At 39.1% G+C, this 144,179-nt stretch overlaps 1 protein-coding gene across 13 annotated transcripts; it reads left to right on the forward strand.

Annotated features, from left to right (window-relative positions):
- The first annotated feature begins 4,087 nt into the window (after positions 1-4,087).
- On the forward strand, positions 4,088-115,324 carry Ppp1r12a (protein phosphatase 1, regulatory subunit 12A). Of its 13 annotated transcripts, none has more exons than XM_006241308.3 (26): positions 4,431-4,936; positions 40,535-40,665; positions 55,266-55,384; positions 67,025-67,184; positions 70,232-70,376; positions 76,009-76,083; positions 76,680-76,768; positions 76,905-77,062; positions 78,708-78,832; positions 84,198-84,311; positions 84,681-84,896; positions 86,498-86,592; positions 87,543-87,647; positions 88,450-88,617; positions 88,985-89,164; positions 95,011-95,101; positions 96,136-96,336; positions 96,524-96,695; positions 97,717-97,838; positions 99,657-99,722; positions 102,879-102,895; positions 104,159-104,294; positions 104,804-104,908; positions 107,592-107,639; positions 109,978-110,028; positions 112,903-115,324. In XM_006241308.3, exons 1-26 carry the CDS (start codon positions 4,700-4,702, stop codon positions 112,987-112,989), a joined length of 3,213 nt encoding a protein of 1,070 aa, XP_006241370.1. In that variant the 5' UTR covers positions 4,431-4,699; the 3' UTR covers positions 112,990-115,324. The 13 variants fall into 13 exon arrangements, with proteins under 13 accessions (XP_006241373.1, XP_063118941.1, XP_006241377.1 ...); XM_039078253.2 differs by having other exon boundaries at positions 88,561-88,617; XM_006241311.3 differs by lacking the exon at positions 84,198-84,311 and having other exon boundaries at positions 4,088-4,936.
- Positions 115,325-144,179: the final 28,855 nt, after the last annotated feature.

The raw sequence follows: 144,179 nt of genomic DNA on the forward strand, positions 1-144,179 counted from the left end.
TTGATGGGCTGATCCAAACCCACCGAACTGCTGCACTCTCTATGTTTACAGCACTCGTATGTCTGGAGTCTCCGGCATGTGTGGAGTCTCCGGCGTTTACACCCCAGGCTTTCTGAAGGCAGCAGTCTGCTTTGAACCTGTGACAATAAGGGGTGTCTCCAGGTACGGATCAAATCTTACAGTTTAAGAGACCCATAGGCTTCTCTCTCATTTTAACAGGTCTAGGCAAGATATTTTATTTTCCATGAAAACTTGCCCCCACCATGACAACAACCAAGGATGGCTTAGGCAAACCTCCTCTGCTTGGTGTTTTTCTTCTGCATCCTAACTAAAAATAACAACCCATAATGCTATGGATTGACATATTTGTATGGCAAGGAAAACAAATTTAGAAAATGTTATTTTGATTGAAATTTAATAGAGTACAAATGTATTTCCAATAGGTTTCTAACCATCTCGTATGCTAACTGCAACCAAATTGTTATTAAATGGAAATTTGGAGGTGGCCACATCAAGCTAGGAAGGAAATAGTTTTGAAAGCCACTTCTGCATTCTCCCCAGCCACAAAAGCGCCCAGCGGCAAGGACGCAGAGTTGCTATCTGTTTGAGTAAGGGAAGGGAACAAACACAAGAAAACAAAACCCTGAACCTTTCCCTTCTTGATCTTTAATGACAGAAGTAGTGTTGTTCACACCTACCAAAGTGAGACTTATGAGTATCCTTAAAGTAGATACCATGTTTGCTATCAATGCACAGTTTGTCTTACCCTTGGGAATTTAGAAGCTTTTCTTGGGATTTAATTAGAAGAACAGATCAAGCCAGGCATAGGGGTTCACAATTTTAATCTTATCACTTGGAAGGCACAGGCAGGTAGGTCTCTGTGAATTAGAGAACAGACTGGTCTACACAGTAAGTCCCAAGACAGAGCTGCATAGTGAAACCCTGTCTCAAAACCAACAAAAGTAAAACAGAAAAACAAAATTAATGGGTCCCTCAAGTAAATACTGGCATCTCCAGACAGAGCTTGTGCACTTCAAATTCTCTTTGTAGATGCTAGTTCTGAAAACTGTTAGCTTTTCTCCCAGAGTATGCACGTACTTTCAGATAACTGTTTCTTCCAGTGGCTGCCTCAGTGCTCTGAGATAGGCAGGCATGCATGTTATGAAGTCCTTCCTGTAACCTTCTCTAAGCATCACTGTTGCAAATGGTAGTTGAAACCAGTTTTCAGAGGGGGCAGGCAGATGTGTGGCATAGTGATTTTAGCTAGATGCACCATTAAGTAACTGAGTTCACAAGAATAATGTTACTCTTTTCAAGATCCTTTAATCTAACTATTCTAATTAGCTTTAAATTAGAATTAACTTTTTAACTATTAATATTAGCTTTATGCCAGCATATCCAACCCTTAATAATTTATTTATAAATTAAGTATTGACTGTCGGAGCTCAAATTCTTGATAGGCAACCTCATTAGAATACAGTTTTGCTTTCATGGTCTTCTTTCATTTACGACTGCAGGAAATGTTTTCTACTTACCAGAGAAGCAAATTTCCTTTAAAATAATTCTATATAAGTTCCAAAAAGGTTAAATAAACAATAGCACTTGTGGCTCTTGAATCTGGTAAAAAAAAAAAAGTGATAAAGTATTGTGAAACAATTAATTGATACTAAGGCTTTCTTTCCAATCCTGGACATGAAAACAGGTTGGAGGTTGCTTGTTACTGTCTTGTCAGGACTACACAAACATTCTGTATAACTGCTAGATCTTCCTTTGGCTTTCAGGTTTGGGGGAATCAATGTAGTTGGTTCATGGAGATGGTAGTGATTACGTGTGGTGTGCTAAGGTTAGAGATTAGGCCTTTGGGATAGAGCCTGATGCTGCAGAAACCCTGACCTGAAGAGTCAGAAGAAAACCAATCATCACAGAGGAGGAAGCCCTGGGCTGAGGAGGGAGGCTGACCTTGTTCAGAGGCCAAAGATTTGAGATGCTGTGACCCAGAGCTACAGATGAGTTTAGGTGCAGTCCAAAGCAAGGCCGATGGTTCATTGTTGACTCTGGCCAACTCTTTGGTTGGGTCTAAATATTTTTCACTAGCCCACTACAAACGCTTATTCAGGTTCTGAAACACATGTGCTTTCCACTTTAACAGGCCATTTGCCTTAAAGGAATTGAAATCCCTACATTCGAACTTGCATACAAGTCGTTAGGAGATGAAAGCATTTGCATTTCTTTAACTGCTGCTCAGACCAATCACTTGGTAATTAATATGAAAGGGTTGACTTCTATGTTCTAATAAAAAGTTGTGCTTATTTTTCAATTAACTACAGGTCTTTAGTATAGACTATATATGATATATAGAGACTATATATGATATATAGAGACTATATATGATATATATCATATACACACATATATGTATCCTAAAAAGACAGAGCCTGTTGCAGGTGGAGCCCTTTAACCTTAAAAGTTATGAAGAATGGAACGCTATATTCAAATGAAGTTTGGACAAGCTGACAGCCCAAGGTTTGAGGTTTCCAGTTTTTTTTTTTAATTGATAGTTTTTGGGAATGGGGCTTAATTATGTTTTATTAATTAACTACTGTCTTGTTTTGTATTATTTTTATGTCCTGAAATAAGTGCTTGGGTCAGAAATGGCATGCCTCCCATTGAAGTCCTCTTGCCCAAATGAAAACCTGAAGATACCAATGAACTTCAAGAGCACTTTTAAGAGCAAATAAATAGACCAGAATATTCTCAGGAAACCAGGGAAAGTCGTTTTTTTCCAAGGTAGGTAGATAAGAGAGCTGACGAGAGTATCCTCAATTCTTTTCTTTTATTCTGTATTCTGTGCACAGGGATTTTATAGTTTAGTGTTAAGAAGATTCATTACCCTGCCAGGTGGTGGTGGTGGCACACGGATCTAATCCCAGTGCTCAGAAGGCAGAGGCAGGCAAATCTCTTGAGTTCGAAGTCTACAGAGTGGGTTCCAGGACAGACAGACAGGAATACACAGAGAAACTGTATCTGGAAAAAGAAAAAAAGGAAAAGAAAGAAAATAAAATTTAGTACGAACGCCACTGTTCTCCTTGCTGTGCAGAGGTCTAACGGTATAATCCTTGGCTCATTTTATGAAGACATGCTATATTTCATGTATGGCACACTCGCTTTTGTATTTCAAAGGAAGTTTTTATCCTAGTTTGGATCTTACTACTATTCCTAAAATTGAAATTCAGAATATTCAGTTCTATAAGGAAGGTGGTTTCGTAAGCATATTTTACTCAATTATTCTAATATAGTCTACGAGAAAGGCAACATGCTAAGAGTAAGAAAATAACTTTCCACTGGTGTATCCCCACCACTGGGAGGCGGTTAGGGCAAGGTTAAAGGAGAATTGCAACTGTTTTCTTTTGGGAGTCTCACAGTCTAGAGGATCCCCAAACTTCCATTCAGTGGTAGGGTTTTATGACATTATAGATCTAGAGTGTACGGAAAGGGAGAGTGTTTAGAAAACACAAATTTAAAGTCTCTTTATGATAATGTCTTTTACAGCACGAGACCTTAAGAAATTTAAGAATTTAAGAAATCAAATCAATCATATTTACTGTATTTTCGGAGCCTAGGAAGTCACGACTTATTAGACAAGTATTGGATAAGTATCAGTCGATGTAACTGCCTTCATCCACATTCCTTTTGAATTCTAGACGCAGCCGGGTCTTCACTCCATAGAAAGCAATGGAGCTGGAACCATAAATCCCTTAAAAGGTCAGAACCAGTTAACAAGGCTGAACTAACCCCATGGGCAGTGCCACACAGGCTGGAAGCGATGAAAGAAGAAGAAATCAAAACAGGCTTAAGAGACAGAGAAAACAAAACAACAATACCGAGCAAGCCTAAGAGGAAAGACATTTCTGCAGTGGGTGTTAGCAGGAAGCCAACGCAATTACCGCAGGTCATCCCCTGCCAGTAGGCGATCACCTCGGTCACTGCCAACAGGGCCGTGGAGACGACTCCGACCCCACTTTTAAAACGGCCTCGTCAGGATCGCCCGGGTTCACCCGAGTTCCTCGGGAAGAGCACCCCCAAGCACCTAATGCGCGACCTGTGCCCACTCCATTCAAATCACGCAGCCAATAGGAAAACCCTCCGCCCTGGGCAGACGCCTCGCGCGGCCGGACCAGCCCCGGAGGCAGGTCAGCCTGGTACCGCCTCGCCGCCCGACGGGCAGCCTCCAGAGCCCTCGGTCCCGCTGGACAACCTTCCTTCCCGGCCTCCTCCCTTCCAGGAGCGGCCCAGCCCCCGCAGCCAGAGCCACACCCGCTTCCCTCCGGTAGCGCCCCCGCCGCACTCGGCCGCCGAGCTCTTCCTGGGCCGGGCCGAGGCGGGAGCGCGCATGCGCACTGACCGCAGGGCGCCTCCCCGGCCGCGATCTCGCGAAGTTACGCTCAGCCGGGCCGCGGCTGACGGGCGGCCGTGCCGGGGGCGGGAGGGCGTCTGTGGTAGGAAGAGAGGCCCGCTCTGCCGGGCTCGCCCCAGTGCTCTGTGGGATACTGGAAGTCTCGAGCGTCTCCTCCCCGGCTCGCGACTCCGCTCCGGCCCGCTCTCGCAGACACGGTCGCACACCCCCCGGCGTCCCCTCGCCTCCCTCGCCGCCGCCCCCTTCCCCCGCTCGCGATAAGAAGAGCCGGCGGCAGGAGAGGGGATGAAGATGGCGGACGCGAAGCAGAAGCGGAACGAGCAGCTGAAGCGCTGGATCGGCTCCGAGACGGACCTCGAGCCTCCCGTGGTGAAGCGCCAGAAGACCAAGGTGAAGTTCGACGATGGCGCCGTCTTCCTCGCCGCCTGCTCCAGCGGCGACACGGACGAGGTTCTCAAGCTGCTGCACCGCGGCGCCGACATCAATTACGCCAATGTGGACGGACTCACCGCCCTGCACCAGGTCTGTGTGCCCGCCGACCTCACCCGGAGCCCGGGCCCGCTGTCGTGCTCGCGCCCGGGCCTCTCAGGGCTCCGGTGCTGAGGCCGGGGGGTGGCGGGAGACTCCCTGCTGCGGGTGAGGGGGCGGCTCCGTCGGCGGAGGCTGGGCGCGGGGCTCCAGGCCCCCTTCATAGCCGCTCGCTCGCTGCCTGTGCAGTTTGGGAGCCGGCTGATTTTCCTGGGCGCGGGACAAAATGGACTGTGGTCCTCTTGGGGCCCCAGGGCCATTTGTGGACATGTGTCTGGTACTCTGGGTCAAGCCGAGCTGGAGTGTAATGTAATGGGTTGTGCCGAGGCCGGGTGTCAGTGATAGACTCGGGGGGTGGGGGAGTTTGAAAATCCACTAACCGGGAGCGGTAGGGATTCTTGTAGCAGATGGACCCCCTTTGACCTGTAGGTGGGCATTGGTCTTGGTGTACTTTTCAGGACTTGATTACAAATGACGATGATAATAATAGTGATCAAGAGCCCTAAAGCCGGGTGCCCTGAGCGAACGATTTCCTGTTTTCTCCTTTATTACTCTTGGTCACTGGGGAGGGGAAAACGGGGTGTAATTAGCTATTCTGTGGTGGCTGAAAGAGAGGGGTTTGCTAGTGTATCAGATAAGGAAGTCTTCCCAAGTGGGCTTGCCCACCTCTTAACTAGAGTCTATGGATTCCTGTACTCGAAGTTTGTCGCAGAGACGCAGATCCATTAGCTCTGGCTCCTGGAGTGTACACCGGGGCTAGGAAAGACAAGAATAAACAATGTGTACTCCTCAAAGACGGTTGCCAAACTTTGATTTTTTTTATTTTATTTTATTTTTTTTTTGTTGGGTGGAGGGGAGAAATGAAGCTAATCACAATCTTTTCTCAAAATGGATGCTTTGTGCATGTTAAAGTTTTATAGTAGTCTGATTGGGATCTCTCAATGTTAGCCAAATAAGGAGAAACTATTGGCAATCCAGAGATAATGTTGCTTTGCCTTTAACAAGCCAAAAGCAACAAAACCCTTAGAGTTCTGCTTGAAAAGCAAGTTTTAAGTGCTGGTAATAGGTGCCATAACATAGATTCTTTCTATTTTCATGTTAAGCAACTTGGAATTACTAGGAAATTCGAGTGAAAAAGGCTTTTCCCGCTCTCTCCCCTTGGTTCTGTGGGAGAGCATAGCTCTATTTTGAATAATAGTGTGGTTAAAAACAGAGGTTGAAACCTAAGGCTTCGCACTTTGTACCTAAACTTTATTATTTTGCCCCTGTTAACTTTATACCTTTTAAAAAGACATGGTATGGAGGTATTTTCCTTTTATTGCTTCCTGCTTTAATAAGTGATGACCATTTAAAGTTTTATTTAATCAAATTCACATATCAAGTTTGGCGTAGCCTATGTTTACAAAGCTGACTGGAAGGACTGAAATGCCTGACAATCTGGAGGACAGATCTGGAATTTAGAATGGCACTGAGTGAAAATATAGGGTGGTTCTTTACTATAATACAAAGTTCATTTGCTTAAAGCTTATGGCACATTATAACTCTTAGATCTGAAAACATGATTTTGAGAAGGAAATCAACTTCAGCATTAAAAAATGGCATTATGTAAAATTAAAAAAAATAATCCCCAAGTATTCTTTCTTGTGTCCTTGGCAAGTTTAAGTGAAAAATTGGTTCCAAGGCACACTACATGTCAGAATAATTGGGTAGTGGTTTATATCAGTATGTTTTCTAAAACTGCTAAATAGAAATGTAGTTTCTTCCCTGTGGAGAATTGTATTGGCTTGGAGGAAGAGGACAATGTCTAATATTGTTTTATGTTGCAATACTAGTTTAGATAGTAGAAAAGACATGAAATTGGCTTTTAAAGGCTTGTGTTTATGTGTTTTTACTTATTTAAAGAAGCCCGACTTAATGAGACCTTCTTGACTGACTGAATGGGTGGTTTGGTAACTATAGGTACAGGCTCTATGACTGCATATTCTGTTTGCGTTGACAAGCACGTAAGTAGATGTGTCTAAGTTTATGCCTTTTTATTTGCTGTTGGCATAGAGCACCTTCCTTAAATCAATGAAGCCAAAGTCCTTAAAAGATGAAGCATTGAGGGGCTGGAGAGATGGCTCAGTTGTTAAGAGCAGTGACTGCCCTTCCAGAGGTCCTGAGTTCAATTCCCAGCACCCACATGGCAGCTCACAACTGTCTGGAACTCCAGTTGCAGAGGACAGACATATACCATGTAAAGGATTTTTAAAAAGCAGCCTTGAGATGTTTATTGTGTTTTCTTTACTGCTCTTATTTATCTTGTTTCCCATTATAACTGTGAAGACAAGGGCTTCTTCACTTTGGGCAAATTCGGGACACCAGTTAGTGAGAGGTGAGAAATGGAACCCATCTCCTCCTCTTGGGATCTTAAGCTTTTCAGAAGTCTCCCAAATGACAAACGATGTTTGTCTTCATTGGCTAACAGTAAAATAAATGACTGATTTGGTGACTGGTCCTTAAATATTTTAATACTCTCAAAAGATCATAAAATAGCTAAAATATTTTACCAGTTTAATTTTTCTTTAGTCTATTCGCATGTTAACTCACCTTTTGGCTGGGTAGAAGAACCTCAGTTTTGATCACAGGACAAAAGCTTTGGTACTTCACATCCCACGGATACACTTAGCACCCTGCTATTTTCTTTACATTTGTAATACAAGCGGTCTGTACTTAAAGGGTTATTTGTTGGTTGAAAGAGCGCTCACTGAAAGCTGTGAAAACCCAGCTACTGCTCTTTATCCTTTGGCATAGAAATGCCATCCATATGGAGAGAAAGCCTTGGTTTCTGGACTCCTCTTCTTCCAAGTGTAGGATACCACTCCGATTTTTCTAAACCTTAGGTCTGAAGTACAATTTCATTTTTGCTGGTTGGCAGTTGTTCACCTACAGAGCTTTACTTATAGCATGTGATTATGCCTGTATTTTAGCATGCTTTGTAAACATTGTCAAGGTTTATAGGGTTATGGATAGAATGCCTTGGGCTGGTCCTTACTGGCATGCCTAAAATGCAAGTGTCAATTTGGAATTTAGCTTTTTATTTTTCACTGAAAAATCTTAACTTTTTCCTCTGTGTCAATTTCTTCAAGTCAATTTTCAGTTCCCATTCTTTTACATCAACCAACTTATTGATATAAAATGTAATATGATATAATGTAATCTTTAGCTAAAAGTATATTATCTTTAAGTAGTCGTATATATTCAGATCTAGTTCTTTTTGCCATAGGCTAGCAACTACTTTGTTTTCACAAAACATTTCTTTAAGAAATCATTACTTTTCAGAAAATTTTTTGTAATTGTAACTGAGTTTTATCATTGTTAACTTTTCTGTGTCTTGAGATTGAGTACAATCTTTTTATATAATCTGAATATTCAGCTCTAGTTTTAAATTATCATGAATTTCACCCTCAAGTTCAGACTAAAACATTGTTGTCATCAATGTCAAGATGAAGTTAAACATTTCAGTTCCTTCATTCATTATCCCTGTGGATATATGTCCACTCAGTCACCTGGCTGTTCCTCGGGGTTACCTCTGTATTACTTCTCTTCTTTGCTACTTTGATTATCAACCTAGTCCAAGCAGTTATACTTTTATACTGGTATTATACTGACAATTTGTTTTTCCAACTTTATATGTGTATGTATATATGTATGCATGCATGCATGTTTCACTCCAGGATGCATATGCATTTAAGAAAAATCTTAGCAGCCCTGTGCTGTGCCTCTCCTCAGTATAGGTTTAAAACTCACTATCATTAGCTTATGCTTCATAACTGTGGAATTGGTGACCTTACTTTCATTAGAACTAGATTTTTAATTTTCTATTTATATGCTTTTAGTCGTTTCCTTTCCTCTTCTAAAATGCCCTTCCTTTCTTTACCAGCTCAGTTTCCTGTAAGGTTCCATCCAACTGCCAATCGCTTTGAACCTGTCTGAGGTAGCTGAGGTAGCAAAGACACATGTACTTCTCTGGGTGCTCAGTACTCAGTGTACTCACGCTCTGGCCGTCTTTATTTAATAACACTTCTTATTACTAGTATCTAGAAGCTCACTGTCTCAAACTTAGAAGAATCAGGACCCATTCTTCCATATATTTATGTTTCCAGGGCCTGACTCACTAACATTTTTATTGAATTGTTTTGATTCCTTTTATAAATCATTTTCATCGTTATTGGTATACATACTTGAAGCCTGCATGTCCAGATATTTAGAATATTGGCCCAATATTATAGAATCAGTGTTTTTATGAAATAAATGAAAAATTTGGAAGTAGATGTTTAGTATATTTCTTTTCATTGGTATGTAAAGTATTTGTAAGTAGCATCCCTTTGTATTAAAAAGTCATAAACCAGCTTCAGGTTTTGGCTGAGTGGCAGAAAATGTATTCAGTTAACACCTTCATAAGAACCTGAGGTAGATTCTCTAGTGAAATCCAAGGCTAAATGGTCAGTGTTCTTTTGTAGTTTTACAATAATACCCCCCCTCTGTTTCCAACTAGACAGACTTGTAGTTAAGCTTAATATGAAATCATTGTGCTCTTAAATACAAGTTCTGTAAACATGTAAGGGATCCATTGAACGCTTCTTTGTAAACATAGGAATCTTGGAGTGTAGTTTTTCCTTAAAGCATGCAAGCCATCAGAAGCAGTTGATGTTGAGTTCCTTGTTGCAGAATAATTCAGGTGCTCTATATGAGCAATCTGTTTTAAACTGAATACATTTTCAGTTTTTAACTTTGACCTGTTTTATTTTTTCATGTTACAGTTTTAGAAACACTTATTGGATTAGTTGTAAAAGTATTAAAATTCATATTAAAATGTATATGAAATTGTTTTTCTGTGTACTTTCTTTAGAAAAGCTATAATACCTTATGCTAATGGCTCATAAAACTTTTATTCAAATCATCTAGAATCCATTTTTAAATTTATTAAACAGATTTCCAAGCCCAAACTGGTCCCTTACTTCACACAGTAAATGGGCAACGTAGCCATATATGGGGTGTGCTGGTACCGCACAGCGCCTACACTGCTGCTGTTCGAATGCCTTCTCTGCAGTTGCTGCCTTGGTGCTTCCTGGCAGCAGTTTTGTGGTCTGACTTTGAAGTGTCATAACCAAGACTGTCTTTCATGAGCTTTAGCTTCAGTGTGATTGCAAACTGTGACTGAGCGTTTTCTCGCAAAGCCAGGTGGAAGCAGCACTGGGTAGCCATAGGAAATTTGCACCATCCCTCTTACCATGTTTCCCATGCTCTATTCAGTAAGAGCAAAAATGCTTCAAAATCTACAGGAATTCGAAGGATCAGCTTTTAGAAACCTTTATTAGGTGTAGAACAAAACATTGTATTCCTACTACAGAGTGCTATTTCCTGACACTCCAAAAGATGCTGCTTTCATTCCTCTGGAGTCTGTTTAAAAATAATAGCCATCTTTTCTTAGACCTTTCTTTTGAAAGTGTATCTCTTTGCATAATCACAGTGAAGGGATGGGATGTTAGCATGCTGATACATTCTTCACAGGATGGAAGACCTCTAACATTTCCTTTCCATTTATTTTAGGTTAGGGCTGACTGTGCAGTAGCCATGACTTACCAGTGTTTTATTGAGAAGCAGTGCTTTAGAAACAGTATCACTTTTAATTCTCACAGTTCCTTCCTGTGCTCAAGGTTGCCAACACAGTGAATTACAGTGAACTGGAATTCTAACCCAGGCCTTCGTCTAGGCCTCCCATCAACCCCACCAGATGGCTTTTTTGGGGGAGGGTAGCAGTCTTTTTATGTAGTCCAGCCGACCTGGAGCTCACCATGTAGATAAAGATGGCCTCAAACTCACAGATTCTCCTGCTTCTGTCTGGTACCCTAACTTAATTAAGTCTGAAGAAAAAAAATTTTTTTAAATATTTCAGTGATTGTGTTAATTACTAGTTGAGAGTTTTCCCTGTAAAAATTAGATAAATGAAAAAACATGAACAGGTATTTTTTTTTCTTAATCTAGTTTTGTTTTAACTAACACTTGGTTTTCCTTTTTATTTTTCTATTAGTGACAGTTTATATCACTACTTTTGCTATGCATATACAGTGATTTTTATACCTAAGTGTACATTCAGTTCTTGGATATGAACTATAGGAAGCTCATATCTGAGATGTTAAAGAAGACCATCCCAGCTGGACATGCACGCAGGCCTAGCTTTAATCTAGCACTCTGGGAGGCAGAGGCAGGTAGATCTCTGAGTTTCAGGGCCACATAATGGGGTCCTGTGTCAAAAGAAAAAATAATCTCAACTTGTCAGCACTCTGCAGCACAATTACTTCAATTACTTTGTGTATAATGATCATTGCTATTTGTAATCAGGGCATGCGATATTATACAAATGCTAACAATGTTATCTAAAATGGTTTCTGAGCTGGTAAAATGAGCTCGTACGTTGTTAGTCATTCTTGACTCTAGTTGGGAGCCTCTTATTCGTAAGAACATCAAGCTATATATTCATCTACGAATTACAGAATGTAGCTGGGTTACGATCCTGGTCTTACTTAATTTGAAAATTATGAAAGGATTGAAAATGTGATTTACTTATTGCTCATAATTGGTCCTCTTATTTATACGAACTTATTTATTTCGGTCACTAAAAGAACAAATCTGTAATTTTGTTTTGCTCCATCAGTAAATTTAAACCAAGTAATTTGATCATCTGGTATGATTTCATAAAGTAATGGGATATTTTAACAACAGAAGGATGTAGCATCAAAATAAAGGGCAGTTGAGATGCCCATGTCAGTCTATAAAATTATCAAGAGGGACAACAGATGCTCTTTGTGCTTTGGTGAGAGTACAGTTGTAGCGAAGGATAAACGGATCCCGTAACACTGCCCTGTGCCCTGCTTTTACCAGGGCCTGTAGAGTACAGAGGGTGGCATTCTATATCAGAGTTTAAGCCCTGTGTTTCTTAGATACATAGTTGGAAACCAGACGTTTATCTGCAGGGATTCAGGGGGTAGCTGGAAGCCTTTGAGAACCATTGGCTCCATATTCATGCACTTCCATAGGTCTTGTGCTTGTTGTTATCCTCTGGAAAGTGTTTCCCAGTTTGTTTTTATTAAGGCACTGCTCAAAACACAAAGTGCGAGCATTTTTGGCCACGGAAGAACACAGATTCTGTGCATGTTCTAAACCATATGTTTGGCATTTAAAGACTACCCGCTATTAGAAGTATATCTTATCTTCAAATAAAATAGAAAATTTCTTAACATAGTTTCCTAAATTGATTCTTTCCTCTTAATTTTTCGTTGTCTGGATTTTATTTCAGTAGGTGCACAGTGTCTTAATTTAAAAAAAAACCCTGAATATTGTAATTTTTAACAGTAGAATTAATAGAAAATGAACTGATAAGTTGTGTTAGCAGCTATATTGGGAATTACAGCATTAAAAATTAAAGCAGGAAAAAAAATTAAAGCAGGGTGTAGTGACATACACCTTTAATCCCAGCATTTGGGAGACAGAGGCAGCCCAGCTCTGTGACTTTGAGGCTAGCTTGGTCTACATAGTGAATTCCAGGACAGTTAGAGCTACAATATGAGCCCGTCTCAAAAAAGAAGTATCAGAAAAGCATATGCCAACAACTTATGTTTAAATATTCATTATTACAGCACAATATCTGTATTTTAGATTTACTTTAAAAGTGGAATCCGTTAGTGATTACCAATACAAGTGTAATTTTGCCAAGTTTTTGTAATTTAGTTTAAAAATGAATATCTTAACAAATCCTTTGCATTCAATTAGGACATGATTTCTGATAACATAGCAATAAAAGTAATTCATGTATTATAGTGATTTAATTACAGTCTTTTCTGAATGTTTCACTGTGGGTCCTCATACCCAGAATTTTCTGACCTCACTAGTGTTTTGGGTGCTTATCTTTTCATTGTTGAGCTGGCTAGCCATAAAAAGCCAGGCTTCCCTTTGGTATTCCTGTCCTCAGTGGCTGCCTGACTCAAATGTTCTTTCATGGGTGGAGACATTCCACGTTGTCATGTGTCATATAGGCATTTCTGAAATGACATCCGCTAGAAACCAGGGAAAGTAGGGAAAGCATTTCTCAGCTTGAGACCTTTTTAGTAATCTATTTAAGTGTGTTGTGTTTGTGGTGTGTGTGTGTGTGTGTGTGTGTGTGTGTGTGTGTGTGTGTGTGTGTGAGTCCGTGGAGAGATCCTTACCTAATAGAAAGCTTTAGCTTGAATATTACTTCATATTCATCTGATTGCTTTTGGTTTAACATGGTCTCCTAAAAGAATTTCAGATTGTACAAACCGTTAACTTTCAGTAGTATTTGATAATAAAAGGAGATTGGATTTGATGAGATGTGGATTGATGCCTTCTTCAAGTTTCGTAGCCATGTAGGAAAGTACTTCTTCACAAACTAATATACAAATATACATGCACATCAATGTATCACTTTTGTGTTGAGATAACATACATATGCACACACATACATCCTTCAGAATTGTTTTAGAAGCAAATACCTGTTCTTTGGAACATTTGTTGAACTCATGGAGCATCAGCTCTAGACCATATTTATGGATATCCTCTGTATTGAAGCGTATTCAGGAAAGTTACATTTTGAAAATACTGATCATTGGAGTTGTATCTGGTGAATTAGATAGATTGTGATAATAATGGTATCAATAACTACATGTTTTCTACAAAGCTTATTTAAAAATTGTTATTACTTATGAATGCTATACATGCACATAAGGTGTTTTGATCACATGCATCCCCTTTCTCTGCTTCTTTCCAGCTTCTCTCATCCTACTGTCACTGTCCCCTCCTAATTACATGTTTTGTTTTTTAAACCCACCAAGCCCACTTAGTGCTTCCAGTATGCGTGTAGGCATGAAGTCTCGTCTCTAAAGAACAAACAAACAACCTGATTCACAGCTATTGACAACTGATAGCTCCTAGCCAGAAATGGGACCTCGTGATCCCTCTCCAGCTTCTGTGAGTTCATGTGTGCAACTGTTCTCTCACATCATGAAAATACTGTTTTCTCTCTTTTTCTTAGCCTTGGGAGGAGGACATCTGATACAGATGTCCTACCACAGACTCTTATCCCTGTTCATTGACTAGTTGTGAGTTTCTACATTGATTGCCATCATTGTAAAACCACGAGTTGAAAGATGTACTAATCCATTGGTATAAAGATAAGAACCGAGGGAGCCGTTTAAATCTGTGTCTGTTTAGCAGGATAATAATCCTGGGTCTTCCCTCAGCCTATGCCCTGTTATCTGGCTCCGTGTGAGTGGAGCCAGGCATGAGTTCCATCTTATGGAGCAGACTCTGGAGCTTATTTTTAATTAGAACGGGATCAGAAAGAGGCCCTGTGAGAGTGAGTCTTTAGTTAAGTCTTTGCACACTTTTCCCACGGTATGTAAATTGTTTTAGAATTTATTATGAATCTAGTATACTCTTTTGTCTGTGTTCTAGGTTTTCCATATAACAAGTCAGTATTACATCTGACAGTTTGAATATTTGTTTATATATGTTTTTGTTCCTAAATAAAGTTTTGATGCTGGTGTACCCAGATTTGGATGCTGTATTTTGTTAAATAATCTGTATAGTTTTTCTTAATATTTTTGAACAGATCACATGTTTCTGTATTCTTCCAAAGTACATTGGGAAGCCAAAACAAAAATGTAGTTTCTATTTTTTTCTTTAAAAATGCCTATTGCAACTTAATCTTTTCAACCACCATTTTTCACATTAAAGTGTCTAAGCTAACTGTATTTATCGTAGACATGAAAAGCTATGAGACATCATTAAGATTTCGGTGCCTTATGTTCTTGGTTTTTTGTTTTTGTTTTGTTTGTTTGTTTTTTAATTTGCTTTTGAGACAAGGTTTCGTGTAGTCCAGGCTGTCCTTGAAATAATCCTGATCCTCCTGCCTCGGTGTCTATCGCCTTTTCATTAACGACATGACGTACATTTGTACTTGTCGTTATATATGCATATTATTACAAATAGAAACGTTTAGGTAATTAAAGCAGCATAGAAAAGAATAGAAGATGTTTAGTGCTAGCCAAACATTCACCTCTTTGAAGTCTAGTAAACACACGCTAATACAAGTGTGTGATCATCTATAAATGGGGTCATACTTAGTTTTCTGATATATAACCTATTTTAAAAAATTACACATCTTTGTTAATCAGCAAATACCTTTAATGGCTGTATAGAATTTTGCTTTGTGCATCTGAATTTATTTTTCTACCAATGAGTGTTTAGTATCATTTCCTCTTTTTCATGGAATAGCATGCAAATATTATACTTTATTCATCTTAACTTTTATATTTATTGGATTACTTCCAGAAAAATGTTATCAAAGTTTTATGTTTTGCACAAAATGCTATATTGCTTTTGTACTTGTGTATAGAAGACATTTTTTCAGTAAAGCTCCTAGCATATGGAATATGGAGAGCTGGCCTTGACCAGATTGCTGATGACACACACATCTGTTAAACTCGGGATGTCATCCTCTATGTCCTAGGAAGACTATTGTTTTATTACTCTGTGTGAAGGTGTAAAATACATTGTATTCATGTAGAGAAGTAGTTGGAAGAGACAGGATAAAAGAATGCTTTCTTGCCCACTTTCTTTTTGGGTGTGTGTGTGTGTATGTGTGTGTGTGTGTGTGTGTGTGTTCGTGTGTGTGTTCATGCACACACACGTGCCCAAATGTAGGTGTAGAAGTTATAGGACCGCTCTGAATGTCAGTGCTTCCCTTCACTTTGTCTGAGGTGGCAACTCTTGCTTCTCCACTAACATGCCAAGTTCTCTAAGCTGGCCTGAGAGTTTCCAGGATTCTCTTGTCTCTCTGCCTGCCAGATCCTCTGAGGAGCGTTGGTATTTCAGAGGTTCATGTTACATATCTGCCTTTTATATGAGTTGTGGGGATTCTGACTGAAAACCTCACATTTGCATGGCAAGTGCTTTTACCCACATCCACATGCCCGGGTCACTTTACATAGATTTAATTCTAGGGGACTGAGGAGATAGCTGCTCTCCTAGAGCATCAGGATTCAGTTCTCAGAACCTGCATGGCAAAGCACAGTTGTCTCTAACTCCAGTCCCAGAGTTCAGTGCTCCCTTCTGGCTTCTGCAGGCCCCAGGCCCACAAAGAGGAACATCGCTTTAAAAAAGATTTAATTGTAATGTTTTAGAAGTTTGAAATACATGTTATTAAAAATGTTAACCTAATCTGCATCAGTGTAATGCCATTATTCATTTAAATTAGAAGTTATCTCCATGCAACAAATATTTAGATCATTTGTGTTGTGTTTGATACTTTTCTTAGCTCTTATCCAATGTCCAGTGCTTTTGATTGGCATTCGTTAACAATAAGAGTTCAGTAACTGAAAACAAACAGAGTTAGATTTTAAAAAAAGGGGGGACAGTCCAGAATATCAAAAAAATTATTTGAGTGATAAATAATTTGTTAATTTATATCTTAACCACTTTTGAACCTGTTTCCCCTGGTTTGTTCTCAGAGTTCTTGTTCATTTTCTTTCTGACCACTTTTCTAAGGATGAATGTTTCTAAGACTAGTTTGCCTAGTTTTCTTGTTTCATTCATTGCTGTAGTCCCAACTATTTTCATAAAATCTGTTCTGCTTTTTACATTATCCAGCTTTTTTTATTTTTTATCATCAGTGACAGCCAAGGCAGGAACCAGGAAGTAGTAACTAAAGCAGAAGCCACGGAGAAATACATGCTGCTTTTGACTTGCTGGGTCGGCTTTCTTACAACACCCAGAGCCACCTGCCCAGAGGTGACACTACCCACAATGGCTTGGGCCCTCTCACATTTATCATTGATTAAGAAAATATACTACAGACTTGCCTATTGGCCAATCTTATGGAGGCATTTTCCCAGTTAAGAGTTCTTCCCAAATGACACTAGCTTTTGTTAAATTGACATAAAACTAGCTAGCACAGTTCCACACTCTATTAAGTTCCCCAACAGTTAATTTCTTTTTCAGTAAAACAGATTCCAGCAGTATTCTATCTTCTACCAAATGGAAGTTGCTTAGGCTTCAGGACAATGCAAGTGAAGACCACAGTGAGAGAGAAACCCATTTCACAGCTCTTAGGATGGCTGAAAGAAAGAAGGAGCATGTTGTCTAGACATGTCAGTTGGAACACGGTATATACACTGTTAGCAATACGGTAAGCCATGTAGACATCTAGACATGTCAGTTGGAACACGGTATATACATTGTTAGCAATACTGTAAGCCATGTAGCCACCTTTAATTAATACATTTTTATTTGTATGTGTGTGAGAGAGAGAAAGAATGTGTGCAAAGACTGGAGCCGGTGTGAAGGACAGTTGTGGGGCATCAGTCAGCTCTTGCCTACTGTGGGTTGAGGCAATCGGACTCAAGCCATAGGCTTGCATGATTTCCCATTGAGCCATCTCAGCAGCCCACGGTTGAAGCAATCTCACTTCTGTATATGGCCTATCACTTCTATACTACATAGATATCTCTTGATTGAAAGCATGTCCACATAAAAACCTACCTGTTAATATTTAGAGCAGTGTTACTCATAATAGCCAAAACAGAATACAAATGTTCCTCAGCTAGTAAGTGGATAAAGGGGTTTATTTTGTTACTAGAATCAGAAGCCTATTCTTCAGCAATAAAATGAATAGGATACTGATAAATTATAAATAAATTTCTAAAACTGTTGAGTGAAAGAAACCAGTCATGCTGTAAATTTTCATTATGTGAAGTGTCTCCAGTAGACCCATCTATGGGGACAGACAGGTCAGCAACTGCTGGAAGCTAGACATGGTGAGGAAAGTATGGTGTTACTGCTAGTGGATAGGGTGAGAAAGATGCTTTAAGAGTGTGTTGATGACTACTCTGAGTACATCAGCAAGGCGGTAGTGGCTCACACCTTTAATCCCAGCACTTGGGAGGCAGAAACAGACATACGCATAGCCTGGTCTATAGAGTAGTTCCAAGACAGCCAAGGCTACACAGAGAAGCACTGTTTACTTTACAAACAAACAAAACAAAAGTGAATCCATCAAATCCCATTTCATTGTATACCTTAATTGGATGGATATATATATATATATATATATATATATATATATATATACACACACACACACACACACACACACACACATATAATTGTATGTTATATGAATTATATCCGACTAAACTTAGATTTTTAGAACAGGAATTGTTTATTAACTACTAGAAATTGGACATTGGCAATCCCAAACCTTACAGAAACCTTGGCATTCGGTGTAGCTTTCATAGCAAACAAGATGGTCAGTGTTGCCTTAGTATAGCTTGTTGTCCACTAGAGTGTATAGGCAGCCATACAGGCAGTTATAAGTCTCTGTCCATTATGTCTGATGACTTGTAGTGGTAGTTCTACAGTCTTACACACTGGTAAGTCCACACTGGAGCCAGGAACCTGAAGTTACCCCAAGATGGGTAGATGAGAGAAGTGTTTGAGAGACGACTTCAGAGAGAGAATAGCATATGCAGAGACTTGGTACTGAGCGAAAGTGTTGAAAGACTTTTATCTGTATAAATTAGATAATCAAATTTTTTCACTTAAAAAAAAAATGCCTTTGCTGCAGTGTGGACAGTGCACTGAGAAAAGAGTAAGGCCAGAGGCAGGGGGATACAATTCAAAGCTGAGTACAAGCTTTCTACAAGAACTGACTTGCAGGCAAGCTTAGTAGCAGTTGGGTTAGAAAACAGATTAGCTACAGGTATAGTTAAGACAAGGATTGGTGAACATATAAAAAAAGATTAAATAATAATAGTATTATAAGACAGTATTATACCATGTGGAGGCAAAGCATTTGTGTAGGACAAAATGGAAATTTTTTTAAATGTTAACACTGACTGAAATAGACATTTTTAAAATTATGTCATCTTTGAAAATTTTATAAGCAAAGTATTAAAAAAAATCTGTTCAGACAAGAGGGAAAATGCCTACTTCTGGTGATATTTTAAGAGTTAAATGTAGATACTTGGACATAATTGATAAGCATCAGTTTGCTAGTTTGTTAAGGGTTGGGTTTATTTCTCCATTATGTTTTCTTTTCACCCTTCTGTTTCCTGAGGAAAGTATTGGCAGTTGGATGGACATGACAGGAGACCTTTAAAGGGAATTGTTTAAGAAGAGAGCATTATGTTTATTTTGTAGCAATTGGCAGGTGGACTCAGTTCAAAACCTAGTTGATTACTAAAAAGGCAGATAGTTTTTTAAAGGATGCTGGATTTTAAAAGATATCATATGATGTTAGAATTGTGGACAATCCCAGGGGAAGAGATGTAGACAAAAGAAAAAAGTCCATAAGGCAGTTTTTATACAGTGAATGCTTTACTTTGTAAACTATATAAAAAGCATTTTAAGAATTGATTAGGAAAATGGCCACAAGTCTCTTAAATAATGTGAATTGTTGGAAAACATTTTTGAACCTGCTGGAAGAAAATGCTTGTTGAGTTCAGGCCCCGAGTTCGGATCCTTAGAGGCTACAGAGAGGGCTGTAAAGGGCTGGGTGTGGCAGTATGTGTCTGTGGCCCTAGCAAGGGAGGCAGGGACAGGAAGATCCCTGGAGCCTACTAGTCAGCCAGTCTCCCAGAAAAGACTGGGTCTCAAAATAAGGCGGAGAGCTGTTAACTACTGAAGAGGACATTCTATATCAGCACCACACACCCAAACTGAAAGAATAATATTGAGACTTACAAATTGGAAGAGGTTTGTGAGACCCCACCCCCTTACTGACTGAATAGTTAGTGGTTGATGGGAGAAGGGTTGCCATTCTCTTTCATGGTGTAGTTCCTGACAGATTGCCTATACTTTAGTAGATAAACTCCATCTATGCTCATGGGTCACACTCAGAGAAGATAGAAATGGGCTGAAGATCTTGGGGGAAGAAGGGTTTTAGCAAGAGGAGTGAGTCATAGAGGGTAAAAATGGTGACTGTCATTACGTGTATGTATAAAATTGCCAAGTAATTTTAAAAGTTATGTTAGAGCAAGAACAGGAAGAAGGCAGTAGTATGACATTTGCAAGTACATTTCTGTATGTGTATTTGTCTTAGATGACTGGTAAAATTCTAGTATCCATTGTGTCCCAGATCATTTTGGAGGAAATTGTATTGATTACTAGGTACCTGTTTGAGGCTTTTTAAAACAAGTTTTGTTGACCTTTTCATAAAGACTTTTATATTACGTGTGTGTGTGTGTGTGTGTGTGTGTGTGTGTGTGTGTGTGTGTGTGTGTGTGTGTGTGTTTGGAGTTTAGAGGACAGCCTATGGGAGTTGGTTCTCTTCTTCCATTTTGTGAGTTCCCAGAGTGTGAGTACCGGCTTAGGTGTAAATGACTTTACCCACTCAGTCAAGTCATTGGTCTGCCCTCTTCCTTTTTTGACAAGGTTTGTAAATTCAAATAAGAGAAATATTGCCAACTAAGTATGATTTCATATCTAGTATAGAACTTGGGTAAGTTCATATTGCCTTTGTTGTTAACAGGACACAGGTCTGTCACAGATGCCAGCCAGGACCAGACAGACTAGCATCTGGATGGCTCACTGCCAGTGTGTTAGGGTTTTGATAGATGATTCTGTGTCAATCCAGACTCCCTGGTTTTTACTCTTGACCCTGTCTTAGCTAGCATTTTAGTCAGCATAGCTCAAGAACATTTAAAAGCCTATAGAAGTGAGTTTTAAATGATAAGATGAAAGAAGGTGATATGTTGTAAAACTACATTGGTTGCCTTTATTTAATTGATTTCCATCTTCTTTTTTGAGATAGTCTTTCCTTAAACCCAGAACTCACTGCTTAACTAAACTCAATCACTAATCAGCTTTGAGTAGTCTTCTTAACATCACTCATGATAAACACATTTAATAGTTTAGAAAGGTACTCTTCCCCTCTTGTATTAATGAATATGACATTGAAGATGGTCTTCGATTAGGTTGTCAAGTTTTCAATTGTAGCAGGTTCTTACCTTCTTAGGTGTGAAAATGAGTATCTGCATCTTGAGGTGTTTAAATGTATAACAGCTTGTTTTAGGCTTGTAAGGATTATTTTATTATTGCGATAAACAAAAGTGGGGTACACTTGTGACTACTATGTTGCAGAGCTCAGAGATGAACTCGGACATAGTGATTAAATGCTTTTGGACTTTAAACACGTTTTTGTAGTGAATTTCAACTATTTGAACCAGATTCTATCACTGTAGCAGCCTCAGGAATCTCTGGGGCTTAATTATAAGGCAGTTGATAGGCCAGAGAGGATCTGGTTGACACATTATCTCCTGAAACTGATCAAAGAGCCAACTGGTTCAAGAAACTGCTGAAGGGAGGAGCCAGAACTCAGAAGGCACAGCTTTGCCTCAGCTGGCCTAGAACGTCTTAATTATGACTTTAAGTGGTACTGGATAAGAAATAGGCATCTTCTTGGTCTATGGTTAATTTTTATAACATTAGCTCTTGCTTCTCAATACCTTTAACCTGAAGAGTGTCAACATACAATGATTAAAGTACAACATAAAACTAACAAATCACAGGTTGTAATGCTAGCACTCTACGGTGCTGTGATGTTCTATCAGAAAATATGTGAGCTTTAGTGAAAGCTCCTGTTCCACTTTGTTTAAAATGTATGGGCTTATATACCTGCTTTTCTGTTTGCTCTTCTGTTCTGTCAGTTTTTCCATTACTAAAAGCATGTTTGTTTTTTTGGATAATCTGATTCCAAGTTTAGAACTTCTATGTTTTACATGACTGGGGATGACAGAGAGATAAAAACAAAATCTAACAAGAAAAAAAATCATAAGGTTATTAACTGTTCTTTTCCTATTTTGGAATAAAGTGGAACTAAAGGCTGGTTTAGGTAAGGTAGTTATCATAGATGCTTATAGTAGCACACACAATGTGCTCTGTAAAGATAGGAAGTACTTAAATATGTAGCGGTAGCTACTACTTGCTGGGAGAAGAAATGAATTTTCAGGGAAGACAATTTTTTTTTTTTTTTTTGAGCTGGGGACCGAACCCAGGGCTTTGCGCTTCCTATGTAAGCGCTCTACCACTGAGCTAAATCCCCAGCCCCAACAATTTTTTAATTATTCTGAAGATATATTGTTTAGAAAAAGCCTTTTATTGGTAAAACCAGTCATGGGTTAGTATTGTAAAAATTACCATTGTAAAAGCTCGTAATTTCACACTGAGATCTATTCAGATTATTTTATTTTTATCTTACATTTATGAGTGTTTTGCTTCTATGTATGTTTGTGCAGCACGTGAGGGCCTGGTGCCAGTAGATACCAGAACTGGAATTACAATGGTTGTGAGCTGCCTGCCATGTGGGTCCTGGGACTCAAACCCAGTCCTCTGGAAGAGTGACCAATGCTCTTAACCACTGAGCATTTCTCTAGCCCTTTGGGCATATTTTTATGAAGAAATATTCTGTTCTTTGAGAAATTTACTGTAGCCAATAGTCTGGTTTCTTTTTAGGTTAATAATGGAGTTCATTCCATTAAAAATGCTATGAAAGTTGTATCGTCATACAACTCTAAGTTATATTAGTCTTTTAGTATTCTCAAGAATAAATATTTTCATATACAGTAATAATTAGGTAAAATGTACCACTAGTCAGAGTATACAGTAGGAGGAGAATGCTTATCTTCTGCACATGTGCTTAATTTACCAATGTCTTATTTTATCTTCTCAAAAGAATAACAGTATGTGATTTAATTTTTGTTTTAATTCTGTGTCCAGCCGCAGGGCATCCAACATCCTCTGTGGCATCCATAGGCACTCCTGATACGCTGTGTGTGTGGCTGGAGTCCCAGCCAGGTATGAGCCCACCTGACATGAGTACTGTGGACTGAACTCAGGCTCTATGAAAGAGCAACAAGCATTCTTTTCCACTGAGCCATCTCTCCAGCCCCTAACTTGATGTTAGGGTTGGCTAAATGTCTTTGGACATCTAAATTTATCCCTCTACTTTGAGGGTACTTCAAAAATTTCAGTATTATTTTTGTTATGTTACTGTTGAAAAATTTCTACTAAAATTAAGGAAAGGATATGGCCTGATGTTATGATCAAGGTCATTTTTTAAACTTTTAAAATTAAATCTTAAATCTTTTACAAATATGTAAAATATTTTATATAACATATATAACATATACAGATACATATATACATACATACATGTGAGTGTTTTGCCTATATGTATGTATATGTACCATGTGCATACCTGGTACTTGTAAAAGCCAGAAGCCTCAGATCCTCTGCAACTGGAGTCTCAGATAGTTGTGAGACTCCATGTTGATGCTGGGAACTGAACACATTTCCTCTATAAGGACAAGTGCTCCTAACTTCTGAGTCATCTCTTCAGCCCCCCATATGGTATGGGGTACTTTTACCAAAAGACATTTTAATTTTCTTTTGTATATATTTTTGTCAGGGACTTTATTGTAGGTACTAGTTATATTCCTCTATCCCTTCTTAGTCTGACTACTCATCTGTACAGATGTACAGATAGTCAGATGAGTAGAGAAACTATGAAGTTTTAATAGGCAGACAGCCCTGGACTGGGGTTTATGACATCTCTGATAATCGAGCCTATTTGCTACAGCCTTACTCTTTATTTAGAAATACTTGCCTTCTGTTAAAATTCAGAGTGTGCTCATCCAGAAGCCATGTAACTAAGGTGAATCATTACTAACTATGCAGATTCCTCCTGAAAAACATTTCTGAATCATGGGCAAAATCCGATTCTCTATCTAGTATAGATAGAGAGAACATTATGCTTGGGCCTTTTAAAAACTGTACTTGTAAGACTATTATTCAGGATCTGGGTACACCTCCATCTGTTAACAATGCAATTTGAAATTGTGTGTGTTTACTCTAATTATGGTAAGTGCTTAAAGTCATCAGTAACCAAAACAGACAAAAATCCTGGACATTCTTGTGTACAACACTTCAATATATATTCTGTTTCCTTGTGTTTTAGATAGATAGATAGATAGATAGATAGATAGATAGATAGATAGATAGATGGATGGATGGATGGATGGATGGATGGATGGATGGAAGGATACAGTTTTGAAACTCATAATGTTTTTTAGGGAAAGGGATCAGAAAAGAATAAGATAAAATTGCTAGATAGTTGCTAAACCTTTACCATCTGGAGCCTTAGTTCATAGATATTTCTTATGGGAAACCCTACCCCCCAGCTTACTCAGAAAGAATAAAAACATTTTACTAAATATTTCAGTTCATCTGACAATTTGCTTGATTTATAAAACTTTTTGCTGTAGGAGGAAATGGCTAATGTGATCTATACATAAGTAACAGGACATAGAATGACAGGTGTAGCATAGTGCCAGTTAGATCCCAAGGGAAGAATGTAACCTAGTCAAAAAGTCTAATTGTGACAAACCAAAAGCCTAATGTGACATTGATGAGTATGGAGAGCTGGAAGAACGCTGGGTGAAGTTGTAAATTGGTACAGTGACTTTAGGATAATGTCAGGAAGTTTCTTATGAGAGTCAATGTACACTGTGCAGAATTCAATTTTTTATATTTACCTAGGACAAGACAGTAGGCTTATTTTAAGGATTTATTATTCTTATTTTCTGTATGAGTGTTTGTTTTGTCTACATCTATCTGAATACCATTTGTGTGCCTGGTTCAGTGGAACGCAGAAGGGAACATCATCTACTACCTACTCATAAACATTGAACATTAAGTCATTCTTTAGGCTTCTTTTTCTCTTAATTAATTTTCTCTTAATTCAACAAACATGTTTTACTAATTGAGGTTTTGGGGAGGACAGTATATGAACATAGTTGGTCAGGTGGGCAAATAAATGATCACTTCTTAGTTTAAGATCTATGCATTTGCTTGTTGGGAATATTTAAAAATAGATTTACTGTGATAGACAAAGAAGGCCGAGGGTGGCTTTAGTTAAAACATTGTGTTTGTAGTGAGGAGGGTTTATAGGTAAAGTGATAACAAGGTTTATTTTCACTTGTGTTTTGCTTAAAGCAGATATACAAAGACCTAGTTTATGTTGACATTTATTTAAATAATATAAAAAGATAATTTCAGCCAATTTTAAGAGATTTTTTTCATCTTTTTTCCCCAGAGATCCCTGTATTTTATTCATATTTGAAAATCTGTTGTGTAAACTAAATTTGGGGTTCTTTAGCACGGTTTATAAAGTCAATTACAACTTCCCTCTTGCCTTCTCTTATATATATCTACATAATTCTTTCTAATAATCTGCTATTTTTTGCAGTTCATGGTCACTTGACAATACTGTGTTCAGTATCTGAAATACTGCTATTTTCTTCCCCCTTCAGTGGTTCTTTTAACTTTTTCTGTTTTATTTTTAAAGCTTTAAATTGCATTTCCTAGATGCCCCCTTAGAAAACTGTTGCCAGTGTTCTGAGCTCTTCTGTAAGAAATGTGGCAGTTGCCACATTGAAGAAGGATTGTTTAGCTACAGCTGATATTTTCATTTGTATTGGACCTAACTTTGTTGAGCTGTATACATAACTAAGTTTTGTAAAATGGCCTTTTATATCCCTTCCTCTCTTTTTATCCTAGTGTACATGAAAAATACGTTACATGTAAATTTGTAAATAAGTTACAAATAATGCAGTTACCAGGAAGGGTGTACATGCCTGTAATCCTAGTGCTCATGTGACCAAGGCAGAAGGAAGTTTAGTCTAGGCAAAGAGTAAGACGGGGAGAGGGAGTAGTGGGAAGGCACTCGCTGAGGGTCCTTGTATGATTACTTCTCCCATAGAACTGAAATCAACTGGAAAGATAGCTTCATATGGGTTTCTAAGTCACTTTCTTGTGAATTTATTTAATTTTTTTTCAGGAGAAATCAGTTTTTATATACCTTGGTTATCCCCTTTAGATTTTATAGGCTGTAATTCCTCTAGTAACTTTCTTCCAGGGCTGGAAACTTTATGATCTAAAAAATAAAGAAGGGGAGAAGGTTACTATAGAACTGAAAAAGAATTTTCACATTGCTTAAGCACAAGGGCTATTATATTATGGAGACGACCTCACCTATTTCTATGTACTGTTACTTTAGGCTCCATTTTCTTTAATGTCTGGTAGAGTAAGAGCTATAAGCTCGAATGGAAAGTAAGATACCGCTGGTCACTGAAAGGTAAGAGCTGAGAGGTGGCGAGAACACAAACTTGTTAAAAGTCAGCGTGCTTTCCAACAACATGGTCAACATCGTTTAAACGATAGACTCCGCTTTATACATTCATTATGAATTTGTTTTGCTTGCTTGGTTGCTTGTTTTTAGTAACATTGCTAGAATTGTGAGAAAATCCAGAATAAAAAAATCCAGGCTCATGGTAATTTGGTACCTATGTTCGTATATTTTAAGGCTTTCAAGTTTGACTTTAACCCCCTGCTTTTTCTTCCTTGGGAATCCCAGAGCCTTATATGGTCAAGACTCAGCTTTCAGACTTTCAGTAAAATGTAAGGCACCACTCCAAAAAGAAAAAAAAAATGCAGGCTGGCTTTTACTTTGTCTTCAGTGTTCTCTTCTTGGCTGCCTTTATTACCACAGTAGCCGAATTACTAAGAACCTTATGTGCTGCTGCATTAGTAGTCTAGGGGAAGGAATTCCTTTTGTGGAAGTATTTTTATGCTAGAACACTAACATTAACAAGTGGTACATAGCATTGTTATAATTTGATTTAAAAAAATAAAATTTCAAAGCACTTTAGGTTCTTTTGTCTTGTTGTAAACAAGGAGGATATATTATTGTATCTGTGTGTCTCAGCTCTAGGAAATACAGAATTTTTTATGGTACAGTATTGACTATACTGAAAAATGAAGTTGATGCCTGGGAGTCTTTCCGTAGTGATGTTGCTGCTTTCTGAATAGAGGACACATGAAAAGAAGCACAGCCAGCATGCTATTGAATAAGTTCTCTGAGTGGTTCTTAGTATCAACTCAGTTATACCTTTAAGACAAGTTAATTCTTTGAAAATTCTTGGTATCATTCACAGTTCCATTTAGGAAAAGGGAAGCTGCTCTCTCGGTTAAACTAAAGGCTTTATAATGAGCCCATCTCTCACAGCAAGTCTATGACACACAAAGACAATGACTGTGGTCACGGTGAGTTACAGGGAGCAAAGATGGCCAGCTCACACAGCTACTGGTGAAGTTGCATCATTCTGCAGGCTCCTCCTAGTCAGTATTTGGTTAAGACCTAATCTGTCCTAGTGACAACTAGTTGTCATTATCAGTGTAGTGACAACTAAGGTAAGGGCCCTGGAGTTTGAGTATTCATAGTACAGCAGAGACTGAGAAGGGGGACAAAGAATAGAGAAAGCAGATACAACAAGTAAGTAAAGCATGTTGTCAGTGTTTAGGACAGATGTGTTCATAATGTTACAGAAAACAGTCATTCAGTCCAGAGACGTTTGTTCAAGCTGTAGAAGGTGTTAAAGATAAATGCTGAGGTGTAATTAAGACAGTCTCTTAACCATTACCTAGTGACATCCAAGAGTGTGCATACTTTGTCTTCTTCCAGAGAGGTTGCCAAGTTCTGCCTACCTTGTTGATTCTGAGCACCAAAAGATCCGATTCTTGGTAGCAGTTCTTTTTTCCCCTCTTTCTCTGCAGTTGAACTAAAGTAGTTTCTCTCTTGAACCTCTAATTAGGGGAATTGGTAGGAGAGAGAATTACCTTAATCATCTCTGAGGATCTCCTCCAGCCGTCACACCTTGTTAAAGGTGCTACAGCACCGAGGACCAGTCTCTGATACGAACTGGAAGAAGTACTCCAGCCATAGCCAACCCTTGACAGAACCTAAGAATGTTGCTTCCGTTGTGTTTTCAGTGCTGTGCTTTGTTTTACCAAAGAACTTTATTTTAGCAAACTTAACAGAGAAACCTATACTTGTGTTAACATTTTTAGTGGGAGAATTCTCCCCAAGTAGGCAAACTGTATTTGAATTTATGTAATCATTATATGTAGTTAGATAAAATAACTTCTGTATAGTCCATGGTATACAAAATTTGTATGCAAAGTTTTTCTCCTCCTTGCATTAAATTTTTATGACATGAAATTTTAATTCATAATTGATTATGATCTTTATCAGAGACTCAGAGTTCACAGTGCTCATTTACTATATAGTAATACAGATAAGTTTCCAGAGATGGTTTGGAATTCATTCGTAAGTATTCTTATGTGTCATAACCATTTTCAGGGGGTTGGGGATTTAGCTCAGTGGTAGAGTGCTTGCCTAGCAAGCGCAAGGCCCTGGGTTTGGTCCCCAGCTCCGGAAAAAAAAAAAAAAAAAAAAACTTAACAAGATAACCATTTTCAGCATTGATCTAGATTCTATAATTGATACTAAAATGAAACTGTAGTTTCCATTAAATACAATTATCTATAATTGCTATCAGTCAGAAAACATTTCAGAATCCTCTGCAGAAACCTTTTTTGTATGTTTTAATTAAAAGATGTATACCACAATTCTGTTTTAAACGAAAAAGCATTTATTTTGCAAAAGAAAATAAAGAATAAAGGAATAATTACATTTCAAGTGCTATTTCCTTATAATTTTTTTTCTCATTGTAACAAGCCCAGGCTGATTTCAGACTTGTTATGTAGCTGAGGATGACTTTGAGCTCCTCATTTTTCTGCCTCCATCTCCCAAGTGATAGGACTACAGGCATATGTTCCCAGCCATGCCAACTTACTAATCACCAAACTAATTTTTATAATAGTAAGCAGGTCTACTAAGGAGACATTGTAATAGGATAACTTTTTACCATAAAGAATTATAAAGGGGTTATTTGTCCTCCCAAAATATGATAATATAGCTAGAAAAATGTCATGTATTAGAAAGACACCAGGTCTTCTCCAGTTACTGAATCTGGCCAGGCCTTGGTCTTGGACTTTAGACTCAAGAACTCTCAGAAATAAAGTAAGGCTTAGGATAGAATTGTACGGGCTGGAGAGATGGCTCAGCGGTTAAGAGCACCGATTGCTCTTCCAGAGGTCTTGAGTTCAAATCCCAGCAACCACATGGTGGCTCACAACCATCTGTAATAAGATCTGATACCCTCTTCTGGTGTGTCTGAAGACAGCTACAGTGTACTTATATATAATAAATAAATAAATCTTAAAAAAAAAAAAAGAAGGATAGAATTGTACTAAATGACAAGCAAATAATTTAAGGAAAATAAACCAGCAAAAACACAGGATATATAGTTTTCCAGTTCATCTTTTGAATTTTTGAGACAGTCTCATACAGCCCAGGTTGACCTCAGACTCATTGTATAGACAGAGCTGTCTATTACGTTCCTAATTTTCTCCCCTGCATCTCCCAAGCAGTGGGATCTAGAATATGCACCGCCACATAGGCTTGCTTCTCCTTATAGATTTCTGCATGACGGATCATTGTAGCTCACTTGAGTGAGGAACCTTTAAGTTGCTGAGGAAAATAGAAAGAGGGTGGTAGTCATTAGCCCTCTTCTATATATTACCATAAAGCCTCTCCTTCCTTTGACAGTTCCCACCACCTTTTAACACTGGTTAGAAACTTTACTCATGTTTATACTTAATGCTTTTCACTAGGTAAAATATCTATGAATTTATTTCAAATTACTCCATAAATTAGTTCTTCATTGATGACAATTAGTGTATGTTCTAGTTTGATTCTCTGTTAGTTATGCTAAACACCATGACTAAACGCAATTTAAGGGAGGAAGAGGTTTATTTGCCTTACAGAGCTCAGTCCATGGTTGAAGGGGAAACCAAGGCAGGAACCTAGAGGTGTGAACTGAAGTCCTTGGAGGAATGTTGCTTACTGTCTTGCTCGACTACATTTTTTTTTTTTTTTTGTACGTCCAACACTTAGGAATGGTCCTTAATGAACTAGGCCTTCCCATATCAATTAGCAACCAAGACAGAACCTACAGAGCATTTATGGCAGTAATTGCTCAACTGAGATTCTCTTCCCAGGTGTGTTTAGGTTTGTATCAAATTGAAAAGGCTATGACATTCTGTAAATTAACCATTTAAGAGTATTGACTTACCTGGTTTTCAAGGACAATTTTGTGCATGCCTTTTTTGCACATTTGTGAGCATGTACAGAATGTTTCTAGAATGAAGAGCCTTGTCAAGGTAGGACATAGGCATTAGAGGTTTCCCCAGTAGCTAGTACCACACTGTTCAGGGGTATTATTGTGCTTGTGCTGCAGCTCCTGCTTAGTCAGTTGTATATCCTATTGGTTGCAGACACAGGTAGGAGAACCAGACTTGTGACTCACAATCTCAGTCTTGCTAGTTACCAGCTATTAAATGATCATAATGATAATAGTTCTTAAATATTGGGTTGCTATGGAAATAAATTACTTAATGCCTGTGAAGTGCTCAGAACAGTTTCTAGCATATTCAGAACTGCTGTAGAAAGGATAGTGTTTATTTGGAAGGAAGGTTCAGTGAAGAGTGGCTTCAACTTTGCCACTAGGAAGCACTTAGCCTCCTTAAAGGTTTGGTTTAGTTTTGTTTCCATTAGAACACTACACTTGGTCTATTTATTTCCTTTTCTTTAAGATAATGCTTCTGATTCCTTTTGTTGTGGATTTTATATATATGATTACTGTCAGATACACGTATGTTTGTACATCATGTATGTGTCCAGGGCCCATGGGGGCCCTGGAACTGGAATGGCATCCAGTTGTGAGCTGCCATGTGGGTTCCAGTGATCGAACTTGGGTCCTCTAGAATAGCAGTCAGCACTTTTAGCCACTGAGCCATCCCTCTAGTCCTGTAATTAGTTGTTGTCTCCGTTTTGAAGATGTTCGATCTTTTCTGGACTGTGATACAAGCTTTTCTGAGTACTTTTTAAATATGCTATTTATGCCTTATCATCTGTTCCTCTGGATCAGTTACCATGGGTGTCGGAGTTTATAAATTCAGTGAGATTTTATTTTATAGATTTAAGAACTCCTTAAGATGGAAATGCAGGGACCATTGTGAAAGATTTTGTTTTTCCCCTACCCTGTGCCCCCAAACCTAGGTTAATATTTTAGTCCATATAATTTACAATAGCTTTTTATTTTGTATTTAGTTCTTTCGTCCTGAGTTCAGAAATCTAGTCTGTGTTCTTCACTATTGTATTCTTAGCAGGCAACACTGTGTAGCCATAGTGGACACTCGACAACTGTTGAATTGATGGAGAAACCATGTTTTCTATGGCTACTTGGTTTGTTAAACATTGAAAAATTACATTTAGAAGCTATTAGATGAATAAAGTCTATCATCTATTTGTTTTGAAAGCTATAAGAACTTTTATGTTGTCACTAGATAGAAACATTTTGGAAAAACAACTCAAGTGATTTAAAGATGTCTGCTAATTAATAATTTGGTATGTGTTCAGACTTACTTTCATTTGTCAAATCAGTGCCAAGAATTGAATCTTGATGCATATTTTTGGCTGTGTTAAGAATTGAAACCAGGATGTGGCCCATACATATACAGCCACCCAATTAGACAAGATGGATGAAGCAAAGAAGTGCAGACCGACAGGAGCCGGATGTAGATCGCTCCTGAGAGACACAGCCAGAATACAGCAAATACAGAGGCGAATGCCAGCAGCAAACCACTGAACTGAGAATAGGTCCCCCGTTGAAGGAATCAGAGAAAGAACTGGAAGAGCTTGAAGGGGCTCGAGACCCCAAAAGTACAACAATGTCAAGCAACCAGAGCTTCCAGGGACTAAGCCACTACCTAAAGACTATACATGGACTGACCCTGGACTCTGACCCCATAGGTAGCAATGAATATCCTAGTAAGAGCACCAGTGGAAGGGGAAGCCCTGGGTCCTGCTAAGACTGAACCCCCAGCGAACTAGACTATGGGGGGAGGGCGGCAATGGGGGGAGGGTTGGGAGGGGAACACTCATAAGGAAGGGGAGGGGGGAGGGGGATTTTGCCCGGAAACCGGGAAAGGGAATAACACTTGAAATGTATATAAGAAATACTCAAGTTAATAAAAAAAAAAAAAAAAGAATTGAAACCAGGGCTTAATGAATACTAGGCAAACATTCTACACTGAGCTATATTCTCAGTTCTCTTTCTGAGACAGGCTTTCATTGCTTACCCAACCTGGTCTAGAACACACTCTATAGCCCCACATTGGCCTTGAACTCTGAGTCCTCTTGCCTCAGCCGCTCAAGTAGATGGGACTTTTGTCAGTGGACTGCATATTCTTCTGTTGCCTGTTTTAATTTTCTTTTGATTGCTTGAATAAAATAGACACTTTTATTTCCTTCCCCGAAACTAATGTTGTCTTCTCATTGCTAAGTTGACTTAGTAAACTCTTGTAGCTGAATTTGTAATCATGAATGCTAAAATCAGTTTTATCAAAGAAAGAGCTGCTTGTAGTTGCTTCCTACCTTTCTGCAGAGCTTCAGGAGTACTGAGACCTGCTGTAAGATTTGTTTTACACTGTCAGCTTGCTTAGCTCAGCTCTAATCACATAATGACCTGTCTGTTAGTTTTCATAAATTACATAGTAGGTTTTGTTTTGTTCTTTCACTTTTTTAACTTTGTTTTTTTTTTCCTTAATTAAAAATGTTTATCTTGAAGCCAGAACAAAAGTGGTTTTTTTGTCCCTTGGCAAGCAAATCATTAAAATATTTGGTATTATTTAATGTATAGGCATTTTTTTGTTTTGTTTTGTTTTTAGGAACCATAGTGTAAAGACTGAGTATATGAAGCTGTAGTAAGAGAATATGTCTCAAGTAGTACTGAACATAATTTTATGTACATACTTACACAGTAGGTCTTTATTAAGGAGGTTAGTGTTCTAATGTGATTTCTTGTGTTTATCATGTACTTGTGGCCTATCCACTAGGCATAAAGGAAAACAAGGAGAATGTGCCCTCTAGTGCTGCTCTTTGGCTCTACAGGATGCATGCATTGAATTGTATAGAGTGCACAATTAGAAAATTTATTAGTAAGAGAATAATTCTGAAATTTGATTCATTTCATAGTTCTAAGAATTTTTAGTTTCTGAAGAAATGGTGTTTCCTTACTAATTCTCCAAACAAAAGTATGCCCTCTGAAAATGTATCAGTAAAGGGAAGAAAACTAAGTGGGTTTGAGTATGTTTTAATCTTTGGATATTTGTTGCTTCCAGTGTTGAGGTATTCTTATTCAAATAGTGCAGAGTGACTGAGCAGTGCTTAAATTTCTTATTCATAGAAACTTAGTTTTTGCTTTGTAAAATGTCCTTGTCAGGTTTTTTCCTTTTCTTTTTTTCTTTTTATCTTTTTTTAATAGTCTGAATTTGCTTTCTCTAGTTCCTCCCACTAACACATATATAGTGCCTTTTCTTTGACAGGCACTGTTGTCTCCTATGGTTTCTAGGGGATGTAAGCTGGATTTTTCCTTTTCTGAACAGGGGTTTCTTTTGGCTTAATCATTCTGGTGACTGTTTTGGACTTACTGTCCCGATCATTGTACATTTGGCTGTCTGCCTTTTAAAGGGCAGGCTTTTTATTCTATACACCTGCCTAAAGGATTAGACAGAAGGAAGCTGAGGAACCTGAGGAACCTGAAGCTTTCGGCAGTGCAGAGCTTCCCTTGCTTCCATAGTTAGGTATAGCAGATGGCCTCTCTAGATTCCCACACTGGCTCATTTGTCAATCCTTAGTGGACAACCAGGATGCTTGGTCCTTAGCGTAAGAACATTGCTTGGAGACCTTGTTGGCTAACTCACATTTCCTCTTGAATTGTCTCACTGCACTTTAAAATAGAATGAAACCATGACTCGGACACTAACATTTCAGTTCCTCTTAAACAGACTGCGTGTCAGTCGCACGGGTATATGGACTGTTTCCTAGCGTACCCTCAGATCGCTGTTTCTGTCAGTAGAGCTTTGTTCTTTAAAGAGTCATACAGAGTTTATGTTTCACATTGTCATTTTACATGTCAGTAACTGGTACTGATGATTAGGCATAAACATTTTAATTATTACAGGTAATTAAATTTTAATGCTAAGTTGCTATAATTACATTCATATACAATTACTGTTTTCCATTTGCTTTGCTTTTTCCTCATAATTTGCATGGCTTAAGCTCATAGGAGTCTGTTAGGAGGAAGTTTGGAATCTCTAAGGTGCTCTTAGTACACCATTTAAAACTGCCTCATCCACTTAGAAGCCATTCTTTTGTTGGTACTAAAAGAAATCTGACAGTTTTCTAACCCTTAACATTGTTTTATAATTTAAAAAGGGATGTTTTATAATTTTAAAAGGGAAAATGTTTTTATTGGATTAAAAAATATAAAAAATGAAAAATTTAACAGAATTTAATATCTTAGTATATAGTGAAAAGGAATATAATAGTATTAGAGTTTATTTCAAATACTATTGTTTTTGTAATTGTGATTTTTACCTCATTAAACTATGTAGTTGCTAAACACATTCGTTTTGACCTTTAATGATGCAATTTAGTGATTATCAAAGTTACAGGTTCCATACAAAATTTGTCTTTAAAGCTTTGAGCTTTTTCTGTAGCCCCTTAGTGCAACATTTTGCTTTCAAACTTGACAACTTTTTCCATGCACATGTGTAAGACAATGAGAACAGATATCATAGGGTCTTGAGTTTGGTGAGTAAATTTGCAGTTCAAGTTAACACAGTGCCTGGAGCTGGAATTAAAGGGTGACTATGTCCCCATAGCCATTTCCTGTTGGTAATTGCACTGGATGTGCAGTCAGTTAATAATACTTAAGCCGTCTCTGTTAAGATTTTGGAAATGTATTTGATTCATTCTGTTTCTTACCTTGTATGGCTCAATACCTGACCAAATTTAGTCAAAAATTTAAGTCTGCAAGTCATGTGTCTCTTAATGTGCTGCATGTGTTAGGTCTTGATTCTTGTAGCAACAGTGTGTTTACGAGAATGCCCTGGCAGTTTCTTGCGTGTGGATTCTAAGTGCTCAGGAGAGCACTTGGAACAGTGTACAGCCTGCGTTGAGGTGCAGGGGAACACAAGTTTGTGACAATGCTTTCAGCATGAATTGGTGTGAAAGCATTTCAGCTTATGAATAGAATAAAGGATAAACAGATTTAGCCCTAATTACTTTATATATTTCTGTCGCTACTTTCAGTGTGATGGGTGTTCATTTGCAAGTTTTTATGTTTATTTTTAAAATATTTTGATTTACTAACTGAATAAAACTCTACTGAAGCCTTTATTCTAAGTGAAATATGCTGATCATAATTCAGTCTCTCCTCCGTCTATGGTTTTTTGATCACTTATTCCTCAATAATTTCAAGTCCTATTTTAATTTATTTTAATTAAGATATGATTACATCATTTATTTCATTATTTTAAATTTTAAATTATTTCATTATTTTAAATAATTACCTCAGTTTAGGTAATTTCCTATCTGTTATTTCTAGCTCATATTTATTGCCAAACCTGAAAGTTTGCAAGCTAGATAGGTATTTAGATACCTAAACTCATAGATTCAGAGCTAATAAAATCATCATATTCCCCTTAAGTGTGCACGTTCTAATTCTAGTTTTCATCACCATAAGTGGCTTTTCTTGCCCTGTAGTCTTAATTTTCTTTAACCTTTATAGTTTTTTGCTTGTTTGTTTGTTCAAGATTTCAACATAAGCCTTTAACTCCAGCACTTAAGGGGGCAGAGATAGGTGGGCCCCTGAGTTTAGTCAGGCCTGCTTGGTCCACATAGGGAGTTTCAGGCCAGCCAGGCTACAAAGTGAGACGTGTTGTTTGTTCTTTCCTTTTTCTTTTCTTTGTTTTTTCTTAAGTAACTTAAGTTTTCTTAGTTTAGTTCCACACTTGCAGCTGCAGCTGCTGCTGCTGCTGCTGCTGCCTGTACCTAGAGTTAAAGGATGAAGACAGCCTTCCAGCTCCATATTGCTTCTGTGATCTCTTGGGTTGTTGATGGGATTGTGACACTCCCGCTTTAGAACTCTGTATGTTCCCTCTGCTTCTCAGACTGCTCACTTGAGCCACTGTCACTGAAGGAGCACAGTGTACCCTTTCTTACTTGATAGATTTATTTGTAAAACCATAATTGTGTTTGTATTATAAACATTTGTTAAATGGTTCCAAATTTAGTATTGGTGATGATCAGAATGGAAATTAACAAAGGTTGAAAAAGTGGAGTCAGTTTTTTAACAGGGAAATGAATATTATGTTTAGAAATATCTCTAATAATTCAACATTAGTTCTTCTCAAATGGCATTACTTTCTAACACAATGAAGTTCTGCATCACTTCTCTATTTGATAGCTGTGTCCTGTTTTACATATCTGTGATCCTCAGATCTCTAATTTTTCTACCTTTAACCAGTACCCACAAAAAAAAAGTTTAAATGAATAATAAGTACTACATATTAATTTATGGTTTCTTATGTTCAGAATATATTATGAGTACTTCGGCCCCCTACATGAAGTGTTATAAATTGTTAGAGAGGGGGGAGTTGTGGAGATATATGATTTTAACATGATAGGGGATTTTAGTGCTATATAAATGTCAGCATCGTGGATGGATGGGTGTGGGTGTGTGTTGAAGTCAGAGGTTGTTGTCCAGTGTCTTCTCTGTTGCTCTCCTTCCTTATAAGACAAGATCTCAGTGACTTGCTCATTGGTTTAAACCCCTGAGATCTTCCCGCCTCCTCTCTTCCAGTACTGTGATCCAGGTGATACCTTTGTGGTGGCCTCTCACTGGTTCTGAGGATCCAAAATCAGGCTCAGATGCATGTGCAGCCAGCACCTCACCAGCTGAGCACCTTCCGTGCCCCCATAATTTCCTTATTCAGAGAAATGCTGTCATTCTATATCAAGTAAAGCAAAAGTGTTTGTTCTTGTAAAGCAAATACACAGTAGGTGACTTAGGAATGTGTTAGGCTCTATAGGACCACAGATAGGTGAGAAATACATTGAACTGGGCACATCTTTGAGAATGTAGTGTGGTATGTGTGGAATTAGTGTCCAGTTTCATCTTCCACTCAGGCCACTTCAAGCTGCTTTTTTTTTTTTTTTTTTTTGGTTCTTTTTTTTCGGAGCTGGGGACCGAACCCAGGGCCTTGCGCTTCCTAGGTAAGCGCTCTACCACTGAGCTAAATCCCCAGCCCCTCAAGCTGCTTTTAAGGTCTGTACTCAGCATGTCCTTTCACATGCCAAATACTGTATGAAGTACTGGGCTACAAAAACTTTTTTTAACCAAGCCTTTGTGTTAGTAGTAGGAGAAATAGGTAGTAGGCAATTAAGCAAACATTTGAATTATGTTTTGGAATAAATGGTGTGGAGTAAAATGGTAGGGCAATAATTTGTTATTTTTATATGGAGACCAGAAAAGGTCTTATCAAAAAGCTGACACTTGCAGGTACTTGGAGCTCAGTGCTACTGCTTGCTAGATTGTGTGAAGCCTTGCAGGAGATTCTTGATACCACCATCCATCCCCCACTAGGAAACCCTTGAAACTGATTTGTCGTAATTGCTAGGAGCTGGAGAGATTGCTGAACAGTTAGGGATGCCTGCTGCTCTTACGTGAAGCTAGAGTTTTTCATCACCCTTATTAGACAGCTCACAGCAGCTTATAACCCGGGTTCCAGGGCATCTGACACTTCTCTGACCTCTGCAGGTGTATACACACAGACACACAGACGCACGCACGCACACCACACACACACACACACACACACATGCATACGCATGCATGCATGTATAATTACTTAATCAAAAATGGACATTTAAGCAAAGACTCACTTGTGAAGTGCCACACATTTGTACAGTTCTCCCGTATAGGACTAGCTCATTATATCTGACATCAGTCACCCCAAAACTGGTTGCAAACTTGGACTTGGTAAGTATGCTAGTTACATAGACCCATTCCTGGTCGTCACGTGTCAAACTTGGTTTGATGAAGAACTGAAAAGTTCTCCAAATTTCTGCTAAGTGCATCATATTTAACTGCTCTGACATTTTAAGTAGCACAACAACAAAATGACACTTAATTTAGAGGTTGCACCATTACAGTTACTACCTATTAGAAGTGGTGAGTACCTAACCCAAGAGTCTAGTAATACCCCCATGGGTTTGACTTTTGTGTAATGATGATCTCTTCTTTCTGTGGATAAAATCTCAAGGGATAAAATGTTAGATACCAGCATTAGGAACACTGAAACCCTATTGTTCTGCTCAGAACACTGTGGGGGGAAATTATGGTGAAATATAGGATATATATGCTTTTGCTGGTCATTTTGAGCACAAAGCAATTATGAAATTATGTTAAATGGCATTTCAACAATAATAAAGTTTACTATAATCAGCGACAAAAAGAAGTACTTTGTTTTGTCAATTTCAGATTATTTTTTGCCCATTTCACATTTCAGTCATTGTGTTATTATGTTTTCATTCCCAGAAAATATTTTCTTTTCCTAAGTATAAGCAGATACTTCGATAGTTAAGAACTTGCTAGGATCTCCCTTTGCAGCACTGGCTGGCTTTATTTGTGATCCTCTTATCTCTCGGTTCTCCAGTGTCAAGATTATAGGTACAGGCCACCACACGCTGCTAAAAATCCTTACTGTTTAAGGGATTTATTTTTACATCTTTATTTGTATAAGTGTCTGCCTATACTCATATATGTGTACTATGTGTGTACCTGGTGCCTCCAGAGACTGGACGTGAGCTTTGGATTCCCTGGTACTGGAGTTTCTGATGATTGTGAGCCAGAGTATGTGGGTACTGATAACTGAACCCGGCTTCTCAGTGAGAACAGCAGCAGAACTCTTAACCTCTGAGCCATCTCCAGCCCCTCTTCAGACTTCCTTATTTACTCTTAAGAAGTTTTACAGAGTCATATGTTAGAATGAGGATTTAAAGTGTCAAACAAAACTATAATAATTGTATCCATTCTTCTGTTGAGGGATATCTATCTGGGTTGTTTTCGGCTTCTGGCTATTATGGATAAAGCTGCTATGATAAGCAAGTGTCTCTGTGGCATGGTGGAACATCTTATGCCCAGAAGTGATATAGCTGGGTCCTCAGGTAGAACTATTGGTAGTTCTCTAAGAACCAGCCAAATTGATTTCCAAAGTAGTTGTACAAGTTTGCATTCCAGCCAGCTTAAGTGCTTTCAGCTATTAGAGATTCTTCTGTTGAGAATTCTCTGTTTAGCTCTGTGCGCTATTTTTTAACTTCTTGAGTTCTTTATATTTTTTGGATATTAGCCCTCTGTCAGGTGTAGGGTTGGTGAGAAATTTGTCCCAATCTGTAGGCTGTCATTTTGTCTTAGGAACAGAGGTATAGAGGGAGTAGCCAACCAATGACTGGCCCAGGTTGAGCCCCATCCTATGAGCAGGAACCAATCCCTGACCCTATTAATGATACTCCGTTATCCTTATAGGTTGGAGCGAAGGGTGTGCCTGGGTGGAGTGGTACTTGCATGTCTAATTGATGTTAATTAGTATTTGTGGAATGAAAGACTGATTTTGTTCATTTTCAAGAAAATGGATTACCACAAATCAAACTCGCCATGTACTCATGCAGCTCACCATTTAGGTAAAAGTTAATACTCATTGGAAAAGTTGCTAATTGTCATTTGTATAAATGCTCTTCCTGATACCTATCATGTCCAGAAAAGTGCTTTAATCTATACTTCCTATTTTATTCCATAGAATATTAGATAAACATATTTAGGAGTTGAGAGTCTATACAATTTACACTTTTTTACTGCCTTATCAAGGACAGTTATAATCAAGAGCAGCTTCAAAAATATACTGTGAGTCCTTACTGGTCAGTGCAGTGCCTGTTACTAGAGCTAATATGTTTTATTTACCACTTCACTGATTTGTGCCTAAGGCACATCTATTTTATCACCACTGCTTTTGCATTTCCAAGTGTACTTGTCAATAAAGTACAAGGAAGAATAATATATTGATATTATTTTGAAAATATTTTTGTTAATTTCCTAAAAGGAGCCACACCCTTGCCCTAATTTTCTAACAGACCACCTTTTTGGAAATGACTGCTACAGTAATGATATTAGTACTTGGTTATATTATATTGGTTGTTAAGTATATTTGCCCTTTTGTGCTATTGTTGGGTCAGGTCTTGCTGTGAAACCTGGCTGTCATGGAATTCACTGTGTAGATAAGGCTGGCCACAACCTTGTTGGTACCCACTTTCCTTCATCTTTCCAGTGCTAGGTCTACAGGTGTGTCCCAGCATGCATGGCTTGATTGTGTCGTGTCGTTCCATTTTACTTAGTTCTATTAATTTTCCTAGTTGTTCTCATAAAGATGAGTCACGTGCAGTACTCTTAGAATACAGTATCATTGTCTTGTTCAATAGCTGTACAATCATGATGCCTACAGATTAATTTATATAGGATATATTTAAAGTTACATAAAACAAGAATTTTATTCTATTGACGATCAGACTATTCAAATTTTTTCTAGTCATGCTTTCTAATTTCTTTTCAGGCTTGCATTGATGACAATGTTGATATGGTGAAGTTTCTGGTAGAAAATGGAGCAAATATCAATCAACCTGACAATGAAGGCTGGATTCCACTCCATGCAGCCGCTTCCTGTGGATATCTGGATATTGCAGAGTAAGCCAGTTCTCCGTTTTAGTTTTATGCTAATATTAAAAGTAGATTCTATAAAACTTATGTTTGATTGCCAGGGGATGGTGGCTCATGCCTTTAATCCCAGCACTCAGGAGGCAGAGGCAGGCAGATCTCTGAGTTCAAAGCAAGTCTGGTCTACAGAGTGAGTTCCAGAACAGCCAAGACTACACAGAGAAACCCTGTCACAAAACAAAATCCTTGTTAATGATTAATCATATTACCTTAATACTAGAAAATTCTTCCCCAGAAATCAAGCAAGTAATTCTTACACAGATACTGAATTTCTCACTGCTATGGCCTTTTGAATTTTGTGCTAAAATCAATAATAATGTATACATTCTCCATATTTCCTTTTGAATATGGCTATAGTCTTGTTGAATGATGTGGGATTAGTATTTAACAGTCTTGTGCACACCTATATAACCATGAAATATCAGAGGAAAGAAACAGTTCTTAACTGAGTTTCATTGCTCTAGGGACTATAGAGAAAGTTATACATAATTCTCCACTAGCTTTTCTTAAAAATCATTCTCTGCAAGTATATATTGTAGAATATTTATTGCAAGTGACTGTATTCCCAATTGTCTTTTATGTATGAGTACTTTGTTCAAGCATTTAATATGGGAGTGTAGACACATTGAATGTATTTTCATTAAATTAGTTTTTATACTATGTATACTATTACATAATCTTATATCAAGCTTATCAAATACTAGTTAGTATAACAAAAGTACAATAAAATGAATAAGATTATGACAGTAGAACATTTTATAATATGCTTTCATAAAAGTTATATGGAAGAGTAAAAAAGGAAAAAACCAAGTACTGTTTATAGAGCACAATTGACAGCAGCTTGAAACTCTAGAACAGGAAGCTTCAGTTAAGAGGGGCTATTGTAAATAACTTAGTAAGCTTTCATTGTGTTATCTCCCTGTACTTTCTGTTTTCTCCATGGATATGATCCAGTGTAATAAAGAGTAGCCAGGCTGGAAGATCTATATTACTTTAGCTTTCTGCTGTGTTTGCCCCTAACTGCACTGCATCTATTAGAAGCTTTTTTCTCTTTCTGCCACTTGAGTTTGTTTATTTTGTTTTTTAATCTGTGAACTGAGGAAGCTGTGCTTGGGGGGGGGGGGTGTTTGCGCACATATACACAATGTTTGCATATGTGTGTGGAGGACAGATGCTTTCTACCATGTTTTCGAGGCAGAGGTATGCCACTGGTCTGGCACTTGGTGAGTAGACAAGTGGTAAGCCATCGAGGTAATGAGGTTCACCATCTCTGTATCCCAGGGCTGGGACTAGAGTCAGGTCCCCAGACTTTCTGTTTTTTACTTGTGTTTTGGGACCAGAATTAGGAGTCAGCCACTGTACTGAACTATCTCCTCAGTAACACCTGAGAAGTTGTCTGCTATCGCAAAGTACTGGCTACCCAAAATTACAGTAATGGTTCTTAAGGTTTTTTATGTCCTTAATTACTTTTTGTGCTTAGTATCTCTACTAAGTACCTCTACTACTTAGATCAACTCAGAAAAATTAGGTAACGTTTTGTTTTGTTTTGTTTTGTTTGTTCTTTTGAGACAGGTTTTCTCTATAGTAACAACATTCTGGCTGTCCTGGACTCGCTTTTATAGACCAGGCTGGCCTTGAACTCATAGAGATCCACCTGCCTCTGCTGCCTAAGTTCTAGAATTAAAGGTACACACCACCGTACCTGGCATGCTATTAACTTTTTTCAGAAGTAATCTAAAGATTAGGTACTTAGGCTTTGAGCCAGCTAATATGGATTACAAATGCTTCCTCACCAATTACTGAGGCTTGTGATTTTGGCAGGTTTATTCCTCTAGTTTCAATTTTCTCCTCTAGAAGATGGAATTAATAGGACTGTTCTGAGACTTAACTAGGATAGCCTGTTAAACACAGTATATATTTTGTTTCCTCTGGTAAAATGAAACTCAACCTCTTTCTTCAAATGCTAAGTCTTGTACTTCCTTTCAGCTTTTGAGACTGAAAAGGCAACAATAACAGTTCTATATAATTTCCTTGCATAGATTTGATTGAGTCATAAACCTACTGAGTTGTTTGGGATGCTATTAGTTACATGTAACAGAATTCCAAATTAAAATGACTTAAACAGCAAGGACATTGACCAGAGTATATAGTTTGGAGGAATGGCTTCATTCACTCATTCATTCATCCAGACCTACTAAACTATTTAATATAATCAGCAGGGACTTGTGGCCTCTCAATTTTTTCTGAATTTCTCAATTATAGATTTTATTCTTAGCAATGTTTCCTCTTTTTCCCAAGGTTACCATAGTTCCAGATTGTGACTTGCACATCTCCATCTTAAGAGCTTAATTTAAAAAGTGTTAAGTTTAAAAATTGCCTTCTTATGTTTCACAGGAGCCACTTCTTTATGGCTGAAAAAGTCCATTGTATGTATTAATTACATTCTTTGTCTGTTCCTCTGTTGATTGACACCTAGGTGGGGTCCATAACTTGGACTATTTAAATTGACTGTTGGCTATTGTAAAAAGTACAGTAAACATTGAGGTGCCAGTATCCATGCATTGATGTGTTAGTTAGGGTTTCTGTTGTGATAAAACACTTAAGTTGACCAAAAGCAACTTGGTGAGGAAAGGGCTTACTTAGCCTCCAAGTCTCAGGTCACACTTCATCATTGAGGAAACTCAATGGGACCTGGCGATAGGAACTGAAACATAGGCCATAGAGGAGTGCTGTTTAGTGGTTTGCTTCCTCATAGCTTATTCATGCTGCTTTTTTATACAACCGAGGACCACCTGCCTAAGGGTGGTACTACCCACAATAGGCTGGGTCATCCCCACCATTCACTAATTAAGACAATGCTCCACAGGGCTGCCTCTACAGGCCACTCTAATGGGAGCATTTCTCAATTGAAGTCTCCTCTTTATACAGGACCCTAACTTGTGTCAAGTTGACATAAAACCAGCCAGCACAGTGGACTTGGAGTCCTTTAGGCAAATGCTCAGTTTTTGGTATAGCATGGGTATGTAGTGGATCCACTTTGAGAAAGCTCTCTTCTGACTTAGTGGCTATGCTGGTTCACATTCTGAGCAGCAGCATATCAGGATTCTCTTCTGTTACATCCTCACCATGATTTGCTGTTACTTCCTGGTCTGTTAATGACTGCCATTATCACTGGGATGGGATAGAATCGCAGTGTGATTTTGATTTGCATGTCTCTGGTGGCCAGTGAAAATGGACATGGTTCATGTCTCCTGGCCGTTTGTACTTCAAATTCTGTTTTCATTAGCCCATGTATTGATCGTTTAATTTTTTTTATATAGTTTCTTTATCCTTGTGTGTTCTAGAGAATAATTATGTCAAAAATACAAGCTAACAACTTGTTCCTCCTGTTACATAGGCTGTCACTTGATTATTTCCTTTGCTAAACACAAGCTTTCTTAAGTGTTTTCTCTACTTTCTTTTACTTAATCAAATCTTTGATCTGTGAGCTTTTGATCTTTTTACAGGGTAAGAACTAGGGATCCAGTTTCATTCTATTATGTGTGGATATACAATTTTACCGTGATCACTGTTGAAGACGTTTTCAGTGTTTATGTTTTTGGCATATTTTTTAAAGTGAGGTGGTTACATGTGCTTTCACTTGGCTTAACTCCTCTCTCCTGCTGACCTCTGTGTTTGTGCTAGTACAGCTCTGTGGTGTAACTGCAGCAGGGTGTGCTGATGCCTCCAGCATGCTGCTTTGCTCAGCATTGCTTTGACTACCAAGCATTTTGGGCTTCTATCTGTATATTAAGGGTATTATTATTATAATTATTTTTAATTTATTTTATGAGAGCACACTGTTGCTATCTTCAGACACACCAGAAGAGGGCATACAGATGGTTATGAGCCACCATGTGGTTGCTGAGAATTGAACTCAGGCCCTCTGGAAGAACAGTTGGTGCTCTTAACTGCTGAGCCATCTTTCCAGACCATAATTATTAATAATAACCCTGGAATTTTGATGAGTTGTATATAATCTGTAGATCGTTTTGGTAGTATGTCCTTTTCTACAATATACTTGTCTTAGTTACGGTTTCTATGACTACAACAAAACACCATGACCAAAAATCAAGTTGTGGAGGAAAGGGTTTACTCAATTTAGACTTCTACATTACTGTCACCAAAGGAAGTCAGGACAAGAAGTCAAGCAGGGTAGGAACCTGTTGGTAGGAGCTGGTGCAGAGGCCATGAAGAGATGCCACTTACTGGCTTGCTCGGCCTGATTTCTTACAGAACCTCGGACCATCAGCCTAATCACCCACAATAAACTGAGCCCACCTTCATAAGTCACTAATTAAGAAAATGCCTTATGGGTCAGTACATGGACTGACCCATGGCTCCAACTGCATATGTAGAAGAGGATGGCCTTGTTGGGCACTAATGGAAAGAGAAGCCCTTGGTCCTGCCGAGGTTGGACCCCTAGTATAGGGAAATGACGTGGCGGGGGGTGGGGGTTGGAGGGGGTGGATAGGGAGAGGAACACCCTTATAGAAGAAGGGGAGGGAGAGGGGATAGCATTTGAAATGTAAGTAAAATAATCCAATAAAAAGAGAGAAAAGAAAATGCCTTATTGATTAAAAAAAAATACTCAGGTAACAACAGATGCTGTCGAGGATGTGGAGAAAGAGGAACACTCCTCCATTGTTAGTGGGATTGTAAGCTAGTGCAACCACTTTGGAAATCAGTCTGGAGGTTCCTCAGAAAACTGGACATTCCATTACCTGAAATATACCCAAAAGATGCTCCAACATCTAACAAGGACACGTGCTCCACTATGTTCATAGCAGCCTTATTTATAATAACCAGAAGCTGGAAAGAACCCAGGTGCCCTTCAACAGAAGAATGGATACAGAAAATGTGGAACATCTACACAATGGAATGCTACTCAGCTATCAAAAACAATGACTTCATGAAATTCATAGGCAAATGGATTGAACTAGAAAATATCCTGAGTGAGGTAACCCAATCACAGAGAAACATTCATGGTATATACTCACTGATAAGTGAATATTAGCCCAAAATCTTGAGTTACCCGAGATACAATCCACAGATCATGTGAAGCTCAAGAAGAAGGATGACCAAAGTGCAGATGCTTTCATAGGAGGATATATGGAGACAAAGTTTGGAGCAGAAACTGAATGAATGGCCATTCAGAGCCTGCCCCACCTAGGGATCCAGCCCGTATACATACAGCCACCGAACCCAGTCACTATTGAGAATGCCAAGAGGTGCATGCTGACAGGAGTCTGATAATAGCTATCTCCTGAGAGGCTCTGCCAAAGCATGACAAACAGAGGTGGATGGATGCCAGCAGCCAACCATTGAACCAAGACCTATTGGAGGAGTTAGAGAAAGGATTGAAAGAGCTGAAGGGGTTTGCAACCCCATAAGAACAACAATACCAACCAACCAGTTCCCAGGGACTAACCCATCATCCAAAGAGTACACATGGACTGACCTTTGGCTCCAGGTGTATATGTAGCAGAGGATAGCCTTGTTGGGCACCGATGGGAAAAGCCCTTGGTCCTGCCAAGGGTGGAAACCCCCACCCCCACACCTGTGTAGGGGAATGTCAGGGTGGGGAGACAGGAAGGAGTGGGTGGATGGGTTGAGGAACACCCTTAGAAGAAGGGGGAAGGGATAGGGGTTTATGGACAGGAAACCAGTAATAACATTTGAAATTTAAATAAATAAATAAAATATCCAAGGGGAAAAAAAGAAATGTCTTATGTCCTGATCTTAGGGAGGCATTTTCTCAATTGAGCCTTCCTCATTTCAGATAACTCTGGTTCCTGTGTCAAGTTAGCACATGACTGGGCAGCACAGCACATTTCTAGTCCATGAGTGTGGCAGATCTTCCTATCTTCTGATGTCTTTCTCAGAGTTCTTCCTGGTTTACAGTTTTTATTGTAGAATCCTTTCACTGCCTTTAGTAGGTTTAGTGCATTTTAGTTATAGTTTTTGTTTGTTGGTTTGTGGGGGCTTTTTGGAGGTGGTTATAAAAATATTTTTGCTTTCTTAAATAGCAAATATATTGAGATATAGTAATGCTGTTGGTGTTTATGCAGATTTTTATATTCTGTTATCTTGTTGATAGTTTTTATCAAATCTAAGAGCCTTCTGGTGGAGTCTTGGGTGTCTCTAATTTTAGAACTATATCATCTACAAATTTGAAAGCTTTGATGTTTTCTATAAATAGAAAAATATGCCTCATTTATTTCCCCTCTAGCCTACTGTGCTGCCATATCAATTGTTAGCATAAGAAGTGGTCCCATGAGAACCTTCATCAAGAACTAATTATTTTTTAAGTTAAGCAACTTTTGAAACTCATACATTTGAACGTGTTTGATGTACTGATGGCAGCCTCGTCAGGTACCCTTAAAGGTTAGCAAATTATACAGCAATTCTTGAAGAAGCCCTATTTTTTTGTAATGTGTTTTGAGAGTGTGCATTCCTCCTGGCTTGGTGCTTTCTCAGTTCATAATTAGTAGAGGTGTTACTCTTTAGCCCTTTCTTCATTGCCAGACATTATGGGATCAAAATAACACGTCATTACTAATTAACTTTGTCATGTATCACACATACATTAGACTGAGTACCTACCACTGGTAACAGTGTTTTGTTTTGGTTATTGTCTGTTGTCTTTCTGTCTTTTGTGGTTTGTATTGAATTCATTGAGTGGCTTTTTGTTTTGTTTCTGAGATGGATCCTTAGCCCAGTTCCCAAACTCTGCACCACGACCTGTGTGTACACACCCCTTTTCCAGCTGAAGTAATCCTTTACTGGTGCTGATGCTGTCAAGTAGAAAGGGCATTAGTTCACTGTTCACGTTTGGTTGTAGATTATTTTTCATTTTAATTCTATTATTTAGATAAAGTCCAAGTTCTCATGTCAGTGAGTGCCCTACTACTTACTTTTCCTCCTTTGCACTATGGATATCCATTTATAAGATTTTTCTCTTCATATCGTGTGATTTTTAAACCTAAGTATCAGTGAAAATAAGTAATCCTGCCTTATGCATAAGTGACAAAATGTCACAAATACTCCTCTACTCTCTAAAAAGTGATAGTTAAAACTTGTAGAGATTGCTCCTGTTTGTACAGAGGAGATGCTCGCTCGGCTCACATGAATGGCCGTATATGTTACAGCTTTATCTGTCCCACGTAACTAACTGGTGGACACCGTTTAGTTAAATAATTGTACCCTTGGCCGTGTGTGTGTGTGTGTGTGTGTGTGTGTGTGTGTGTGTGTGTGTGTGTGTGTTTTAATGTTTTAGTTGTCTAGTTTCATTACTCTATTCCTTTTTAGAGCTTCTACTATAAATGCTTAAGAAATGCTTTTATCTTGAGTAGCCATAAAATTTTCTAATATGAATATCCTATATTGTGGAAGAAGCTTCTTTTTCACTTGATCATTAAAGACTTGGCTATTTATGAATATAACTTTTAAGATGTTTGTGATAGTTCAGTTATAGCTTGGTCTTCCCTGTTTAGAACATTTACCCATGACATCTATGAAAATCTTCAAGATTTTTGTAGCTTCACCACCAAAGTATGACCACTGTCCCTAACTTTTACTACCTCCTCTGTTTCTCTAATCATGAGCACTGTTGCTTCTCCTGGGTTGTTATAGTTCCTACGCCAAACTGTCAGCTTCAGTCTTTGCTCCACAAGCAGCACAGTAGCTGGCCAGATGCCTCACAATAGCCCAGGCTAGGGAACATCACAGCCTTTTTTATTTTTTAACTTACTCACTTCACATCTCGCTCACTGCCCCTTCCCACAGACCTTAAGCCGTCACCCTCCCCCACTCCTCTGAGCAGATGAGGCCCCTGGATATCCCCCCTGTCCTGGCACTTCAAGTCTCTGGGAGGCTGGGTGCTGCCTCTCCCACTGAGGCCAGACAAGGCAGCCCAGCTAGAAGGACATATCCCACATTCAGGAAACAGTTTTTGGGATAGCCCCACTCCAGGACCCACATGAAGACCAAGCTACACATCAGCTACATGTACGGGGAATATCACAGTCTTATGCAGAGCCTCCAGTGCATTCATTCTGTGTTGAATCAGGGTAGAAAGATACCGACCTACAAGAGTCTGACCTGTCTGTTCTTCATTACTCTTGACGGCCTGGCTCCATCTGTGACCCATCTGTAGGCTCTTCTGTATCTATTGTGGTCTCTCTGTTGAACCTTTAGACCAGGTAGGCGTCTTCCTTTTTATGGTCTGAATATTTCTTCTGTCTAAAAAATATTGCTATATTTAAATTTTTTAGTTTTAAAAAGTATGCAATATATTTTAATTATGCTTTCCTCTCCAACTCCTAGGGCCTCCCCAGCTTCCTACCCACCGAACTTCCTGGTTTCTTCTTCATGTTTCTCCTCTCTCTCTTCCTCCCGCCCTCCCTCCAAACACAAAATCCCCACAGAAAAATAAAAACAAAGAAGCAGCACACTAATAAGAAATGACAAAGAAAAAAGTCAAGAAAAATAACATTGAGGTTTTTGTATGTCATCCAACTACTTCTGGGCACGGGAGATGGTCAAGTCCTACACAGGTTTAATCCAGATGGAGTCGGAGCCCTGAGGGGAAGTGAGCATGGGGTCTCACCCCTAACCAAGAAGCTATTTGCAGCTGATTCCAGCTGGCAAAGGGAAAAAATAAGTCTTCTCCCATAAAATGTCACTTATATATCAACCACATTCCAGGGCAAACCCCATGCTCATTTGGTTACCAACTTACCCAAAGTCAGTTCTCTCTTCTTAGGCAGTTACAGCTTATTTGTGTTATGTAATTTAGTTGATGAGACAATCCCAGATAGGTGAGACCTGCAAGAACTGAACTTATGTATAGAAACTAACTTGAATACCTGGGAAAGACTCAAAGGCAAGTCCTACTGCAACTCAAGTAGATGTTGCTGAAACAACTAGGAGATGTGAGTCTAAAAAAAACCAAAAACACTAGATTATATATAGTGACAGTTTTGCTGGGTAATTTGAAATATCTGCTTTGAATGCATCACTAAAGCATTACAGGTGTGGGTTGGGGGGGGTTTGTTGTTGTAATTGTTGTTTGTTTTTTTATAAGAAAAGCACCATGAATTTATAAGAAACACCCAAAGAAAAGGCTTGGTCTTCACTATAGGATGACTAAATTACTATCATTTATCTATTTGGTGTTGAAGGAAATGTGTTGTTATAAATATACTTTATGGTCTGTTGTGGGTTGGGGGAGATTACCATGCAAATGCTGGTCTTGGTTGTATTGATATTTGGATTTATGCTTTCTTAAAGACACTAGATTATAGAAACTCAGATTCAGTATGCAGAGATTTCTATGCTCTACTGACTTTGTCCTTTGGTGGGGATACATGTTTAGTCCATTTTGTTAGGTACATTGTCTTTGACCGACTAGGGAGGAGGATCAAAGTAACTCAGGCAGGAACAGTGAGATTGGAAGTAACAAGAAAGGAATGACTCACCGATAGTAAAGTAGACTGGAAGTCTCAGAGGTCGTCATATTGGTCACAGTAATGGCTTGCCCAGTGTTTACGTGTGCTATTTCACTATTCTCAACCCTTTGACAGAATTTCAGTTGGCTTTATCATCGCATGAAAATGTAATTTTACTATCCTAAAGTTGCCTCTCACCCCTGAAACTCCAAGGAAAATAAAAATCACAAGTTTGGTGTAGTCCTTTGGTGTAGTCCTTGGATAGAATAAAACATGGCCACAAACGGTACAGCCTTTCCTCATTCCACATAATTGTACATTTGCTTTTTATAGAAATTCTACAGACTTTGTTGTAGAATGTTGCCTAAAGTTGGTGAATATGTAACTGTATATTATTTTTCTGAGCTATGAAATTTAAATTCTGATGAAGAATGATATCCTTATATTAGTAGAGTTGACTTAATAAATGAGGAAAACAACTCAGAAAAGTCACATGTAGGCAATGACAGAGCTACTATTTGAGTCAAGATAATCTAGCTTTTCAAGTTTGCACTTAAAGCCAAAACAGATTGTGCTTCCCTCTTTCCTTTATAATTGAGGGAATTAAAGTTAGGTTTATTTAAGTTTAGAAAGTTGATTTTATTGCTCTCCTTTGAGGTCCCAGTGAGAGAGAGGTACAGTAGCAGCTGGAATAGAATTTTATAATATACATCCTGGATTTCATCAAGTCTCAGATGTCATCCTTGTAACTCATTGTATTCTTTGCTAATTGGAACATTACATTCTAAATGTAGGTTTATTTTTATCTAAAAGGACGTTTTTTTCACAGTGCTGTTCTCTGTGTGGAAGAGTGTATAGTTTGGCTTGATAATGCTCCATGATCTTGTACATTGGCTTACTTTTGTTTGCTAGGATTCAGCATTGATAATATATACAAAAGCCTTGGGATACAGAAGTTAAGATTACTATAGTTAACCCTGAAACTAACCAGAGACTTTAACAAGGAAGGAAGGGAAGGAAGGAGGGAGGAAGTTAAATTAATCAATGTCAAACAGATATTACAGTTGAGAGCCAAACTCAAATTTTGTAAAGCATAAAGAGTAGTGCTTTCCTCTGCTCAGCCAGCTTTTGGACCATTTATTGATCTATTGTAAGTATTTATAGTTGTAGATGATAGTGCTAGTTTAGAATCGTACGTGGTTTTATTGAACAGGCTGAACATGTGAGTATACACCTGCTGTCCTAGACTTAGCTTACAGACAACCTGGGCCCTGCTCTTTCCGTCAGTTCTGGAACTTGACTTTTATTATCCTCGTTAGTTTTCATCAAGCATGTTTGTGTGCTTTTATTGCATTGTTTTTATGGGAAATTATGCTTCATAAAGCTCACTTTTCAAACACTTCAGTTTTACCTACTTTATTTTCAGTCTTTATGTCCTTTGAGTGACTTCTAACATTCTTTTTTTTTTTTAATCTTTATTAACTTGAGTATTTCTTATTTACATTTCGATTGTTATTCCCTTTCCCGGCTTCCGGTCAAACATCCCCCCTAACCCCTCCCCCTTCCCTTCTGTATGGGTGTTCCCCTCCCCATCCTCCCCCAACTACCGCCCTCCCCCCAACAATCCCGTTCACTGGGGGTTCAGTCTTGGCAGGACCCAGGGCTTCCCCTTCCACTGGTGCTCTTACTAGGCTATTCATTGCTACCTGTGAGGTTGGAGCCCAGGGTTAGTCCATGTATAGTCTTTGGGTTGTGGCTTAGTCCCTGGAAGGTCTGGTTGATTGGCATTGTTGTTCATATGGGGGTCTCGAGCCCCTTCAAGCTCTTGCAGTCCTTTCTCTGATTCCTTCAACGGGGGGTTCCGTTCTCAGAAGAATGCAGATCGATCCATGCTTATCACCCTGTACAAAGCTTAAGTCCAAGTGGATCAAGGACCTCCACATCAAACCATATATACTCAAACTAATGGAAGAAAAAGTGGGGAAGCATCTTGAACACCTGGAGAAAATTTCCTGAACAAAACACCAATGGCTTATGCTCTAAGATCAAGAATCGACAAATGGGATCTCATAAAACTACAAAGCTTCTGTAAGGCAAAGGACACTGTGGTTAGGACAAAACAACTTCTAACATTCTTAACATAAGAATATCCTCATTTGTTTGGTTGGAATTTGCCTAGCAGGTTGAGTTTCTTAGTATCTTGAAGCCAAGCACAGCTTCTTACTCAACTTTCGTATTCTCTGCTTTAGACTCATCATTTTGAAATATTTAAGAAAATACTTTAGTTTTCTGTTACATACTTTAAAGCTATGAAACTAAAAAAAAAAATACCTCAATTCAAATATAATCTCTTTATAGAATTTCCATGTAAAAAGTTTGGAATATATTTACTTTAAAAATATCAGAGACTGTCTCTCTTAACCTACTGTGCATTGACCTTCTGGTGGTGGTTTGTTCGTTTCATTGTTGGTACTTACAAAATCATTAGATAATCTTTCCTTGATTTCCAGTCAGATTTCTTACTACAGGTTGGACATTCTACATCTAAAATCCAAACTATTCTCTTTAAAGAGAAAGCAAACCTCTGGCACAGGTACAGAGTTCGCACTGACCTCACATTCAGGTCAAAGTCACTGAGTGTGGGCACGCTGAAGTATTGTGTGAGCATGGTATTTGTGAATCACAGATGAGTCCACTGTCATAATATCTTCTTAGATATAAAGCAAATGTTCCCAAACACCCAAAGAATATATATATAATCCAAAACCACTTCTAATCGCAATCATTTTGAATAAGGAACATTCAACTTATTCTTTAAATAACATCATTCTAAGACTTAGCACAGCTTCACATTTCATTGATAACTGCTTATTTCTTTAAGACATGGTTTGGCTATGTAGCCCAGACTAGCCAGAATTTACCGTCTCCTTGCCTCAGCCTCTGAGATTACAGTTAGTTTTACATTTCTATATGTAGTTAGTTTAATTCTTGTTGCATTGGAATTTCTCTGAAATTATTGTTATATTGCTGACATATACCAGACTAGACAGCCCATGTGTGATTTTTATATTATTGACTCCTTAAAAATGCAAGGAAAATATTTAAATAGAGCATTTCTCACAGAAGGGTTGATACAAATGCCAAGAGAAACTTTCAGCCTCCTATGTAATTAGGAATACAAATTAAAGCAAAGGCAAGGTGTTGTATTTCCATGTTGGCAATATTGGAAAGATTGGTAACATCAAGTAACCATTTAAGAGCATGTTCATTAAAAGGATAGCATTAAATGAAGACATGATCTTAATATACTGTGAATATATATGTTTGTATATATTATTATTAGGAAGGATTACATTCCCTTCCACTTAGAATAGTTTCCTTAATTTTGTTTTACAGAAGTAGCTGTGTGTGAATGTTTATATACACGTAGATTCATAACAAAGGTACTGAAAGATTTTTGCATGTTGTCGATGGTGATTATCTAGGGGAGGAAGGAGCATGATGGTAATGGAAGGTATAAAACAAATGTTTTTCCCCTCTCCCCATATAGACTTGTATTTTTTAAGGATCCTGGTATTGCATCTAAATAAGTAGGACGCTAACCCCTGTGCTCATGACCCTGGGTTTGATCCCCACATTATCAAAAATGTTATAGTGAGAATATTTAAGTGTAGTTAGAAACAATAATAATAATAATAAATTCCTGAAGACAGGGAAAAAATGCCTATAGATGAAAGAAACAAAACATGCTACAAGAAGAATGAGATTGTGTAAGAAGACAAGAGTAAATTATTGAAGGACATTCATCCTTTCTAGCTGAGCTGTTTAGAATTTAATTTGAATGGTGACATGAGTAATGATAAATAAAGCATTCTAGAAGGTAGGCATTTGATACAGTGAAAAGAATTAATAATCTTTACATCTAAATTCCTTTTTCAGGTTTGAGGACTGCTGTTGAGTATTTTCTTAAAAATAAGTTTTAGTTGCATAAACATACCAGTGTAAATTTTAGAATCCATTTATCAAAATAATAGGTATCCAAGATTTACTCTCGTTATGCTTGTTTGTGTTAACATGTTAAGTGCCCTTAGTGGTTATCTTGGTGACTGCTATAAATTTCAAAATAGTAATGGGCACAAATTTTTTTTTTCTTTTTTAAGATTTAAAAAAAGTCTTTATGGGGGTGTTTTCTTTGTTTGATACCTTTGTAGTACTACATGTGTGGAGGCCAGGAGAGGTCATCAGGGCTAGAACTAGAGTTCATATGGTCGTGGGTACTGGGGAGTGAGCCTGGCTGCTCTTCCAGAGCAGCCTGTGTTCTTAGCCTTGAGCCACCTCTCCAGCCATCAATATTTACTTTATTTTAATCATTTTGAGCTAAGAACCAGCCACCAGTCCTCTATGACAGCAGAACCAGCTCTTAACTGATTAGCTGACTCTGTTCTTTCTGATAATTTTAATACAGTGTCTCATTTTAGCCCAAATTGGCTTCAAACTTGGAGTAATCCTCTTTTCTTAGCCTCCCTTAATCAGTCTGTATCAACTGACTTTTTATGAGCCTAGTGAGTTCTACTCCAGATTATTCATTACTAATAGTAATTATTGTTGCTTATTATTAAATAATAATAAATATTAAACCTTTTCTTCATTACTGTGGAATATTCTTGGAGTTTTAGTAGAAGGCGAGTCTGGATTCATGGTTGAAGGTCAGTCACATAGTAAGACTCTCTCAAGGGAAAATGCCCAATGAAACCAGACTCACCTCTCATAGGACTGACGCCAAAGGCATGAAGCTCAGTTAGAAAAGCAGGACAAATGAAAAATGTAAGTCTCAGTGAAGGCTGAAGTGGTGCTGTGAAAGGCTTTCTAGTATTAAAACTCTACATTTTTATTAGTAAAGCAACTTTGCACTAAATTTAAGAAATATAAATTTTTAATTTCTGTGATTTTATATATTTAAATCATGTGCATATTTAATTAGTTTTTGTCCCCATTGCTGTTATGACACAAGAACTTTATTATTATGACATAATGTTTCACTTCAGAAATATTCCTGTAACTGTCCTTTTAATTTTACAGATTTTTGATTGGTCAAGGAGCACATGTAGGAGCTGTCAACAGTGAAGGTGACACACCTTTAGATATTGCAGAGGAGGAAGCAATGGAAGAGCTACTTCAAAATGAGGTTAATCGGCAAGGTAATCTAAAAATGCAATATAAAGGGAGTGTGTACAGAACTTTCAGAATATCATTCATGACTTTCCTGGATAAAGTATTTATTGCTATTGAAGGACAATCATATTTAAATAAACTTTTATAGTGATTTTAACAACTATATGTATAAGATTCTACTTGAAAAAATAGTAATTCCTCTCTCTCTCTTTATGTTTTAAAAATTGAATGTATATCCTAAAACATGGGCCATAAGAATATATAGAATAGCTTTAGAGTGAAGTAGCAGGCAAAAGGTCAGAATACATACAAGATAGATGTGTCGTCTTGTGAATTTGAACAAGATGGCCATAAATGTCTAGTAATATGGGAGAGTTGCCCTGAGATATGAATGAGGGTAGAGAATGAGCCATGAATCTGGCAGAAGAGCATTCTAGAAGGAGGAAGCATGAGCATGGGGGTGAGGAGGAGCTAGATGTATTCAAAGCTGCACCAGACCTGCATGACCACAGCAGGCAGAACAGAGGAAGAGATTGCTAGAGGAAGTTGGGCAGTAACAGCAGCCTCAGGACCTAAGGAGCCTGGCTTCTAATCTTAGAAAGTTGTTGGAGGGCTCACGGCAAAGGATTCATGTGATGTGACTTTTACAGAGTTGCTGGCTGTTAGGCCAGGTATAGATTGACAGAAGAAAAGAATGCAATATTAGGAAATAATTGTGATAGTCCATATATGATGGACTTAGACCTGAGTGGGAGTAGGTTAAGTAATTAAAGAGGTAGGGGTGTGGGTCCGTTTGTGCGCACGCGTGCACGCGTGTGTGTGTTTGTAAAGATGGGGGAAGTGAAACAAACTTTTAGTTTTGCTGTATATCATAGACTGGCCTTAAACTTACAGCAATCCTGCTGCCTCAGTCTCTGGAGTCTGTGATTGCAAGTGTTTGTCATCATGTCATATGGCTTGGCCAGGAGTAGTACCTGAGTAACTAGATGTAGGGTATGTAAGAAAGAAAGAGTCTAGGATCTTTAAACGAGCCATCGAATGGATCCAGTTTCTCTTTGAGATAAGAGGAGTATGAGAAATAATTATGTTTTGAAGGAAGATCTTTTTTTTTAAATATTTTTTTAAATATTTATTTTCTTTACATATATGAGTACACTGTAGCTGTCTTCAGACACACCAGAAGAAGATTCCATTACAGATGGTTGTAAGCCACCATGTGGTTGCTGGGAATTGAACTCATGACCTCTGGAAGAGCAGTCGGTGCTCTTAACCGCTGAGCCATCTCTCCAGCCCCAAAGGAAGATCTTTTATGCCTGCTAATTTTGTTTTGCTGTTTGACATTCAGGTAGTTGAATGTGTAAGTTTGGAGAGAGCTACCAGATGGAAATCGACAGTTAGGTATCCTGCGTAGGAATGGTGACTTGTGGGCACAGAGCTGCTTTCGGGTGTGGTGAGGAGTGTAGAATCGACTCTAGAACAGCTGCACCACACTGCATTTTCTAAACGTGCTGCACTGCACAGAAAGTGACAGGTCTCTTGAAGGAAGTTTTTAAACACATGTATAATATTGCAGTTCTGCTTCTGGAAATTAAAAAAAAAAAAAAAAACCACAAAGAAAGTCCCTGAAGATAAATGTATGCACTCATGTCTGAGGCAGCATTGTTCACAGTTAACCAAAGGGTGGAAAGAAACCAAGTGTCTATTGATGGGGAATTTATAAACAAAAGGCAGTGCATTGGTACAGTGGGGAACTACGCCTGAAGAAGGAAGCACCCTCTGACATTTTAGCAAACCTGGTAGAGATGGCGTGCACTGGCATAAGCCAGAGAAAAAAGGACAAGAACTGGACAATTTCACCTATATGGTCTACCTGGAATAGTCAGATTGGTGAGGCACGTAGAGGAAGGTGTGGGTACATTTCTGTAAACCTAGTCTCTGTGAGGCAGAGGCAGAAAGATTTTGAGTCAGAGGCCTGTGTGGACTACCTTAGGATAGCCTGTCTAAAGGAGAAAGGTAGAGGAGAAGAAAAGAGATGTTAAGCAAGGACTGACAGAAAGATAAAAGACTTGTTTGATACATATAGAATTCTAGTCTTGCAAGATGAAGGAGTTTAGAGTTCATTATATAACTGTTAATATACTTCACATGTGTAATACATGCTGACAGTGGTTAAGATAACCCATGTGGTTGTATGGTAGCTCACTGTTGCTGCCTAACATTATTAGACTAGGCAACTTACCCACAAATCACTAGTCCAGGAAAATAGTACATTAGAGTTCCCATCAAATTCATAACTTTTCTTCTACTCATAACATTGAAAAGGCATGCCAAACTGTCTTAAGATAGAGTGTGTATATTTAAGAAGGATTATAAGAGATCATGGAAGTTTGTAACGGTGTTTACATAATTTTCCTTACATTTGAACGTACACAGTTTAAAATGATGGAAACATATAACTAGTGTGTCTTCACTACCTATATATCTTGGTAGCAGTATGCATTATATCATAAACTTTTATTTCTCTACTGCAGTGACTCCAGGCTTTTTAAAGTCATGAGTAGGTTGGAATTTAACTATCTCTTTTTAGATTGCTGAATAGAATGTTTCAGTGTATTTGTTTTAGCAGGAAGGTCAGAAGTACCAGGAGCATGGTGACATCGGGTGTAGGGCCAGAGGGAAACAAGTGGAACCATGCTGTATGTGTCTACTTAGTTCTCAGAGTGCAGGCTGAGGGACAGATGAGTGGATGCCTTGGATCAGGTGAGACCATCAGTGTCAGGAGACAGAGTTACACAAAACATAAAAAAGCTTGAGTGAAAAACCTTTGTTCTTTAGCTTGACTGTGGTTATGATTCCATAAGTCTGTATATGTTAAAACTCTCTCAGTCGTACACAGAATGTCTGCCTTGTGTCAGGTGTGCTTGAATTTAAAAATAATAATTTTAGTCCCAAAAGAGAATGGAAGTGCAGTCAGGGATAGAGTGTTCATTTAGTTTATCAAACACTCTAGGCTCGTTCTCACAGCTGCAAAACAAAAGACAGACAAGGTTCAAGAGGGAACTTTTGTTATATGTGTCACGATAAAACAGTTACATAATTTAAATTTAGAATATGTATTTATAAAATTACTATGTATGGATTCCACATTTAGGTAATGATCATACAGGTTTTATCAAACTGTTAAAAGTTAGATAATTGAGAAAAGATGGTATTTTTTTTTCTCTATTAACATCCCCCTAACCCCTCCCCCTCCCCTTCTAGATGGGCTTCCCCTCCCCATCCTCCCCCCATTACCACCCTCCCCCCAACAATCCCGTTTACTGGGTGTTCAGTCTTGGCAGGACCAAGGGCTTCCCCTTCCACTGGTGATCTTACTAGGATATTCATTGCTACCTATGAGGTCAGAGTCCAGGGTCAGTCCATGTATACTCTTTGGGTAGTGGCTTAGTCCCTGGAAGCTCTGGTGGTTTGTTATTTTAAAGAGTTAGCTCATGTTGAAGTATGGTTCGTCACGAAGTAGAAGATAAAGGTTATAAAGGAACCATCAGACTGAGCACAGGAACCACAATGGAGGAGTTAGAGAAAGGACTGAAGGACCTGGAGGGGTTTGCAACCCCATAAGAAGAATAGCAATATCAATCAAGCAGACCCCCTGAGCTCCCAGGGACTAAACCACCAACCAAAGACTACACATGGGCAGACCCATGGCTCCTGCCACATATGTAGCAGAGGATGTCATTGCCTGGAATCTAATAGGACGAGAAGCCCTTGGCCCTGTGAAGACTCTTTCCCCAATGTTGGGGAATGTCAGGGTGTTGAGAGGGGAGTGGGTGGGTGGGTGGGAGGGGTACCATTCTCACAGAAACAGGGGAGGGGGGATGGGAGACAGGAATGCAAAGGAATAGAAACTAGGTAAGTCTTTGGAAATGGAATCTTCTTGGTCCTCAGAATAAAAGAAATCATGTGACTACTGGTTTATTGAAAATAAGGAACAGTCATTAAAACTTAGGTATATATTTGAAGTAAAATGCAGAACAATGGTTTCTTTATCTAGGCATTCCCATACATGTTGTCTTGAGTCCCCACATACTTATAATCTCCTACCTTTTCGTCATTTATTCAGTTACCTTCCCTTAAATACCTTTCTCCCTCTTAGGATGGCATGACCCATACCTGTACATATTACATTTGTACGTATACGTTTGTACATAATGTAAAAACTGGGCTAGGATCCACATGTGAGAGACACCATGTAGTATTTATTTACCCTTTTGAATCTCAGATGCCTCAAAGCTTAATAGTTCCAGACCTGCCTATTTCCCTGTAATTTTCTTTAAGATTTATTCATTTATCATATATAAGTACACTGGAGCTGTCTTCAGACACACTAGCAGAGGGCATACAGATGGTTGTGAGCCACCATGTGGTTGCTGGGATTTGAACTCAGGACCTCTGGAAGAGCAGTCATTGCTCTTTAACCAGTGAGCCATCTCTCCAGCCCTCCTGTAATTTTCTTAATTTTACTCCTCAGTAGAGCTAAATAAAATTCCGTTGTATGTATATCCATGTTCACTCTCTGTTCATCTGTTGAAGAGCATGTAGGCTTATTCCATGTCTAAGGAAATATTTAAAGACCTGTAGTAGAGTCAGAGGGTTATAAAAAGCACCTAGAGCCCAGGAGAAATAGTATATATTAGACAACTAGTTATAAAACTGGAGCACACAGGCTGTCGGAGTTTTTGCTCTGGATGAGTATTTCCACCATGAGATTTTCTAGAGCTGAAAGAAGAAATGTGTAATAAATAACTTTTCTGGTTTGGTTTTGCTCTTTTGAGTGAAGGCCTCTTCTGTGTAGCCCAAGTTGCCTCAGCTCACAACCCTTCCTCTGACTCCTAAGTACTGTGATTACATGTGTGTGCGACCACATGCAACTAAACAAAAATAATTTAATTGTCCAGTTTGCCATGACGAGAATTCAGATGGAAAACTATTGTTTTCTGCCAAACAGTGATAATTCTTTAAGTCTTTCCGTGCTGCTGTTTGTTTAACATTAGTTAGCAATTATTATGGACAATTGGTACAGGCACAGGTGGGCTTGTAGTGGAACCTGATTCTGGGACTCTCATCAGTTTACTTCAGCATCCACTAGATTCATAGTATGCTCCAAGACATGTAGATAACCGTGTTTGGTGTTCTGATGGTACTGAGAGATGTCAGGATGGCTCTAGAGCAGGAGTGGATGAATGGGGTATTCTGGGAATGAGTCATGAGACAACAAAAGAAAGGAAAAGAGAAGCTGATAGTGGTCCTACAAAGCTGTGAAGCACCTGTTGGTACAGAAATGGATTGCAGAACTTTATGCACATATTTTCATTTCATCCTTAGCTCTTCTGTGATGTCTATAGTTCCTGCTAACCCTGTTTCACAGATGAGGAGCTCAGGCTTAGTCCCTAGCCAATGTTCAAGGAGAACGGATAATACTATAGTCCTGTTCCAAACTCTGACATGATGCACTGAGATGATGCATTTGAGATGGCTCCGCAAGTTAAGGTCCTCATGCAGAGGACCGGAGTCTGTTTCCAGAACCCACATCGGGCGTCTCTGAAGTACCTAGAACTGCAGCTGCTTCCATGGGCGTGGGCGTGTGCTTATGCGAACACACATACTCTTTCACCGACATATGCACATAAAAATAAAATATTTTTGAAAGATACAGAGTTTACTTCTGCCATTGTGACATACTGTATGTCCTTGAAAGTAATTTTTGTTGCTCATTTTATTCTTACAGTGTCAATATTGTGTTTACATAAAATAACAATTCTAAAGAAACAGAATTCTAGTGGAATCTTAGGTTTCAATAATGTCTAATAAAACACCCTAGACATATCTCTACCAGAGATAACCTTTATAGAATTATCTCTCCCTTCCTCCAGTCTCTTCCCCTATATCCCAGTCTGACTTCAGATTCACCATTCTTCTCCCTCAGACTCTTGAGCAATGACGTTATAGGTGTATACCTTGCCCAAATTTGGTATCAGAATTCTTATACACAAAACTTGATATTAAATGTGGGGGGGGGGAGGAACACCCATTCAGAGCCTGCCCCACATGTGGCCCATGCATATACCGCCACCCAATTAGACAAGATGGATGAAGCAAAGAAGTGCAGGCCGACAGGAGCCGGATGTAGATCTCTCCTGAGAGACACAGCCAGAATACAGCAAATACAGAGGCGAATGCCAGCAGCAAACCACTGAACTGAGAATAGGTCCCCCGTTGAAGGAATCAGAGAAAGAACTGGAAGAGCTTGAAGGGGCTCGGGACCCCATATGTACAACAATGCCAAGCAACCAGGGCTTCCAGGGACTAAGCCACTACCTAAAGACTATACATGGACTGACCCTGGGCTCTGACCTCATAGGTAGCAATGAATATCCTAGTAAGAGCACCAGTGGAAGGGGAAGCCCTGGGTCCTGCTAAGACTGAACCCCCAGTGAACTAGATTGTTGGGGGGAGGGCGGCAATGGGGGAAGGATGGAGAAGGGAACACCCATAAGGAAGGGGAGGGGGGAGGGGGATATTTGCCCGGAAACTGGGAAAGGGAATAACACTCGAAATGTATATAAGAAATACTCAAGTTAATAAATAATATATATATATATATGTATATATAAAATGTGGGGGGGGTGCGTGTGTGTGTGTGTCCTCATGTGTAACAGTGTGGCGGGGAGTGGAGTACATGTGTGTCTTCATGTGTGACACCTCAGGCACTGTCAGTCATTTTGTCTTTTAGTTTAATTTCTTTTATTCTTGTTAGGTAATCACTCACTGCTCTGCCCTCCCCTCCCGCCATGGTCATTCATCTTTAAGGCAGGGTCTTTGGTTGACCTGAACTGGCGAACAGGTTAGCTAGGCTGACTGGCTGTGGAGAATGAGGAACACATTTGTCTCTGCCTTCTCAGCACCAGGATTGCCACGTACCACTTCAACAGCTGAGTCCTCTCCCTAGCCCCACTTTAAGTTTTTAAATAGTTCTTTGACTTTTTATTGTTATAAGAGGGATCTTGTTTTATAGCTCATGCTGGTCTGTATCTCACTTGTTATGTAGCCCAGGCTGGCCTTACATTCTATAGTCTCCTGTCTCGGCCTCCTCAGGGTAGGCCTTATGCTTTCTTAATCTACTGTATTTGATAATTATACTTAAGTAAATTGCCTTCAAAACTGTAATGATTGAACAGAGGTTAAAAGAGTTCCTGCTTCATATTTCTTGTGATTTTTGTTCTTTTTTCAGTGAAAGTTACAGATCAGGTTGTTTGGTTGGTTTTGTTGGTTTTGTTGACCATTTGGTTGGTGGGTTGGTTTTAATGACTGTTTGGTGAGGGTGAGTGGGTGGGTGGATCTGGTTTGTTTCTAAAACAGAGTTTCTCTGTGTAGTCCTGGCTATCCTAGAACTCCCTCTGTAGACTAGGCTATCCTCAAACTTAGGGTGCCTCCAAAGTACTTGGATTAAATGTGCACCACAACTACCCAGCAAATACCAGTTTTTTAATGTTAGCTATTTTATTATATTTTATATATTATGTATTATTATTTTAATGTTAGCTATTTTATTATGCTTGAGAGATTTGGCTACATTTTGTGTAATTTCACTACCTTCAGCTTGCTGTGACAGCTGTTAGTCTAATCACTTTAATATATCCTAGGTAGTCTTATCTTCTACTTGGACAGAATGACAGCAGATGAGGGAAGGACTAGTTACATAGTAAGATTTTGTTTCTTGTAGCCGATAAGGCAGTAAAAGAAAAGCAGAATCAGAGTTTAGAGCTACTGCTAATTGCCAGTGCCTTGGTGTTTATTCCTAATCTACACTTGGCGTGTAGTTTTCAGAAGAACCTTGTGAGCTAGGTAGGTGCTGTGGTTACTGCATGTTGTGAATCCCAATTCACTCTGGGTTTATTTCTAGTCCTTACCCTGTTGAACTGTTAGCCACAGAAATTATGGCTTTTTCAGCATCGCTAGTCAGCTTGTCAAAGCTCTGAAAATGTGAAAATGGGTCTCTTAACATAAGTTACCTGACTTATTGATAGTTTTGTTTTGTTTTAAATGTTGATGAACTAAACATAAGTTACATTTAAAAATTATTTTTAAAGAATAAGGGAAGAGAAGTCTGGACAGATGCTCAGTGGTTAAGAACACTGGCTGTGGGTTATGGTGGCTTACAACCATCTGTTACTCCAGTTCTTAGGGCTCCAACACCGCCTTCTGACCTCCATGGCCACCCATCACACAGGTGGTACACGTACAGTCCAAGCAGGCAAAACACCCACACATAAAAACATAGGAAGGATTTTTCTTTTCTGTCCCCCGTTAAGCAGATTGTTGATAAGGTTACCTTCACAGCATACCTTAAACTTGGACTGTTTTGGCAAGATTTGGAGGCAGAAGGAATATTGAGTAAAAAGTGTACTCACAGGGAGATGCAACGCATGTGTACTTACTCCAGAAAGGAACCCCCTGACAGACCAAAGTCAGAGCTGCACCAGAGACCAGCTAGGTGAGCCAGTGAGCTGTTTATTGGCTCTGCCAGGAGTGTGGGTGAGGGGTTGCTAACAGGAGCAAGAATAACTCCAGGGTGTTTTGTCACTACAAAGCCCATCCTAACAAGGGTGACAATTAAGAAAGCTGAATTCTTGGAGCAGTGCGCACCATCTACAGGCATGTCCATTGGCCCCAGACTTCCCTCTCACAGCTGTTCAGTCCCTTCTTCCCCAGCAGTTGTTGACCTCTGAAACAATGGACAAGGACCTTAAGAACCTTGGAAGTTCCTGCTTTCTCAGATATATGACATTTTGTTTACCTTCTGAGACTCCCGGATTCTCAATTTGGAAGAGACTGCTATAGGACAAGGAAGTGATTGCTTTGTAAGGACAGCCATACAGCTAGATGAGCACTGATAGAAGAGTCTGACTGCTTTAGTGTGGTGAAAGTGGAAGAGATTCTGAAAAGAGGTATGTCCTGGGAAGTGGTAATTCCCTAAGCAAGCAAAATAAGGATATGATTTGTGTGGAGATGATTGTGTAGACAGAGCACGGGACCTAGGAACCTAGATGGAGGTGAGATTGTCACACTGGCCGAAGGTAGAGGAGGAAGACTAAAGATGAAGTTAGAGATGCAAGTCTAGACCTACGGCCTTTGTCTGCTACCTAAAAGACATTCATTCACCTTTGTCTCACAGGAGAGAGTCACCCACTGACAACCGGTAAGGGGAAAGATTTGGGACTGGTGGGTGTTGAGCCAGAAAGGAGTGATAAGATAAAAGGACAGTGTGAAGGGAGCTAGTGGTAGGAACTGTCAGAAGACAGTCTAGGAGATGGCACCGTTGAATGGAGAATAGGCATCCTGTGAAGGGACAGTGACTGCCCAAGTGGCGGATAAACAGTGATACTCTGGAAATGTAAGACAGGCAGCAGGCAGCAAATTAAAAGTTCCAGGCAGTTGTTGAGCTTTCCTGACTGGTGTTTGAGATGCACATGGTGCAGTGTTCCACTGCATTATTTCTTTTCATGCTTTTCTGTGTCTCTAACTCGGCTTGTATTTGGAAGGACATATGTGCATATAAAATTAACTTAAAATGATTAAAGAAAATTAGATCTATGAATAGAACTGGGTCTTTAAAAGTACATCTCCACCAAGGCCAAGACACTAACCTATCACTAGGTTTAAAAGTAAAACCTACACTATTTTATTTGGCCCTAGTACCAAATCATCTAAATCATTCCTTTTTTAAAATATATTTACTATTTTGTGTATGTGTGACATCTTTTTCTTCTGTATCTGAATTCAGATCTGTGTTCAGACTAACAGCAGTTTCTGTTGCTGTGCCATGGAGCAACCAGAATGAACCGCTTCACTGCCTTTCCTCCTACTCCTCTAGTTAAATAGCCTTTCTCTCCTGGTAGCCCCCAGACTGATAGAGCCATTTTATATCTCCAGGGTTCAGTGTAAGGGACACTTCTAAATTAACATAGATTGGGTCATGCTGTTCACTGTCCTCATTAGAGAAAGTCTGGCTTCCTTCTGTAGAGAGCATCTATGTGGATTGCCCAGAGCCTACGAGTACTTTCTTGCCTTCTTTCCAAACAGTGGTGTGGCATTACTTGGCTTATTTCTTGCTTTAGTGTCATTTATTAGTGACAGTTTGTTACCAGCTAATAAAATAGCTCCTCCTCATTAATCTCAGTCACCTTTGCCCTGTTTTGGTTTTCTTCACAGACATAACATTTTCTGCCTTATAAAAGCAATGTTCACTTCTCATAAAGCACCTGACTCATAATAGGCACTTACTACATATCTGATTGAAAATAAGAGTGGGTGGGTAGACAGATGGAAAGGTCAAAACCATACTGTTGGGTATATAAATACGGATTGTGAGAAAGATATTAGCTAAGGAGATTAAAGGATTGTTATGTTTTACTCATTTATCTAGTCACTCACTCAGAAACTATTTTCTTACCGAGCTTGTTTAAGCTTATCTAAGCTTTCCAGGCTTAGACTTCTTTCCTATATCCTGCCAGATGGTAGAGGTACCAAATAAGGGTACCTTTTATTTATATATATATATAGATAGATAGATAGATAGATAGATAGATAGATAGATAGATAGATAGATAGATATAGATATAGATATATAGATATATAGATATATATCTATATCTATATCTATATATATCTGCTTTTTATACGCTCAGTCTTCCAAAGTACAATAGCTTATAAATACATTGTAATGTGTGTCATATATTAAATAACCATTAATTAAAACTGTAAGAAAGCATAAGATCATTTAGGAATTTCACCATTATCTTTACTAATTTAATTTTCCCCTCAAGATATAGAGCTCTTTGAAAATTGGAAAGAGAAAATTTTACTTGTCTTTTGTATTTTTCCTGCTTTTATCACCTTAGCCAAGAACATCTAGTGCTTATAATACTTTGAAATGAAAGAATTTCTCTGTGACTTTGACAGTACTAATTGTGTGAAGAAAATATCATGCTAAAAAAAGAAAAGTGTTTAGAGAGAAAGAGAAAGCAGTTTAAGGCCTGAAGCATTCACAGTCATTCGTGTGTGTGTGTGTGTGTGTGTGTGTGTGTGTGTGTGTGTGTGTGTGTGTGTGTGATTTAATAAAATAATACATGTTTGAGAATTATTCGTATATGATTTTTCAAAAACCTTTATTTTGACCAAAGGATGCTGTACCTTGATAAGTGCTTAGAGTAATCAGAAGACACATAGCCAAACTGGATGTGGCATCTCACGCCTTTAATCCCAACATTTAAGATAACTCTGTGAGTTCAAGGCCAACGTGGTTTACAAAACTAGGTACAGACTGGCAGAGGCCACACAGTGAGACCCTGTCTCAAAGAACAAGCCAGAACCAAAATAATAGTGTGGGTCAGAAGCTAAATAAGTGACTGATAAGGTTAACAAAATAACTATTGTATGTCACATTCCTTTGTTAAACAAATAATTAGCAACTATTTTTTTTAAAACCATGGTTTTTATTTAAACATTAAATTTTTTGATAATCTTATTGCACTGTGTAGAAGTTGAAAGAATATTCTCCAGTAAGGAAAATGAAAATAATGTTTATGTGCCTTTTCCCCCAAAAGGTGTTGATATAGAAGCAGCTCGAAAAGAAGAGGAACGCATAATGCTTAGAGACGCGAGGCAGTGGTTGAACAGTGGTCACATCAGTGACGTCCGGCATGCAAAGTCCGGAGGCACAGCACTCCACGTGGCAGCGGCCAAAGGGTATACAGAAGTTTTAAAGTATGTATTACTTTCGACAGAGTTTCTATATTTCATTTTTCTTAATTTTGTTGCTCCTTTTCTTAAAATATGTGCAGATACTGTTTGGAAGCAGACTATATAGATGTCTCTTCTCAGGAGAAAAGCAAAGATGATCTTGAATAGAATGGATTTGGTTTCTAAACTTTTTCCTCAAATTTTGAATATTTCTATTCTCTCTGTTTCAGTTACAGTTTTCTCATAAAATTGATTTGTGTCAACAAGCCATTATGTCACCTTTCAAGCTGATAATTATTAGAGTCACCAGCCGTTCCCATATTCACTAGACATTGAGAATAAAAACAACATGTAAATAGCTTGCTTTTTATTATAAAAACACTAGAATTCAAATTGCTAATACTATGATATTAAATTTATTCCATAAACATCTGCGACTATATAAGACTGTATGGTGATCAGCTAATTTCTTTGCAACAGAGTTCCGTTATGTTAGTGTGTGCACACATGCATGTGTCTATGTGGGCCTTCCTCATTAGAAATAATAAAGGAACTCTTTGCAGACTTTCTGACAGTTTTAATCTCACCTTTAGTAATGTAGGTATTTCTTAGTGGTAAAGTGCTGTAACCAGTGTTCTTATCCCTCCCTGTTTCTTTCTAGTCTAGAACGTTTTTATATTTTCCAACTCCATTAATAAGTGATATGATTATAGTAAGTTAAATAACAGTTATTCTTTACCTCAGCAGATCTACCTCTAGTAACTTTTATAGATATTCTTACACACACATAAGAACAAAGGTATGTGCTGGCAACGTAATTTGCAATAAAAGAAGAATGGCTTAATAAATTATGGTACATAGTTTCCCTGGAAGACTCTGAAGCATTTAAAACATAAGTGATAAATTTTCTTTTATATTTTAGAAAGAATGCTAGGGTTATTATGAAATTTTAAAAATTAGCTTTGTAATGAAATGTCTCCTCATGGGGTTATCAAAATCTACAGTATCATTACATTAGTAAAGTAAAACTAATTATTGGTGTTCATCATGAGAAAATGCCCTCCTTTTATGTTCTGTGCGTATCAGTTGTGTTTGTGTGTGTGTGGTACTTAGATAAATAAAATGAGAAAAGAAAGGCAGAAAGCTGTTCCAAATAGTCTTCTCCTTTCCTGCTGTCACCTTTACACCCTTCCTTTCAGCTTGATCTTGGTGCCTGTTCCTCCTGTACAGCCTTGTAACTCCACAGACCTGTCTGCGGACTGCTGCTTCTCATTTTCTCTCCATCAGAGACACTCCTTGAGTGGAGGCGCTCTTCTTGTCCTTTCTTTCTTCTTTCTTTCATTTGGGTTTGTTTTTCTTTTTTTTTTTCCAAGTGTCCTCATAGGACCTAGCATATTTAAAGCAATGTAGTTGTTGAAGATGTACATTCCTGCTTGTCTCCCCTCTACATATACTCCCAAGTACATGTTGCTCTAGAGATTAATATTATTAAAGCTCATATTTCCTAATAAGGATATGTTTATTATCTAATAGTCTAGTGTTATTTTTGCTCTATTAATAAAATCTCTGGTCATGCATATAATAGAGGAGATTTGCTTTAACATAAATCTCTGAGTTTACATTTGTTAGCCTGTTCTTTAGGTCATTGCTTTTAAATACTAATCTGTAGACAAGTACCAGGCAATATTATAAGCAGCATATAGGATTATTATAATGATTATTATTTTGAATGTAAGATTAGGGGTGGCTGGATATGGAGAACTGGCATAGTGGTACATGCCTACATTCCCTCTCCTACGGCCGGTTCCCTCCTAAGGCAGCTTCACCATGGGCTTGTCATATATGGAAAGACAGTCTCAAAACCAATAGAATGTATTTAGGTAGACCGAGCCTGAGCATGCTGATTCAGTAGTGCTATAGCTGAGCTAGAGTGTTTTTTATTAAAGCAAGTCTTAGTACGGCTCCGTTACCAAGCTAAGTTTGTAAATGGATGGCGTACCTAGATATTAATAAATAGGCTGATGTCTATTTCTTATGTTTTGGCTTGTTTTACACAGTCTGACTCTGTAACCCAGGCTGGCAGCAGTCATCCTGCCCCAGCCACCTAAGCAGTGATTGCAGACATGAACATTCACACACAACCATCACTCCTTAACAGTAAACAGATAGTGGGGATTGTATATTAGCTGTCACTGCCACCTCCTGTAGGTAAGAAGACCTTCTCAAGTTCACCATCTTGGACAGTCAGGTAAAAGTATTCCAGATTGCTGATGTAAAGCCTCGTTTGCCTGTGTGTGGGCTGCGCTATGTGCAATTTATAGGTTCATTATGAGAACATAATTTTTGAGTAAAACAAAGGTTGGTGTCAATATGCAGTTAGAAAGGCATGCTAATTTATGTAACTTTGCTTAGTATTAAAGTTTATTCCTATTTTATAGCTTGTCGGTGATTTGAATATCTGCTTTCTACTGCTGCAAAATATAAGACTCGATGCCCTTGAAATAAGTGTTTCGCTTTGTTTGTTTCTAACCATCAAGTATCAGTTTCTTTTGAAAATTTTTTGTAGCAATCATAAAGGTACACAAAACTTCCATAAACCATTTCCTCAAGTTCAAAGTAACCAAGTATTACAAAATAAGCTTCTTGGATCCTGGTATATTTTTAGGCCACATTTGGTCTGAGATGATGTATCATCTGGACTCTAAAGATAGCTCTGGCAGTAAACAAGCGTATATACATATTGATCCATTGTGCTGAATCTTAATTTTGAAACTGGGCTTTTCCACGAAAATTTTTACTTGCAAGTGATACTAACAAAAATTAATTGGTGTCATATCAAACTATAAGTCAGGGTATTAGGAATTAATTAAAACCTCCTTATTGTGGCAATGACTCAAGAGTCTAATGTAGATTATCGCTACTTGCCCACTTAATTCATTAAGAGGAGGAGGAATTAGAAGTCTCAAAAGAATTAAACGCAAATTGTGGTTAAATTGCATGGTAGAAGGCTACTGATCATGTTTGTTAATTTCAGATTTTAATGATTATCTAATTCACTGTAATTTCTTTAGACTTTTAATACAGGCAGGCTATGATGTTAATATTAAAGATTATGATGGCTGGACACCTCTTCATGCTGCAGCTCACTGGGGTAAAGAAGAAGCATGTCGGATTTTAGTGGACAATCTGTGTGATATGGAGACGGTCAACAAAGTGGTAGGCCTTTAAACATATTAAAAACACCACATGTAAAAGAGGAATTATGTGATCTCTATCTACTGTCCATCATTAATTCACTTACTAACTTTTAACTTGTTTTAGCTTCCAGATGAGTTGTTTATGGCTCTGTTCTACAGAAATGAGAGTTAGGATTCTTTGAGTAATTATACTATCATGCTTATACAAAACATTTGAGTACTTGCATAGCTACTGTATTTTTAGGTACACATAAACAAATGAATTACATGTCTCTGTAAATACTTGCTACCATCAGTAGAAGCTGGAACAGTGTACCAGGGTGTTTCTGATTCTGTTTGGTTGAGTCTTTAGGGCTTGCGCTCATTGGTTGGTTGGTTGGTTGGTTGGTTGGTTGGTTGGTTGGTTGGTTGGTTGGTTGGTTTTGAGACAGGGTCTCATACAAAGCTGGCCTTGACTTCAACTCCCAAGCACCCACCAAGCTGATGGTAATCTCACTATCCTGCACACGGTAGTTAAGTGACAGTGGATAGTGAAACAATATTATTGAGGTTCAGCATTTACAAAAAAATTCAATGAGTAAATGATTTCCTTAATGATTCTTAATTGCATAAAGGAAATGAGGGAAGAAATATTTGCTATGCTATACATCATTTTTATGGAATCAAGTTACCAAGTTTTTTAGATCACTTTTCCCTTTCAAATAGTATTCTTTTACCAGGATTGCTAGTTAGTCTGCTCCATGACGGTAAACAGGCTTCATATACTCACAGTTGAAAGCTTAAAGGATGTGTTCTGACTGTTACCATCTCCACTCTGGTCTACATTTCAGCTTCCTTCCAGTGTCCTTACAGGACACCTCTTCACGCACATTGCTAGTACTGAAAATTAACGGTTTATTTGACACTAGTGGTTTTCAGAGAACACTAGAAGGGAGGTTTGGGGGGCTTTTTTGTTTTGTTTTGTTGTTTTGTTTTGTTTTGTTGTTGTCATTGTTGTTTTATGAATTGAAATAGTTTTCCAAAAAGAATATATAACTTCTGACTATGAACACACTATTTTTCCCTGGCTGGATTAGTGTTCTCCATAGAAATATGTAAGACTTAATCTGTATGAGAAAAATTATTTAATTTTGCCTTTGGCCTATATTTATCTTCTTAGGTATAACTCATAATTATGCACTAGGAGACAGGAAAATAAAATCTTCTTCCATAAATTTGAGTTAGTATTAGACCAGCTTCTTCTGTCATCTTGAATTTTTATCTTGTATTCCTGTTAATAGCTCTGTAAATGACTTTGAGATCCCTGTGTCTCATATTCTGTCCTGTCCCACCCTCTTACCAGTCCCCAGGGACTGTGTGTGCACATTTAAGGATGTGCTCTGAGAAGCTGAATTTCCTTAAAGCCTCACTATGAGGGGCTTTCTTTCAGTTTTCTGTTTCTCTACACTGTTTATTTTTATTTGTACAAATATTTCTTTTATAAAATATCCAAACCTTTATCTAAATATAATTTCTTTTAAAAATGTAGGACTTCATAAACATAATAGACATAAGATAGAATTTTAAATGCTTTTTACTGTGTTTAATCATAGTTTTCAAGTTTCTTTATTAAATCCAATAATTGCACAACTTTCCTTTGTGAGTTAAGCTGTTTTCTCTGTTTCTTTGGTTTTGCTTAATTTTTTCTTTTTAGATTTTTATTTTATGTATATAAATGTTTTGCCTGCATATATATATATGTATGCATCCCATACATGCCTGGTGCCTGCACAGGTCAAAAAATGCTGTCAGATCTTCTGGAACTGGAGTTATAGATGGTTGTGAGCCACCATGTGGCTGTTGGGAATGGAAGTCAAATCCTCTGCAAAGGCAACAAGTACTCTTAACTACTGGGCCACCTCGCTAATCAGTCTTCTCTGTTTCTACTGATTGCACTTAAAAATAGTGTGTCATGGTGTATCTGTTTGCCTCCCCCTCCTCCACTTTAAACAGGGTCTCTACATAGCTCTGGCTATCCTGGAACTCACTCTGTAGACAGGCTTGCCTTGAACTCAGATATCTCTGTCTGTCTCTGCCTCCCAAATCCTAGGATTAAAGGCATGTGACACCAATTTCAGAACCTTTTCCTTTTTGAGAAAGTACTTTCTATAATAGTTCAAGACTGTCTTCAGCTCACAATCTGTTCAAACTGACCTCTCTTCTACCATAGACTTTCTGGTGCTAGGATTACAGAGGTGAACCCCATATATGGCATACCTTATGTTTAATTAGAACAGCTCGTTCTGTGCCAATTGTGTAAGCCTACTATATGAATTTACCGTGTTATTTCATTCTTAAGAATTATCTCTATGGGTTGGGGATTTAGCTCAGTGGTAGAGCACTTGCCTAGCAAGCGCAAGGCCCTGGGTTCAGTCCCCAGCTCCGAAAAAAAGAAAAAAGAAAAAAAAAAAAAAAAAGAATTACCTTTATATGAGTGGGTGTTTGGCTGCATGCATGTCTGTACACATATATGAACAAAGCCCAAGGAGGCCAGAAGAAGTAATTGGACCTTCTGAAACTGGAGCTGTAGATAGTTGTGAGTCACCATGTGGGTTCTGCAATTTGAGCTTGTTTCCCATGTTAGAGCAGTCAGTGTCATCTCAGAGGGTCCCTTTCGTTAGTAATCTGTTAACCAAACCTTTGAAAACATGAAATAAATGTTCTTAAAGTACTATGAGTATTTACGTGAATTAACTAACAGTCAAAAAGGTTAGGGCTTCCATACATGCCAACATGCATATGCATGTTCAAACTCTACACATTGATTTTTTTTTTAAAAAGGAAAATATGATATGTGGGAATAATAATAATATAGAAAATATATGAATTCTATAAAATCAATAAAAATTTCTACATGGAAGTTGATGTTCAAAAAGTAAATAGAAATTTTTTTCAAGTTTTTACCTTTTCTGCAAACTATAAATTATCATTTAAGCTCTTAATATTGATTTTAAATATAAAAACTTGTTTTGTTGGCTTATTAAAATATTTTTTATAAGACTGTACCTATTATTTCTCCTTTAATATCAAGGATAATACTTACTGGAATTTCTATCAAGGCTCAATGATGAGAGCGTAAGTTATTAGCTTGATGTGCAGGTTTAAGTATTTCTGCCACTAATGAGCAGAGGTGTTTGTTTTCCATCATGACCCTGCCTGACCTCATTCTTTCTTGCTGTGAAATCAGATTATACGTTCCAGCAGTACAGGCCTAGGTTGCATCCCCCTACCTCCCTCCAGCAATACAGACCTAGGTCTCAACACCCCCCCACACCACCCCTTTCCAGCAGTACAGACCTAGGTCGCATCCTCCCCTCCCCCATTCTCTAGTCAATTATACAGAACAATGAAAATCATAATTTTTGTACCAGCTAACTTCACTAGTAGTTCCACCAAAGACTATAAAGGAAATTAGGTCTGCAAAAGTATTTCTTTTAAAATGTGAGGAAAAAAAATACAGAGCTGATAAAGTAGATTGAAGCCATGTCCTTGATAGATCTGTGGCTTTGCTAATTAGTAGGTATATTGAACTGATTTTCAACCAGCTTGATCTGTTCCTGTGATTTGACAGGAGCACCTACTTTTCAGTATCTCGTCACTGTGTCCTTAGCTCTTCATACGTGCTTAATCTGACTGAGCTGCTCACTCTCCTGGGCTTGTATTCCAGTAGTAAAGCCAAAGGCACATGATGACACTGGCAAGCCTTAACGTACTCAGAGCCTCACTAAGTTTCTTAATGTCTTAACAGCCTGCAGGAAAGTCATGGCTATGTGATTGGTACATGTTGCTGGGTGGTGGAGCTGTGCAGATTAAATTGGAAATTTTTGTTTATTGCCCACATTTTACTATTGAGTTTTTATTCTTGATCAGCTGCTGTTTGAGCCATTAATGAAGGGAGAAAATGAAAAGAAAGGTTAATAAGGGAACCGTTTCTAACTATTAAAAAAGAGAAATTAAAAGAACCTTTTTTCATTTAACTGCTGCAAAAATATAATTGCAATTCAAAATTCATGATAGTATTTTAGTCGTAAGAGTTGGTAAATTTTTAAGGAATAATTTGAGTTATTTGAGCATCAGAGCATGATCTTGAGTCTGTAATAACGTGATTTTAAATACAAGCTGCATTAGACTAGAGAGTTTCTAAAATTTTAGAACTAATTGTCCAAGAACTACAATATGCCAAAATTGAAATTAACATGCTACTTAAAATTCTGAGTCAGGGGGGTTGGGGATTTAGCTCAGTGGTAGAGCGCTTAAGGCCCTGGGTTCGGTCCCCAGCTCCAAAAAAAAAAAGAAAAAAAAAATTCTGAGTCAGTTGTTTTATAATACGGTTTGTTTTTTGTTTTTTTTTTTTTAAATTCAATTTAATTCTCAGCTTCTAAGGCTGAAATGGGACAAGAGAGTTGTTGAGCTTTGTCCCTGGTTGGGTTAGAGGAAGCAGATTTTAAAGGGATTAATTTTACTACCACAGGGAATAAAAATAGATGGATAAATGTTGCTTTGAAGTAATTTTTAAAAACTAAGCATTACAGGGCTGGGGATTTAGCTCAGTGGTAGAGCGCTTGCCTAGGAAGCGCAAGGCCCTGGGTTCGGTCCCCAGCTCCGAAAAAAAGAACCAAAAAAAAAAAAAAAAAACTAAGCATTACTTGAGGCTACTGCATATGCACACACACATGCATGTACACCTGCATGTATCCACACATCTTTAATCAAGTTTTAGAAAATAATCAAGTTAAAAGGCCTTGAAACCTAGTTACCACATCATTCCACTTTGAACATGGAAATTGCCCACAAACAAAACAAGCAAGCAGACAAAGCAATTCTGTGCAGCAGTGTTTGTGGCGGTGCTTCTTTACTGTTATTTGTGTGCATGTGTCTGAGTATGTGCAGTTCAGTGGGTGCATTTGAGTGTAAGCTATGAGCAGCAGACCCCATAGAACTGAGTTACAAACAGCCATCAAGTGTGAATCCAAGGAACTTGGGTTCTCTGCAGGAGCTGTCCTGCTCTTAAACCATAGAGCATTTATGTTAGGCATAAAACCAAAGCATATGGATGGCTTAGATGAGCAGAATGAGCGCATTCACGGCATTGTATTTTCCAGTAAAGGGAGTGAAGTAGGCATATGTGTCATTACATAGATGAATCTCACAGCATAGGAAGTAAAAGAAGCCTATCACAAAGAATGTCTGAAAGGGTATTGTGCAGTTTGATTCATGTAAAGTATTCATCAGCAGACATAGACATAAGGTAGGCTAGCGGTTGCTGTGGGTTAGAAGAACTGGGAAGATGGTAGACTAGAATAAAAGATAAGCGTCTTCTTCTGAGGGTGACAGAGTGCTGTTGCAGAGGTGGGCGGGGCCACTGGGCTCACTGGCCTCACCTAGCTTACTTGGTGAGCTCCAGGCCTACAGGAGACCCTGTCTGTAAGACAGAGATTGAGACAGATGTGAACTCTTCATGTATGCTCACACACATACACATATACCTACATAGACACAAATGTGTCAGTGTATACACACTCTGTGTTATCTGTGTAATTAGTAAGAATTGTTTATGTCATTTTATGATATACTGACTTTTTTACTGTTACTACTTCTCATTTCCTGTCTAGGGCCAAACAGCCTTTGATGTAGCAGATGAAGACATTTTGGGATATCTAGAGGAGTTGCAAAAAAAACAAAATCTGGTATGTTTAATTGCTAAAAATGTTTACATTAATGAATTCTTCATAGCTTTGCATTTCAAGCAGTTGCAATGTTCTGGTGATGTTTCTTATTTCTTACTCTTAGTAATCAAACAAAATGACAGGGGGCTTGTCTTTGGGGTGGTAGTGGTAGGTCGCTCATATGTTGGTTGCCTATTTCTGTCTTACTTTTTAAAAACTGAGTATTTATTGCATGTTTTTCTAATATCCTAAGACAACATGCTTAAAGGTGTTAGAGTAAACTCTGAGTTTATAATAGCAGGCCCAAAGAGATAAGGAGTTTCATTGCTAGGAGACAGACTCCATGTAAGTCACTATCAGAACCACTGGAAGTAGATAGTGGGCCCTGATTGCTTTGTAAACTGAAGTTAAAGGAGTTGCATTTTTTTTTATTGTTGGTTAGAATTACTGGATTGTGTTGTTGTTTCTAAATTGCCAAGTGTTTTTCAAGCTTTTCATTTGCAGCTAAAATTGAGATCTTTTTCTAATGTCAGGTTTTAAAACTTTGTTCTCTTTATGCTTTGTACTTTGCTAATTCCTGTTACCCTTCTTTTTCCTTTACATAATTGTGGGTGAAGCTCCATAGTGAAAAGCGGGATAAGAAATCTCCACTGATTGAATCAACAGCAAATATGGAAAATAATCAACCACAGAAGACTTTTAAAAAGTAAGTTATAAGCAGGATTCATTACTGTTATGAATGGGTTAACACAATGGCCACTGGAACTACTGTTTTGGGTCTGAAGGAAAATAGTAATGTATTTCAACTGTTCATGTTTTAAATCAGTGTTTTCCTTTCATAGCAAGGAAACGTTGATTATTGAGCCAGAGAAAAATGCATCTCGAATCGAGTCTCTGGAGCAAGAAAAGGCTGATGAGGAGGAGGAAGGCAAGAAGGATGAGTCCAGCTGCTCCAGTGAGGAGGATGAGGAGGATGACTCCGAGTCCGAAGCGGAGACAGGTACGACTGGAAGAGTGCACTAGTTGTAATTGTACTGTTCTTGTGGTTTGAAGGAAGGTAAGGATAGGCTTCTGTTTTATGCTTTGGTACAGATTTGCTACTTAGTATCTGTTGAGTCTATATTGGTGGGTGACCTGTAAGTTTATTGCTGTCTACTTGTCAGGAGACTGGGGCTCACCTTGCCGTTGTTTAGATTTGAAGAAGGTGCAGGGGCTGATCAGAATGTCCTAGGACTCCTATCGGAGGGCACAGATAGAGTTTCCGGGGTTTCCCAGCAGCTAAAGAACACATCTACTGATTATTGTGATTGACTAGCCTAAAAGGCTACCTCTATCTGAACTCCCCACATTCTCCCTAAGAAACGGTCAAGGAGAGGAGGAGAGGGCTGCTGCAACAAGTTACTTTCCTGAGAGGCTATGGAGTAATTTGTTTGTTTTAAAACAGTTGAAGATACTTCTAAGTATATAATACAACAAACACTCTCATTCTAAGATTTCAGGTGTAATAGCTACTGAAGCTCAATCATACTTCAAATTTTTCTTTTAGTAAAAATAAATACTATCTATATACAGTTTTCTTTAACATGTATCTTGGCTTTTCTTTTCTTCCTTCCAAAAAGGCAATTATGAGGGTTAAATAAATTTTTAGATTGTGTATAATATACTCAAGTAATATGTAACAACTATACTGTAATACAGAAGTCATAATATTGATAATATTTACTTAATGAGCCGAATGGTTGTACTGAGTTTATTATTTGTTCTAGAGTGGAAACTTGATGCAGTTAAAATATTTGACGTGTTTTTTCACTGCTTGATTTATCTCCAGTGCCTACAACAGTGCTGGAAATATAGGGACAATGGGTATTCTTTTGTAATAACACCCTATTAAAGTAGATTATATCTAGAAAGATGAAATTGTTCATATTTAACTTCAAATTTCTTAGAAGCAAGAAAGTTCTCTGGAACACTTAGACATATTGACATGACTGTAAGTTAATTGTTGCCAGAAATATTTTTTTAGATTTCTTAGAATAATGGTCTTCAACAAGTTATTTACTGAGTACTTAGAAAATTCATGGTTATTGTAAGATTTTTATTTATATTGATAAGTATTCAAAATTGAAATGTGAGTTAAGATTCATCCTCTAGTTTCAAGAGTTACAGAAGTTAGGTTCTATCTGTACCCTTCGTTCTCAAATAGGTTTTGGGTTTTGTTTTGTTTTTAGTTTTTAGTTATAAAAATGGAGCATACTTAGAGACAGATTTCTAAAAACTCCTTTTAAATTCTACCAGTTGGGCTAGAAAAAGACTCAGCAGATAAAAGTGAGAGTACTGGGATTTAGAGCTCCACAACCCATAGTAGAGAAGCCAGGCAGGCATGGTGGGTACGTGGGATGCAGTCTTTGGGAGGCAGTCAGAGTCCTAGGGCAGACCAGCCAGCTAGACCAACTGGAGTTAGTAGACTTCAGGTTCGCAGAGACACTTTGCATGATGTTGGCTTTGGGCCTCTGCACATATGAACATATACTCAAACAAGTAATTTTTTTTAAAAAAAATATGTTTGCAAAAAGTAATAAGGAAGGAGCCACAGAAGCCAAATTCTTGTAGAGTCTTAACTGGTAACTGTGTTTTGTTTTGAATAGATAAGACAAAACCCATGGCTTCTGTAACTAATGCTCACACTGCCAGCACTCAGGCAGCTCCTGCCGCTGTGACAACACCTACTCTGTCTTCCAACCAGGGGACCCCTACATCACCTGTTAAAAAGGTAAGCCAGAACTGTTAGTAAACCACCCCGTGGTCTGCTTAAGTACCATTTGCACTAACTGGTGAAAATAGTTCTCAGTGTTTATAGTTGTCCTCAAAACATACCATATTTTCTGCTCTTGAATTGTAACTTTCTCTGAACCATGGTATAGTGTCTTTTTTGCCTTTTACAATTGATAGTAATTTGATATTATAATGAATTATTAACAAATGTTAGTTATTAATTAAAGTATGGCAGGAAATCCAAAGCTTCTCTATAATATTAAGATTGATGGGTACAGTGGACATTTTTAGTTCCATTGTCTTTGAGACACTTAAGTTTTGTATGCTTTGTTTCTTTTAACCAGAAGTGTATACTGGTAATTTCTCACCCCAGAAAGTACAGCATGGAAAGTCAGTGGGGGCCCAAGCTAGGCGAAAAGCCATAATCTAGATTTCATTTTCCATCTTGTACAAGGCGCCTGGCATGCCTCTGTGAGACCCAGTAAAAGTGTGTTAGAGCACCAGGCCTCTCTCCGTGTTAGCTGTTTTCACTTTGGGAAAATTGCTGTCTTTCTTACCAAACAGAACAAAGATAAATAAAATTACTAATGTACAAGTTTGTGGAGAGGCAGAGCATACAGAGCTGAAGATAATCCCGATTGCTGACTTTGTTTCCTCCATCCCCTCCATTGTACACCAGAGCTGGGTTTTCCCAGAGCTGCGCTGCTCTTCTGAAGCGCAGTCATGGAGAGCCTTTTGCTTTGCTTTCCTAACCTTCCAGTCTCCTCACAAAGGTCTCTCTGCAGCCTGATCACCTCTAGTGAGCTCTCTTGTGCCTTTCAATGTGTAGACATTGTTTTTCTCCAGAACGTTTAAAAATGTATGGCAGAGACCATTAAACCTCATCCTGACCCTATCAGTGTGTATCTCCTGGGTACAAATGCATTGTCCTTCCCTTCCACAGTAAAATAATCAGGCTTAAGAGAGTTAACGTTGATATAGTATATACTGTTTAATCTGCATAATAGTAATTTAATTTATGCTAACTAGTAAGTATATGTATTGCACAAGGTTTCCAGATTTTTCTTCAAGTAGTATCTTTTATTGCTATCTGTGTTTTCAATCCACATGTCCTGTAAAAGTCAGACATGGTGCTTAGTTGTTGCACCTGTCTGTTGCATATCTAACAGTGTTTGCGTTGAAGGGATTTCAGACTGACTTTAATTCCTCACTGTGTTTCTACTCAGTATTGTCGTGTGCAAGTTGGTTAAAATGTGGTTTTAATTTTTTTAATTGTATATATAGGAGTTTTTTTTTTTTTTAACCTGCAGAGTAAGTAAAACTCTCTTCTACAACTCTGAGATATGGAAGTGTAATTCAGTAATAGAGTATTTGTCCAGAATTCATGAAACCCTGGGTTCAGTCCCCTATACTACAAAAAATAAAATAAAGCTCAACCTAAGAAAAACCTAAGGGAAAAAAAAACATAAATTTTCAGTGCTAGAAATATATGGATGTCACTGATGCATAGTTTGAACATCAGAAAGCTATAGAAATGACTTCTTTCCTTTACTGTTCTACAACTCATGTTCTTATGACTGTAATTACATATGCTTGATAGGAATGCTCTTAAACTGTTGTAAGCATTTTGAAGACATTTGTCATGTTACCAGTACTAGCAAAGTTTATCTGAACTATATTTACATTCTATTTTACTTCTAGAACTGTCATGTACTCTTTTAATAAATACTAAATTTCTGTTCCTTTCGTTTAGCTCTTGATTTATTGTCTATTAAGATCATAGGTTTATTTCAAGTTCTCATAAGCCCCATCTAACATCTGGGCTCTCTCTTTGGTAATTTGACTCAGCAGTTCCTTTCATAAAGATGTAAAAACCATTGCATGAACTTCTTGTGTTTCGTTTTCTTCTTTTCCAGCATACATAGCCTTAGACTTAGATCACTTCTCAGCTGACACCCAGTCACAGCTCAAAGGAGTTGGTATCTGTGTTAGCTTGATGGAATAATATTATCATTCCTGCAAAGAAAAACTTAGTTCAAATCTTAGTCTTGATTCTATAGTAAACTGAACTAAGCATACACATCTACTTCCATAATTTGTGTATTTGGAAAATATCTGTTCTCAGATTTTAACCATCATGTGACTTCCTTGAAGATCATATATACTTTGAGTTTAAATTCTTAAGCTTTTATAACCAGTTTTGTCAAAACTAAAGATATTAGTACTCAAAATCTGAATTATTTTTGCTGATAGAAGAGTCTTACAGTATGATATAACACACACACACACACATATATATATGTATATATATATATCAACTAAAAGAGAAAAAGCATATGAATAATGCCAAGCTGATAATCTGTGGGGATGTTATGATTGAAACCATCAGCTTGGTCTAGGAATACAGCTTAACAACAGACTCTTCTCAGTGTGTGTGATGCTCAGTATTTCACTCTCAACACACACACATACATACACACACACACACACACACACACACAAATTAAACAACAACAAAGAATTCATCAGCTTGATTTTTACACCTTAAATTTTTAGTCGACAATAAATTTATGGGATTTTTCTCCAGTCAGAGTAAGTATTGCTAGGATTCCACCAGCTCACAATGTCCCCTAAGTGTAAACTGTTTGTCTACTAGCTAGTGAAGATTGATTTTGCTCAGAGTTGGTTGTTCACTGACCACTTCGTTTGCTAAGCAGAACAGTAATTGTATGAAGACTGATTTATTGGCTATATACCATACGCCATAATGTCCTGGCATAGAGAGCAGTGTGAAGGTGAGGAAATTGCATTCAGTATGAAGTAATGTAATGAGAGCATTTGCAATAGATTAAGGGATGGATAGCCAGCGCCTTGCCATCAAGTTTGCATAACTCGACAAGAAAATCAGTGATTATGCAGGCATGGTATCTAATAGGGAAAAAACTGATAGGTTTAGTGTCATGGCAGTATAGGCCAGAAAACGATGGAATGGCCTTATAACTTATTTACTCCTAAGAGATCACAGGAAATGTGTGAACAGTGCTGTGGAAGTTAATTCTCTGTATAATGCTACGCTGGCGGTTAATGCATGAGTACATGTGATAAGGATGAGATCCTGAGGAAAAATTGCCCGCAGCGATGAGGTATATAAATAGAGATAAAGCTTTGAGCCTTTAAAACACAGGCAGACATTGAGAGTCATGGTCCCTGACTTACCAATAGAAGAGGATGACAAAAGAACTTTAACATGCCTGCAGAATTTTAAACACACAGGACATTAAGGAAATAACATGTTGCTAGAAATAGAGAGCTGATAACGTTTGGAAGGAAACATATATGATTGATACATGTTAAGTTACAAGGTCCAAATGCAGCTTTTAATAGTCGATTCTATAGGTAAATAAAATTTAAGTCTAGGGCTAGCAAGATGACTGGTTGCCATTGAACCTGTAGCCTGAGCTCAGTCCTGCAGTCAGGGAGATAGAAGGAGAAAACTAAACTCCCAAAGTTGTTCTCTGACCTCCACATATGCCACAGCACACGTGTACATCCACACATTAGATATGTACATACATGCGTACGGACCTAAATAGATTTTAAATTAATAAATTTAAGTCTAGTAATTTAAGGACTGGACTAGAGTAGGAAATTTTAGAATAAGTCTAATAAATTTAATATTTAGCTTAAAAGAAAAAACTACTCGCAATCCTTGGCAGAAAAAGAAAGGTAGCATATGAGGAACAGACTCCGAGTACTTGAGCTGAAAGAGAAAGCAAATTCAGGTTGTTTGCCAGAAAGAAAGGTAAGAAAGTGTAGATATGGTGTCCTGATGTAAAAGCAAGAAAGTTACTTTTACATATCTGAACCAGTACTTGAATCTAAATCCTTAATATATAAAATGGGGCTTTATCAAAAATGGGAATTTATCAACTGCTAAAATAAAACTGGTATTACTGCTCTAATTGAGTCAAGTCTAAAAGTGCAATAGTATTTCATTGTGTGCATATAGTGTTACATTAAGATAACTCATACAAAGTCATGAGAACTTAGCTTAGAGCTAGACAGGAGCAGACATTTTTTACATGTTAGCCTCTGCTATACAAGTAAATGTTACCTGTTGTCTGTTTGCTATGTCACAGTAGAAAAACATTTCATTTTGCAGGAGATGCAGTTGGAGCAGGGGCCCACAAAATATATACCTACTTTTACATAGCAAACAAGCAAAGAATGTTTTTAACATTTTTAGATACTTGGGGAAAATACATAATATGCTACTTTCTGACAAGTTTCATTGCCCCTAAATAAGCTTTTCTTAGAACATAAGCATGTTCATTCACTTATGATCTGTGTTTTACAAAGCCCAAAGTATAGCTTGGTGTGCATGAGTGTTGCCAATATGCACAGCTATTTGTGGCCAAGCATAATAGCGCACACTCCTGTAATCCAGCAGCAGAGAGGCAGAGAAGGATTGCTAGCCAAAGCCAGCCTCAGTGTGCACTGCGACAACAACACCGTTTGGAAAAAGAAACCTGGGAGGACAGAGCTAGCTAGCTACTCTGTTTTCATTCATTAGTATTTACAGTAAGATCATGGCACCTTATGTAGGATTCTTGTTACTTTGTTTGACATTCTGAAATAATTCAGTATGCAGTTGGAGATGTGGGAACTAAGGAGACTGTTGTTGAAAATTAATTGCAATTACCAAACGTATTGTAAAGAAACAGTCCCCTAGCACCAAGGCACTGCACCTGAAGTTCTGGTTACCTGCAGGTTTAGCAGATTTTGACCTCCATGCAAAAGACTTTTCTTTTTAATTAGCAATACCTTGTTATATTAAGTTGATATATATAGTCTCTCTACGCATTGAACATTAAAGTTCTGGAATTGAAAAGGTAACGTTGATAAAGTGAATTATTTAAGGATAATAGCTAATGTATTTTACGAAGAACTAATATATTGCTAAAAACCCAGAAAGTAGAGTATTTATGCATAAAAATGTTAACTAAAATATGAAGATTAATATTTATTAGAAAAATTTAACAGTAAATTTTCACCTACGATGTCTTAATCACTGAAAACAAAATTCACATGTAGTAATTTTTCACTCACATGCTGTATTGCTCTGTGTACCATTAACTGGGTTAGGGTTTTCTTTATTAGATTCTTCTCAATTACCTCTTGATGAAACTAGGACTTGTTTTAGTGGCTTTCAAAGGTTAGGCCATTACACAGTTACTGGACATTAGTTTATTATAAAGTTGAAATATAGGAAAAAAGTGTGGTTGATTTTTTTTTTTCTTTTAACCTCACTTTTCTGTTTTCAATCTGTATCTCTTGACCTGTCTTATTTTAATTGGCTTTAGTTTGATTTCATTGCTTCTCTCATGCCTGTGGAGTCAGTAGATCCTGCATCATGGAGGCAGGGCTTGCGCAAAACTGGCATTGTGCTGGTGCCCAGTAAGGGCGAAAAATCCATGGTGAGGCATTTCTATGTGCAAGAGTGTATACTGGGTTCCAACATAACAAGCTTCACATGAGTGTTGGTTCCAGAGATGCATGTTTTAAGTCCTTACAGTGTGTTCATGTTTTCCTCAGTATCTGCATCATAATTTTCTGTGTGATATGAAGTGTGTAGTGTGTGTTTATAAAGCTAACCTCTAGAAGGGCAGTCTATTTACTCTTTAAGGTTTAGATTTTTTATATTTTTGCCTTACGACATTAACCTTAGTAAATGTGTTTTCTCCTGAAACTTTCAATTAAAATTTTAGACATTATTTATAAATTATTTCCAAATTAAGGAATGATTGGTTTTGATAACTTGTTTTTGTCTTTTATGAAATATGAAGTTTCCTACATCAACTACAAAAATTTCTCCCAAAGAAGAAGAAAGAAAAGATGAATCTCCTGCATCCTGGAGGTTAGGACTTAGAAAGACTGGCAGTTATGGTGCCCTGGCTGAGATCACTGCATCTAAAGAAGCTCAGAAGGAGAAAGACACTGCAGGCGTGATACGTTCAGCTTCGAGTCCCAGACTCTCGTCCTCTTTGGATAATAAAGAAAAGGTAATTTGTTTTATAATCTGGTTGCAACAAAGCTTAACTGCTTTTCTAGGAACGTAAAGTCTGCAGTTTTGATAGATGTTCTGGTTAGCACCATTAGATCCTAGATGTCACCTTAACTCAACAACTGTCTAATGTAGAATGTCCGTGTCTTGTCAGTGAGTACCTGGAAGAGCAGTTGTGTTTGCTTAAAACAAGAAATTTGGGGAGAGTACTAAGCTTTTAAAACTTGTTAATATATTTTTAGATTTATTTATTTATTTGATGGGTATGAGTATTTTACCTGTGTGTGTGTGTGGATGTGCACCACATGAGTGCCTGACACTCACAGATCAGAAGAGGATGTCGGATCTCCTGGGACTGCAGTGGCAGACAGTTGTGGGTCCACCGTGTGGGTGCTGGGAACCAAGTCCGGCTCCTCTGTAGGAGCGTCGAGTGTGCTTAGCACTGAGCCATCTCTCCAGCCCTCAAATCATGCTCTATGACTAGAATGTAGTAAGGAATATGGTAAGACTTGTTTTGTTTATTATTGAATAAGTTTCCCAGAGGTAAGGGAGTGCAAAAGCTTGATTAGGTTAAATCTGATCATTATTTTGCCAGGGCAGCATTTTATCTTACCGAGGTGTCTTTCTCTTAATGAGTGCTTGAAAGACACATGCTTGTATTATATCAGATGGGTGCAATCAAATTGTTCTTCCTTGGGCTGGAGAGATGGCTCAGTGGTTAAGAGCACTGACTGTTCTTCCAGAGGTCCTGAGTTCAAATCCCAGCAACCACATGGTGGCTCACAGCCATCTGTAATGAGATCTGATGCCCTCTTCTGGTATGTCTGAAGACAGCTACAGTGTGCTCACATACATAAAATAAATAAATGTTTAAAAAAAAGTTGGTCTTCCTGAATTGTCTGTGATTGGACTTGCTAAGTTTTTTTAATACAGTTTTCTTTCTCTTAAGTGTTACCTTGTATTAGACATTCTAATATGAAGTTTCTTTTTCACTCACATTAATGTTTCTGCTTTCTTATAACTTTATTGCCCTCTTTCCAGCGTGGCAGTGTTGCTAAGGGTACATACTTTCAGCCACATATCGAAGTAATATGACTTAGATTATATTTGTTTAGAATATCTTAATATAAAGTATGCATTGTCCTAGTTGTAAACAGCTTGTATACCTAAGTGACTCCTTGTTGAGCTATATTTGAACCTTCTATCTTCAAGAGAAATAAGTGTATGTTAAATTATTATTTTAGGGGTTGGGGATTTAGCTCAGTGGTAGGCCCTGGGTTTGGTCCCCAGCTCCGGGGAAAAAAAATTATTATTTTAGTCTTAGAAAAAGTCATTAATATAGGATTTTTCTTCCTTTCATTGAGTAAATTATTTTCTAATTTTAGCCTAAGGAGATTGAAAAGAGAACTGGTTGAGCTGGCTATTCATCATTGCTTTTGTAGGACCTCATTCATTTATCTGAGTATTAATGTTCAGGACCTAAACTAGGAAAACACTGCCCAGTAAGCATGCAGTCATATACGTTTATGTCATTAAAAACCTTTTCTTCATATTTTTCATATCACAACTTTTTTCATTCATGACTTTTCCTGTTGTCAGGAGAAAGACAATAAAGGAACAAGACTTGCATATGTCGCCCCTACAATCCCAAGGCGACTAGGCAGTACGTCTGACATTGAAGAGAAGGAAAACAGGTGAGTGCAACAGGGCGCCTGTGTTCGTCCTGCAGAGTCTACAGTGCCAGCATTGGTGTTACTATGTGAGGACTGTAAGGATGCAGGGCGGGCTTCCAGGGAGAGAGAAGACTGTCCAGCATCCCGACAGAACACTAATTACACAGTCCTGAGGGACGAGAACGTGCAGGTTTAGTGTAAATGGTAAAGAAAGCATCGCTGCTGCTGAGCCAGAGAAAGAGCAGAGTTGCAAAACCAGACGACACACTAATAGGTTCTGATACATAGAAAAGCGGGGCAGCCAAATCACAGTAGCAGCACGTGTCTTTAGTCCCAGCACTCAGGAGACAGAAGCAGGTGGAGCTCTCTGGGTTCTAGGACAGCCAGGGCTACACAGAGAAACCCTGTCTTGAATAAACAAACAAACAAACAAAACAAAGAAAGAAAAGAAAAGGGGAAACGCTATGTGTGGTCACTGTCAGGTTTTAATCTTCAATGTTAGAGAACTTTTTATTATATTTGTAGTCATGCTTTATCATCTAATTATATGTCTTCCTTTTTTTTTTTTTCTTTTCTTTTTTCTTTTTTTCGGAGCTGGGGACCGAACCCAGGGCCTTGTGGTTGCTAGGCAAGCGCTCTACCACTGAGCTAAATCCCCAACCCCTATGTCTTCCATTTTTTCACCTAACATTTTATGTATTGTATATGTTCTCAGCATTATTTTTGTCAGTATGTCACATGTCTCATGCTGTGAATCACAGTATTTTGTCTTATAAATAATATGCTTGTAAATGCTTTTATTTAGGGTTATATACTGACTCTTAGAACTAAAATTACTCCCACTTTTTAGTAAACATCCCAAAGTTTTCCTATGAGATTTTACTCATATCTACTCCTGTTCACTAGTATGTACCTTTCTTAACCTTCTTCTAAAGTTAACTACCAGAATCTGAAGGCTGTTGTTTTCACAGAGAGTCTTCAAATTTGCGAACAAGTAGTTCTTACACAAGAAGAAAATGGGAAGATGATCTTAAAAAAAATAGTTCAATCAATGAAGGATCTACTTACCATAGAAGGTATGATGTACTTTATAAGCTTCTCTATGTTCTTATAATATCAGTTACGCAAATTTTTTAAACTATTATATCTTTTTTGTGTTAAATTTAATTTAGAGATGCAGTAATATAAAGATAGTGGGGATTTACTCTAACTTATCCTCTGCATATATATTTAATTAAACTTGATATATTATGAAATGTCTTTCAACACTTTTAAAGGAACTTATGATTGACTAAATCATCTGAAATGGGTTATTGTCATAATTGATTTAGCTGTTGTCTATGATCTGAAACATTTGTCTGAGCTAGAACTCAGAGCTATGAAAGCTTATCTGTTTAGAATCTTGGTGGTTTTATACTGGAGACTAGGAAACATATACTTTGGTTCTCTGCAGAAAGCAAGAAGAGTAAGATATAAACACACACACACTGTAGACATGGGTCACTCCTGAGGAGTTAACCCATTGCTAAAAACTTTTCCTCAGTATGGCCACAAGCCTTACTTCCTTGAATGAATCCACTCCACATTTTTTGTTAGGACCAGCCTGGCATGACCATTTATGGTCTAGCATATTCTGAAAATGTTCAGTGTTGATTGTTATTGAAGGCTTTGGGAGGAGGAGGCATAAAATTCTACACTACCAAATTAGTAAAATTAATCTATACTGTAGCAAGTTGTAGATCCAGCTCTAGGTGCTGGAGCTGGTAGCATTAAGAACACAGTTTTGTTTTCTGCTGTGTGCAGTTGTGTGGTATCTAAGATAGTGAATATAGAATACACAGACAGACACATCCTATATAGAATGCCTCTTTCCTTTAGTTGCTCCTTTGGTAGAAGACAAGATGATTTGATTAGTTGTAGTGTTCCAAGCACCACATCAACACCAACAGTTACCTCTGCAGCTGGGCTTCAGAAAAGCTTCCTTTCCAGCACAAGCACTACTGCAAAGACTCCCCCGGGTTCCTCCCCAGCAGGCACACAGAGCAGGTAAGTCACAGAGACATTCTGTGTTCAGGTCTACTGTGTGCTTATGTGCGTGCATGCATCGTTGTGTAGACAAATGTGGGCTCTGGATTTTTTTATTTACCATGTTGAAATTGCTCTTAAGCAAAAATTGGTTCCAAAAAAACAAGCAGTTATGCATGTCTGGGGAAAAAAATCTTAAGGTCTTAAATCATATTGCTTAAAATAAAAATTTCTTTCTTTGGCAGCTCTGCATGAGCTGTTTGATTACTAATCTTGTGTTTTTAAAAAATCCATCCCTGTGGTCACATGTTTTCAGCTTCTAGAAATTGCTTTCATTGTTTAGCTGTTTTCCTTTTCTCTTTTTGTGTTGCTGCTTATGATGCTATAGTACCTCAAATCGTTTGTGGGCTGAGGATAGTACTGAGAAAGAGAAGGACAGTGCTCCTACCGCAGCGACCATTCCTGTTGCTCCAACTGTTGTAAGTGCTGCAGCTTCTTCTACCACAGCCCTGACCACAACTACTGCTGGCACTCTTTCCTCCACATCAGAGGTCAGGGAGAGACGCAGGTGTGTACAGGTCCTCACAGTACTAGTTCTGCTGATATGCTTGTCTAGTTTTGGTATTTTGTGTTCTTTGCTTGTTTGCTTTGTCATTCTCAGAAATTTGATATGTATTATTAATTATTTTTCTCTTGCTGTGCCAAAATACAATGACCAAGGCGACTTGTAGAAGAGGGGTTTTGCTTATAGTTTCAGAGGGTTTCTGTCACCAAAGCGGGACACTGAGAGCATCTTGAACTGCCCCACAAGAGAGAGGAAGAGCTGGCTTCAAATATCTCAAGGCCCACCTCCAATGACATACTTCCTCCAACAAGGTCACACTTTCAAAGCCCCTTCGAGCAGCTCTACCAGCTGGGGACCGAATGTTAAAATATGTGATCCTAAGGGGCATTCTCATTCAAACAGCACAGTGACCATTTCACATCATGTGTTGGCTCCAGCCTAGGTAAATGGACACAGCTAGGAGTTATTAGCAGCTAGGTGTGTTGGCCATCTCTGAAAGAATTGATGTTTAGGGCAAAGGCAAAGCCAGACAACTGTCTTCTTAGTTATTGGGGTCTTAGTGCTAGTTGGAATGTTGTGTGTGTGTGTGTGTGTGTGTGTGTGTGTGTGTGTGTGTGTGTGTGTGTAATGAAGATCTAAAGATACTTGAGAGAAATTATATACAACATAATTGTTCTCATTACAAAGGAAATAGATGGTTTTAAACAGTTTTGTTTTAGTTTTCATTATAAGATTTTTAGGCTGGACATTTGCTTAGTTTAGTGGTAAAGCCATTGCTTCACATACCAGTCCTCCTCTTCCAGTTCCCTTCCCCCAACCTTGTCTTCCTCCTCCTTCCCAGTTCTTTCCCCCTCCATCCCCTTACTTTTCCCTCCTTCTCCTCCCTTCCTTCCCCTTTATCTTCTTCACTAGGAATCAAACAAGAGGCTTCCATCTACTATTGAGGTACACTGGAGACACTTGTGTCTTAATCACTTCTAAGTCAGAACTTCTTCTTCTGTGTGGCCTGGTTCTTACTATACAGACTTCTTTAACTTCCAGAATCTGTTCTATCTCTAAGATTCCTGCTTTTAAACAAGATTCTCGGTGACAAAATAAAGTGTAAGAAATATCCCCCTGGAGTCAACCACTGTTTCAGAATCCAATATGATTCTCTCCTCCCATCTTTTCTTCCCCCTCAGTGCTTGGGCTCAAAAACCAGTGCCTTGTGTATTCCATGAGAGCTCAAACACTCAAACTGACTCTTACACATCAGGTCTATGGATTGCATTGAAGAACAGAGTAGAGATGTGGATAGCTTTTTAAATTACTCTTAATTTAAGTGGGGAATATTAAAGATTAAAAAATAAATCTTTAATAAATTGTTACGTACAACAAGGATTATTCTAATGGCATAAGAAACAAAACATCTTATATTTTTTCCTGTCAACTGTAAACAGTCTTTATTACTTAAATACTATCCCAGTTTTGCTTTTCAACAAGAACTTTAAAAGAGTGATCTGGGTGTAACATAGTCATTACTAAGGTAGAATTGTCAGTTAAAGACATAGGGTCCTTCATAGAGAATGTGCTGAGCCCACCACACTCTGGTTTTCCAGGTTTTTTGTTGTGTTTTCAGACCCTTTGTCTTAGTTCCCACGTTTTCTGCCTACATGGCAATCCTCTCCACCTTTGGGCCTCAGCCAATCTCCTCCTGGATTTCTTGTCTGTCTCTGGGTGTTGACAGTTACCCCTTGACTGTAGAAATATGGTAACAGATGAAGAAGACCCACTGTTGCCATGGTAGAGGTGAGCTCTGGAGAGGTGCACAGGTCTTTAACGCCGCACTGAACACAGGTTCATCCTGTATTCCCCGAGCCATTCTCGCAGGGTTTGTAAGAGTCCACAGACATAGTGCTGCCCTGCTGTGCCTGGAGTCTCCCAGATGCAGAGCTGCTCATTTCTCCAGCTTCTCTCCCTCTCGCCTGGGCCCGAATTCCATTTCCAGGGTAGGGCCTTACCCGGCTATGAGCTGGGAAAGATGCATCTGGTCACCCTCACAGAAATGACAGGAGATAGCAGCAGGCTGATATTGAGCCTTGTACCCTGAACCTCTCTTTTCTGTAAACTCCTAGGTGTTATGTTTCTGAGACACCTCCCCAGCGAAGGCTGGCTTGGAAATGAGTTTCCTGAAGGCCTTTCATGGTTGTGTCCTTTGACCTTGTTTCTGTTCCACATCTCTAGACTCTGTCCTGTTTCAGTGATATCTAACATAATTCCCACATGTAGTAGTTAACTGGAAGTTTTTATAATTAGTTAGCTTATTCTGGTTATCTTTTTATTAAATTCCACCAGTGAGTCTGAAATATGTATAATTATTTATTTGCCTTAAAATATATACACAGTTATAACGTGTGTGTGTGTGTGTGTGTGTGTGTGTGTGTGTGTGTGTGTGTGTGTGTATGTGGCAGGGCTAAGAGTTGGGCTCAGTGATACAATACTTGCTAGCATGTGTGCAGTCTTAAGGTTGGTAGTCAGTGCTAGGGGAAAATAGATAATTGTGACTAAAAAAATAAAATGAATTTATCCTATTAGGATCTAATATGAAGTCAGGATCTAATGTTCAATTATCCTGGTTGATCAGGATTGGATCTAATTCCTCCTTTCTTTTTAGTTAAAAATTCCAATGCCTTAATTTTTTGTGAATTTATTTGTGGGTGGGGTATAGTATATCTATGGTGTTTGCAGGTACATGCACACTTATGCACATACACCTTTCTGCGTGCTTTCTTAAGACAGAGGTTTTCAGTGAACACACACTATCTTCCAGGATCTGCCTCTCTCCACCCTTAATGCCAGCATTATATGCAACCATGCCCAACTTTAATGTGGGAGCCAAGGACTTGAACTCTGGCCCTCATACTTACACAGCAAGTTTTCTAGCCCACAAGTCATCCTTACAGCCCTCTGATAAGTAAATATTTGTTTAAAGCAGAGAAACACTAACAACAGCAAATGATAGGCTACAATAGCAGATTAGCTCAGAGTAAGTGCTTGCTATTTACCGCAGTTTTAAATGCAGAGGAGTGCCTTGCAAATACTACTGTATTTACGTGGAACTGTTGCTTTATATAGCTGTCCTCTTCCACTGTTCTCCCACAGCTCTCCCATTGACTTTTTATACTTCCTCCGAGCCAGACATGGTGGACCATGCCTGTAATCCCAGCACCCAGGAGGCTGAAACAGAAAAGCCACGAGATTATGAGATTAAGGCCAGTCTGGGCTTAAATAGTCACCTCAAAGCCAGTCTGGACTACATTAAAAAAAAAAAAAAAAAAAAACAAAACTCTATTAAAAAGAAAAAAGAAGACAAAAATATATTTTCTCTGAAAGGAAAAAAGCTAAGAAGGATGTTACTGTTTTTTAAGTATATAATATGGTTGAACAATTAAAATATAACTTAATATACTATTTCAGCTAATAAAACTTTGTAAAGTAAATCATTAGAAAAATAGAAACATTGAATTGATTAAATGCCCATGGTTTTATACTAAATGAAGACATTGCATATAAAATTAAAGTACACAGACTTTACAAGAGATTCAAGTAGTTGTTTATCCCTTTAACAAGCAGCTATGAGAAATTAACTTGCATGGAAATTTGAAAGTGAATTTAAAAAAGAATCCAGGCTTATTGAAATAAAAGGTGAGTTTGTGGGTTTAGGTCAGAATTAGTGTTTTGGTGAGATTTGGAAGAAAGTATTCGTCTGTAGGGACGGAGACGGGCTCAGCAGTTAGAGCCTCTGACCCCCCAGACACCTGGGTCAGTTCCCAGCACCTGCATGGCAGCTCACACCTGTCTGGAGCTCCGGTTGCAGGGCGCCCTTACATAGGCATACATGTACACAAAACACCAATGAACATAAGCTAAAAAAATAAAAATTAAAAAATAAATTCTGTGAAATGCCAGGTCAACATAGTGCATATGTAACAATATTGTGGTTTTAAAAAAAAAAACTATCGAGAATTTAGGTGCCAAGAGGACGTAAAAACAGTTACATCTTTCTGACCAAGATGTGATACTCAACCAGATGAGGATGTACAGTATTTCTTGAAACCAGGCTTTCTTGGCTTTCTGTTGGTGTGAAAAACACCATGACAAAAAGCACCGAGGGGAGAGAAAGAGTGATTTCAGCTTGTCGTCCACTCACTCACTGTCCAGGGAAGCTAGGGCAAGAATTCAGGGAGGAACCTGGATCAGGAACTAATTCAGAGGCTATGGAGGAATGCTGCTTATTGGTCTGCCTTCTTATAGAAGCCTCACACCCACCTACAGTAGGCTTGGCATCTCTCGACAGTCATCAATGGAGGAAATGCACTACAGGGTTGCCCATGGTCCAATCTGCTGGGGGCATTTTCTCAACTGAGCTTCCCTCTCCAAATGACTCAAACTTGTGTCAAGTTGACATAAGTAAAACAAACTAGCATGGAGAGCATAAAAACAGCTTAAGTCAAAATAAATGCTGTAGTATAATTGAGTGTTTCTGTAAATTCGCCAACTGTCCCATTAAAGGAAAAAAATTACTATACTTGAACTTTCCTGACTGACTTGCTCTCAGTTGCTGTAATCATAATAGAAGCAACAAGAAAGCAGTCCTCTCATCCTGGTTCACACTATGTGTTATCTAACTGCCGAAATTGAAAGCTACTGATAAGAAATTTGTCATCGGTCAATTACTTATGCTAAGAGCAATTAAGCATATGAACTAGTCTTACCGGATTTCAGAAATAGTCAGAGACACAAACAGTAATGAAGGCATCCCCAGTGTCTAAAACGGATTGAAGCATAAAGACTTAAACAAAAACAAAGCACTGCAGATAGAGAGGGTGTATAGAAGAGACAGATGACGTACACCTCAGAGTTGACTGCAGAGCTTATTAAAGAAGGTAACTAACATTTGAGGTGAGCAGTAAAGCTGACAAAGAGCCCTTCGAAAAGATAGCATCCAAATAAAGAAAGCTGGCTGGACCATTAACTGCCTTTGGAGAGCACAGCGGGTGAGATGCACTAAGCCTTACATAGAAAATAGAGGACTCTGTAATGCTTTCAGACAGGTGAGTTCAGTGACAAAATAGTGTCATGATTGAACTACCCCAAGTAATACTGGTTTCTAGAGGCAGAGCTTCATCTCCTTTTGAAATTTCTCGGTTCTTGTTAAGTGGGCAGTGCTAATAAGTGGATTTTTGGGACACTAGAGAAGTAACGTGGAATGAGTTATTTCTTAGTAGAAGTTAAATTCATCCTCTCCATTTCTATGAATTGGCTCTTTGACAATGAAATGCATGTGTGTCTATTTCAATAGAGTAAAACATAATCTTTAGTCCTCTCATTTCTTTTTTAAAGTTAAGTTATATTATTTTTAAAATTAAGTTCATTAAATATAGCAAGGAAGAAATGAACATGCTATCCTAAGTATAACTGGCTCCTGTCCAGAAAGAAATGGCATGGCTAAAGAGCTTATTCAGTGGTTGGGAACACCTGCTCTTCTTGAGGGCCCAGATGCAATTCCCAGCACCCGTATGGTGGATCATAGCCCTCTGAAACGCCACTCCCAGGCAATGGTCTCTGTGGACAACAGGCAAGCAAGTGGTACAGACATACATATAGATAATACACCCACACATAGAAAATACAAATTAAGTAGGAATGGTCATATTGTATTAATATCAATGCTAAGTACAAACATTTCTGAAGAGTCTTTCTTAACCCATTAAACACTATGCTTGCTTGTTTTAATCACAAACACTGATAAATATTTCTCCTCATAAATATTGAATCTCTACCTAACAATGTTTTATTTATTACTGTAGGTCATACCTCACTCCTGTTAGGGATGAAGAGTCTGAATCCCAAAGGAAAGCAAGATCTAGACAAGCAAGACAGTCTAGACGGTCAACACAGGTATGTCTAATGTGTATAATATAGAGATGTATACATACTTAATACGTGACTTTTTTATTTTCCCTCGCTGTGGATAATCAGAAGAGATAAGGTTGATGTAGAAATCCTTCTATAGCTTTTGTGTATAAGGTTATACTTTTGATATCCCATTACTGTGAGTGCTGACTTTTAATCCCCTATTCCTAGTTTGATTTTTGGCACAGAGTATATCCATAAGTGTTAACATGAATTAATTAATATAATGCCCTTTGAGGTTTTTGAGGGGTGGGGGGTGTTTGTTTTTGAGACAAGGTTTCTATGTAGCTCTGGCTATACTGGAACTCACTCTGTAGACCAGGCTCAAAGGCCTAGCTCTGTAGACCTCCAGCTCAAAGATCCCCCTGCCTCTGCCTCCCGAGTGCTGGAATTAAAGACATGCACCACCACTACTCAGCCATGTGGTGCCTCACAATTATTAAAGTCTTACAAACGTGTAGAGATGAAGGGACGGAGAAGAGGCCTAGTGCTCAGAATAGAAAACAGCAGCTGGGCAAAAGTAAGAAGAGCGTCTCGGGCTAGTTGCTATCTCACTTCCGACTCGTTCTGACTATGGTAGCTGCCTTTCCTGCTGATGAGGAACCCAGAGCATGAATTCGGCTGTTTGAACTTGTCATTACTGGCCTGTCAACGTGTTATGGTCGTTGGGTCTTAAGCTGCTTTGCCTATCTAGTCTGTTCTTAGGGGTGTAACCTGAAAACCTTACGTACTTATCGAAGATTTTGTCGAACCTCAAGCTAACGTGTGAAAATGTATACGTACAATGCTGTATTCTATAGATTGCCTCTTCCTCTTCTAAAATTAGAATCATATTCAGATTTTTTTCTTCTTTCTTACTATTTTGTTAGTTTTAATTCAGAGTCTTATCTATAGTTATAACTTTCCCAATACCTATCATTATTGTGATTCATAAAATGAGTGTGGTTTGCTATGTGAAAATTGCATCCATAGTTGATAAACCAGCTTGTTAATCACAATTTATGCTTTCTGGTGCGCAGGGGGTGACACTGACTGACCTCCAGGAAGCCGAAAAGACAATAGGAAGAAGCCGTTCTACGAGAACCAGAGAACAAGAAAACGAAGAAAAAGACAAAGAAGAAAAGGAAAAGCAGGATAAAGAGAAACAAGAAGAAAAGAAGGAGTCAGAAGTATCTAGAGAAGATGAATATAAGCAAAAGTATTCCAGAACATACGATGAGGTAATGCTGTGGGCAGCACAGCTGGTATGAGTGGTTCTAAGGGTTCTGACAGTGCTGAGTGTATGGCCTAAAAACAGAAGTACATGAGAGGTGTGTGCTGGGACGTGAATGGCTTCAGCATGATGAGAACAAGGCTTGTTCTTTGAAATGAGTTTTGTGTTTTATGGCTTTACTTACTACTTCACAGACTTATGCACGTTACAGACCAGTGTCAACTTCAAGTTCAAGCACTCCGTCGTCCTCCTCACTTTCTACTCTAGGCAGTTCACTCTATGCCTCAAGTCAGCTCAACAGGCCAAACAGCCTTGTAGGTATAACCTCTGCCTACTCCCGGGGATTAACCAAAGACAATGAAAGAGGTAAGAAGTCACCTTTTCAAGTAATCCTGGGTGCTGGTCTCTCTAATTAGTAGTGCAACTAAAGAACATCTTAAACAGATGTACTGAGCAGAAACAGTGTAGTTAGTCATTCGTGCTCTGTATGTGTCTACGTTGTTAGCACATTCAAAGGCCCTAAAAATCTTATAGTGCAGAAGCCCTTTACAGGGGCAAAACGGAAATCCTAAGATTAATATGTCTATATTGTTTGCTTTTAATGAAAGATAGGTAATTTTTTCACAAGAAAAGGTCTGCCCTCAGAATGGAAGTGAAGTGCTAGAAGACATGGTGGAGACCGCAGACTGCATTGGGCTCCTGCCATGTGTCCCATCATGTGCTGTGTGCTTTCACCCCTCGCACTGGAGTGCTGTGGGTATCTTGCTATCACACATTAATGGCGAGCCTGTCCTACCAGTCAGCCAATCAGCCATTTTCTACACAGCAAACACGTCTCTAGGGATGTTTTTATTTTGGACAGCAAGAACATAGAGACAATTTGTTCTCATGATCATTAAAAACGTGTCATGGGGTTGGGGATTTAGCTCAGTGGTAGAGCGCTTGCCTAGCAAGCACAAGGCCCTGGGTTTGGTCCCCAGCTCCGTAAAAAAGAAAAAAAAAAAAAGTGTCATAATGGGAGATTAAAATGCAACTTTATACCAAATATACAGGATTACTGGGAGACAAACATTATTTTAATTGAAGAAATCTAAACTTTACAGAAGAGGCTAACAAAATTAGAGTATAAGTTTTTTTACATTTCTTTATTTTATACATGCTAGGCGAGGGCATATGTGTGTGTGTGTAAGGAGATGACACACCTGTGGAAGTGGGGAGACGCCTTGTCAGATTCTGTTCTTTCCCCACTGTGTGGGTCCTCTGGCTTGGCAGCAATTTTATTTACCCACGGAACCGCCTAGCCTGCTCTTGAGTTGTTTTGACATATGCTTGTAAAAACATTGTCAGGATAGATTGCAATCATGTGGTTTATGTAATCCATAAATAGAGGGAGAGAAAAAAGAAGAGGAAAAAGAAGGGGAAGATAAGTCACAACCTAAATCAATCAGAGAACGACGGCGACCAAGAGAAAAACGGAGGTCTACTGGAGTCTCCTTCTGGACACAAGATGTGAGGACCTGTTAGAAACACTACCCTCCCAGAAGTACTTGCTCATAATTCCGTACATCGCTGAGAGGATAGATGGTTTAAATCATCAGTCAACTATTTAACTATTAAGTTTTAAAATGCTTTGTAAGCACAGCCACAAAATAGGTAGATTTGTGTGTGTGTGTGTGTGTGTGTGTGTGTGTGTGTGTGTGTGTGTGTGTGTGTATTTCTATAGAGATCATGATACCCATTTGGTTGCCTCATATTAATGTCTTTAAAAATAAGAATGAGTTGAGTCCTTGCAAGTAAATCTGCACTGACGTCACTTCTCATGCTGAGTGACCCTCAGCAGCGCAGAGTGTGTAATACCTGAATCAAATCCTACTCCACTTTTGGGATAATTATAATGGATATTGGGTATGGTGTACACGTTATTTTAAAAGGCTAGTAGCCCCTTCAAAGAAAGATACGTTACATTTAGTCTTATTTTTATAACTGTACATAAAAGAACCCGTTTTGCTTCAAGTGATGCAAGATTACGAGTCTTATGAAAAGGAAACCTTCCAACCTAGAGTTACAGGCTAGGGGTTTTGATAGGTCATTTGCCCAGCATGTGCAAAGCTACAGGTTTAATTCCCAGTACCACAAGCAAATAAATTTCTTTTTCTGAATCTCAGAATATAACCCTAATATTGCTGTTTATTAGCCAATAGAAGAAATGTGGGTAGCACTGTTAATGAGAAAACATTTATATTTTAATCGTCCTTGTTCTGAAATGTAAGCATTTGAGTTTACAATTGTATTGTTTTGAAGTACATCTGTGCTGTCATATCTAGCAGTACATTTACTTTACTTGCTATAAAAATTTTAATCTCTAATTGTGTACATTCCTCCACTGAAGGTAATCCAGCTATTGAACTAACCCACACGTCTCCATATGTTGCTCTTACACTGAACAAAGTCTACTTTTTGGGAGACGAGGTTTGGGTTTTTTGAGACTGGATTTTTCTGTGTGCCTCTGGCTGTCTTAGAACTCAGCCTGTAAACCAAGCTGTCCTCAAAGTCAGAGATCCACCTGCTTCTGCCTCCTAGGTGTTAAAAAAAAGCCACCACTGCCTGGCTTCATAATGTAACTTTTCCAAACTTTTGTTTTTAGTTTACTTTTCCTATAAACAACACGTCCTAGTCAACTTTTTTTTAACCTGCCTTTTTAATTTTAGGGGCTTAGGTTTTTTTTTGGGGGGGGGGTTGTTTGTTTTCTTTTCTTTTTTGTTTTTTTTTTTTTCATTAATAGTGAAATTACATGTAGTGCACATTGGCATATACAATTTAAAATATAAAAGGAGCTATATAATATATGAGGACAAAAGTCAAGGATGTATGTGACTGGTTTTGGTTTTTTGTTCTTCGCTTTTATTTAAACAAACTTAGACTATCCAGGTAGAACTTAAGGTTCATAGAACTAAAAATAAAGATTTAAGAAATTATATGCGTTTATCCTAAAGTAGCCATATATCAAAAGTATAACTTACAGCTTCTGAAATACAGGCAGACACTCTTAAAGGCAGATTAAAAATTTAAAAAAAAAAAAAAGTTTTGAAAACGGGGAGATAATGCCTAAGTGATAATGAATGGTAAGGAACCAACAGGGAAAAAAGCAAATTGTTTTGTTTCCTTTAAAGTGAATTTAGTTTAACGATTTTAATATAGAAAGATTTGAACACACATAAAAAGCTTTATGGTGTATTTTTGCACAGAATCATTTTAAATCCCAAAAGTAAAAAATACCAAGCATTCGATGTGTCTGTTTTTGTAACCCAATCTGACAATGTGCTTTAGAGTGATGAAAATGAGCAAGAGCGGCAGTCAGACACCGAGGATGGCTCCAGCAAGAGGGACACTCAGGTGAGTATCCTGCGTGCGTGCGTGCCTGCGTACGTGCCTGCGTGCGTGCCATTTGAGTCCTGCTTGGCTGTGCACTGTGCCTGCAGCATGCTTAGAGCTGTGGGTCATGTGAGCAGGTGCTTGATTCTGGTTGGGCGAGTTGAATAGGACAGAATAGTTTACAGGTGATAGAAGGAGGGTTGCTTTACACAAACAACTGTCAGAAAACTTAAATTTACAAGGAAGGAAGGAAAAAGTGAAATAAGTGTACTCACAAGTGGCAGAGATCTAGAAGTCAGAGATGCTGAGTTTTATTTCTGAAGTTGGCAAAGTTGTAATGTAAAGAAAAATGCACCTCTGACTTTGTTTATATGTGTCTAGAGTGGATTCTTGAAAGGATTTTTTTTCTATTAATCATTCCTTAATTGCATCACACAATCAACTTTTGTCTGGAAAGACGCCTTCTTAGCATGCAGTTGCAGCCCTTCCCTGTGGTGATCTTATCCTCCTGCATCCCTGCTGGCTGTCCAGGATGGTAAAAGATGAAAAGGCTCTGCTCACACAGCTTTGCCTGTGTGCTGGGAACTGGCGTCCTACAGCCTAAAGGCTTCTGGTGGCTAGTGCAGCCGCTCGCCCTCGTTTCTGCTGTGGAGCCTTCCTAGAGAGCTGTTGCATGTCCTTAGGCTCACAGGAGTGTGAAGCTGTGTGAAATAGCAGCTGTTGTCCTGGACAAAGTGACAGACTGACTGCACATGGCTTCTAGATCCAAGTATACCTAGTTTGACTCAAGAGTCTTTTGATCCTTAGGCTAGAGGGTAAACAGACAGCATAATGAGTAAATTAGTACCGAGTTGAGAAGTTGAGCAGGGAAACTCGCTTGCCACACAGGTCTGATGACCTAACTTTGATCCATGAAACCCAATGGTAGAAGGAAAGAAGCCCACCACTGCCACTGCACACATACAGCAGCAGCATCGTTATCAAATTTAATTTAAAAGTAGATGTCAGAAGCCTTAAGAAAATGTTCAGATGCTGGAGAGATGGCTCAGTGGTTAAGAGCACTGACTGCTCTTCCAGAGGTCCTCAGTTCAATTCCCAGCAACCACATGGTGGCTCACAACCATCTGTAAAGAGATCCGATGCCCTCTTCTGGTGTGTCTGAGGACAGCTACATTATACTATTATAACATACATACATTCATACATGCATAATTTCTTTTTCAAAGAAAAATATGTTAAGGTTTTTGAACTTGTTTCCACATCTAGATATTTATTCCCAAGGTTGTAAATAAAGTATATAAAGATAACTTTATGGAAAATACATTGTAACATTGCTGGTAAAAATAAAACATTTAAACTAGAGAAACAAAATGTATATGCATAGTTTCTATTGTTTGTGTGGACATTTTATGTACAGATTCATTAGCAGTTGGATGAATAGATGGGAAAGCACAGAACTTTGTATACTATAAGCATTATATGAACTTAGTACTCAAAAAGATGTAAAGGATATTTATATTTGGACAAAATTTAAATAGGGAGCAAGGGTATGCCAAATGAAGTTAAGCACCACACAGAAAAACATACTATATGGTTAAGTTTTTGCAGTCTAACAGCGTCAAGTTCAGGAAATGGAAACTCAAGACTGCTCACCAGGACTGGGCGGATGGAGAAAGAGAGATGGTTGTGTGTATGTTGAATCTTATGGCATCCTGAGCATACATAATACTAGTGTTGTACATAATTTAAATAATTTAAATTTTTAATTTAAAATTACTTAGAAAGTAAATTTTATGGAGTTTGGAGGTTACAATTTAGCTTAAAAAATAATTAATGCTAACACCATGATTCCTAAAGACATAGAATTTGAGTGATTCCTGATTGCTAGACTCAGTCATCAAAACTAGTAATAAATGTGACATGTACATATTTTAGTTGTCTGAACATTTTATAGAATTTAATATCTTTAAAATTTTTTAAAGGAGATAAATGTTTTTAAAACCTGAAGGTTAAGTCAGTAAAATAAAAATGTAAGTACTGGGGTTGGGGATTTAGCTCAGTGGTAGAGTGCTTGCCTAGGAAGCTCAAGGCCCTGGGTTCGGTCCCCAGCTCCGAAAAAAAGAACCAAAAAAAAAAAAAAAAAAAAATGTAAGTACTAAAGAGGAAAGTAAATAATCCCCCCAAAAAAGTTTACATTTATCTCTGTCTTAGTTAGGATTCCTATTGCTTCAGTGAAACACAATGACCCGAAAGCAAGTTGGAGAGGAAAGGGTTTACTCAGCTTACACTTCCACAAGATTGAAGGAAGTCAGGACAGATACAGAGGTCATGGAGGGATGCTGCTTACTAGCTTGCTTTCCTGGCTTGCTCAGTCTACTCTCTTATAGAACACAGGACTACCAGCTCAGGAATGGCACCACGCACAATAGACTGTGCCCTCCCCAGTTCATCACAAATTGATAAAAATGCCTTACAGCTGAATCTCATGGAGGCATTTCCTTACCTGATGAGGCTCCTCCCTCTCTGTTGACTCCAGCTGTGTCAAGTTGACACGGGGGAAAAAATGCCAGCCAGTATAATCCCAATTAAGATTATTAATCTTAGCAATCATTTCGTGTTAAAACGATAGGAACTTCAATGATACATGCTGGAAATAGTCATATTTCATATGGCTTAATTGCTAAATCTTAAAGAAATATAAATCTAGGTGTTTAGAATTACATGTGTGTGTGTGTGTGTGTGTGTGTGTGTGTATTTCTATAGAGAGCATGATACCAATTTGGTTGCCTCATATTAATGTCTTTAAAAATAAGAATGAGTTGAGTGCTTGCAAGTAAATCTGCACTGACGTCACTTCTCGCACTGAGTGACCCTCAGCAGCGCAGAGTCCTTAGTCCTTTTTACTTTTCTTCTAGCTAAACAATAAGTATTCTCAGTTTTACAGGCACGCAACAGAAAATGTTTCCAAATGAAATTATATTGTTTTTAACATGCAAAAGTTCTGTATTCCCTAATCTCCCTTAAAATAAGCATACTTAAAAGAAAGCATGAGTGGTGAATAAGTTTAGTAGTGTGAACATCATTGATACATTAGGTTGTCCTTGTTAATCTCAGTTAACAGTTTAATGAAAGAACAAAGTTTAATATGCTTTTTGGTCTTTGTTTTTTATTTTCTAGACGGATTCTGTTTCCAGGTATGTTTAATCTTTTTTCCTGATATTTTTTCTCATTTTTACTGTTAATAAAAAAATATGTTGCTGTATGCTTACGGATTTGTAGATTTATAGCATTAAATGGGCAGTAAAAATCTGAAAAATCATAGGTGACCTAAGCTGGAAGATGGCTCAGCAGGTGAAGTTCTTGCTGCCAAGCCTGACAACCTAAATCAATCGACAGGACCCACACAGTGGAAGGGGGAACCAAGTCTCTCAAGTTGTCCTCTGCCTTGTGCATGTATGCAGTTGTGGCATCTACACACACGTACAAAAGAGCAATTTTTGAAAATACAGTTTTTTTTTAAATTAAGTATGACGACCTAATCACTGTTAAGTTTTTTGTGTTAAGAGGTATCACTTTTAACTCATTGGTCATTATAAGTTATTGTGAAGGATGGTCCCAAATCTCTGTGTAGTATTCCGTTTTCTTAGGCTTTTCCATGTTTCTTATTTCAACATTAATGATCTCGTTAATGGTATCAGAAACTGATAAAAATCCATACCCAGCCAGAAAAATATTGACTTAAGTATTCAGCATCCTCTCCTGAAAAGAAAATGGATGAGTGAAGGCATTTTTCACATCATCTAGCTCAAGATCACTCTAGCCTTGTCGTCTTGCTCCGTGTCCCTTGCCCACAGCTGCTGACCAAAGCTTGTGAGACTGAGAATAAATGTTATGTGCTGGTTATTCTTCGAACTGAAGTGTAGCAGTAGCACTGAACCAAATAACCAAAGAAGCACAGTTCCTGATAGCACGCTTCCTCTTTAACACTTAGGGAATCACTCCTTATTTCATCAATCTAAGATGGCACCATTTTAAACATTACTGTATGCTACAAAAAGAAGGGAAGGTGTCACCAGTTAGACTATAATGAGTCATGGTGTAAATTGTTACAATGTGATAAAATATGAAAAGGTCATTTAAAACTTTAAATAATTGAGAATGATTGAAAATACCTTTGACGGTTGGGGATTTAGCTCAGTGGTAGAGCGCTTGCCTAGGAAGTGCAAGGCCCTGGGTTCGGTCCCCAGCTCCGAAAAAAAGAACCAAAAAAAAAAAAAAAAAGAAAATACCTTTGACTTTTATATATAGAAATTAAGAATAACTTCCCATTTATTGTATATCACAAAATTGATAATAGCTTACAAAGACTATTACTTACCACCTGGGAAGATCAAGGTGTACTTACATAATTTGTGGAAGACTATATAAAGTTTCTGTTTTCAACTCAACCTTTGAAGGTATGACAGCAGTTCCACGTCATCAAGCGATCGGTATGACTCCTTGCTGGGTCGTTCTGCCTCATACAGTTACTTAGAAGAAAGGAAACCATATGGTAGCCGACTAGAAAAGGATGACTCAACTGACTTCAAAAAGGTATTTGGGTTACTTAGTTGTTTTTGTACTGTGTGTGAGTGCACACGCGCGCACGCTACTTATATTTTAACATTTCTGAAAATCTTGCTTATAAAGAATTCAGTATTTTGAAATAACTTATTTTACTATTAGTTTCTGACAGCTAATAGTAGGTAACATGTGACTAGCCATGTCCTAGAGGAAAACATACCCAGGGCTTTACATTTGTTGTGTTGTTTTGCTGGAATGAACTGGAAAGGCTGTTCAGAAGGGCGCAGTGGGAGTCTGTGCTCACACACTGTGTTTCACTGTCTTCTCGTTTGAGTTTTGGTTGTTGTCTAGACACAGTCTTGGCTATTTATTAGCCTCAAACTTGCAAATTACTTCTAAGCAACTTGTATTTAAATAATTAGAATATATTTTCGCTATATTCTTTATAGGAAACATCTACATTAATTTTTCTATTTTAATATTATAGTCAATGAGGTCTCTTCAGTAAAGCAACAAAAGTAATCTGTTAATTTTTCTAGCTTTATGAACAAATCTTAGCTGAAAATGAAAAACTAAAGGCACAGCTACATGACACAAATATGGAACTAACGGATCTAAAGTTGCAGTTGGAAAAAGCTACCCAGGTTTGTACCTTTTTCTCTTTGTTACTCTCCAGATAACAGGGTGGTTTAGTATACTTAAAAGTTTTACATCTATTTTTCTGTAATATTAATTCTAAACATATATTCGGTTATTTATAATGCTTTATTTAGGAATAAGAGGGGATCAGCATAATTAAAAGTTAGCTGGTTTCTGGAATATGAAAATACAGAAGTAAAGTCATAAAGAAAGAATTCAAGGGTTTTTTGTGATGCAGAAAATTGAGCCCTAAAGCTCTATGTCAGAGCTGCATATATTTGCAATGTCTCAGATTTCTTTGTAGTACTTAGTGTGTGAGGCTGGAGAGATGGCTCAGTGGTAAAAGCACTGGCTGCTCTTCCAGAGGACTTAGATTTGGGTTCCAGCAGCTACATCAAAGCTTCTGAACCTGTGGGTCACAACCCCTTCAAGTGATCCCTTCACAAGGGTCACCTACAGCCATCAGAAAATGTAGATTTCACATTACAGTTCATAACAGTAGCAAATTACAGTCATGAAATAACAAAAGTAATGTTATGGTTGGGGTCACCACATGAGGAATGGTGTGTATTAAAGGGTCACAGCATTCAGAAGGTTCAGAACTACTGATCTACATGGTGGTTCACAATGGTCTGTAACTCCAGCACAGAAGACCCAATGTCCTCTTCTGACCCCCACAGGCACTTTGGGCACATGGTACACAGACATACATGCAGAGAAAACACATATGTATGTATGTATATATATGTATTATAAAGAGTTCATGGTCAAGTAAAAGTGATTTATTTAGCTCATCAGTTAAGCATATTTTCTGCTAATCTAAGGATCCAAGTTCAGTCCCTAACTCCCCAGTGTCTCACAGTTGCCTGTAAATACCAGGTACAGAGTATCTGATACTCCCCTCTTGTGACCTCTGAAGGAGCTCACACCATCTATCCTGCTCTCTCTGTCACCATCTTGTTGTCGTCGTCGTCATTGTCATCATTGTCGTGGGGTGTGTGTGTGTGTGTCCCGTCTCTTCAGAAAACTCTTCTGTGTAACCATGCGTGGTAACATTTACTCTTTTTTTAACTTATTTCTGAGGAGCAACTTAGAGATGACAATGCTCCGATTTTTGTGCCTAGAGACTTGGAATTACTTCCCAAGGTCTTGTCCCATGGAACACTATATTTGAGAAATAATAGTTTATCTCTTCCTCCTTTGCCTCATCATTTTAAACAAACAAGAAAACAAATAATAATAGCAATAATAATAATAATAATAATAATAATAATAAGGAGCTGCCTATTTTATATCTTGAAGACTTTTACAGAAATCTCTGTTAAAACGCTCTAAGGAATGCTTTAATTCTTAAGAAAACAAACTTGTTAAGCAATTATTAGTTTGGAGCTTGAAAGAATTCATCTAAAATAGTCTGTTCGTCTCTATGAAATATTCTACCTGCTTCCTTTTTAGCCCACTTCTATGCCTGCCTTTTCTTTCTTAAAGTTCATTTTCTGTAGTGAACTCTTGTTGCTGGCTGTTTCCCCTCTCATTTCTAACAACTGCTGTGTATAAAGCAATTGTCTATGCACAACAGATGCTGTGTTAAATTCCAGAGTCATTTAAAAGGTGCAGTCTTTTAAGAGGCTTATTTTAAAGATAAACAGAAAAGGAAGATAGAAAGCAGTAGCACACTTCATAGTGTGGTGTTGAAAGAACTTGGATTGCCCTTCGGGCTGCATAAGTACCAGGCTTTGAGCATATAGCAAGTACACAGAACATTGTTTTAGTTCTATGGATATGGTCATGTTTTCTCAGTAAAGTCACCACTTTCTGTTTACCTGGAGTGATGATGCCCTATTACATGGTGAATCAGCTAAGCTTTGTGCTCGCTGCTGAACTTGCTTATCTGTCTGTGCTCCTCCTTTTCTGTGTCCTTTTGTCACCTAATTTTTCTTGTTGGGTTAATTCTGATTAATCCTATTTCTTACTCAAACTCTGTAGGAGAGGAAAATTGATAATAATCAGTTATTACCCCATCTGGATCTGATTGGTAAAGTAACTAACTGGACATGGTCTTAATGCATAGTATCGGTCACTAGCTTATAGTTTATAGAAGAATGCCTTGGAGTCGGGCTTGGAGGTATTAAGGATGTAGCTCAGTAGTAGAAAGTGGCTTTTGTCTGGGTCTGAAAGATAAGAAAGATATTGTCTTGCAACCATAGATACATACAGATTTCTAATTCTGTAGTAAGAGAAGCAAATCTCTGAGTGACCTGCTGAGGCACTGTTGTCCAGTTGCTTCCTGCAAAGCCACTCAACCTGCTAATAAGCCTCCTTTATTCAGGGTTCTGGAATCTGATCAATCAGATTACAATCAATTTTTCTGATGGATTAAGAAGGAAGTAAGCATCTGAGGGAAGGCTGTGATGTTCGTCATGCCCTTGAAGGTGCTCCTTTTCACACTCTATGTGAAATGACAGCTATGAGGACTGTCCATTCTTAAACACCACTTTTATTGTTTCAGCACATAACTCTTATTGATTTTTATTTCTTTATTTAAATTTGCTTATTATAGCACCTGAATATGTATAATGCCACCTGAAAATTGTTATTTTTTTTATAACATCTACCAGTGGAGAGTTAGTTACGTTGTATCCCTCATCCTTATTGTATCTACATCTGGTTTTAATTTATATATTACAGAGACAAGAACGATTTGCTGACAGGTCACTATTGGAGATGGAAAAAAGGGTAAGTGTCCCTCTTACTGAATCAGTAGTGTTTGGATGAGTGGCAGTAGATTTGGTTTGTTTCTGTAGATAGTAGTTGGGTAGTAGAAGAAATGTTGATAGAGGAAACCCTTATATCGTTTTTGTTTTTTACAATACTTTTGTTGGTTGAGGTATTTTACTTGTATTTCTCTCCAGTTATTATTATTGCTCCAGGGTCGAGACATGGCCATAAGAATAGTCTGAAAACTGGAGACTGTAACAGTGATCCAGATGGTGAAAGGACACCTATATAATGTAGCAGCTAGACTTACAGGGTGCAGAAAAAAAAATACATATTGTGGTTACTGTGATGCATCTTGAAGACAAAGAATACATATCAGAAACAGCTGATATGGAAGCATTGTTCTTCCCCAACATTTTTTTTTAAATTACCAATTTGACTTTTCTTGACAAATAATAAAATGGTACAGAATAAAATAAAATATACTACAGTCAGTATCTGTGGTGTTTATTGAATTGTTCTATACAATAGTTCCTCTTTTATTATGATTTCAGCAAATTTTAATACAGTATTTAGATGCCTTTTTAAAGATTGATGTAACTAGTAGTTGCTGAAAGTTCAGACTTATGTATTTTCTTAATTTAATATTATTGCATATCGTTCATACTGCTGCATATCTACTAATATATAACACTGGATTTTATCCTTAAAACATATAGGGCGACTAAGATCAGTTCTACCTGTATAGTTGATATGGAAAACATACTGAAATAGAATAAAGTTTGTATTTGCTTCACAACAACACTTTGAAGACTATTTCTTACAAAGTCAGTGATTATTACACAAATTTAAGCACAGAAAAGAAGTAAAATCATCAGTGATATTACCAAGTATAGGAAATTGCTAATTTAGTGCCTGTTGTTTATATTCTGTTCTCACGTGACCTTGTTTCTGATTGTCAAATGCAGATAAATTACAAAGTAGCTAATGTACTCCTATTTATAGGCTTTGGTGATTACAGTTTAATTAGTGTTAATGTCTCTTTGGCGTTCTCCATGTATAAGGCAAACACTATACTAAGCAGCTCACGTGTACGGTTTTCAAACTGTTAACAGTTTCTTTGAGCTAGGAAGATAGGAAGATGGGAAGAGTGTTCCAATATTGCCCCTATAATTGATCTCAAATCTTAAATACACCTGGTAAAATTGAAGTTTGTGTGAGAATTGCCTATCAGTCCAAAAGAGATTATATGTCTGTGTGTGTGTGTGTGTGTGTGTGTGCGCGCGCGCGCGCGCTACAAAGTTGTAAGGAACAAATATGAAGCTTTAATTGCTGGTGTGTTGAGAAGTACTGTGTCTGTGTGAATATGTCACGGTTGTGTTCTTAGCTAGAGGGAGGGTCTTTTATAAAGTAACATTTATGTCTGTAATAATTTTTAAGCATGTTGATATAAGTGGACCTCCATCCCTTTTTTTTAAAGCACTTGCCCTAAACACATGACGTTTATAATAATTGTACTACATTACTAAATATTAACACTCATTGTTAATCTGGGAAGGAATGTCATTGAAATAGTTTCAGTGTTGTTAAACTAAATGTAAATGGTTTGTATCTGAAAGGTGACCGGCAAGAGTCAGTATCTTCTGGGCGGTATGACCTAACCAGTTTTACAGTTCATCAGTGACTGCTGCTTGCTTTGGCTTAACACTTTAGAAATGCTTATTATCTAAGGGGAAATGAAACAGGACACTTTAATAATACGTTGTTTGTTGGCTTTGCCTGCCACTCTTTGAAATGGATTTAAAATAAATGCTGTAGTTACTCTCCTGTATTCACTGCATTCATGCTACACACAGTATCAACCAACTTGTATGACTAAATTTGTATAGCTGTAGAGTGAACCGAACAACTAACTCACAGTAGACGCTGTGAGCGGAGAAAGTGAGCTTCTCTGGGATCCGTTTGTAATCGGAAAGCACACCTCGTTTAGGCACGTCTGCTTGCCCCTCTGCTCCTGACACTGTAGTAGAAGTGCATCTTTGTGTGTGCGTGTTCTCTTCTATCTAGTCCTCAACCTTGAGATTGGCTCACTCTATCCTGTCTGTCTGAACTGGACAACACTGACTGAACATGCTGTGTAACACCCTACTGGAAAGGCAGAGCATTAGAGAGCGCCTGTGGGAGGCGTTTGACAAGACTCAGCTCTTCCCCAGTCTGGGGGCTCCTACACAGCACCAGCATCACACCTGTTGTTCACTGCTCTTGATTGTGTCTTAATGCTGAAGTGTCACCACGTCACAACACTCGAGACAGTGTGCGTGTAACTGAGTAACGTTGGTCTCTTCCATTAACCTAGGAACGAAGAGCTCTAGAAAGAAGAATATCTGAGATGGAAGAGGAGCTCAAAGTAAGCGAGCCGTGCTGCTGAGCACTGCTTCCTCCTGTTCATGCTCTCCGTCTGATGGCCACGTGTGCGCTCTCTACTCATGTGCTCTTGCTGCATCCAGCTCTCAGAGTCTGGAAGAGGAATTCAAACGCAAAACCTTTTTCCACATTTCCCACTTACGTATTTATGTTTTATGTTTATATTTATATGGATGCCCATGCTGTATGTGAGTGTTGAGGTCAGAGGAAGGAGTCAGTTCTCTCCTCCCACCATGTGGATCCTGGGATCTGAACTCAGGCCATCAGGCTTGGAGGCAAACCCTTTACCCCTGAGCCATCTTGGCAACCCAAGAGCATCTTCATATTATAATTTCTATTAATGTTTTGAGAGTTTTATATCTGTTTATGATTCATTCTGGTTACTACCATCCCCCCCTTCTCCTGTGTCACTCCCCATTCGACATCCCCCTGCTCTTTTCCTTACAAGTTCCCTTCTGAATATTCATGTCTGTTTTGTCTTCTCACCTCCTGAAATTAACCGGTGCCATCTGTGTGATGACAATGGGTATGGTTTGGTTTGGGTTTTAAAGACAGTGCCTCACTATGTAGCTCTGACTGTCCTGGAACTCACTATATAAACCAAGCTGACCTTGAACTCAGAGATCCTCCTGTGTCTACCTCCCAAGTACTGAGATTAAAAGTGGGAGTCACTTCATCTGGTGACCATGGGTTTGGAATTACTAATCAATTTATATGGTGCTTCTGATATCCAAGAATAAAATAATTAAGTAGTTATAGGATGTAAGGTTTATTAATTCTGCATATTTCCATTTGTAGTTCAGTATTTCTATAGAGGGGAACAAGAAAATATAATAATCTCCTTTAAAAATAAGATACCTCTTTTTAAAAAGATACTAAAACTGGGAATATAACTCGGTTGTAGAGGACTTGCCAACCCTAAAGGTCCTCCATTTGGTCTTCAGGGTTACAGTAAAGTAATGACCTGAGAGTGAAGGACAAAATGGTCTAGCTAACTGTTAGCACTTTTTTTTTTATTTATATATAATTTATATTTGTGTATATATGTGTGTGTCTTGTCTCATAATTTGTAGTATAAAATAACAATACCCTTATCAGCACCTCAGAATTATGCTTATAAAATTAGAATTTCAAGTTTTAAACATTTCACCGAATTAGTTTGTAATTAGACCATTATTTCTTTAACTAGCTTTGAAAAATAGAAACAAATCTCCTGTTTTTTGTTATGTATTGCCTAGCTTGACATGGAATTTTAGCAAATTGTTTACTGTTCTAAATGCGTTGGAGTATTCCTTTAAATTTTCATTTTTTTATTCATTTCCTGTGATTCTTTATGTTCTTATTGTACTTTTGAGTATTTTCTTATTTTCTACTCTTTTTTCTTTATGTTCTGATTCCTGCAGAACCTGCACCAAATAAACCAAATTGAACCTCTGAGAGAGCTAAATGAGAGGCTGCTGGCTGAGAATAGGGCCTTGACCAGAGTGGTAGCCAAGCGCTCAGGGTTCTCTAGGCAACTGCAGTCTGTGAGCCTGTAACTTATAGTTTCATCATTTCTTCTTGGTAGAGCCAGGCGGGTGTTTTTATGTTAGTAAGCGTGTTTTTGTAAAAGCTCACAACTACAAATTAATACCATGTGTCCAGAACTATCACATAGATAACTGTTTAATTATGCATGGCTTCTCAGAACATTAAAATTATCACTAATTGCATATCACAACTGATAAACCACAGTACAATTGTACAGGGAGTGATTTAAGAATTAAAAGACTTCTTTGTCCTTTATAAAGCTCACTGTTATTTCTTTTGCTTCAAACAATTTAGATTTTATCTAGTATTTATTGTATGAAGTACAAACAAAGTAACATCCAAATTAAGCTGAATATTGGGCCAGCTTTATCTGCATTTGAAGCAGTGTGGTTTGTGCTGAGCAGCCAACGTTCATCCTCTCTTCACTGTGCAGTGCCATCTCGCTGGCTGCCTCTGCACTCTGGCTTATCCCTGACACTGAGCTCAGGACGGACTGTGGTTCGCTGTAGCAGTCATCCTTCTCGTAGGCATGACTTGGACAAGTAGTGTTGCAAGTTTGTTCTCCCTAATGACCAGTGTCACAGGACATTCTAAATACTGAGAGAGAGAGAGAGAGAGAGAGAGAGAGAGAGAGAGAGAGAGAGAGAGAATATTAAATATTTTTGGAAAATACAATTTAATGTCCAAAATAAAAACTATTTCATTTCCTAGTCAACCTGCCAAAGGGCATAGTTGCAGTTACCCTCAGTAGAAAGTAGATTTCTAACATCCCCACCCTCGCCTTTAGTTTGTCTGTATAACAAGAGACTATTGAATTGGTTTTTAAAAAATATATACTACTTTATATACATTGATGATTTCCATTTAATGTGTGCCTCTCTTGGATTAGACACTATTAGGCCATCAGGCTTGGTCCTATGAATGAGTACTTTACACATTTTATTAATAATTCAGAATGAGCCCTTAGCTTAGTGGTAGGGTTATCTGGCTTCGGTGTTGATAGGAGCTATGGAAGGAACTCACTTTATGATTCTGTCCTAACAAGAGGCTTCATGTCATGGCTGCTCTAATACGACATGCTTGTGAGTCATAAAACCAAGTAGTCTAGTGATTCAAGTGGATCATTTTGAGAGATAAACTTTCATTCCATCGTTTATTAAACTAATTAGCTTATAAGCAGTGTTCTTTCCTTCGTGGTACATGTTTTAGATATTAGAAACACATATAACTGACAAAGATTGATCATTTGTTTTGTGGTGACTTTGTAACATTTGCGAAGAAGTTGCTTTGCCTTTTGTACTGAAATGTATTGTTTTTCTCCTCATAGATGTTACCAGACTTAAAAGCAGACAACCAGAGGCTAAAGGATGAAAATGGGGCCTTGATCAGAGTTATAAGCAAACTTTCCAAGTAGGACAGAAAACACACAAGCGAAGCAGCGGGACTTGCACACACTCCCCAGTGGACCACATTGGCAGTCACTGGACGCCAGAAAGAACCCCTGGAGACTGTCATTTTCCGATATCCTGCCAAACGCCCTCTTATCTAGGAGTTTTGTTTCGTTTAATCTTCTGCCCCACCCCCTTGGTTATCAAGACCATTGTTTCATGTTAAAGCCGCTGCTGAGAAGATTTTTTTTTCAATGACTGAGAAAACTTGTTTACAGCTCCAGCAAATAAAGAAAGTGTTCAAGGCCAGATACGCCTCAGATATTTAACCAGTAAGCCTTAGTTGTACATAAATACTTTTGTGTCAACAAAAACTTCCAGCTCTCACAGAAGACAGTTAGTCAACAGGTTTGTTTGTTGTCGTTATTGCTGGTATTTTCTTTTTCTCTTTTTGATGTGCCACAGTTTCTAGTTTCTCCATATTTAAGTTGTTTGCTTTACATCTGCATTTGGGTTTGCATTTTTTCCTTCCTCGTGTCAGCTCTCTATGTTCACAGCCTTCCCATTTACAGAAAACTTTGCTCTCCGAGCATCTTGTCACGTGTTAGGCCGATGTGTGTCTGCCACCTGGAACTGAAGTGCTCGGTGGAACACTTGCTGTCACTGTTTGTGCAATACGCATCCATTTCCTACATGACTGCTTTGACGTCCATTGAGATCTGATCTTGGGAGTCCTATCTTCTGCCCTCATCCGTCACTTTTTGTTTTTTATTGTAGTATAAGATGCTAGATTCTGTAATCTTCACATTCATTTTAGCAGGTACTGAGTGACGCTGTATATATAAATAAGTGTATTGTTTTGATTTTTTAGACCACCACATGGCATGCTTGACCATTTTTTTAATTCAGATGTCTGCTAGTGCACAGTAGGCGACTCCACATGGTGTGTAAAACAGCTTGTCACAGTGGGGCAGAGGACCTCAGCAGTTCACGGTTGATGGAGTCCTATCTTTACAAGTTTTTCTACTGTAAAGTGCTTTGACTTTTGTTTTCATTTGGTAGTATTCAAACCTAATTATAAAGTTGCATAAGATAACTGCTTCACATTTCACATGCCTATATTTATCTGAGTGCTGTCTAAAACTGTTGTGCTAGCCAAAATAGTGGTGTGGAAGCCTTTGCAGACTTCATCTGTGAGTGATGTTAAGTGCACTGTTAATGCCATGTGAAGAGGCATCAGCTTTGATACCACCTTCATGTTCAGACCATTTTTATACATTTTAGTGGCCTTTTTTTAAGGAAAAAACTAAGCAAAAGGAAGTCCATAATTAAAGTGGCATTTATTTGAACAAATAACTTTTCTATTTTCATCAAACCATGCAAAAAAATATTACATCTTCCTGGCACATAACTGTCTCCTTAACCACTGAACAGTTCAGCCATTTGAATAAATTGTACATTGTAAAGCTTAGCAGCTGACTGTATTATTAAGTGTATTGTATACTATATTAAATGTGAATTTGTACCCCTTCATTTTAAAAGGTCATTGTGTTCTACTGCCTATTTTAGATTACTTTGGGGTTGGGAGAGGGTGTTTTGGTAAGTAGAATTTAAGTCCTCTCTCTCTTGATTGGTTTTATGAAGATCTAAGGTTATACTCTTACTACCAAGCTCAGGATTCTTGACTTTAAAGGTACAAGGATAGGTGTGAGGATTTTATTTTTGGTTATATTTGAACTGTATGAATGGTGGGTCTGAATACAGAGTATTTCATGGTCTAATGAGAAGGTAAAATGCGCAGATAATTGATGAGTTTGAGTGACTGCCACATGTTCTGCGTGCACAACAGTTAGGCATGCTGTGGTTTCTATTTGTGAGGTCTGGATGCCTGTGAAGAGTGATTAAATACATGTTTCTAATATTTTAGTGTTTTGTATTTAGGTTATTTATTCTTTGTATCTACAATTGAACAGCTACTGTGCTATATTGACTTTATTGGTAGTACTGAGCAGACCTTGTTTCTGCATGAAACTAGTTGCAAAACCCACTATTTTGGAAATAAAAAAATGTATTTTGACATATACAAATAAAATGAATAAAACTATTTTAAATGTGTGAACTTTTAATGAAAACAGCTTAGATTTTGTTCTGAGATATTTAAATTCTGCATGGGTATTTTTTCACTAAATGCTTTACTTGGATACCAGTTTGAATAATTTTTGAAATTGTAATATTGTGATAATTTGCACAGCAATGTACATGCTTATCTGTAAATGCGAACCTAACTGCCATATTTATGCAATACGTGTACCAATTTGGACAAATGTTTATGTATTTTACATAAAGCTATCTGTGTGCAGAGTCTGAGAGCTAGTTTTTTATGCTGAGTGGATAAAAATACTGGTGACTGAGATTCCAGTTATTCTGTAGCGTGAGACTCCATTCCATAAACATTTGCAGTGTTTCAAACCAAACTTCTGTTTTTTTCCTTAGCTGTAAACTCAGGCTTAAGAACATACATGAAGTTACTATTCCACGGGAATTTTAAGCTTTTCCCGTTACTATTAGTTTATTTCCCATCTTAGGTTTGTCCAGGGTTCAGTCTACGAGCACAGCTCTCAGTGGCCACGTTGCACGTTTACCTTCTCCTTCTCATGTGGGTCTTTAGGTAGGGAACCTAAAGTAAACCAAATTCTTCTCTCCAGATTTCCAATACTTTGTGGATTTTTGTTCACAACAATGTCTATCCCTCTTGTTTTTAACGATGGAGGAAAACAGTTCATATGCAACTATCTTGAAAGCCACAAGGAAGAGAGGATCTGCAGAAGCACCTGAGAGGAGACGCCCACGAAGAGTGACGTGGGGCTTTGCTCCGCATTAAGGCTCTTGGTTCTGTTACCTAACGCTTTATTCCCACTGCTGGGCATGGAGGCATACACCTACAGCCTAAGAATTGAACAATGGAGGCTGGAGGACAGGGTGTCCAAGGTTTCTCTTAACTACACAGCAGGCTTGAAGCCAGCCCATACCACATGAGACCCTGTCTCAAATAAGCAGAAGAGGAAAGCATCACCACTTAGTCTTCCTGGCTTATCTGAGACAGCCAGGGATTCCAACGCCAGCGTGCACTGAAGCTGCTGCATGAGAGAGAGAATGTGCAGCCAGATTCTTCCCTCTAAACTGGACCTGCTCTGCTCTGCTCTGCTCGACTCGACCCGGCTCAGCTCGGCTTGGCTTTCTTTTATTCGTTTCTCATAAGACTAGGCACATACCCTTATATCAAGGCTGAATGAGGCAACCCAGTAAGAGGAAAAGGGTCCTAGGAGCAGGCAAAGAAGTCAAAGACACCCCCAACACACATACTCCCACTGTTGGAAATCCCACAAGAACACCAGACCCTACAACCATAACATACATGGATCCATATAGGATCTGTGTTTTTCATTTCGGTCCCTCTGAGTACCTATGAGTTCTCATGGTGTCCTTGACCAATCCGGCTCCTACAGTCCGTCCTCCCCTCTGTGGAGTTTCCCTGGCTCTGCCTAGTGTTTGGTTGTCTTTTCTAAAGGCCACAGCTATGGATTTTCTTTGACCCTACATGTAGAACACAAAGCAAATGCTTTGAGGAGGTGTTAACTACCCAGCAGTCCTGTCCTCCAACAGGACACTTATAGCACAAAAATGGAAGGTAACAGATAACAGTCTTCTCTGTGTTGCTGTTTTCTGCTAGGTAAGTGTTTTCTGAATACAGATGTGTAGCGCGATAGCATACAAATAAGTATAATACTGTGCAGAAATACTAAGTTTAGAATGAAGTATTCTTCCAATATCCCCATACTTTGGTTTTGGAAGGCATCTCTGCCTAATTTCCATGTAAATGACAGTGCCTTCTCTAGAGTAAATAACATGTTCCATTGCTGTTTTATGCCTACAAAATAACCAGATTACAAAGTACTGAAACTGTGTGTGCGTGTGTGTGTGTGTGTGTGTGCGTGCGTGCGTGCGTGCGTGCGTGCGTGCGTGCGTGTGTGTGTGTGTGTGTGTGTGTGTTGGGGGGGGGGGGTAGGGAGTGAACCCAAAGTCCAGAAGAGCAAAATTTCATTTTTATGTTGTAGTAACCTTTTGTAGTATTGCTTTTGGGAGGTGGAGTTGTTGTTAGTATGTCCTAGTATTCAAACAGCTAGTTGATTCCTTGATGCAGATTTTGACCATGGCCACAAGTAAATAATGCTTGTAAAAGATTTCACTTTCCTGTGTAGGAAAAAAAAAGATTCTTTTCATAGTCTTCCAAAAGATTTTTTTTTCCAGAAAAGTCAGTTAAAGCTAACTATTCCATGGCAAGATGGGCAATTTTGATAGCCATGGTATGTTTTTCTTTTAGTGATCATGTGTGTAGAATGCTAAATATATAAAAAGAAAAATTGCATTTCTATAAGCTCATCAGAGCTACCCCCCACCCCACAGGACTCAAAACCAGCCTCCCCAAGGCCGTGTTGGATGGCATCAGGACCTTTGGCCTACTTTGTCATGGTTCTTGGGATGTGTTCAGATCATTCCTGATCAGATTGTACCTAGCCTGTATTTTTTTAATAAATGCGTCTTTCTTGTGCTCTAGTGTAGTTATAGTGTGCCTGAAAGAAATTGGATTAACCTAAATTTTAAGTAGCATTACTAACCTGTCCAACAATGAAAAGAACTACTGTGGTAACTTCATAGTCCAAATTAGTGCTTTAATGTTCCTCAGTAGTTAGAATTTGGACCAGAGAGATCGTTCAGAGTGTAAAGTGATTGCCTCACAAGCATGAACACCTGAGTTCCATCTTGTGAACCCATGTAAAAAACCATGGTACCACTACCTTGTTACCTCAGAGTTGGAGAGGTGCAGACAGGGAGAGCCCTGAGGCTCACTGGCCAACAAGTCCAGCCTAATTGGTTAGCTTCGGGACAGAAAGACTGTCTGGAAGGTGTGTGACATTTTTGAGGGTGACATCAGGGATGGTCGGTCCTCTGGACATACCCAAGCATTGTAAACACATGCACTTAAAAGTTTTTACAACTCTGGCCCTGTGTGTTTATAATTTCTAAAAAAATAAAGCAGTTTAAGCAGGTCAGATTTGAACTGAACTTTAAAAGCTGGAAAACACAAGACTTAAAGGCAACTGACTTGCAAACCTTTGACATAGTGGATTTTTGAATTGAGTCAGCTCTAAATACAGATCCTAGCTCCCCTTGAGAAATGTCAGTGTTAAATGTCTTGTAGTATTAGGACGTTTGATACAACTCTTTCTGACAAGAATACATTAGAAGAGAATTTTGAGAGAATATGCCATGAACATCTAATTTTTTGTTCTGAGACTAGTGAGAGGAAGATTCGAGAGGCAGGTTTCAGAGAGCTTCCTTGAGCATCATTGCAGAGATTTGGAGAGTCCCTAAAACCATGCTGTTACATCTGTCCTAAAGGATTTTAAGGACACTAGCTTGTACCTGGAGTTTCTTTATGAGCCCCAGATGCTTGCAGTCATCAGAGTCACACAAGAAATAGTAGGACTTTTATAGCCATCATGTGCAAATTGGCATGGTGGATAGAATGGGCTGTTGTATTATTTAAAGGTCATCGTGCGGGGCTGGAGAGATGGCTCAGCGGTTAAGAGCACCCGACTACTCTTCCAGAGGTCCTGAGTTCAATTCCCAGCAACCACATGGTGGTTCACAACCATCTGTAAAGAGATCCGATTCCCTCTTCTGGTGTATCTGAAGACAGCGACAGTGTAGTTATATATAATAAATGAATAAATATTTTAAAAAAATAAATAAAGGTCATCATGCAACTCTTGTTGGTGCCCACCTTCAATCCCAGCACTCAGGTGGCACTGACAGGTGTATTTCTTGTGAATTTGAGGCCACCTTGTCTATACAGTGAGTTCCAGGTCAGGCAGGACTACACAATGAGACCCTGTCTCAAAAGACAAGTAATTATTGCTATTTGCTGTGCTTTATTTTAATATATAGGTGGAATTTTAGGCTTATCAAAAAATGCTGCTTAAACTATAACAGGGTCACCTTGGTTGATTCTTAGCCTTCAAATCAGCCTGTTCCATAATAACCTCTGGTCTAGTTTTTTAACCTGTGATCTCTTCATTGTCTGAATCTTAAGTCCTGCCCACCTCACTCTTATTGCACCTCCGATACCTATCATTGCTGAGGCCAAGAGCAGAAAGGGGTAGGAGAAAACTAAAGTATTTTGTGCCATACCCTACACATTTCTTTTTCTTTTTTTTAAGGTTGTTTCATTACTTTTTCAATGAACTGAAATGTTGATATTTGGCATAGCACCTGGCACATAGTAGGTATTGATTGGCTCTTTTAAGAAGCAACTGGACGGGCTGATGAGATGGCTCAGTGGTTAAAAGCACTGGTTGCTCTTCCAGAGGTCCTGAGTTCAATTCCCAAACACCATATGGTAGCTCACAACCATCTGTAATGGGATCTGGTACCCCCTTCAGGCAGGTAGATATATATGCAGCAGGGCACTCATACATTAAATAAATAAAATTAAAGGAAAAAAGGAAAGGAAGTGGCTAGTTTGATCCCTGACCCCTCGTGGAAGAAAAATCAGAAGCAAATATACATGATGATGACAAAATGAAGTAGTGAAGCTAAATTATTCAGTTGTATAAGTTTTGTGGAAGAAAAAATATCTTGGCTGATGTGTATGTTTGTGTATGTGTGTTTTCCAATGCTGGGGAGCCAACCAAGAACTTGCATAAGCCCTGTCAGTGAGCTACACCCTCTGCAATGGCATATAGAATTTGAACACTGCTGTTAAGTGTGTATAATGCTGTTTAGTTTAAGCTATCCAGTTAAAACTGCTGACTGGGAGTATAGCACAATAGTAGAATGCCTGCCTAGCATGTACAGTGCCCCAGATTCTGTCACCAAAACTGTAAAGCATAAATAAAATTAAATGAGTCTTGCAGACAGTGTTTCAGCCATTTCATAATCTCTTGTTAATACTTACAAGCCAAGCCAAGCACTCCCTATATGGTGAAGACACATCCAGAACTAAATGACAGAAAGATTGAAGAGCACATGGCGATTTAGAAATGTTAACTTTGGAAGAAAACGGCACAATAAGAGTTTTTGTAATTGATGGGGAAAGTAGTCAGAGAAGAACCTTGCCGAGAACATAACTAAAATTAAAACTGCAAAAAATTAATTAAAATTAAACTGTTCCAGCTTCGGGGAGAAAAGCATTTCCAGCAGAGAAAATGCAAACTAAGGCCTTAAGATGAACGTGTGGTCAGGGTTGAAATCAGTAAGACTGGTGATCTCAGAGGAATGAACACTGCACTAGGAGAGAAACAGTAAGAGTGGATAGCAGCTTCCCACCTAGACAGATTGCGTATTATGCTGTGCTTGCTCTGCAGTTTCCTCAGAAAGCCTGTACTGTGTTTTCCTAAGGATTTGTAAATTTGGGGCTGGGGCTTGTTTGCTTGCTTGCTTTGGTTTGGTTTGGTATTTTAGAGACAAGGTTTCTCTGTGTAGCTCTGGCTACACTGGAGCTCACTCTAGACCAGGCTGGCCTTGAACTCAGAGCTCCACCTTCATCTGTGCTGGGATTAAAGGTGTATGCCACCAATGCCCAGTGTGGTTCTTAATATATAAATGTAAAGATGTTTTTAATAAGATCATTGAGTTATGAGTTGTCAATTGGCAAGAGTAATTAGGAAAACCTAGTGGAAGCCTCTTAGTAGGCACTTAATTCAGTGATCCTAATAGCCAGTCAGAAATTAAAAGCAAGGGAGGACACATTATTCGGTACCATGTGAAAGGCCCTGGACACAGCCTCCACCAGTACAAAAGACTGCAGAACTTGATTATTATAGGGAGTAAAGAAGCTTACCAGTTCTTGCAGTTCTCCTCATTGATTTATAATTCCAATTTACATGGGCTTTACTTTATATAGATTTATATATGTGGTGCATTCATGTGAATGTGGACATGTGCACGCATATGCACATACAGAGGCCAGGTCGGGCCATGAAGTAAGTACCCTCCTCCCTACTGCTTTGAGACCGTTGATCCCCAGTACCGGGGTTACAGGCACGTTCAGGTTCTGCTTGCACGATAAGTACTCTTACCCACTGACTCGTTTTCTTAGTGGTTTGTGGGCATTTTTGTATCAGTTCTGTTCAGATCATGTAATGTATTCCTGCTCTGAACAGCTGGACTATTACAGTGTGCTTCCAAGTGTGTAGGACACAGTTCCAACCAAGATGATAGTACTGCTGTGTGTCTGTCTGTCTGCCTGTCTGTGTTCACCATCTTCACCCAAGAGTGGTTAGCTTAGCCCTTTCTTCCTTGTATCTTTTTTTTTTCCAGAGCTGAGGACTAAACCCAGGGCCTTGCGTTTGCTAGGCAAGCACTCTACCACTGAGCTAAATCCCCAACCCCTCTTCCTTGTATCTGGAGCTCCTAGAGTACTTACTCAGACACTTGGACCCCTGATGTGAATTTTGTATTGGATGGTGCTGACACTGCTAGTCTGTGGATCATAGTTTAAAGAGTACCAGATGCTAATGTCACTTGTGTCTTCGGCAAGGAAATGGAGAGTTCCAAAGGAAAATCCATTACAAGTTATGCAGATGTGCAGTGTTAATCCTCAAAAGAGATTTGTAGTGTAGATATCAAATGTTGACAGTCATTAGCAATAGTTGAAACATTAGGCATTCAATCCTATCACAGCCATAGCCCCTCTGCAGACAAATGCAATCAAGTTTGCCAGAAAAGCAAACCTGGACGTCTTTTCCTTTGGGATAGACAGCTGGACAGCAAGCAGTCCCATACATTTGATGACCAGAAGGGTAGCCAGTCTTGGATCTCTGAGAAAAGGTTTTCTCTAAGAGGAAGAATCTTAAGACTCCCAATGTGGGAGGCAATAACTTAAAATCAAGGTCACGTGCAAATTGGCATTGAGAAATGGTTCATTTGTAATTAACTCTTTCTGGTGAGATTCAGGCTTCCTGTGTTGTATAAAGAGCATCTAGAATATTCCTTTTGCACTCCATGGTTTATGACTGGATTCACTGGGATCGCCGAGCTCAGCTGGTGGTAGAGGAGGGGTTAACTTTCTCAACTGCCAGGAAGAGCACTCTGATCAGTGGCTGTGAGGGTTTTGTCTCCTCAGAACTTTAAAGAGTGAAATTCTCCGACAACAGAAAGTGAGCTTTTAGTTTTATAGACGCATGTGTGGACCTTAAGAGAAAGAGAAGGCTGTGCTCCTCCTGTATGGTAGGAGCTGGTCCCGGGATTGAGTGCCAACTGAACTGCCATCTAAGGGATTTTAGGGCCTTATGGCAGAAGTTGGGGAGGGAGATAAGTTGCTCAGTCCTGTTAGCCAACCAGGTGCTTCCCAGTTTCCCAGTTTCCATCACGTCTTCCGGACAAAGGTATGTGATAACAAGGAACTCTATTGTACCATACCTGGTCCAGCATGGGCCTTCTCAGAACTGCTTGCTGCCTTGGGTCACTGCCTTACCTGAGAGTATCCATCTTCCTTTCTCATCATTACCAGTTACTGTAGATAACTGCCTTGAATGGAGGGGAGGTGTTTAAGTAGGTCCTATTAGCATATGAGCCTACTAATTCTCTAAAAGCTATCCTGAGACCAACAGTATCAGTGTTGTGTAGGAATCTGTCAGGAATATACATTGTCAGGTCCAAAGAATAAGACAGCTTAACAGTCTCCAACAAGTTCTCCCAAAGAATTATGTTACAAGCTAAAATTTAAGACCTGCTAGTCTTAGGTTTCAAGTCTACATCATTCAAAATGGAACTAAGAATTAGGGAGAAAAAATGTTTTTGCCAAGGCTGTGAGAAGGAGCAAAGAGCTATCACCGGCTGTAGACTGCTGTGCTAAGTCTGGTCATTCATTAACTCAAAGTGCAGCTAATCCCCTCAGAGAACAACTTAACTGCAGTGGGTTCCTGTAGAAGGAACCAACCTTATGGAGCAGACAATTAAGATAGATTATATAGTAAAAATGAGCACAGTAGTTATAGGTAAAGCTGCAGGGGTGGGGGCAGAGGGGACACTCAGATTCATTCTGTCCTTGGTCAAGATTCAATCTACTGACTGTCACCTCTGCCTTTCACCCCCTTCTCAATTCAGTGACCTCATTCATTACAATTGACCTTCCTCACTTCATATAGTTAATGAAAAAAGTCCTTTGACGGTGAGCAACAAAATCTGTATAAAGAGATAGTTCATATTACCACAGTTCTAACACATTAAGTCCCAGGGCGTGAGGTTTGCTTTGTTATCTCATGGAACTGGGTACAGTTTGGTCAACACACTACTCTGAGCAAGAGTAAAGTTCTAAGGTTGGTAGTAGCAGCAGAAAATACAAATAAAATGATGGACAGAACCCTATTCCCCAAAGGAGGAGGCTATAGCAGGAAAGGGACCAGGCAAAGAATAGCTAGTATGAACATAATCGAAAAGTAGCCTAATCACTCAGATTTAACCCGGCAAGTGTGCTTGCCATGTTTGTTAAGATAGACTTCACGGATTTCATCGGGCAGTCTTGAACATGTTAAGTTTGAGGTCCCTATTATTGTATTTATTAAACATGTTTGAGTTCAAAACATAAATCCAAACTGGGGATTTGAATTGGGGGTCTGATCTCCTGTGTGTGTGTGTGAGAGAGAGAGAGAGAGAGAGAGAGAGAGAGAGAGAGAGAGAGAGAGAGAGAGAGTGTGTGTGTGTGTGTGTGTGTGTGTGTGGAGACCAAGACTGAATGAGATCTTGGAAGGAGGAGATTCAGCTGAGAATAAGGTTGTCACCCTTTGGTAATATTAAGTAGCAGGAAGAGGAGGAAGCCATAGAGAATAATAAAGCCTAAAATATATATACACATATATGTACATACATGTTTGTATGTGTGTGTATACACACATACATGAGATTCAGGGACTATATTATAGCTCAAAGTAAAGAATTTCAGTTCCATGATAAAAAAATGTATATTCGTGAGCAGAGCGCCAAGGCTATTATTCTTAACTGTTTGTTATTCAAAACAGTTTTGAAGATTTAATAATATTGTGAAGTCTTATCCTAAGAACTTTATGCTAACTGTTGCAAAATCTTAGTACTTACAGCAATTTTGCTGCAGGAGTAATGACTCAGCATTTAAGAATACTGGTTGTTCTTCCAGAGGATACAGATTCAGTTCCCAGCACTTACACGGAGGCTCAACACCATCTGTACAACTCTAGTCCCAGGGGATCATAGTCCTCTTCTGGTCTCCATAGACGCTGCATGCATGTGCTACACATACAAACATACAATCAAAACATCTACAAATAAGATTATTTAAAGCAATTTTGAATTCACCCCAAATAGAAAAATATGTGCATGATAGAGGACTCTAAGATGAATCCAAACTTTTCCAGGAACCTAAGCATCAGAAGTCAATAGAGGAAAAAAAGGACTGGGCGATTTAGATTACCTACGGGAAATAACATTATTGATCCTTATCAGTAGGACAACCCAGTAGGTCCTATAGACTTTTACATGACTGTACATTTCAACTGCAAGGAAATGGCCAGTGTTTGGGAAGATAAGTCTCCTGACACTGATTTAAACATTACACAATGTACACATATATCAACTATCACATGATATGCCGTTAAAAAAAATACAGTTTTCCCCATTAATTTAAAAACAAGAAAAGGCATGGGAGAATAGGAGTCACTTTGTCCGCAGTATTTTTTCTTTAATTTTCTCTGGTTTTATTGTCGCTTTTTAACTTAGAGCTGTATTTTGGCAGAGAGGGTTAGCATGGAGTAGAAGGCGGTCCGGACTGTAGGGTGGGCACCGGCGTTGGTGTGAAGAAGGGAGTCATCTTCCGGCCAGCTGTTGGTTAGGCACCGGGTGACTGGAAGGGTGGAGAGGTGTTGGGGAATTAGAAAGTGACAGGGCATACAAAGGCAATTAGCCTCAGATGGCTGCTGGATTCCTTCTGCGGTGAACTCATCTACCCTAGATGGCTGAGCTTGCTCTGTTTATAATCTCACTTTATTTTAAATTTCCAAATTAGCGTTACATTAAAGTGACTATACCATACAAATACCACTACTGTGTCCATTTAGAGGAAACTCAGAAAGGGACATTAAAGAAGGAGATTTGGGTTTTGTTTTTTTTTTTTTTTTTTTAAGGCAGTAGCTCTAAAATATTTTCCCCCCTGGAACACACAAGATGGGTGATTTTCACATTCCAGTGTTGTCAGTGTGGTAGCCTGCGGTGAACTAGAGATCCTGAGACATTCCTTATGCCTGTGGTGAAAGTCTCCACACTCTATTTTTTCCCATAACTGGTCAGGAAAGCACATTAGAAGTAGCAACAATAGGAAGAACATTATAATCAGAAAACCCAGAGTCGGCTCCATTTTATTACAATAAAGAACCAGCATGCTAGTCCTTTGTGTAACAAATATTTACTGACCGTTTTCTCTGTGCAGAGCACTCTGTCTAGTTTACTGTCATTACATCGTCATCGTCATCATCATCACACAGATTGTGACTTTTATCTAAGCTACCTATGAAAAACAAAAGGGGACAGTCGGAGGAACTATGTCCTAAGTAATTCTGAATGCTACAGTTTTTGTGTGTGAACAAATTAAATGTTTAGTGAGTTAAAAAGGTTCACCAAGGAGAAGGCTTGGGGGGGGTAAAGTGCTGGCTCTACAGGAATTAGGACCTGAGTTTGGAACCATAGCACCTACATCTATGCTGGGCATAGAAGCAAGCCACTGCCCTCCATGAATGGACACAGATGGACCTTTCTGGTTGGCCAGCCTAGACAATCCATGAGCTCCAAGTTCAGAGAAAGGACCCAGTCCCAAACAATAAAATCAGTGGGGTGGAAGGCCAAAGGAAGAGGACACCCAGGGTTCATCTTTGGTCTCCCTAGGCACACCCATAAACGCTTCTATGTACATTCACCACGTCCAAATACCTACATCTAATGACCTAGAAAACTCAGCCTGCGGGAAGCTCAGAAGCTCTGGAAACCTTTGCAGCATCTTTTAGTGCAGACTGGAGGGGTGGAAAAGCAAAGCAAAACAAGAAATTTCAACCTCGTTTCTTGCCCAGTTTAGGATCTTCGCGTCCTTTGCAGGACTCTCTGCCTCCGTTCGTTCAAAATGCATTTGGTGGGCGTCTTTCTTGGTGCGAGTTAACATTGCTGCCCTGATGTGTGTGTCCTTTTTATCACCCAAACTGTTTACTTCTTACACAGCCTTCAGGATCACGGGGAAGTGCAATACTTTGTACATGATGCTTATGCAATACACGTTTTATTAAATAGGTTCTTCCCTGGCATTTTCTTTTTATTGTCTCCAAATCATCTCCAAGATAAAGCTTAAATCCTTCAGGTTTGTTTGCAAGGACCTCTTTGCAAATCGGTTACCAAGCCTTCTCTCTCTCTCTCTCTCTCTCTCTCTCTCTCTCTCTCTCTCTCTCTCTCTCTCTCTCTCTCTCTCTCTCTCTCTCTCTCTCTCTCCCCCCTTATTTTAAGATTCTTCCCCATTAGATGGCTTCCAGTTTGCAAGTCCCAGCCAGGCTTTCCCATGCTCCACTGCGCCCTGTCTACTCCCTGAGGACATGCAGGCCCTGTTAGCCTGCATTCCTTATCTTTCCTCTCCTTTTTAAGAGACTGACAGTCTCCAAGTGAAACCAGTGATCTGTTCCCCAGAGCTACAGACATTTTTAACAACTTCAAATGCCCATCTTGCCGACTCATAAACACCTAGAAGACGGAATCTATAGATCCTTCCGCGGGAAACGCCCTGCTCTCTTCACTTGCCTTTCCCTTTGTTTCCGTGTTACTCTTTCCCTCTGTACATACCTGACTCACCTCTCCGGTATCCGGCTGAGCATCCCAACCTCTAATAAAGCCTGTCTCTTCTCTCTTAACTTGCCTGTGGTGCTTCTCTGTCCTCTCCCTGCTCCACTCTGAGTTCTGTGAGCATACACCGGTCCTGGTGGTCACAGGAAACTGGCAAAAGAGGTAGTTGCTGGATATTTCTTGATTTAATGAGTGTCTCTGGTTTCCTTGGTGTTTCTCTCAGGTTAAATAGTTTAATACATCCCTGTTAGAGAAGGAAAAGAACTCAACAATGGGGACAAGTATGATTAGGCAGTGAGCACTTGTTTCTTTCTTTCTTTTCCTAATACTTAATTGAAACCTTCTGTGGTTGTTTGCATGAAAATGGCCCCATGTGTTCATAGGGATTGGCGCTATTAGGAGGCGTGGCCTGGTCCGAGTAGGTGTGGCTTTGTTGGGAAAGTATGTCAGTCCCAGGGGAATGGGGTTTGAGGTTTCAGAAGCTCGGGTCAGGTCCAGTGGCTCACTTTCTCTTCCTGTTGCTTGCAAATCCAAATAGAGACCACTCAGCTCCTCTCAAGCACCATGTCTGCCTGTATGCTACCGTGCTTCCCTCCATGATGATAATGGGCTAAACCTCTTAACTGTAAACCAGCCCCAATTAAATGTTTTCCTTTTTAGGAGTTGCCTTGGTCATGGTGTCTCTTCACAGCAATAGAAACACAAACTGAGACGCTTTCTATGTATAGACATTACTCCTAATGTGAGTAAGCAAATCGAAGCCACTACTTTTGGTAGCTAAACTCATAGACTAGACAAAGGGATCTAATACTAATGAGATGTGTGATACTGGCTGTGGTAACATGAAAAGAAAACTAGAACTTAGAGTAGCGGCATGCTCGCCTTACATGTTCAAGACCTTGGGAGTCATCCCCAGCACTTCGTAAAACTGGGCATGGTGACACAATCCTGTAATCCTAGCACTTGGGAGACAGAGGTAAGAGTCTCTTAGTATGCCTTCCCCAGTACACCAGAGAGGTTTTCTGCTAACGAGGCAGTATGTGAAAGAAACCAATTCTTGCAGCAGAAGCTTCTTTAAACAGTGAGCAAATGGTCAAAGAGGAAACCTTAAGAGGACCAAGTGCTGAGATTCGTGGTCGTCCCCAATAAGACATCTGTGTCACCCCTTCCGAGGTCCAGGGAACACGGTCCAGAGAAGGACTATGGAACCAAATGACAGGGAAAGTGTGTTGGGGTATTTCCTTCTGAATATAACAGTTTGTTGTTGTAGCCATGAACACACAACGACTATGACAGCGTGCGCAGGGTTGGAGAGAAGGGGGTCGAAGGAACGGAGCCTGAGGAAAGTACACTGTTGTAAAAGGAGAGCTAACGGGCAGAATGGGTGGGGAAGCATGAGAGAGATGAGAGAGAGTCGTCGGGGAGGTGAATGTGGTCAAAGCCTGTTGATGTAAGTATCATAATGTTGAAAATAAAAATTACATTGTAAAAAACCCTCCACATTTTTGCAGCCTCAGAAACCCCTTGCACATGCCAGTGGGTGTAACTGGGCTTTAGTGCCGGACTCATCCTCTCCTCCCTTGCACATCCAGATCTGGGGACTGCAGCAACCTTTTGAAGTTCCTGGGCTTACTCTGTTTGTCCCAAGCCGAGGACAGAGAGGAGTAAGAACACAGTCACCATGACACACGTGAGGAGTACAGCACTCTTCCAAGTGTTTCTCCTGACTCATCCACTGCAGGGAACATATCAGAAACAGGCAACCTCAAATTTCCTTAGTCAGTGTTCTTTTGTTGCGAAGAGACAGTGCTGGAGAGGTAATCGAGAGATCTACATCTGAATAGGCAGGCAACAGGAAGAGAGAGAGAAAACTGGACTGAGTGTGAGCTTTTGAAACCATAAAGCCCACCCGCAGTGATACACTTCCTCCTGCAAGGCCACACCCACTCCAACGAGGCCACACCCACTCCAACAAGACCACACCTTCTACTGCCACTCTCTAAGTATTCAAATATATGAACCTCTGGGGTCCATTCCTATTCAAACCACCACAACACCCAATACTGGGTGATTGATACATAGAGAAATGTTAGATATGTATCAACAGACAGTCACATAAGCTCACAGAAAGCACACAAAGAGTGCCCAAAATGATGGGTTTAATTTTTTTTCTTTTTAAGGATTTACGTGAGAGGGAAAAACCACAAAAACCTATTAATGACTTAATTTAATGAGGGAAACAAATTTTAAGTGACAAAGCTATGCACTCAATTGATACAAACAAATGCTATTTTTATGTAAAGTTAGCACTTCACATTTTAAATACTTTTTAAAGAAATTAGACAATATTTTTACTTTGTATATTGCGATGTTTTAAAAAAAAAAATGACTGAGCTTGCCACTTACCCACCTTTTATTTTTATTGAGTTCATCAGCACAGTGTTGAAATGGTCATCCTTTGGCAATAACTGCCAACATAAGAGTATAGTCTAGGGGTTGGGGATTTGGCTTAGTGGTAGAGCGCTTGCCTAGGAAGCGCAAGGCCCTGGGTTCGGTCCCCAGCTCCGAAAGAAAAAGAACCAAAAAAGAAAAAAAAAAAAAAAAAAAAAGAGTATAGTCTACACCAGAGGTTCTCAACCTTTCTAATGCTGCAACCCTTTAATACGGTCCCTCAAGTTCCTCGTGTTGTGGTGACCCCCCAACCATAAATTTAGTTTGTTGATACTTCATAGCTGTAATCTTTGCTATTGTTATGAATCATACTGCAAATATCTAATGTGTAGAGTATCTGGTAACTGACCCCTGTGAAAAGGCCACCTGACCCCCAACCGGTTAAGAGGTTGAGAACCAGTGATCTATAGTTGATGCTCCTTGATAAATTCAGTCTTTGCTGATGAACACATTTTGTTTCCTGACGTGGCTCAGTCCTAACACCAGAGGAGGTTACTGAGTCTTGAGTAAAATCATTAGTAAGTACCACTTGCATTCTCCCACCTGCGAATTTTAAAAGCAGCAGAAATATATTCTGGGTCTTGGTATACAAATATCTTTAGAGCCCCCATTTCACATTTGATGCTGAGCCCCAAAATAGGAGGGTTATTTTTTGTAAATTACATATGTAATAGTCCCTTACTCTTTAAGAGCGTTCTCTGATGTTGACTCCAAACTAAGAAAACTCGCAAGTTCCAGTTGAAATGGAACAAGTGAGCTTCACTGTTGTGCAATTATTAGATTTTAAAAATATGCGCATCTGGCACAAAATCGACCTGTTATAATTAGGCATAATAATAGATTCTCTGGGTATTAAGAATTTTATATATGAAAGCGGTTTGGAGAGAAAAAAAAAACTTGTGGATTTTTTTTTTTTTTTTTTTTTTTTTTTTTTTTTTTTTTTTTTTTTTTTTTTGCTAAAGCAAGTCTATGCAACAGGCGAAACCGAAGACTGTGGGAAAGAACTCTTGAGGCCTGAGCTGGTTGCTTCGGTAAGCATGTCTGGTAGGTTGAATCACCAAGAGAAAAGAAGGAACTTGGAATGTTCTGTCAGGCAGGCATTGGGAAACACCCAATGCACGGCAAATGGTTTAAATTTCTCAATGGCCATATATCACCTCCACTTTAGAGAGGAAGACATGGAGCTTGTGAGCTGAAGCCAGCCAGGCACCCGCCATGAAGCCAGCTAGCTACAGCTACGGCGCTTGCGCTCCATGCACCACGCCTGGATGCTATTCCCAGCTCCAAAGAGAAACACACCCAAAACGGCCAGGTATGAACAGTGTCCAACTTACCGTCCATCCTACCTCATGAAGCTTCAAGAAACCAGTGGAAAATCATGTGTCTTTCCTTCCAACCCCCCTCTTTGCCCTCTAGTCTCTTTAACATTGAACTAAAGCATTCTGAGGCTAGTCAGGCTTGGTGATACACACCTTTAATCCCAGCACTGAGGAGGCAGAGGCAGGCAGATTTCTCTGAGTTCGAGGACAGCCTGATCTACAACAGTGAGTTCCAGAACAGCAAGGGCTATCTAGAAAAACCCTGTCTCAAAAAAAAAAAAACCAAAAAAAAAAAAAAACAAAACAAAAACAAAAACAAAAAAACAAAAGACAAAAAACAAAAAAACAACAGAATTCATCCTGAGGGTTGTTTCGATGTCCTATCCCTTTTAAAGACCGCAAGTCTTCAAGCCATGGGTGAAGATTTACGTGAAGAACTTAGTATGTGATCGATGAGGCTCCTCTCTGATCCCAGCCCACTGGACATGAGCTGTATCTGTATGTTTTTATAGTAAGTAACTCTTGAACCACCAATTTGAAAACCACACCTCTACCTGATTGTTTAAAAACTCAGGCAAGAGCCGGGCATGTTGTTGCACGCCTTTGACCTCAGCACTGAGAAGTTGAAAACCTACTCGGGATGCGTAGCGAGCTTCAGAGCAGCAGGATGACATCGGGAGACACGGGGTCTAGAGAGAGAGATACTGTCTCCAAAAAAGCCAAACAACAACAACAACAACAAAAATAAAACCTCAATCATAAAATAAGTGGAGGAACAACCGGAAGCACAACGACTCATTTATTTGCTTACATATGAGGCTGGGGCAATGCTTGCTAGGCATGGGCGTGGCGTTCCGAAGACACCTTTCAAGATTCAGTTCTCTCCCTCGTGTGAGTTCTGGGATCAAACTTAAGTCATCAGCTCTGGGTTGAAGTTTTTAAATAGGCCCTTGAACTCATTTTCCAGTTCTTGCTTAGTCACACCGGTCCAGCCGGTTTAACCCTTACCCCAGATCTTCCGTTTTGTCATTATGGTGTCTGGTTTTCCTGACTTTTTCTCTTTCCTTATGTCATTGCTTCACGCTTCTCCGTGACCGTATTTTGGTGTGCGTTTGTTTGTTTATTTGGTTGGTTGGTTGGTTGGTTGGTTGGTTGGTTGGTTGGTTGGTTGGTTGGGTTTTCGAGGCAGGGCTTCCCCGTGCAGCCCTGGCTGTCCTGGAACTCTCTCTGTAGATCAGGCTGGCCTCCAGCACACAGCGATCTGCCTGACTCTGCCTCACGCGTGCTGGAATTCAAGGCATGCACCACCACCGCCTGACTCCATGACCATTTTCTGTAGCTTGTCTGTTCCCTATGTAGACTGGTCAACAGCTTCCCCTTCGCTGTCTGCCGAGCATCCTTGGGCGCTTGAGGACTTAGTCATCACTGTCATAATCGTTCTGGAAAGAGCTGTGATGAGTGGGCCAGCTCAGAAGTCTAGCAGTTTTCTACAGTTAATAACACCCTGAGCAAACAAATTATTTTATGATTCACACCCTTCATGACCCCTCAGGAGAGAAACACGGTTGTTAGATAGTGCGAATGTATATGTAATTGAGTATTTAGGTGTTCAGTAGCTGGAGTGAAAGGTTTACTCTGGTCAGATCATTTCTTTGATGTTAGGACAATGGTTATTTCATTGAGAGAAACGCACTTACATAAGGAACTTCAAACAGTTAAAACTTCCTAAGGATTAAATCGTGCACTTAATTATAATTGCAGATATTTTCATATTAGGGTACTATATAACCACAAATGTTCTTTCACAGAATAGTGCCCGATTCAGTAAAGAAATAAGATCAAAGAGGTGAATTATTCTTTAAAAAAAAAAAAGATAGTTTTAAGCACATGGAACTTGGCGATTAATTTTTACAGAAATCATACAGAGTTGTACTAGGGAACAGCTTGCTAGTCTTGTTTAAGAATTGGGTGTAACAAATAATTTTAGTTTAAATACAGTTTTTTTAAATTTTTTGTTTTGTTTATTAGTGTGTGTTTGTGTGGGTGTGGGTGCGCGCGCGGACGTGCGTGCGCGTGTTGGGAAGGACGCGTGACAGATTCACGTGGAGGTTCAGAGGACAACTTTGTGGGGTCTGTTTTCTCTGTCTTATATTTATGCGCGTTCAGAGATCAAACATAGGTCAGGCGCACAGCAAGCGTTCTTTTATTTACTGAGCCATCTCGCAGGCTCTGTGCATGCATAGAATTAATTTTCTATTCGGCCAAGAAGAAATATTTTAATAAGGAGAGATGAGGATGTATCTAGCCCAAAAGTCAGTCTCTTTCTTTTTATTAATGAAAAGTTTTTTTTAAACCTCCAACACCACGGAAGGGAAGAGGCCTTGGCTAGTGTATAGGGATTACTGCTGGACATAGCTCTCAGTCCTGCCACTAGGTGACGCCAACAGGCTTTTCCCAGCTTCTGCGTTAAACCATGGCTTTTAAGGAAGCTCCTGGACACACACAACATCCACCTGTTAAAAAACCGTGTTCCAGACCACGGAACCACCGGTCCACACTTTCCACGCATCTGACAACTAAGATTGGATAATAATATGCCTGACAAAACAGTGAACAGTGCTGCTCTGGCAAAATATTAGACGCTTAAGGAGAGAGATACTTAACGGTTGAAAATCTTGGGGAAGCTATAAAAATATAAGGCACCCTGACTAGTAGGGAAAAGAACGAGCCCATGCGTGGGCGTGAGGAGGAAGTGCGTTTGCTCTGTTCTTGAACCCACAGCCCAGAACCTCAGCATCTTCCGTCAGTCACAGCGTTGCCGATTCTTTGTTTCTTGGTTGATAAAACGACAAACTGGGATTTGAGGAGTTGATTTTAAATTCCCTTAAGGAAAAGCCTTTTGTTGTTGAAGCCTACAGAAGGCTTACAGAATTGTAATACGAACTCAGAAGCAAACATGGCAGGAGGAAGGGAAATGGGACTCGATCCTGGAAGAACAGGGAAAGTGTGAGGGAATCGTGTCCTGATTTCTACAACTCAATATCGAACCTGTGCTCAGCCCTGAGATCATATACACACAGACAAAAACAGAGTCAGCCAGATGCATTCGTGTGTGTGTGTGTGTGCGCGCGCACTTGTGTAACAATCATTAAAAGAAGCCACCAAACATGGGAGGGGTTGGAGGGAGAAAATGGAAGAGAGACGTGATATGATTATATTTTAATTTAAATTTATTTTTTCAAAAATTAGATGCTGGAGAGATGGCTCAGCAGTTAAGGGCACTGGCTGCTCTTTCAAGGACCCAACTATGATTCCCAGCACCCACAAGATCAGTGGCTCACAACCATCCGTAACACCAGTTCCAAAAATATCTAAGGCCCTCTTCTGGTTTCCACCGACAATGGGCACATGTATGTTACACAGACATACATGTATGCTGAACACACAAAATTTTAATTAAAATAAATAAATATTAAAATAAAAACAGGAAGAAAAAGTTAATGCTCACTGAAAATATCTGGAAAGCATATTTCAAATAAGAAACAAAAACCAAATTACGAGCAAATCAATAATAAGAGTAATTTAGAGACCAATGAAACAGAGGATTGCTGAAAGCTGCCTGCTCCTGGAGTCTTTCATGTTTAAGCCTGTAGTGCTATGTTGAAGGGTTTAAGCCCTTTTTCCCATTTTTCTTGCTCAATATATCTTTCTATAGAAAGACTAATATCTTTTTTATAGAAAGACTAATATCTTTCTATAAGCCGCATGGACATAGACCAGAACCCAGACCTGGTTTGTTTTGATTTTGTAACTAAACATTTTATTTTCAGAAATGTCTACAGTCACATGTTGGAGAGAGAGAGAGAGAGAGAGAGAGAGACAGAGAGAGAGAGAGAGAGAGAGAGAGAGAGAGAGAGAGAGAGACAGACCAGACAGACAGACAGAGACAGATAGTGACAGAGAGAAAGAGAGAGAGGGAAAAGAAGACAGCAGAATCCCAAGAAACATCGACAGAGTTTGCCCAGGCAGGATAACTACAATGAAGACACAGACAGCCCCACCCCCACACTAGTCACTGCATTTCCCCTCCCACTCTATGCATTCTACACTCGCTCCTCCACTCCACGGTCCCAGGAACCACTCAGTCATTACACGTCAGGACTGTGTATAAAGGGAATCATACAGTATGTGCTCTTAGGATTTGTGGGCTGGGGACCAAACCCTGGGCTTCAGGCAGACTGCCCAGCTGCATGCCACCGAGCCGACCGGGGTATGGATTTACACTTTTGATATATATTGTTTATCCTGAGTGTTCGTGCACGTAGGTGCACAAAACCACATGGCATAGCACACACGTGGGGGTCAGAGAATAATTTTCAGGGATTGGTTCTCTGCTCCTACTATGTGCTTTCTGGGGTATGTATTCATCTTGCAGACTTGCTGCTTTACTGAACTAGCAATATTTGCATCTTCCTGTTTCCTGTCTGCTTATTTTCCTAGTGAGTTTGCTTGCTTGCTTGCTTGCTTCCTTCCTTCCTTCCTTCCTTTCTTCCTTCTCCTTCTCCTTCTCCTTCTTTCTCCTCCTCCTCCTCCTCCTCTTCCTCTTCCTCCTCCTCCTCCTCCTCCTCCTCCTCCTCCTCCTCCTCCTCCTCCTCCTCCTACAACTCCTACAACTCCTCCTCCTTCGAGACAGGGTCTCACTGTGTATGTAGTCATAGGAAGACTGAAACTCCCTATGTAGACCAGGTTGGCCTCTAACTCCTAGAGCGCCTCCTCCCTTTGCTTCTCAAGTGCTGAGATTAAAGGCACTGCCACATCTGGCTCTTTGGTTTTTCTCTGTTGTTGTATTTGAGTCATGTACATTTTTACCTCTACTATGTACAATTTTAAATATCTCCTACAGTGCTGGTTTAATGGTCGTAATTGTTTTGGTCTACACTTAACACGGATGGTTTTTATTTCTCCTTTATTTTGAGGATTAATGTATATATTCATCTTCAGGAATAGTTATTTTCTTTCTGGGCTTAAACTACACCACTCCATGTCCTCCTGTGTTCTTGCAGCGATGCCTGTTTCTCTTACGATAAGTCCCTTTCCAAGTGACCTGGCACTTCCCTGGTGTAGCCAGCGTCAGTTCTTCACTCTTGGCATTTAGCATTATATGATGCATGGAGGTGACTTCTCTGGTCATGACTGCCTTGCCTCTTGCCATTTGATTGTCCTTTATTTTCTTTAGAGCTGGGAAATTAGGGACTGTAACCTTATCGAGGACATTTTCCAGGCCTTTAGTCTGTATTTTAGTTCCCTTTTCTGTAACAGAAAGTTGCATTTGTGGGTCTGGTCTCTTAAATGTGGTTCTGAATGTTCTGATCATCTTTTATTTTCCTCTTTATCATACATGAATCATTCTTGAACTTCGTCTTCATTCCTTCATTCCTCCATATTCTTTCTTCTACCTGTGGAGGGTTTTGTTTATTAAACTTTTCCTTTCCATTGTGTGTGTCTGTTGTGTCTGTTGTGTGTGTGTATTGTATATGTGTTGTGTATGTATTGTTTAGTGTGTGTGTGGGTATGTGTGTGTGTGAGTGTGTGTTTTTGTTTTTCTGTTGAATTTTTTATCCAAGTCTTGAACTGACTTCTTTATTTAATCATCTTTACCAAGGTCAAGGTCAATGATCATTTTGAAGCTAGGCTCTTAAAGCCTTGTGTCTAGTATGCCAATAATTTGATACTCCTTAGACAGTGAGGAGTTGTGAACTATTGAAAAGCCATGTTGGTTTAATTTTTCATATTTTTCCCCCCTGTTGTGATTTGTGCTTCTGTTGTTATGGACATCTTTCATGGATTTATGTAGGTGTCTTCTTTTTTTTTTAAATATTTATTTATTTATTATGTATACATCATACAGCTTTCTGTCTGCATGTGTGCCTGCAGGCCAGAAGATGACCCCAGATCTCATTATAGATGGTTGTGAGCCACCATGTGGTTGCTGGGAATTGAACTCAGGACCTCTGGAAGAGCAGTCAGTGCTCTTAACCACTGAGCCATCTCTCCAGCCCGTGTAGGTGTCTTCTGAACGACGATTTTTCTTGAGGTCATGATCGATCTGGGAGAGGCAAGAACAAGCCCCTGTGGCAGCACCAGTGCCAAGACAAAATCATATTCAAAAAAAGAAAAAAATACATAATTAGAGAAAAGCAGGAAAAGGAATAAAAATACAACCAAAGGGTTGTTAAGATAATGGCATACAACGCAAAAATACAGTAAAATACAACACAAAGTCAAGAAGAAAAGAGTAAATCAGGACCTGAGTCGAGGAAGGGGTGGGTAGCAGCCATGTGTGTATCATCTATTACCGCGACCCTCTCATTGGTTGCCGCTGTGTGCTGTTTGGTCAATGGCACATTGCCAGGACCAGAACCGTGTTCACTCCAGCAGCTTCTCTTCTTTGTGTACCGGCGCTGACTGGTCAAGTCAATTTTGTAGCCCTGCGGTTAGACATGTTAACTTTTACTAGAGAGACTCCAGTGCGTATACCCAAGCATATCACACAACCAAAACGAATGGAGTGCCCTCCAATGGTGTGTCCAAGGATGGGGCTGTTTGAGCCCTAAAGGGTATTGCAGGGAGAGACCCAAGAGGCTTGGCTCTGCGCCTCTCAGATTCAATGCTTTCAGACCTTCCTGGGCAGTAAACCCTTCTGTGGAACGGAAAGTTAGATATCTGTCAGCCCTAGGCTCTATACTCATTGTCCTGTGCCACAACAGCCCCCCAACACACGTGTCCAGGAAGCAGCTCTGAAAATCAAGTATTAGCCACTATGGGCTCAGTGCTCAGTCGCCACATTAGCCCGCAGATGGGTCTCTCGAACCCTTTCAGGCCTCCTCTCAGGTGCTTACGTTTCTCACTAGTCTACCTCTAACCCTTGCTTTCTTCGTGGCTGTATCTTGTGTCTGTCTTCCATTGGGCCACCATGGTATAGTGTCATTGACTGCTGAAGTGTGTGTGGTGTGTGTGTGTGTGTGTGGTGTGTGTGTGTGTGTGTGTTGCTTCCAGCTCACCAGAATGGCCTCCTCTCAAGATGGTGCCTGCCCTGTATAGCTCAGATGTTGAGGATGATGCTGTGAATTTTTTACAGCACCAGCCTACTACACGGGTGAATTGCTATCATTCTTTTTCGGATTTAAGACTGAAGAGAGCTGGGTTCCTTCTGCTGGTGGTGTTACCACCAAGACTGGCGCCTTCTCCAGGTTTACACTGTGATGGCAGCTTTGACTGCCATCCCATCTCTCTGGGAAACAGAGCTCAGTCTGTGTCCTCTTCTGTTCTGCATTGTCTTTCTGCTTTTGTTTGCGTGTTTGGTTGGTTGGGTTGGGTTTAGTTTTGGGTTTGGGTTTTGGAGACAGGTTTTTGTTTTGTTGTTGTTGGGTTTTGTTTTGTTTTGTTTTTTGCTTTTGTTTTTTGTTTTTGTTTTGTTTTGGGTTTTTTTGTTTTTTGTTTTTTTGTTTTGCCTTGGCTATCCTAGAACTAGCTCTGTAGACCAGGCTGGCCAGCAACTCACAGAGTTGACTACTTTTGAAAGCATGTGCCACCACCACCACCACTAGGCTCGATTATTTTTTAAACCTCTCCAGCTGCCTTCCATCTTTGATTGCCGAAATGCTGCTCCTCCTGTCTCTCCTCAGCCACATATTTGTCTCTCCTTTGCTATCTGACTCTTCTCTTGTAGCCCAGGTTTGCTATAACTCTAAGAATTCTACTGGCAACTGGTTCTCTTGATGCTCCCCTTTCAATTCTGTAGGTTTTTTTTTTTAACTGCCATAGCCAAGAACGGATGTGCTATGTCATTTGACCTTTGAGAGTTTTCTCTGTAAGAGTTTTCTCTGTATTCCATTTTCAGAAATGCAGTTAACTGTGCTATATCCTGTTCTTACATTATATTAATTCCTAGAATCTGTAGGTTTATGTCTTTTATAACATTTGGGAAATAGTTTTCTTTCTTTCTCTTTTTCTTGCCTTTCCCCTCACTTCCTTCCCTGATATACAGAATTCTTTTATTATTTTTAAGTTTTTGTTTTGTTTTGTTTATCTGAGTACACGGTCACTGTCCTCAGACACACCAGAAGAGGGCATCAGATCCCATTGCAGATGGTTGTGAGCCACCATGTGGTTGCTGGGATTTGAACTCAGGACCCCTGGAAGAGCAGTCAGTGCTCTTAACCGCTGAGCCAGATATTCAGGATTATTTTTCCTCCCACTCCTCCATGTTTTCTCCTCTTTCACCATTCGCTCCTTGCAGTTTTGTTACAGGTTTCCGGTTTCATACTTCTATAGCCTTGCTGCCTTGTAACATGACTCACAGCATGGTGTAGGCGCCACATCTTACCCAGGGCCCTAGTCAGTTCTCTAATCAAGATTCCAGGCTGGTGGATTTGATCCTACAGCAAAATTTTGAACAGAATATAAAGAATTTAGATGTTTTGTAGAGGGCTTGGCCCCTTTCCTTCTCACCCCTGTCCCCGCAACCCCTGTTTAGTTTGTCCACAAACCTCCATTTTCATACTGTATCATACTTTTATCTAACTCTGACATTTTAGTTTAGAATTCTCTTTTCCAGATAATTTCTTCTACCTGTAGGATCATCTGGAAAACTCAGTGACATTTACAGGAATATCTGGGGTTTTCTTTATATGTTTGTCTCTGCATGTCCCTACAAGAGAGGACAATTTCTCTCTGGTTTCTTTAGCTGTCTAAAATGGGGTGCTTGTGTAGAAGAATTTTAGCTTAGTTGTTGTTTGTTTGTTTTTATGTTTTCCTTCTGGAAATCAGAAGGCATAAACGTTGAATCTTTTTCTTTAGTTGCTTGGGTTACTAAGGTACTGTCCATATTTTTTGGAAAACTTTCTAGCATTTTGTTGTTGTTTCTTTCTTTCAAGTATGTTTGTAATGCTTCATTGAATTGTTTGGCATTACCCATCTTCCCTTGCGAGTGCAGTGCCAATGGAGTTAGCTAGAAGAAACCAACCCTCCCCTGTCAGGTGGGTTAGAAGGATCTGGCAAATATTTCAAAGCAGCTACTTCTTATAGGCCTCGGTGCTCTAGGCACTAGTGAAAGTCTTGCTCTGCCCTACTAGGTCTCCTCAGACGTCACCGTAGTGGGGAGGGGCAGGCGGCTCTATCGTTGGACAAGGCAGAGGAAGCCCAGATCCTCAGTGTCGTGGAGTGTTGGGGCTGTGGAGCTCATCGCGGCCTGATGGGAAGCTCCGCGAGCCCTAACCTCAGCCTAGGTTTCTCTTTCACTATGCTATTGAGCGCTCTGAGGTGCCTGACTTCAGCCTGAAGAAGATGGAACACCGGTCCCCACATTTGTCTTTTCCCCGTTCAGATAGGAGTGGAGCCACTTTTGCTCCGTGGTGTTTTGTGAGCTCCAATGGTTCTTCCTTTCTAGGCTATGTGTCTCCCGGTCTTTAGGTCAGACAAAGCTGTCTTCTTGAGATGCCCTTATACGCTGGTCTGTGCCAGCATATATTGGGCATCTCTACAATCTGAAGTATATGAAACAAAAAGAAAACATAAGAACTTTGCGGCTGCTGTGATAATCCTCGACTCCCACATTCTCTGGCTGATCTGCCTGTCTTTCCCCTTTCTCAGTTCAGTTACTTCGTTTTATAAATGGCACTGGATTTTTTGGTTAACAGTAGGACGAGTAAAGAAATACGTCTTGTTTTTGTACTTTTTAATCCCTTCTTTGAGAGAATAGCCTCTCCCTACCGAAGAGAACAAACCGAAGTGATCAGTTAAGATCAGCTTGGGAAGCGATCATTATGTCCCAAGAGCTCCCGATGAAGGCAGAAAGACTGGTGGCCTCATCCTAAGTAGTAAATGTTATCCCCAATACAGAGGTCAATGCTAGCAGCAAACCACTGAACTGAGAACAGGACCCCTTTGGGGGAATTAGAGGAAGGATTGAAAGAGCTGAAGGGACTTGCAACCCCATAAGAGTAACAACCAACCAGAGCTCCCAGGGACTAAACCTCTACCCAAAAACTATACATGGACTGACTCAGGGCTCCAACTGCATAGGTAGCAGATAATAGACTTGTTGAAGCACCAGTGGAAGGGGAAGCCCTTGGTCCTGCCAAGGTTGAACAACCCCCCCCCCCCCCCCCCCGTGCAGGGGAATGTGGGGGGGGGATAAGGAAGGGTTGATGGGGGGGGGAACAGCCATATGGGGGAGGGGGAGGGGGTGGGGACTTATGGACAGGAAACCAGGAAAGGGAATAACATTTAAAATGTAAATAAAGAAATATATCTAATTTTAAAAAAGGAATTTTTCTTTCTCAAAAAAAAAAGTTATCCCTTCAGTCTGAAACTCTGCAACCGTTGTTGAATATGGTTTTGTCTTTTACCACAGGCAGTTGCTTTCCAGTAATCAGATGTAGGAAATGGTAAATATTATGTTTATTTTTACAAGGGAGACTTGAAGTACAATAAACCACACTCTGGATTGGAACCCTGTTCTGTATAAGGACCAAACAATGAAAGTATAACTCTGCCAGCCATGCGGATGTATTCCTTTGTAATCAAAGCCAATGCTTGTAGAAGGGGACCTCTGGGTAGCAGCCACTTGCCTCCATGCTCCTCCGTGTCTCTGATGTATGGAAACAGGCGCTGTTCTTTAATCGCCTGTGATATAAGCCGTGCCAGCATTATGAATCACAAGACAATGAAATCCTTCATGTGGCTTTAGAGCCTCAAAAGCTCTCGAGCCTCGGGGCAAAAGCATTCCTGCCCAGTGAGGTGTTACGAGGCGGTGTATCAATTTCTACCATTTCAAGTTATATAAAGGCACCTTTCCTATAACCAATGTTGTCCTTTCCATTAATCAAACGGACAGCCTTGATAGCAGCCTTCAATCCATTCTTCTTTCCTTCCGAGCACACAGATCTCTAGCCGTGTCTTTCTAGATAAACATGTCTCATATGTTGAAAAAAAAAAGAAAAAAAAAGCGCTCAGGTCTGATCTTTCGTAGTTCACAGTCTGTTTATAGGTCTTCTCAAATTTCCGGGTGTATCTTAGCAAACGTGCCGTGTCTTTCCTCACTATTTAAAAGGCATCCCATAAGAGCATTCTGATTGAAAGCTGATCAGCTTGGAGTTGAAGTGTAAGTCAAGCTGTAGTGGTGTACGCCTTTAATCCTAGCACTTCCAAGGCAGAGGTAGGTGGATCTCTGTGAGTTCAAGGCCAGCCTGGTCTACTAAGTGAGTCCAGGACAGCCAGGGCTACACAGAGAAACCCTGTCTCGAAAAAAATTTTTTCAATGTATATTTTTTCAACAATTTTAAAAGACTGTATATTAAATACCTACAAGATGCTGGCCTTCTGTGAGATGCAAGGGTACAATAAAATGAAAAATAAAAAAGAAAAAAGGCCTATGGGGGCCTTAGAAGGATTAAAAGAACAAGTTGCATACAGAACAATTCATTGACTCCTTCTTGCACTGGAGCCTGAAAATTTACACTGTGGGCTAAGGAGCAAAAGAGAGACCAAGACTATCCTTTGGTTATGACTTGTCCTACAAAGTATAAATGCTGTGCATCTCATAGCCTTTATCTCTCTTATATTTATTAAGGGTGGTTCTTTCTCAGATCCCCATGACTTGCTTATATACTTGGCAAACATTTGCTAAGGGCCTTCTTGTGAAGCAAGTCCTAATTTATTACTATATAGTGCTATATCGAACAGGGAACGACAGTGTACAGAATCTATTCATTGACGTGGGGCGGTTCTCAGTGAAGACGTGTTGACAATTATAAACCACGACGAAGGCTAAGTACAGAGAGACACTAGGTCCTTGGGCAGTGGGCATGAAGAGCATCAGAGGAAGGTTATACTCGGAGAAGCAACATTTGAGTCGTATCTCAAAGTAAATGTGATGTATTGGGGGCCCAGAAGGGAGAAGGAGGAGCTACTTCTGGAAGTTCTTCAGTCACTATCACTGAACACTAGATGAAAAGGAAATACAGATGAGGTTGCAAAATAAGGTTAAGCTATGAAGAGGAGATAGAGTATATTCTGAAGCAAACTAAGATTAAAAAACATTTTATTTCTAGTAGTGTAATTATCAGATGAATATTTTGTAATATGGTTTTTATTCATTTTTGATAATTTCACGTGGGTACGTAATACATGCTGATCGCTCTCATTCCCTACTCTCTCCCAACTCCCTGCTCCCCCGTCCCCTCCCTTCTTCCCTATAAATCTCTGTCTCATAGGGTTTAACCAGGGCCACCCGTATGGACATGGGTGTGGAACCATATATGGCAGCCTAATGAAATCAGCAGTGAGGACATAACTGGAGATAAGATCGCACATCTCTCAGAAACTGTCACTAGTCACTATTTCAGTAGTAATCAGGGTGGCCCTCTGTCTTAGTTACGGTTTCCATTCCGGTAAAGAGACGCCAGGACCAAGGTCACTCTTGTAAAGAACACCATTTAACTGGGGCTGGCTTTCACTTTCAGAGGTTCAACCCATTCTCATCCAGGAGGGAAGCATGGCAGTGTCCAGGCAGGCACAGTGCTGGAGGAGTTGAGAGCTCCACATCTTGTTCCAAAGGCAAAGAGAAGACCAAATCTCTCAGGCAGCTAGGAGGAGGGTCTCAAAGTCCACCCCCACGGTGACACACTTCCTCCAACAAGGCCACATCTCCTAATAGTGCCACTCTCCAGGCTGAGCATTTTCAAACCACCACACCCTCTAAGCCCACCCACTTCCATGACTATTGACAGGATCTGTTCCGTGCAGGTGCATTGCAGGTAACCAGTTTTCAGTTCACGATTGCAATGGTTTTATCGAGGCTAGAAGATAATGGTTCACAGCCCTTCACCCTGTCATCTGACTCTTTCACCTGTCTTGTTCTCCCATTTGCAACGTTCTCTGAGCCTTAGAAGCAGTGTTGTGAACATCTTGTTTACGGCTAAGTATTAGGCTATCACTGATTCTTAGCACCTTGCATACCCCTGGGTCTGTAACAAGTCTTCTTTCCATGAAGCTGAGAATAGCATTTGTCTATGGGTATAAACATCCATATTTAGAAAGGACTTGACACTATGCTTATTTACAAAACAGTTTGATGTTATATCAATTTAGCTACCCCATTTGGGTCACTAACCTCCTCAGTGTCAGGCATGGGTCCATGGAACAGGCCTCACACCCAATCAGAGGTGGTTAGTCCCATAACAGTTAGACCCAGATTGTATACCTTTATTTTTCTGGTTCTTTTCTTCTTTTTCTTTCCTTTCCTTTCCTTTCCTTTCCTTTTCTTTTCTTTTCTTTTCTTTTTATTCACAGAATTCACAGGTAAGACCCATGAGATCCTTATACTCTATGACTCCCTCTATGACTTTGACAACTAGCCAAGAAGTTTTCAGCTCAGTTCCAGGTTACTTTCTCTGCATCGTGCAAGCCCATGTGTTGTATTCAGTAACAGGATATTATTCTCTAATTCTGGTGGACAGCTAAGAGCCTGACTTGTT

Source organism: Rattus norvegicus, chromosome 7, assembly GCF_036323735.1.
Source record: "Rattus norvegicus strain BN/NHsdMcwi chromosome 7, GRCr8, whole genome shotgun sequence".
NCBI lineage: Eukaryota > Metazoa > Chordata > Mammalia > Rodentia > Muridae > Rattus > Rattus norvegicus.

Coding starts and splice junctions, on each gene's coding strand:
- Ppp1r12a (XM_006241308.3), top strand. CDS start 4,700: ATGAAGATGGCGGACGCGAAGCAGAAGCGGAACGAGCAGCTGAAGCGC. Junction 87,648..88,449: donor GGATCTACTTACCATAGAAG/GTATGATGTACT, acceptor TCTTTCCTTTAG/TTGCTCCTTTGGTAGAAGAC. Junction 88,618..88,984: donor CCAGCAGGCACACAGAGCAG/GTAAGTCACAGA, acceptor ATGATGCTATAG/TACCTCAAATCGTTTGTGGG.